Here is a 144179-nt window from a genome sequence, read left to right as displayed (position 1 = left end):
TAGTATGAGAAATTGACTAACTTTTTACTCAGTCATAATTTTCAAATGGGTAGTGTCAATAAGACGTTTTTTGTTAAGAAACACAACAATGATATTTTAATGGTTCAGATCTACGTTGATGATATTATTTATGGATCAACTTGTACTAACATGACTATTGAGTTTGCAGATTTAATGAAATCTAAGTTCGAAATGAGCATGGTTGGGGAATTAAATTATTTCCTAGGGTTGTAAGTAAAACAACAACCTGATGGAATTTTTATTTCTCAAATCAAGTATGCTTTGAACTTGATTAAAAGGTTCGGATTTGAGAATGGTAATAATTTTGATACTCCCATGAGTACAGCTTTAAGACTCAAAAGACTTTACAGGTAAAGATGTAGATCCTAAATTGTATCATGGCATGATTGGCAGTTTACTTTATTTAACTGCTAGTAGACCTGATATTTCTTTTAGTGTTGGTATTTGCGCTCGATATCAATCTAATCCTAAAGAATCTCATTTAATTGCTGTTAAGTGAATTATGCGATACGTCGTAAGTTCTACTAATTTGGATCTTTGGTCTCTATATGATACTAGTGTTCAGTTGGCTGGATACTCAGATGCTGATTGGGCTGGTAATATCTATGATAGAAAATCAACCAGTAGTGATTGTTTTTATATTGGCAATTGCTTGGTTTCTTGGTTTAGTAAGAAGCAAAGTTCTATATCGCTTTCCATTGCTGAGGTTGAATACATCGCAACAGGAAATGCATGTACTCAACTTGTTTGGATGAAACGTATGTTAAGTGATTATGGAATTGCATAGGACTTAATGGTCTTATATTGCGATAATTTCAGTGCAATAAATATTTCTAAAAATCCAATCCAACATTCACGTACCAAGCACATTGACCTTAGGTATCGTTACATTCATGAATTAGTAGAAGAAAAAATAATATCTGTGGAATACATTCCAACCGAAACTCAACTTGCTGACATATTTACTAAACCGCTTGACAAAAGCAGGTTCAATAAATTAAAGTTTGACCTTGGTATGTACAATTTTTATTGAATATTCTTGCATAATTGTAACATATTATATATATGTTTATGTATTTTTGTGGTTAAATTTTAAAATTCACTGAAAAATGTAATTTTTGGCCGGTACTCGACTAGTCGTGGTACGACCTGTCGTGTATTTCTCAAGACCGGTCGTGGAGTGCGCTGACCTCTTTAATTTGTAGAAATCTCTCTTCTTCCTCATTTTCACTTTTCTCTCCAACAAGTTGAGCTACGACTAGTCGAACCCTAGTGTACGATTTAACCAAGTCAGAGCATTTTTGCTTGTCTTTCTTGCAGATTCATGTTTATTTTCATTAATTTCTTCACTGGAGTAGTTGATTTCAAGTTTGCCTTGAGCTTTTTGGGGTTTTCTTCTCCATTTGCTGATCTATAAAAGCTCATCTCTACTTCTTTGAGATTTCTTGTTTTTATTCAAGAATATGGGCTCTAGAGGGAAAAGAAAAATACTAGAGGTCCTCGTCATCCAGATCAACTCCTATTACAAGACGCCATCTTCGGTCTCCTGAAGATGATCCATCTTATGTGTGTGATTTGCGTCTACGTAATGTCATTGTGGAAAAAGTAGTTGATTTAGATCACATCGCTTGTTTTGGTCTCCTTCCTCTTCTCCAATCAGTAGGTTGGGATAACATCTTACGTTGGGGTGGGGCGGCATACCAATCCATTGCGCAAAGCATGTTTGCATGCATATTTGAATTTTCTATTGAACAATTAACTTTCTCTATTGCTACTAGAGAAGGGCCTTTTCCTGTTGATCGTCATTTAATTTCAGGCCTTATGGATATACCTGTTAATGATGACGGTATTCCACCTAGCACTCTAGCTGAGAAAGTTTCTAAATCTGAAAAATGTATTTATACTAGAGCACTTTGTAACATGGATGCTCAATGGACTCAGAACGGGAATGCCCTCACGACCAAATATTTGTTACCCAGATACAGAGTTTTGCATCGTATCTTTACTTCTAATCTATATCCTCGTTCTAGTAACAAAACAGAACTAACTATATTCATGGTTCGTATCTTGTATTCTATCATCATTGGTGTAAATGTTTGTCTGCTCTCTTTGATATGTCATTCCATCATTCAGTTTCGTATCCATCCAGGTCATAGTGATCTTCCTTTTGCTTACTTAATGGCTGTATTTGCTACTCATATGCTAGTCGTTATGCCTGTTGGAGAGGCTCCTATCCAACACCTCATTTTCAACAACTCCAACTTAAACTTGGCTGAGGGCCAAGTAGATGTTGGAGAAGGTGGAGCAGCAGGTGTGAATGAAGATGAGGGTGATAATCTTCCTCTAGACGATGTTAATATGGATGCTATATTTGATGAAATAGAAACTGATTCTGGAAATGATCCTGACTTTGTGTCGTCTGATTTTGATGAGAGATTGCGTTCTCTTGAGGAACAGGTGTCTGAAATACGTGTAACCCAAACTTCTCAATTTGCTTATATGCGTAAGTATGTGGCACATTACTAAGGGTTCGCACAAAATTGATCCATCCATTCCTGCTCCTTCAGGATCTGACTGAATATTTTTATTTACTGGTCTGTAATAACTCATATACTATTTTGTTTATCTCAGTTTGTATGACTGTTTTTAATTTTCTTTAAACTTGATTGGTTTTTGATATTTGGATGTATAGACTTTATTTTATCTCTTGCTTACTTTGCTCTCCTAAATATCATTCTTATCCTTTTGTTCTTCCTTTATCATTTTGTGACAAAAAGGGGGAGAAGACTTTTTGAAGCTAATTGGTTATGGATTAAGGATTAAGTAGCATTTTTTTTTTCATTTTAATACATATGTGTGCTACTCAGGGGGAGTACTAAGTATAGAGGAGTATAAAGGAGACTTGCCTCTAAATGAATGTGTGTGCTAGTTTATGATAACTGGTGCATGATTCTTTGTTAAATATGTTGTGCTTCTCTTATTCTCTTTGAGAGTGTTTTGTCACATATTTGATAAAGGGGGAGATTGTAAGTGTTATGGTCTCATGCTCCTTTGGTTGTCAAATTTTGTTGTGCCAAAACTCTATTTGTGTCTTGTGTTTGTATGTTGTTATATATGTTCTAGACACTGCTTCACAAGTGCTTTAATTTAAGTACAATGATCGACTTCGAGCCAAGTCAAGCCATGTACTGTAAAAATCAATGTTCATAGCTATATTAATAAAGAATACAAGACTCAAGTACATTTCAAAACTTAAGAGCAACTCAAGTTGAAGTTTGATGTCAAGCTATCGAAGATCTCATGATCAAGCTACATCAAGTAGAGATATCAAGCTTTGTAACGTTCAAAGGTCAACAATCACTTGATAGAATGGAGTTTCAATGTCCATACTTCATATCCCAGGTATGATTGACCTTAGATTGACCTTAGGGTAGGTCATTTCGGATACATAATTCAAACTATATGTATATATATATATATATGAATTTGGTCTATTTTAAGACTAGTCCTAGACCTTATTCGACTAGTCCTCGCACTGGTTCGACCAGTCCAAGAAATTCCACGACTAGTCCTAAGTTGTTGAAGATATTCAGAATTTTTTGGTTAGCCCACGACTAGTCCTCGAGGTTCTTCGACCGGTCATAGGTGTGTTCACGACTCGAACTTCGACCAGTGGTGGGTCCTCGACTCAAACTACAGCGACCAACTCATGCTATCTACGACCAGTCCTGGGTCATCTACGACCAGTCGTAGGTGGTCCATGACCAGTCGTAGGCACCCCACGACCAGTTGTAGAACGGTTTGCAAAGATCGCGCTTAAAAATTTAAAATGCTGTTGAAGCTACGAGCAGTAGAAGTTTCCCTATGACTAGTCGTAGACGTGATTTCTACTTCTATAAATTGAGCACGAATCTCAGAATTTCATAACTCAATTCAAAGAAATTCAATGCTCTACTCTAGGATAAGTTAGTGTTCATTTTAAGCTACTTTGTGCATAATTAATATTTTCTTTTGTTAGCCTATTTTTATTTGATTTTGATCTACATTCTAATCTGATTTGAAAAGGGGAAATTCTGTAATTCCTTCTTCTTGGAATCAAAATCAAATAGAGCTAGCCCATTTAATTTAATTTAAAATCAATTAGAACTTAGAACCATTTTAAGTGAGTATTGGACATTGAACGTTGATTCGAACTTCTACTCCGATTGGTTCTTCCGGGCTGCTGTGAAAGAAGAAATCCAGGTATTTTACGTTTATGTAAAATTTATATTCTTTTGGTTTCTGTTTGAGATTTGCCAGAAAAATCTCATTGTGTGGTTATCTGAGGAGAGCCAGAAAACTCAGAAAGTGTGGGTTTTTGGATTGTGTAAGCTCAAGTTAAAAAGACACAATTGTGAAGGTTTTAGGTGACTGTGAAACCTATTTTGTTAGTGAGTGCTAATATCCACTGTGTGAGGATATTAGGAGTGGAGTAGCATTCTGTTTAGCTATTGTGAAACAGTTGGTGTACACGCAGGCGAACCACTATAATTCTTTGTCTTGTGGTTTGAATGCTTGCTTAAGTTTTATATCTTTTGTCATTCAAGTTTGTGGGATGTATGTGTGGATGTGAATGTTATAAAATTTACATTTCAAGCAAGTGTGTGGAATGTTGTAATAATTTAGATTTAAATTTCTGCAATTTATTTCAATTCCTTGCTATTTATTTATTTCTCTTCAGATTGAGTTTTTGATACAAAGGACGTTCTAGAAATACGGTCGTCCTGCCATAAACCCTTAGTTTTTATGATGTAAGGTTGTCCTTAGAACTAAATTCGTATCAACCTCTCAATACTTGGTTATTGAGGTTGATTTTATTTCAGCATTGTGAATTGATTCATTTTATTTAGCCATCTCTTTATTTTATTCCGCTATTATAATTATAATTTGGCATAGTCCTATTCACCCCCCCTGTAGGACATATAGCTAGGCCGTTTCAGTGTCCCCGATCGAGCAAGCATGATCATTGCTCTAACACGATCATGGCTGATCAACCTATCCAATTGTGCCAAAATCACATCCTAGCATAGATCCATCATCAGGAGACTTACCCTATGACGTAAGTGAGTAGTGGACCTCCCAATGAGCCCCATTTGTCAAAAACAACCGCCCTTTGGATGTAAATTAAGTATACCATGGCCATGGGGCCATTGCATCAGTTCTATGCCTATATGAAGCCCTTAAATCACCCCATCTCTCCCTCATACAAATTTTTTAAAAACCCTAAGGGAGAGAGAGAAAAGAAGAGAAAAGAGTGAGGACAAAAGTGAAAGTTTTGGAGATCGTTACTATGATTCTTTCCCATGACTCCATACATTGAATCACCTTCCGATCTATCTCAGCTGCAATTTGGGTAAGAAATCCAAAACCTAATGTCATAGTTAAGATCTAGAATGGTCATTTATCAACCTAGCTAATAGATTTCACCATTTAGATACCTGTTGTTTCGTTTTCGGGAACGTATAATTCGAACCGAGTCCGTATCGAGTATTTCGATGAAAGGTGCAAACTATAAACATTTAAGTTATGGTTTTCAATGCTTTCAATATTAGCTAATGATTTATGTCTGACTTGAATGCTGCCATATTATTTTAGATACGACCTATTCGATATATTATGCATGGGTGAACTATATTGAATACAAGATGCATCCCATGTGTTTGTTGAAATGTTTGAAGAACAAGAAATTGTGATTTGTGCTTGTCATGACTGTTAATCTAGGATACATGTTTGCCGTATGCATGATGATCTCTTTGTGTAAGGAATTGTCATAATAAATGTCGTAACTAATCTAGTGTATGTATTTGGTGAAGTGTAACTTAAGTGTTTGATAAAATGCCTGAATGAGAAAATGTTGATGATTTGTATTTATTAAGTGTATTAAGATAGGATTCTCAATTACCTTAATCATATGTATAGTTTCTTTCATGTAATCATATTTACCGCTACACAATTTATGGATAAAATACAAGTGCTGGGTGACATGTTCAATGTGTTTGATGAAATGTTTAAATGAGGAATTTATTTGGATTGTTTATTAAATGCTAATATGATTATCACATGTGTCACCTATTGCATATGATCAAGATTGAGGCTACAACGTGGCTGAGGCAATCGATAACAATCTTTGTACAGGTGGCTGAATTAGTCTTGCCACATTGGGTAACTCGATGAATCTGTGTCACACGACGATTGTCGACAGTGGTTAGGCCACAAGGGGTGCTTATGCGTTCCATGTCAATTAAGTCAGTGTATGCTCATACCAATTGAACTTACCAAACAAATCAATTGGATTATTATGTGTTTACCATGTATGGACATCACTGCTTGAATCGAAGGTACTACTTACTAATGTAAAAGCCTGTTTCAACCATGGTACCATGATCTGCTAAGACTCATGAGCCGGGCATGGTAATATGGGACACCGTGGTCTAGCTGTCGCCTTACGCTAGGGTGACGAGCCTCTCCGTAGTGACCAGTGAGCAACCCAGATTCGTGAGCCGAGCATGGTGGTTTAGCACACCGTGTTCGAGATGTCGGCCTACGTTGAGGTGACGAGCCTCCCTGTAGTGACCATAAGTATAAACTTTTGAATTTGCCTATCCACTGCTTTTCATTAGGAGTGATGCCTTATAACTTGCCTATCTTATGTGGTTAACTAGGATTAACGACCTTAGATGGATCTTCATTTGGGTTAATGATATAAAGGGAGGTACATTAGCTTCCTAAATCTGCTGTATGAATAAGTTTAATTAAGTATTTGGCTATCACGACCATATACCGCATTGCATGTGCTTTGGCGAGGAAGTTGCACTTTAGGGAGGTTGTCATGAGCGAACTTGGTTGTCGGAGTCTCTTGTGAGGGAGCTTTGTGTGAGGGCATACATCATTATGCATACCATCCTTGCATTAACAAGAGTAGTTATGAAGTGATTATTGTATTGCTTTATCATTACTGCTTGATTGACTTGATAAATGTTAACCTTTGCCTTTTAGTTCCACTGAGTGGATTACTTACTCCCACCTTAGGATGGTGTTTTAAAACACCAACTAGACTCTGGTTTAGATGAAGGTGATGGGGAAGCCTATGCAGCGGAGATGGACTTCATAGATGAGGAGGAAGAATTCTCCTATGTTCAGCTCTCAGGTGGGTCTGTAGACCTCGTGCTGATTTGACAGGATTGCATGGACATATGGACTAGTTGGATACTTTACATTTTGATATTTTATCAATTTTGAAACAATACATATATATATTTAGCCCGGTAACATACTCATACTCTGGAGGTTATGAAACACTTACATACTTAAATATATATGTTTCAGTCTTCCGCTTACTTGATTTAATTGTATCTAGAGTATGATATGTTGTTTTGGTATAATCTCACTCATGTTTAACTCATTAATATAGACGAAATCAGAACATCATCATCCATGCTGCATAAGTGATGTGTTGGATCTTGGGAGTAGAGCTTTGCTCGACCCTCAAAATCTGGGGCATTACAAATATTCTTTTTTGAAAAAACTTGTTGGTCTCAGTCAAAATCTCACCATGCGTAGATGGACCATAACATGGTCACCCACCTCGAACACATTTTGTCATCTTGCTCCTTATACTTGTCATTTGAGATATGCAACTTGGCTTGTACATCTGCATGAATGCCCAGAATTTGGTCTGCCATATGTTTTGCTGTAATGCTCATGCTTAAGATCTTGGGCAAAGGAACCAAGTTAAGTGTATGGAGGGGGCACTCAACCATTTACAATCTAAAATGGAGACTACCTTATCGAGCGGTTCACCATGTTCGGGAATGCAAACTTCACTTGAGACCAGGCCAAATCTCATTGTTTTGATTTGTCCCTTGAAATACTCCAGAGGAGGTTTTCCAATGTGTGATTCACAACTTCAGTTTGCCCATCAGTTTGTGGGTGGTAGGCACTACTGAACTGAAGTTATGTATCGAACTGATTCCACAAAATCTGTCAGAAGTGGCTAATGAACTGCATGTCATGGTTAGAAGTGATGGTCTTGGGAACCCCATGTAACCGTATGACCTCTCTAAAGAATAGATTCGACACATGTGTTACATTGAGGGTCTTCTTACATAGGATAAAGTATGTCATCTTTGAGAAACGATCTGCCACCATGAACAGAGAATCCATGATGCATTGCGTTCATGGGAGATGAAGTATGAAGTCCATAGATAACTCCTCACGTGGGCCATAAGGCAAAGATAACAGGGTGTAGAGGCACGTATTCTAACACAGCCCCTTGGAAATTTGACAAACATGACAGTGCTACACTGTTTTACCCACATCACGTACCAATTGCAACCAATAATATCATGTAAGTGCTCATATGTTTAGCATACATAGATTGTCAAATTACGTAAGACAAAAGTGCTTCAAGTCAGATCGCAAGTATGGAATCACAACTACTCTACATGCCTGAAGATCAACTCAAGATCAGCTTATGATTAGCTCAAGATTCACATATCTTCTTAAGTAGTCGACGCCTGATTTCAGGATAAGATCAAGTCAAAGTTTAAGAGAAGTTGTCCCATATATTTGATAAAACACAGGTGATATAACCTCAAAAGACTTTAGGTTAGGTACTTTAAAAAATTTATTGATTTTGGGTTTTTAATAATGTTTTTACTATGGAGTTTGGCAAGCCTAACTTCCTTGGTTAACCTAGCTTCATGTTCAGACAAAATAACTAATTCTGTTGAAAATTCGACCAACCTAAGTTTTGGTTCGGCTATCCTAAGCTTGAAAATTAGCTAGACCGAGTGAGTTCGGGTCAAATTCCAATAATGCAAACTTTTGGATTTTGTGGGAATTCGCCCAACCAAATTTTGGATAAATCTCATCCCACACAATCCGATAGCAGTTGGAACGAATTCGGTGGAATCCAGCTAGTTGAAGCCATTTTTAGGCTTTCTAATATCTTTGGCTATAAATAGAGGCATTCTCTCATTCTGAATTACAATAAAAAATCACTCTAAATCTTCTGCAAGTGAGAGAAAAGCTCAAGTCCTCGGCAAGCTAATAGTGTGGTATTTATAATTTATTTTTAGCTTATTTAATTTCCTTTCTTAAAGATCATTTTATTCTTATTCTAAAGAGTAATCTATACTCCTCTTTGAGATCTAAGAAAATTGAATCAAGTAGCATTTGAATTTTTTATTTCTAAAATTTATAGAACCCTATACTCTTTCTATTTTAGCAAATACTACCTGATCTACATTCAAGAAAGAGGGTTTTCTACTACAAGCTTCTACTGCATCTTCGAATATACATTTGAAGATAACCATTTTACTGTATTTCATTTTAGGTTTTCCTAAGATAGCCTGTGAAAATCTCGATTGGTTGATTTGTTATAGCCCGTGAAAATCACAAAGTGGGTTTTTATTTGTGATAGCCCATTAAAATCAAAAAATGGATTTTAATGTGGTAAGCCAGTGAAAATCATATGGAACTATATAAAGTTGTTAATATGAACCTGTGAAAATATTGTTATAGTGAAAGCCAAAATTACGAGGGTAGTAATTTTGAGAGTAGAGTAGGTGTGGTTGTTTTAAGCACCGAACCACTATAACTACTTGTGCATCTGTGGTGAATGCTTTATTCTTTTGGTGGTGGATATTATTTATTTTCATTATTGTGGTGAATGTTGTAATTATTTTAAGACATTCGTGAAAGAAGGTTGTCATGCCTGATATTTTACATGAAGGTTGCCCTACGAATTATTTAGAATCAAGGTTTTAATTCTTAAGCGATTGAGATTCTGTATTATTTATTTATTCCACTTTTATTTAGATTATTTGGCATTGTCCTATTCACTCCCTTTGTAGGACATCATTAGCTCTCCTTTTCAAGTGGTATCAAAGGTAGGTTGCTTCTTCTTCTTCTTTTTTGGATTTACTTCCTTGAGCTAAGTCTAAAGCTGTAGATGTCAAATTTTGAAAGCTTATCCATTACTAGGCCACATCCCTTTGATGGCTCTACTTATTTATATTGGAAAGGCAAGATGAAGATTTTCCTCAAATCTGTTGATGCAAGTGTGTGGCAAGCCATTGTGACTAAATGGATCCCTCCTATGATAGAAGTAGTAGCTGATGATAGAACCACGTCAATGAAAGAAACTGCATACACTTTTTAGACTATTATTCAGAAAAGTGAAAGAAGTGCAAATGCAAAATACTTAAATACAATAATGGGTGCTCTATCGCCAGATGAATTCAAAATAATCATTTCATGCGATACAGCTAAACAAACATGAGATATTCTTGAAATGGCACATGAAGGAACTACCATTGTAAAAAAATATAAGATCTAAATCCTCAAAACCAAATTTAGGGAAATTCCTATGATAGTTGTTAAATTAAAACTATAGAAAGAAAAAAAATTTAAATTGAAAGAGAATTTTGATAATTTGGTTTTGAAAAAATCACACCTTTTAGATTACTTTGAAAAAACTAAGTGTGACTTAGATTTCAAAATATCCCAAGTTGAAAACTTAAAATCTAAAAATGAAAACCTAAAATTAGAAGTCTCTTCACTTTTGAGTTTGAAGGACACATGGAGGTATGCCCAAGGTGACCATAAATTAGAAAAACTCCTATCTAGATCCAAAAAAAGTGGTGATCGATCTGGATTTGGCTATGATAAAAATATTCCCCCTAAATATAAGAATACTGCATCTAAATTTGTTAAAGGGGAGTCTTCTAACTTAAAAGGGAAAAGTCTGAATCAAAATATTTCTAAAACGACTAAAACTTTTCATTCCTTAAATCTTAAAAAGAACCATATCAACTATAAAAATCAAAACCATAATCCTTTAGCTGAGAAAATTGTAAACTTGCTTAAGGAGCTCTTAAAATCTAACTCAGTGGCTAGGACGTATAACAATTGTAATAAGAAGAAGACCAACTATACTCTTAAACCCAAAACTGTAATGAAATGGGTCCCTAAGGTTACTTGTTTGGTTGCCCACACCTCATTCAAAGTCACGAGCCATTCAAAGTGGTACCTGGATAGTGGTTGCTCTAGACATATGGCAGGTGACAAAAGTCTGTTCACTAGTCTTAAATACATGACTGATGGTTCAGTCACATTCGGCGATGGTAGCAACTGCAAAATTGTTGGCCAAGGTACGGTTCAACTCTCTAACATCCCTCTATTTGAGAATGTTTTATATGTAGAAGGTTTAAAACATAATTTACTAAGCATTTCTCAAATTTGCGATAATATTCACAGTGTAAAATTTTCAAACCAAAAGTGTGAAATCTTAAATAAAAATGGTTCTATAATATTAACTGGCCACAGAACTTCTGAGAACTGCTATATAGTTAGTGACTCAAGCTCATCTAAGTTATCGTGTTACATAGTCTATACCGATGAGACCGAACTATGGCATAAGCACTTAGACATGTACACTATTGCAACTTGTATAGATTGAGCAAAAGTGATTTGGTAAGAGGTATACCCAAAATAAAGAAAGTGGATAAGATATATGGCGAGTGCTAGATTAGTAAACAAACCAGGAGTGTTCACAAAAAGATAAACTCCACTGCCACATCTAAACCACTTAAACTTCTCCACATGGATCTCATTGGACTAACTAGAACGGAGAGTCGAGGTGGCAAGAAATATATTTTGGTCATTGTAGATGACTTTACCAAGTATACTTGGGTAGTCTTCTTAAGAGAGAAATTTGAAACTCTCGACGAAGTAAAAAGGATACTTAAACATATCCAAAATGAAAAGGAGTTACAAGTCAATAAGATCCGTAGTGATCATGATTTGAGTTTGAAAATAGCAGTTTTGAGAAATTTCATAGTGACCAAGGAATATAACATGAATATTCTGCTCCCAAAACACCACAGCAAAATGAGGTAGTGGAAAGGAAAAATAGGGTGCTTCAAGAAATGGCAAATGTAATGTTAAATAATATGAAGTTTCCTAAAAATCTCTTGGCTGAAGCCGTAAATACTGCTTGTTATATAATTACCTGTGTTTATATTAGAAAATTAAATAATAAAACTGCTTATGAGATGTGGTTTGATAAGAAGCATTCTGTCAAATACTTTCGAGTTTTCAGTAGTAAATGTTATATCTTGCATGACCTAGAACATCTGGGTAAATTTGACACCAAAAGTGATGAAGGGATATTTTTAAGGTATGCTCTGTATAGTTAAGCGTATCGGGTACTTAACAAGAGGACCGATGTAATACAAGAATCTATTAATGTGGCCATTGATGATCAATTGAATACACCTGTCTCATATTCATAAGACGATGAGGTTCTTCTAATTGATAAACCAGCCTCTTCATCTAGTCAAAATAACACTGAACTACGAACAAATAAAGATCTTCCTACTGATTAAATCCTTGAAAATCCCCTCACTAGTGTACGCACTCATAAACAATTAGAAGATATGTATAACTACGTGTGCTTTACATATCAGATGGAACCAGCTAACATAAAAGAAGCCCTTACTGATGAAAACTGGATTGTAGCTATGCAAGAAGAGCTCAATCAGTTTGTGAGAGATAATGTTTGGTATTTAGTTCCAAGACCAACTAATAAACATATTATTGGAACAAAGTGGATTTTCAAGAATAAGTCTGATGAATTTTCTAACATAACTAGAAACAAGGCTAGGCTAGTTGCACAAGGATACACCCAAATTGAAGGTATTGATTATGATGAAACCTTTGCCCCAGTAGCTCGTCTTAAATCAATCAGACTGTTTATATCCATTGCGTGTTTTAAAAAATTCAAAATATATCAAATGGATGTTAAGAGTGCATTTTTAAATGGTGATTTAAATGAAGAAGTATACGTTGAACAACCAAAGGGTTTTGAAGACCTTAAGCATGCTAATCATGTCTATCGCCTAAAAAAGGCACTCTACGATTTGAAACGGGCTCCAAGGGCATGGTACGAGAAATTAACTAAATTCTTGTTAAGTCATGAGTTTGTTATGGGGACTATAGACAAAACATTATTTTTTAAGAAACATAATGATCATATTTTAATAGTGTAAATCTATGTTGATGACATTATCTATGGATCTACCTGTGCTAACATGACTGTTGAGTTTGCAGATCTTATGAAGTGCAAATTCGAAATGAGCATGGTTGGAGACTAAATTATTTCCTAGGGTTACAAGTCAAATAGTTTCCTGATGGATTCGTCATCGCTAAAACCAAATATGATCTGAACTTAGTTAAAAGGCTCAGATTTAAAAGTGAAAAAAAATTTGATACTCCAATGAGTACCACTCTTAAACTCTCTAAGGATTCAATAGCTAAGAGTGTGGATCCTAAATTGTATCACAGTATGATAGGAAGTTTGCTTTATTTAACTGCGAGTCGACCTGATATTGCTTTTAGCATTGGAATTTGTGCTTGTAACGCCCTGAAATTCGGGGGTCAAGCATAACTCAGCTCCCGAGTTCCAAAACATCACTTTTGCAACATATTTAATGATGGATGTATGTTGATTGTATTAGTGCATAAAACATGGAATAGATTAAGCCAAAACACAGATATGATTCAGGGATAAGTGAATAAAGTAAGCGGAAGACTTATAGAAAATATGTGTACAAGTGTAAATCCCTGAAGTACATATACAAGCTAGATTGTATGAAAGTGTTATCTAACAAAATTATAAGTATCAAATTACATCATTTGAGTTCCCAGAAAAATAATCCCATAACCCCGCACATCAGACCGAGGCTCGCTAGAGCCCGTCTGAAAACTTCATATAGGAGAAAGCAGCCTCATCATCATCCAGCTCCCGCTCTGCCTCAGAAGTCGCATCCACATCTGCAACATCAGAGCCTAAGACAGAGTCTGGTGGGTGTTTAACACCGCCCCAGAAATGTGGGAGTGAGTGATTAACTCAGTGAAACAATAAGGCACTGGTTAACATGTTATCAGTTCAATCAAACAGTAATGATAAAGCAGGACAATTAAATAAATCCTAAATACTCTTGTTAATGCAAGGATGTATGCAATATGATGCGTGCCCTCATGCGTACACCCTCAGCGTCTTCATCTTAAGTTACGCATGACATCGCCTCAAAGTGCGCCACATCTACAAAGCACATGCAAATGCGGTGCATGGATATGATTACCAAGTTGTTATTAGTCCAATTCATACAGCAGGATTGGGAAGCTAAGATACCTTCCTCATGTCGCCATCCAAACAGTGATCCATTATAGGGTCGTCATTCCTAGACATCTCATACGATCATATATTTGAGGTCGTAGCAAAGGGCTCGTCACCAATCAATGCACGCCTTTCATACATTTACTACCACAGTTCGGCTCGTCACCTCATTGCCCAGGTATGCTCGAGGTCACTACAAAGGGCTCGTCACCAATCAATGTAAGCTGACAGCACGAATATAGTGTCCCATACCACCATAATCAGCTCATGAGTTTAGTTGCTCACTGGTCACTACGGGGAGGCTCGTCACCCCAGCGTAGGCCGACAGCTCGACCACGGTGTCCCATACCACCATGTCCGGCTCATGAGTCTTAGCGGATCGAGGTACCATGGTTATTAGGATTTCACTGGTAAGTTCGGTACCCTAGATTCAAGCAATAACGTCCATACATTGTGAACATACATCGGACAATCGGGTTACTTGACGAACTCGACTAGCACGAGCGCACGTTGAATTGAGCGACATAGAGTGCGCAAACACTCCGCATGGCCAAACCACTGCCGACAACTCTAATACGACTCGGGTTCGTCTAATACGTCCTACGTGGCGAAAGCAATCTCAACCACGACCATGAAGCAAATTACCGATTTCCTGGACTAATGCATAGTCCCAAACACCTTACACTACAACAGATATTCATGTTAAATGTAAAACAGTAATGGAACAACAACTCAAATCATGGTACATGCGCATCTAAAGAATATCAACTTAATATAAATGTAAGCACAAGTAATGCTTGAAATTAAATAACATGGAATGTAACTTGCATAAAGGAAATCATGCACATCAATAGGAGTGTTGAGAATCACTTCTCAACGCCCGCAATTAGTGTAATAAATTACACTTTAGATCATTCATGCATTTCTACAAACACTTAGCATACATGATACAACATACATGACGTATGTTGAAATACATGCATTTAGACAATCCCTTTTTCCAAGGAGTTGTCATACATGCATCTAGCATACATACATGACAAATAATCATGGTAAACATAAGTGCATATTTTATACGTATACGGTACTTTATACATACACATAAAATACACAAATCTCAATATAACGCATGCATATCAGGAAAGCAACGTAAACACAACATTTGGCATATGAAATCTCATCCATAACAAGAATAAATCACTAACTGGAATTGAAAGCCTTGAAAACCATAACCTATACACTTAAAGTCCGCACCTTAAGCAAGGAAAGAACACCGAATTGATTTAGACGAGTTATCTTCGTCAACGGCGATGGGATACCCTAAAACAATGATAGAAATGAGATACAACAACACCAAGACTAATCTAAGCTCTAACACAGGTTAGGGTTAGATTAACTTACCCCAAAATGAACTCAGAACCGTCAAAAGAACGATTCAAAGTGAAGGTTCAAGGATGAAGAAGAACAAGGAAGAATCCAAGATGATGCACCAACTTATCTCTCTCACTTTCTCTCTCTTTTCCACTCTCTTTCCAAGCTAGGGTTAGAGAAAATTCGTATGGAAAAGAGGGCTAGGGTTTAAGGACTATAAATAGGCCTAACTTTGATGGAAATAACCCCAGGGACAAGGTATACCTAGGTTATAACCAAAACCCGCCTCTTATGATCCAACGAAGCATTTCTGGTGGGCCTATAACCACGAAAGGTCGGACTTAAGCTCATTGACCATGGATCTAGGTCAGGCTGAGTTTTCGTACCGACCGGCTCTTCAGATCAGCCGCGGCGGACCACACTCAAATCAACGGTCACGGAATCTCGATGAGGTCCACAAGCACTAGGATATGCCTGGGCCACCTTCCCTGATCAGAGGGTGAAATTGGGTCAGAATCCAACGGTCAGAATGCTTAAAATCGTCGCGCAAGCGACACGACTCAGATTTCATAAAAACTTATTAAATTCCAACCATTCTCACACTCTTCACTCTGAACTCAATCAAATCGACCCAGAACATCAGATGGACTTGATTTTCGAGGTGATGGTCAAGCCCAACTCGGTGACTGCAATAGCCTAAGATTATTGCCATCGGACTTTCAACGCGCGGTCCAGGTCCGATCCAGATCTTTCAAAAATTTCCCAGAACAACTGGATTTAACGATGGATCCCAGATTTCAGAGTAACGTAGCGCTAACTAATCTACAAGTTTAGAGCCATGCAGATACAATTTAAAGTGATTGATGCGAATTTCACAAGCAATCGAGTATAGTGCTAATTACCCTAAAAACAACTACTTAAGGAAAGATTAGCACAAAAATTCCAAGGTCGTTACAGTGCTAGATATCAATCGGACCCTAAAGAGTCCCACTTAATTACTGTTAAGTGAATTTTACGATATGTCACTAGTTTAACTAATCTTGGTCTCTGGTATCCACATGATACTAGTGTGTAATTAGCTATTTATATGGACGTTGATTGGGCTGGTAACATTGATGATCGTAAATCGACCAGCGCTGGTTTTTTCTATGTGAGGAACTATCCAGTTTCCTGGCTAAGTAAGAAAGAAAGTTTTGTATCACTCTCCATTGCTAAGGTTGAATATATTACTGCAGGTAATGCATGCACTCAGCTAGTATGGATGAAGATAATGCTAAGCGGTTACGAAATTGTGAAAGAATCTATGATGTTATATTGTGATAACACAAGTGCAATTAATATTTCTAAAAATCCTATTCAGCATTCACGAACCAAGCACATTGACATTAGGTATCATTATATTCGTGAATTGGTGGAAGAAAATATAATTTTATTAGAATATATATAGACTAAGAATCAACTAGTTGACATATTGACAAAACCCCTCGACAAAAATCGATTTGCAAAATTAAAATTTGATCTTGGTATGTGCAATATGAACTAATGATTTGTGCTCATTTGTATCATAATGTATGTATATATTATTTTATATTTTTTAAATTTAAATATATGCATAATTGCACATTTTCAATGTTACATGACTAGTCGAGTACACACTCGACCAGTCGTGGCATGACCGGTCGAGTATGTACACGACCAGTCGTGAAACTCATGAAATGGGTTTTTATTTGGGGAAAATGTCACTTTTTTCATTTCTTTCTTCTTCTCCATCAAGCCCAACCACGATCAGTCGAACTCATCTCTCGATTACTCTCCGGTTAGTACTTCATTTTTTTATTTCCATGTGGATTTAAGTTATTTGATCATCCTTAATCTTGATTTTGCTTCTTGTTTCAAGATTTATGGTGGTTTGAAAGGGTTTTTTCCTTAAAATCTGATTTGCTTGGAATCCTTTCATTTCTTTTTGTAATCCTTTGTTTCTTTGTTTTCTTATTGCAATGGAAGGAAGAAATAGGAAGAGAACTACTTGTGGTCCCTCTTCACCCGTTCCGCACCCATTACCATGCGTCACCTTCGGTCTCTCGAAGAGGATCCCAAGTATGTGCTAGATTTCTGTCTTAGAAATGTTATTATTGAGCATGTTGTCATTGTTGATCATCTTGAGTGCTTCAATATTGTCCCTCTCCTTCAAGCTGTAGGTTGGGAAAACATACTATCCTGAGGTAGTCTTGTATACTGATCCATTGTGCAAGCCATGTATGCTTGTATTACTAAGTTCTCTTAAGAAGATTTGACATTTACTATGTCAACTAGAGAAGGTCCAATTGAGGTAGACCATCATTTAATTTCAGCAATCATGAATATACCTATTGTTGATGACGGCATACCCATATCCACTTTGCAATCTAGACCTTCTAAAAATGTTAAACAATTGATTACGAGAGTTCTTTGTAACATGAATGCAAAATGGAACGGCGGTACTGCACTCAGTTCCAAATATATATTGCCTAGATACAAGGTCTTGCATCAGATTTTTATTTCGAATGTCTATCCTCGCTCAGGTAACAAGACTGAGTTGACCTCTTTTATGGCCCACATTTTGCATTCAGTTGCATATGGCATCCATATCTGTCTTCCTTCTCTTATCTGTCATCATATTATTCAGTTTCGTCACCATCCTAGTCATAGCGATATTCCATTCGCTTATCTTATGAATGCCTTAGCTAATCATACTTCGATAGCTATGCTTGTTGGAGAAGGTTCTATTAATCTCCCTCCATTTAACAATTATAATATCAACAAGATGAACTTGGACTTGGCACCTGGTCAAGTTGATGGGAATGCTGGAGGAGATGAAGAAGCTGAAGAAGCTGATGCTTTACCTCAAGAAGACATTAATATGGATGATTTATTTGATGAACTTGAATCAAAATCTGAGGCTGATCCTGATTATTAGCCTTTTGATTTCGATGAGAGGTTACGTAATCTTAAGGAACAGGTGGCTCAGATTCGTGTAACTCGGGATTCTCAATTTGCTTATATGCGCAAACATATGAGGCGCACTAATAAGGGTATACATCAAATTTATCTATTTATTCTTGCTCCCTCTTCAGGATTTGATTACTTTTGTTTTGATTTGATGGTATTGTAATAACTTTATTCTAACACTTTTCCCTATGACTAATTGGATAATTTTGTTTAAACTCTTATCTATTCAGTTCAGATATTCTGTTTATTTAATTTGGATGAGTAGTTATTAATTATATATGCTCTCATGTTCTCTTCATTCATCCTTATTCGCTTCCTTTGTCATGTTGTGACAAAAGGGGGGAGATATTTTAATATTGAATGATATGTGAATGAGGATATGATATGATGAAATGTGGCTTTTTTTTTGCAAAGAGTAGTGGATTAAGGGGGAGAGTTGATTATTATGCATGATATCTATTGTGGATCATATCATACAGGTGTATGCTTGTTTGTGCAATGTGTTGTTTAAATATCTAATACATATTGTAATTTTAGTTTTGTCTCAAATTTAACAAACGGGGAGATTGAAAGTGCTATGTTGATAAACCCTAAGTATTATCAGATTTTGGTGTGACAAAACAATTCAAGTTTGTATTTTGATTTGTATCAAGCATGTGCATTTGTTCACATTGAATCTTCAACGTTCGTTCTGTTTATGTTAAATCTATCTTGCCGATATCTACGACAAACTTACCGAGATTTTCAAACTGGAAGAAAGTGAAGACTTTCATTTATTGAGTTGAGATAGAGCTTTCAAGAACATTACGGTTTAAGATCTGGAACCAGAAAAGTCCAAAAACTTAAAACCTGGTTGAATATTATGTTTGGTATGTCAAGTTCAAGCTTTGAAGATCGAAAGAATTAAAGCTACTGAAGTGATTAATAGATTGAGTGTTCATATGTTCTATCTCACAAGTAAGGTATGGTTGACCTAGATTAACCTTAGATCATGATTAGATCATTTCATACTTTCAGTCAGTCATTTTAATCATTTTATAAGTGTAAAATTCTGTTCTTTCGAGTAGCCGTAACACTGACTTGACCAGTCCTAATATTTCCTTGACTAGTCCAGGACTTGTTATGAATTTTTTGAATTTTTCTGTTGGTTTACGGCCAAATCCTAAAAACTGCTCAACTAGTTGTGTGAATAGTGCTCGACCAGTTGTGCAATGCTTGACTCATTTTTCAGCAAGTAATCTGGACTCACACGACCAGTCGTGTGGTGTCCACGATGAGTTGAGCAGACCACTCGACCAGTCGTGGGACCTACAAGGCCAGTCGTACAGTTGAAAAATGTTATCACGCCAGAATTTTTGAAAATTTGTTTGAATAAGGCTAGTCGTAGCTAACCAAAGGCCAGTCATGCGAACCGATTTTTTACCTATAAATAGTGCTCGAATTTCAAAGTTTTCTATTCAATTCTTATCATTCTTAAGTAATTACTCTGAGATAATTTTGAGTACATTCTAAGCTATTTTGTGCATATTTAAGATTCTTTAAAGTAGCTCTTGTTTTTTTATTTTGATTCTCTATTCCATTCTCATTTTAAAAAGGGATATTTGATTTACCCTTCCTTGAGATCAAAATCAATACAAAGCCCTTGTTTATTTAATTAAAAATCATCTAGAGTTAGAACCCTATGCACTTGTGAGACTGAACGTTGAACATCTACGTTGTTATCAAGTTGGTTCTACCCGGCTGCTTCAGAATCATCATACAAATAAGTTTTTACTTTTTTTGTAATTCAATTCATTTCTAGTTTGTGAGATTGTTCCAAAAAATCTTTATTTTGGTTTTGTCTGAGGTGATCCAGAAATCTCAAAGTGAGGAGTATTTGAATTGTGTAAGCCCATCTAAAGACACAATTGTGAAGGTTTTAGGTGAACCTTGAAAAACCTATTTTGATTAGTGAATGGTAATATCCCGAGGGAGTGGATATTAGGAGCGGAGTAGTTGTGTGGCTGTTTATTAATAGTTGGTGTACACACAAGTGAACCATTATAATTCTCTGTGTTTGGTGGATGTGTGATTTATTTCTTTATCTTTTATGGTTTAAGATTGTGGGATGTATTTGTGGATGTGAATATTGTAATCTTTATATTTCAGCATTGTGTGGTGAATATTATAATAGATTAGTTTCTATTTCTTTCATATCCTCTTGAGTTTGAGTTTTTGATACTCACCCACGTTCTAGTAAGGTTGTCCTGCCATAAACCATTGGTGTTTGGTGTTAAGTTGTCCTTAGAACTAAGTTTGTATCAACCGCTCAATGCTTAATTTTTGAGGTTGTTATTTCCTTTTGTTATTTTCATTCCTTTTGGCTATCTGTTGTTTATATTCCACTTATTAATTTTTATTTGACATAGTCCTATTCACCCCCCCCCCCCCCCCATGACATATAGCTCGACCTTTTCAATTATCTTACTCAATAATGACAAAAAGAAAGAATTAAGAGAACAATCATCGAATTTATTCATTCTGCGTTCTTTACATCTTTTTGTTCCTCTGATTACGAGATAAAATGTCAAGAAAATACAAAAGTGCAAGTATTAAATAGGCTCGAATATAAATTTCGTCAACATTCCAGTTCATATCAGTCATGTCTCTAATCGAGATGAGTTATACGGGCTTTTCGTGCACTTCGTCCCTCATTGACATGATAAAGGAGTGCCTGAATCACTTTGAAACATCTGGAATGGCCTAAGGACTTGAGAAAATGCAGCATATAGTTGCCTCAAAGAGTACCCACACAACTCCTCTAAGAGTTGTGCGGTCCCACGCAACTCACAAGGAGTGGCGCGGCCCTGCCTTCTGCACTCTGCACTCTCTCTCCTTCTCTCCATCTCCAATACCTGTCAGAGGCACTGGTCTTTTGAACATCTAATCCTACAAATGAGGGGGGTAGGGGGTTATTTATAGACTTCCGCACATGTAAGCCCTCGAATCGCGTGCTGTGGAGCCCACTTCGCATCACTGACTCAACATCTTTTACGAAGGGTAGCGCAGCCTGACGCAACTTCGGCGAGTTGCGCGGACCCGCGTAACTTAGGTCCCTCGCAACTCATTTATTTCAGAAGAAAGTTGGGTGGCCCAGCGTAATAATGACAAGTTACGCGGACCTGCGCAACTTAGGTTCCACACAACTTAGTCTTCGCATAACTCATGACCCACACAAGTCACATTCCCTTCACTTCTATGCTCCATTTCATTCTCCATTTCTTCTTCTTAAAGCCTCTTTCCTTAACCAAAATTTATGCTCCAACAGATGCCCCCTTGATCCGAGATTTGACCACTTTAAGTCAATTTGAAGGATCAATTTCCTTCTCAGGGTTTTGAGTTGCGCGGGTCCGCGCAACTCACACCCGCCTAACTCGTAGTAGGTCCCGCTAGTCTATAAAAATCAAAACTTCCAGTCATTTCTTACTTCAAAATTTTTCTCTCTGTCAAACCCCTTTTTCGCACAACTTGCCCACGCAACTCCCTAGCTCTTAGTGCGAAAAACCTTCGTTCTGAAACTCTACCAAAATTTTCTTAATTTCCTGAACTTAACCAATTTCTCTTGACTCTTTAGCCATGGCTCATACTAAGAGAACCTTTCGCCTCATAGAAGCACCTACAAATCAACCTTCCCACGTAAGTCTTCCAGGCTCTTCTCAAATTCTCGAACCTCCTACAGCTCCCGCACCTTCTTCTGTGGCTTCAATAACCGATTCTTCCCCTCGTACACATGAAGACCACTCACATAAGTGAATCAAGGTGACTAAGAAATGTCCCGCTGACATAAAGGAGACAGTCCTACCCATCCTTGAATTTTTTGATAAAATCAAAACATTGTCTTAGCCGATATGCCAGGCAATCATTTTCGGAGAAATAATGGGGCCTCCGAAGCAAGGTCGTGAAATTGACTTGGAATTGTGACTGAAACTAACAGCCAATTTGTGTATCGACATCATCCGATCTCTGTGAGAGAAGATACGCCACCCCCATCGCTTTCTCAAACAAAGTGGAAGAGATGGAAGAATGAAGAACTTTAAGAGAAAGTCAAGGAGCATAAGAAGAAAAAACTCCCAAACACTTGGGACACTGTGAAGGTCCAGGATGGCTATATCAAATTCAACAGTCCTTTCAGGAATGAGTTAATAACGATCCCATTAAATATTCAATGTCATTTGTCCATCCTTCAAAGTGAGCTGACAGATCAAATGACTAAGAGCCGAATGAGTACACTCCAGACTGGTCAATGAGAGAACCTAGAATGCTAGAAAGCATTCTTTCAGAAAAGGGATCGAGACAGCTGGTCAGCGAAGTCCATCCCATGCAATTTCTTATCCCTTATAATAGTCCACATGAGCTATTTTCCACAACTTTCTATGAAATGGTGCGCCAACATTTCAGAGAAAGAAGATCACTATGGGGCAATGATGAATTCCGTGCATGTGGCTTCTTAACATCGCACAAGTACTATATAACTGGGCTAAGGCATCCTTAACAAACATTCTGCAATGTTGATAGAGGTTGGTCTTTACGGTGCTATCGAAGCTACCTCGGAGTATTTCTACAAAGATCATATGATCTATAAAGGGTTTCTCAATTATTAGTGTTCCACCACCAATTCTTTCCATTTGCCCCTCGGCGAAGTCAGTATCACCCTGTGGGACCTACATAGAATGGTAGGACTCCCCATAACGGGTCGCTTCTTAGACGAGTACATTCCCACCAACAAGGAATTTTTGCACTTCTCCTCTTCCAAGCGACAAACATTAGTGCCAGATGCTTCTATCGAACTCTTCAAGGAAATGTCTAAGTTTCTTGACATCAAAAAGATCCTTCATTTCCTCTGGCTAGGTCACTTTTCCCAAGAGCTGTAATATATCCTCTTTCTTCTCTCTCTCTCTCTTTTTCTTACATCATGATTTCACGCACTTTACTAATATCATTCTCATTTATCCCCTTCTTTCTCTTCCAGGTTTAAGAATAGTCATTATGACAAATTGAAAAATACCCGCTGTAGGGTGAAGAACTGTAACGCCCTGAAATTCGGGGGTCGAGCATAACTCAGCTCCCGAGTTTCAAAACATCACTTATGCAACATGTTTAATGATGGATGTATGTTGTCTGTATGAGTACATAAAACATGGAATAGATTAAGCCAAACTGCAAACATAATTCAAGGATAAGTGAAAGAACGCAAGCAGAAGACTTAAAGAAACATAAGTGTACATGTGCAAGTCCCTGAAATACGCATACATGTCAGGTCATACTTACAAGTGTTGCTATCAAAATAATACAAGCATCAAAATGAAATTCATCTATTTCAAAAGAAAACCCAGAATTCCCGCACATCAGGACATGGCTCACAAGAACCCGCCTAAAAACTGCATAAAAAAAATTGCAGCCTCATCATCCTCGAACTCCTGCTCTGCCTCAGGGGTCGCATCAATATCAGCAACTAAGACAGAGACTGGTTGGTGTTTAAGCACCGTCCCAGAACGTGGGAGTGAGTGATCAACTCAGTGGAACAATAAAGCAAAGGTTAATATGTTATCAATTCAATCAAGCAGTAATGATAAAGCAGAACAATCAAACATGTCCTAATTACTCTTGTTAATGCAAGGATGTATGTAGAATGATGCATGCCCTCGCCTGTACACCCTCAGCGTCTTCATCTTACGTTATGCATGACAACCGTCCTCAAGTGCTCCACCTCTTCCAGGCACATGCAATGCGGTGTATGAACATGATTACAAGTTGTTATTAGTCCTTTTCATACAGCAGGATTGGGAAGCTAAAGTACCTTCCTCATATTGATTTCCACATAGTGATCCATTCTAGGGTCGTCAGTCCTAGATCATCTCATATGATCATATGGTTTTAGGTCGCTGCAAAGGGCTCGTTACCATTCAATGCATGCCTATCATACCTTCGTTACTACAATAAGGCTCGTCACCCCAGCGTAGGCCAACAGCTCGACCACGGTGTCCCATACCACCATGTCCGGCTATGAGTCTTAGCAGATCTAGGTACAATGGTTAACAGGATTTGCACTGGTAAGTTTGACACCTTAGATTCAAGCAATAACGTCCATACATGGTGAACATATATCGGACAATCGGGTTACTTGACGAACTCGACTAGCACGAGCACACGTTGGGTTGAACGACAAAGAGTGCGCAAATACTCCGTGTGGCCAAACCACTGCCGACAACTCTAATACGACTCGGGTTCGTCGAATCACGTCGTTCGTGGCGAAAACAACCTCAACCATGAACTCAAGGCCGATTACCAATTTTCTAGACTATTTCATAGTCCCAAACATATTCCACTACAACAAATATTCATATCAACAATTTAGAATAGTAATGAAACAACAATTCAATTCATGTAGTATGTGAGCATTTGAAGAATATCACTTAACATGGATTTCAACATAAGTAGAGCTTGAACTTAAAGAACAAAGAATGTAAATTGAATGTAAGAAATCATACACACCAATAGGAGATTTGAGAATCGCTTCTCAATGCCCACAAATAGGATAATATATTGCACTTTAAACCATTCAGACATTTCTACAAACACTTAGACTACATAGTTTAACATACATGATGTATGTTGGAATACACGCATTTGGACAATTCCTTTTACCTAGGAGTTGACACACATACAATTAGCATAAGTACATGAAAAATAATCATGGCAAACACAAGTTCATATGTTATATGTACACGTTATATGTACACGGTACTTCCTACATATCCATAGAATACACAAATCTCAATATAACACATGCATATCCGGAACACAAAATGAACATAGCATTAGGCATGTGAAATTGCACCCATAACAAGAATAAACCATTATTTGACATTGAAAGCCTTGAAAACCATAACCTATACGAATATAGTCCGCACCTTAAACCAGAAAAAGCACACCGAACTGATTCAGACGATATGTCTTCGTCAACGGTGCAAAATAACCTAAGGCAAGAATAGAAATGAGCTACATCAACTCATAGACTCTTCTAAGCTCTAAAACAGATTAGGGTTAGATTAACTTACCCAAGAAGGAACTTAGAATCGCCGGAATAACGATTCAGAATTGATGGTTTAAGGATGTAGAGTAATAGGAAAGAATCTGAAGATGATTCACCAACTTCTCTCTCACTTTCTCTCTCTTTTCCTCTCTCTTTCTTAGCTAGGGTTAGGAAATTCGTATGGAAAAGAGTGAGGGTTTTAAGGTCTTTAAATAGGCCTAACATTGATGAAAATAGCCCAGGGCCATGGTATACTTAGGTTATAACCAAATCAGGCTTCTCTCGATCCAACGGAGCACTTCTGGTGGTCCTTTTTCCACGTGTGGTCGGACTTAAGCTCACTGACCATGGATCTAGGTCAGGCTGAGTTTTCATACCGATCGGATTTACAGATCAGCCGTGGCAGACCACACTTAATTCAACAGCCATCGAAACTCAATCAGGTCCACAAGCATTATGGCATGCCTAGGCCACCTTCCCTGATCCGAGGGTAAAATTGGGTTAGAATCCAACGGTCAGATTGCTTAAAATCGTCGCGCAAGCGACATGACTCAGATTTCATAAAATCACATTTAATTTCTCACCGTTCTCACACTCTTCACTCTGGACTCAATCAAATCAACCCAGGACATCATCTGGACTTGATTTTTGAGGTGATGGTCAAGTACAATATGGTGACCATAATTGTCTAAGATCATTGCTATCAGACTTTCGACGCGCAGTCCATGTCCGAACCAAAGCTTCTAAAAATTTCCAAGAGCAACTGGATTTAGTGTTGAATCCCAGATTTCAGAGTAACATAGCGCTAACTATTCTACAGGTTTTGAGTCATGCAGATCAAATTTAAAGTGATTGATGTTAATTTCACAAGCAATCGAGTTAAACGCTAATTAACCCACAAATAGCTTCTAAGGAAAATAGAGGTAGTACTCGGGTCTTGGCACAAAATTTTTCGGGTCATTTCAAGAACCCTTTAAAATTCACGCCCAAGGGAGAATTAATAACTTTCCTACCGCAGTGGCTCAGTATCGTCGTGCTACCAAGTTCTAAATGGGCTGACACTATCAGACCTTCTATATTCGTCATTGTAGGAGGACTGGCGGAAGGATGAAAATACTTGCTAGCACCCCATGTACTTTGTTCACTATACCAGGCCTTTGGCAACATCGCTACGCATTGCCAGAATCCATCCGTCGGGGCCAACTCGGCATTTACTTCGTGGCATTACTTTTCTAAGTGGTTGGGTGTATATTTCCCATGGACATACGACGACCCCGAAAAAGCTTACATCCATCCCTCGTGACTTCCATTATGCCATTATCAGTGGAGAATAATGTCGAAGAGGATGTACGAGTGGGTGATCGATACTGTCAAGTCGATGAATACTATCGACTTCTATCAATTCTCATTTTCTCAATATATTGCAGATCACGAAGCTACTGATGACGAAGATCTTCCTCCAGCCAAGCGAGACTTTTTCATCTCGATACGATCTAATAGCCTTCCTTTATGAGAAGGTAGTGAATTTTGGAGGGAGCCCTACTATACAAGTAAGTTTGCGTGGCAGTTCGGATACGATCAGACCACCCCCGAACATTCTGAAGTGGTGACTCGTACCATGCGGAGTTATGATGTAGGGCCTTACAATTGGAGGCTAGTTTAGAGACAACTACTCATAGCCTGAATCAACTCAAAATTCATCATTTGGGGTTTTGGATGTTTCGTCTGCATGACTTATGCATGGATGCGATGGTGGGCGCATCAATCATTCCACACTCGTCGATGCTTACCGGTAGATTCACCTATATGGATCCCCACTCCTCAGATTAGGAAATGCAATCTCATGTAGGGAATAGGCTACACCATTGAATGTGATCATTCCCCCGCTCCTGGCGAAGTGTGTATAAAAATTTCTGTGGAAGAGCCCATTCGTGAGGTTAAGCCCACTAACACTCTCAAAGGTTGGATCGCTCACGGGTTTCCCTTAACGCACTTCAAGACTCAAAGGAAACGTACTGGCAAGAAAGATGTTCCTACGGACGCCGTTGAAATGCCCCATGTCTCTACTTCCACAGACCCTACTGCTGTTCTAAAGGCTGTCGGTCCTTTAGAACCTCAAGAGGTGCCTCCATCTATTCTGCCACCACCATCTGCTCACCGAGATTCCTCGTCACCCGTGACTAGATCACAGATGCGGGCAAGGTCTTTTGTATCCCCAATAACTATTGCCACAGAAGCTCTCATGTCTACTGAAAGAAAGCAATCAACAAGGGGAAGCAGGTAGTCATTGAGAAACCATCTCTAGACTCATCATCATCTTCATCGTCCTCAGAAAAAGAAGACAAAGGATCTTCCTCTAGTGATTCCCCTTCTACTGATCGCGAGTTGTCTTCCAACGATTCAAATGAAGAGGGAGAACTGAATGCAAATGAAGAGGTGGGAGAAGAAATAGAAGTAGCAGAAGAAGGAGAAGTAGATGTGGATAAAGCAGAAGAAGGAGAGGTAGATGTGGGTGATAATGAACGAATCGGCATAACTACCGAGGTCGATGAAGAGATTCCTCAAGAAAACATCCCCCCGCCATCGCTACGGGTGTTAACGAGGAAGAAGAGCCCCTCGACCACAACAAATATGAAGACACAGCAGGGGCTAACTTAACTTTGTCATTTAACAGAACTACTTCCTCTCCCACGTGCGACACTTTCAAACTCTCCAGCCAATGTCACAATGCCTCTAGAGACTCTTCCGGTTCCTACGGGTGTAACTCAGGTTGCTCTGCCTATTCTTGCTTCCGGCAAGCATTCCACTAAAAAGGTTAAGGAGCCTCTCAGCTTCCATTCAAAACCAGTAGAGCAGTCCGTGGAATAATTTTCACAACAGAGCCAACCGATATTGCTACTCCGAGTACTATGGCATCAAGTACTAAAAACCAGGTGCCATCTTTTGCCAACATGGCTTCAAACTTGCTTGGACCATCTACTCTTTTGGAAGAGAGGCAATCCACAGAAACAGTGATCCTTGCTCCAGTGCCTTCAATAGCTGTAGGTATACTTTACTCTATTTTCTTGCTTTATAATGATAACCTGCAATCCACTTCCTAACTTGTATTTTTTATTCATATTTTATAGTTCACGCTATCTCTAGTGGCTCTACGAGCTTCAATTCCATCACCACTGTATCAAACATCATATATCTAGAGAAAATCTCCCCTCTCGCACTATCTTTATTAAGGAGCTCATTGTCAGCTGCCATATACATCTTTAAGGATCCTGATCAATGGTCAGATCTAGAAATAGTGTTGTCATCTTTGGAGAATGCAACACGAATTGCCAAGATCAATATATCTCCTTTGCGCGAGTCTCTTTCCCATTTTTGTGAGACTTTTCGCAAACTAGGGGATGCTCAGAATATGGCCGTTGCTCCTGAAATCCTCGCCCTCTAGCAAGAATTGCCACAGATTAAAGAGAATGTCCCGAGGGCGATGACGACGATCTCTGGCTACGTCAAACAATTTCACTCTCTGGAAGAGTAGGTAAAGGCTTCTAAGCTTTCTTCAATAGCTATTACTGAAAAGATTGCGATCCTCAAGCAATAAATTTCAGACTTAGAAGCTGAGCAATGTGAAGCGGATTCAAGAACTAGCAAACTTGAAGCCGATAGTGTAGTCAACAGGCAGACAACTAGTCTTGAGCAATGGAGATTTCGAAAGGAGAGGACCCAATGATTTCTTTGGAACAAGAGCTGATTAACGTTCCTAATCAGCTCAAGCTCATTGTTGATGCTGAAGTTGAAAATCTGGCTACTGAGGTTCAGTTAAAAGATGATCTATGACAATACATGCTTACACTAGGAATGTCAGAGGACATATAGAATTTCTTTTGATATTTACTATCACTTATTTTCGTGCTTGTTTCTCTTTTTCTTTTCTTAATGTCATGAACAAATTTTTTGATAACTCATGAGTGTTATGAATGAATGTTAAGAACAATCAGTTCTTCCAATCATGCTTTTTCTTTTTTTGTAGTAGCGTCTTTTTACTAGCATGTTATCTTCTTTTGTCATCAATACAATGTTGCCTATATGGTGTTATCTCGCATGGACAGTGCTAAGTTCCAGTTTCAGTTAGTTGCACACAGTTTAGGCTCGTAAGTAGTTGGAGCGATCATAGTTTAGACTTATAAGTAGTTGGAGTTGGTCTTACATGAATGGCCATTGTAACTCTCTAGAGTTCGCTGGGCTTATTGTGGTTGGGGAGTTCACAAATTGCGATCCATCAGAGGGGCCCAATGAAGCTACCAGGGTAGTGAACTCAATAAGATTTATGCACACGGTTAGTCACAGTAACTCTCTAAAGTTTGTGGGGTGCACAAGGCTACCGTGGGGTACCAAATCCAAGGCTGTCAGTCCATCAATGAGGGGTCATCTTGCATCAGAGACCTGTCCTCATGCATTACTACTAAATTCAAACCAGGGATCTAGGGAGTCATATTGCTTCAGAGATTCACTTTTGCTTTGTCTGCAAGGTCAGGCCCATTCACGAGGGGGCGCTCTCTGGCCGCCCACATGACGCTGCCTGAAGCTGTACAGATGGCATAGGCCACTGCCCGCATGGGTGCATGTGATGCCCTTTCCCCGTGTTTTAAGGCCACAGGCAACACTACTACATGTATAGTTCTGCCATGTCACCATCGCCAATACTAATAAGCCTTATGCGTATTCGGCTTCTTAGCGGCGTCTTTCTCGCTGTCATACGTGATAGATCATCATTACTATTGCGACCCTTGTATTTGGCTTTATAAGCTCATTCTGCTGCAGTAAATGATGAACTGGCTTCGTTGGGATAATGAACCGAAATTAATGTATCATACTTGCTGATGATAGTCAACAAAATCTTATAGTTAAAATGGTATATTAGCTTGGCGGTGTTATTAATTTTGATAAATTTAAACAATAAAATGGCCTCGCAGCAGTATCATGATAATAGTAATGACAGCTTTTGGCAAATTGACAACTGTCACTGGCGCTTTAATAATAATCATTTGGCGATTGGCAATGGAGATAATCATTGGCAACAATCATTGGCGATAATCATCAGTGATAATCATTAGTGATAATCATCGGCGACAATCATTAGCGATAATCATCGGTAATAATCATTGGCGATAATCAATGGTGTACTTAAAAACTTGCATTTTATTCATATAAAAAGAGGAATACATTCTATAGTTTCTTATTACCTACCTTGCCCCCTTTTGGCTTTGAAGGTATTATCTCGATACCTTCTGAAACCAAAATCACCGCTGCTCCATGAATTGGCTTATTATCGACAAACTGAATATGGGTGTGCTGACGCCCATTTATACCTCTAATGAAGAGTGCTTTTTGATGCAATTTCATATCTTTCATCTCATTTGCTTCTTTATCGGGGCATTTAGGCTATAATAACCCTATTTTATCTATTACTGGGCATCGGCTCTTCGTGCAAAACCTGTCATTGTCTTCAAATGTAGATGCCCCCAAAATTTTCTTTTGATCGATGAACTGCTTTACTAGTTCATTGTTTTGGTGGTCGATAAAAGACATATCTTCCAGATCGACTCTTCTAACGGATGTCGCTGACAATCCACTTACGGACGTCATATTTACGACTACCTTTCGATGTTGTTCATCATCTTTTTTTAAGACTATTTCTCCTTGCCTTGTCATTCTTTGCAATATATCTTTTAATGTGAAGTAATCTTCTATCTGATGCCTTAAGCAGCGATGTAAATGACAATAATTCCTTTCTTTAGTCATTTCAACCTCTTCTGGATATCTTGGTGAAGGTAACATGATGGTTCCAACAGCCAGTAATTGCTCCATCATTGACAACATATGCTCTCTATCGAATGGATACTCTCTATGTGAGTCATATGACCGCAGTCGCTTATCGTTCTTATGGTCCCTTCGCCAATCTGAGTCTTCTCTTCCCTTCGTTTCTCTGTTATCACGGAAGGTGTTTTTCTTTTTTTCTCTTGATCAATAGTTGTAACGCCCCGAAAATTGGGGGTCGAGCAAAGCTCAACTCCCGAGGTCCGGTGCATCACTTATGCAACATAGATAATGATAATTAAATGTTGTCCATATTAGTGCATTTAAACATGAGTGGGATTATACTAAATCAGCATATCATACTCCAGAGTTAATGTAATTAGGCAAGCAGAAGACTGAGATAGATATATAAAGTATATAAGTGTTTCACAACCTCTAGAGAATGAGTATGTTACCAGGATGAATATATTTATGTATGGTTCCAAAATTTACAAAATATCAAAGTGTACATGTCCAACTAATCCACAAGTCCCTGTAATCCCGTCGAATCAGCACGGGGTCTACATAGACGCATCTGAGAGCTGAACGTAGGAGAATCCTTCCTACTCGCTTACGAAGTCCAACTCCGTTGTATAGACTTCGCCATCACCTGCATCTAAACCAGAGTCTGAGTGGTGTTTTAAAACACCGTCCCAGGTGGGAATGAGTAGCTAATTCAGTGGAACTATAAAACAAAGGTTAACATGTTATCAATTCAGTCAAGTAGTAGTGATAAAGCAATACAACAATCATTTCCTAAGTACTCTTATTAATGCAGGAATGGTATGCTATAATGATGCATGCCCTCACCTGCACTCCCTCAGCGACTTCATCTCACGATCGCAAGTGGAAAACTCCCTAAATGTGCGTTTCCTTGCCAAAGCACATGCAATGCGTTGCATGGTCGTGTTAGCTAAGTAATTTATTAGGCTTATTCATATAGCAGATTCGGGAAGCTAAGGTACCTCCGTTTATATCATTTACCCAAGCAAATGATCCATCTAGGGTCGTCAATCCTAGTTAATCACATATGATAGGCAAGTTGTCGGGTCATCACTCCCGGTTAAAAGTAGTGGATAGGCAAGTTCATGAGTTTATATTCAAGGTCACTCCACCAACGCCCTACCAACTGGAGCGCTATTTTCGAAGGGGGTCCGAATTAGATGGCTCACCCCAACCCACGCTGGGACCGCAGCCAAGCTACGTCGGTGTAGGCCGACAGCTCGAATACAGTGTCTCATACCACCATATTTGGCTCACGAGTTTTGGTTGCTCACTGCTCACTACGAGGAGGCTCGTCACCCTAGCGTAGGCCGATAGCTTGACCACGGTGTCCCATACCACCATGTCCGGCTCATGAGTCTTAGCAGATTATGGTACCATGGTTGAAATGGGTTTTTATATTAGTAACCGGTACCTTAGATTCAAGCAGTAGTGTCCATACATGGTAAACACATAATAGGCCAATCGGGTTATTTGACAAGTTCGATTGGTATGAGCGCACATGGAAGTAATCGACATGGTGTGCATAAACACTTTCACGTGGCCTAACCATTGTCGACAATCACCGTACAACTCAAATTCATTGAACGTATCTAATGTGACGAAACTAGTTCGGCCACTCAATCAGGGACTATTACCGATTGCCTAGACTACGTAGTAGTCCCAATCACACTCAAATTCAATAGGTAGTCACATATGTTGGTCATAACAGCATTTATTAAACAAATCAAACATAATTCTGTAAGTACTATAGTTTATATCCCTGTCTGTTGTCAAATTTATGGTGCCAAAATCACTGTTATAAATAACTTGCATAAGTGAAGCTCTCTCAAGGATCAACATTCACAAACAAGCAAAGCTCACAAGACAAGACTCAAGCTGCAAGACTTCAAGAAGAGTTCAAGGCAGTTTGTACACTTTTAAGATTGAGCTACATCAAGGTTTCAACTACATCAAGGCTTCAAGGCTCATACTTCAAGGTCACTTGTTCCTAATGTTTCAATGTCCATACTTCATGGTTGAGGTTTGACTGACCATAGGTTGACCTTAGAAGTAGGTCATTTTGGATACATAAACCGAATATTTATTTTACATGAGGTTGGTCTGTTCTTCGACTAGTCCTAGGCCTTCTTCGACTAGTCCTAGAGTTGCTTCGACCAGTCTAAGAAATTCCTCGATCAGTCGTGAGTTTGTTACAAATTTCGGATAAAATCTGTTAGGCTTCGACTAGTTCAAGAATCTGTTCGACCAGTCGAAGGAACAGTGTCGACTGCATCTTCGACCAGTCGAAAATCTTCGACTCAAAATCCAGCGATGTTTTATAGGTTCTTCGACCAGTCGTAGGTGACCTACGACCAGTCGAAGGTGACCTTCGACCAGTCGTAGAACGGTCAGAGCTTATCTTGCCGGATCTTTCAAATATCTGTTATTGCTTCGACTAGTCGAAGAGCTCCCTAGACCAGTCGAAGACACGATCTACTCACCTATAAATAGTGCACGAATCTCAGAAGAAATCAATCGAATTAATTAATCTATTCAAGCCAATCTCTGTCGAACTTCTGAGAGATAATTCTGTGCTCCATCTAAGCTAAGTGTGCTTATTTAATATTCTCTTTCCTTAGCTTTATTTTAATTGATTTTGTTTCTACTATTCCAATCTGATTTGATAAGAGGAATTATTATTCCCTTTCTTTGGAATCAAAATCAATTAAGGCAAGCCCTATTCGGTTTAATTTAAAATCTATTAGAATTAGAACCATTGTAATTGAGTACTGGACATTGAACTTGGACATTCAATCATCTACTCTGATTTGGTTCTACCGGGCTGCTACAATGAAGGAGATAATCAGGTATTTTACATTTAATTGTAAATTTCTTTTTGTTTTGGTTTCTTTCAAGATTTGCCAAAAAAATCTTGTTGTATTGGTTATCTGAGGAGAGCCAGGAAAACTCAAAAGTGGGGTTTTTTTAATTGTGTAAGCCCACATATAAAGACACAATTGTAAAGGTTTTGGGTGAACCTGGGAAAACCTATTTTTAGTGAACGCTAATATCCCCTGTGTGAGGATATTAGCAGTGGAGTAGCATTTTGTGTGGCTGTTGTTTAATAGTTGGTGAACACACAGGTGAACCACTATAATCCCTTGTGTTGTGGTTGAATGATTTATTCTTCTGATCTTTAATTATTCTTTTGTGGGATATATGTATGGTGGTGAATATTGTAATCATTTAATTCAAGCATTGTGAGAATGTTGTAATAGTTTAGAATTTATTTTCTGCTATTCCTTTATCAGCTTGATATTTTAATTTCTTTTGAAAGTTGTTCCAGCAAGGTTGCCCTGCCATTTTTATGGTGTATGGCTGTCCCTAGAACAATACATTTGTGATTCAATTTATTTTAATTCAGTTTGTATTTATTTCTGTATTCCTCTTCGATTTGAGATTTGATACAAAGATCTTTCTAGAAATAAGGTTGTCCTACCATAAACTCTGGTTTTTGGTGTAAGGTTGTTCTTAGAATAACATTTGTATCAACCTCTCAAGATCTGAATTTTGAGGCTGTTTTTCTTTCCTGCATTGTGATTTACTTTGGCTATCATATTCTATTTAATTCCGCTGTTATAAGTTTTATTTGGCATTGTCCTATTCACCCCCCCTCTAGGACATATAGCTTGGCCTTTTCAAGTGGTATTAGAGCCTAATAGCTCTTTTTTTAATTCTTCGATTTAATTCCTGAGGCTAACGATTTAAGCTATTTAAGATGTCAAATTTTGATAGCCTTTCAGTCACTAGGCCTCCACCCTTTGATGGCTCCAACTATGCCTATTGGAAACCCAGAATGAGGATCTTCCTCAAATCAATGGATGAAAATGTGTGGCAAGCCACAGTGACTGATTGGAATCCTCCTACCATGGAAGTTACTGGGGTTGATGGTTCAAAGTCTATGAAAGCCACACCATATTACCAATGGACCACTCTTTAGAAAAGTGAGAGTAGTGCAAATGCTAAAGCACTAACTGCAATTACTTGCGCACTATCACCGGATGAGTTCAAAAGAATCATTTCCTGTGATACTGCAAAGCAAGCTTAGGATATATTAGAAATGACACACGAGGGTACTACAATTGTCAAAAAATCTAAAGTCCAACTCCTCACAACCAGATTTGAAGAAATTCATATGGAGGAAAATGAAATGTTTATGAACTTTTACACTAGATTGAATGACATTGTAAACTCAATGTGGGGTCTTGGCGATAAAATCCCAGAAAGTAAAGTGTGTGCAAAAATATTACGCTTACTTCCTGAACGGTTCAATTCTAAAGTAACCGCGATCCACGAACTTCGTGATATGGATAATATGAGGGTAGAAGAACTAGTTGGTTCTCTACAAACCTACGAGTTAAACTTTAAAGCTCCTAAAGGTAAATCTATCGCACTAAAATCTTCTAAATGTAATTCAGAAGAAAATTCTGATTCAGAAGATAATATGGCTCTTTTAGCTAAAAAATTTTACAAGATTTTCAAAAGCAAGAAAAGGGTTGATTTTCAAAAATCAAATGAAAAAAAGAAGTTTAGACCCAAATCTCAAAATTTTTTGAAAGATAGTCAATGTTACAACTGTCAAGAATATGGGCACTTAGCAAATAGATGTCCTAAAAGGGACAAACCCAAGAAGAAGGGTATGTTGGCTACATGGGATGAATCATCTGATTCTGAAGGTTCTTCTGAATCAGAAGATTCTGAAACTGAGTCGGGCAATGAGGTTAAAGGTCTTATGACTTTAGCCAAATTCACATTTTCAGATAATGACTCAACAAGTGAAGAAAATCTGAATAGTGAATGTGAAAATGAAGATAATCTTCAAGACGCTTACAATGCCCTATATAAGGAAAGTTGTAAATTTGCTGTCAAACTTAAACTTCAAAAAGAAAAGTTTTCTAAACTCAAAAATTGTTTTGAATCACTTGTCTTAGAAAAATCACAAATTTCAGATTGTTTTGAAAAATCAAAATGCGATTTGGAATTCAAAAACTCCCTAATTATTGATTTAAAATCTGAAATTGAGAAACTTAAAACTGAAGTATCTTCTCTTCTGAGTCTAAAGGACACATGGAAATATGCCCAAGGTGATTCAAAGTTAGAGAAACCTTTATCCGGATCAAGAAAATGTGGCGATCGATCCGGGTTGGGCTATGATAAAAATCTACCTCCTAAACAAAAGTATACTCCTCCTAGGTTTGTTAAAGGAGAGTCCTCAAACTCAAAAGGGAAAAGTACTTATCAAGATTTTTCTAGAAATTCAAAAACTTTTCAAAAACCTAGAAACAGCCATGTCAACTTTAATCAGACACGAAATCCACTAGCTGAAAAGATAGTTGATTTACTCAAGGAGCTCTTAAAATCTAACTCTATAGGTCATTCTTACAAATATACACAAAAGAAGACCAACTATGTTCCTAAACCCAAAACAGTTATGAAATGGGTTCCTAAAGTCACCTACTTGGTTGCTCACACTGCTTTCAAAGCAACAAGTCATTCAAAGTGGTACCTAGACAGTGGATGCTCCAGGCATATGATAGGTGACAAAACTTTATTCTCGGATCTGAAAGATATGACTGATGGTTCAGTCACATTTGGTGATGGTAGCAACTGCAAGATTATAGGCCAAGGTACGGTTCAACTTTTTAATCTTCCTGTGTTTAAAAATGTTTTATACGTTGAAGGCTTAAAACATAACTTACTTAGTATATCTCAAATATGTGATAATAACCATAATGTTCGGTTTTCTAATCAAAGCTGTGAGATTCTAAACAATAAGGGTTCTGTAATATTAACTGGATATAGAACGTCTAAAAATTGCTATATTATTAGCAAATCCAGCTCATCTAATCAAATATGTTACATGGTCCATACAGACGAGACTGATTTATGGCACAAACGTCTTGGACATGTACATTATCGAAATTTATATAGATTGAGCAAACAAGAACTTGTAAGAGGTTTACCCAAACTTCAGAAATTAGATAAAATATGTGGTGAGTGCCAGATAGGCAAACAATCAAAGAACTCACACAAAAAGGTGAATTCAAATACCACATCAAGACCACTCGAACTTCTCCACATGGATCTGATAGGACCTACCAGAACAGAAAGTCGTGGTGGGAAAAAGTATATCTTGGTAATAGTTGATGACTTTACCAGATTCACTTGGGTAGTCTTCTTAAGGGATAAATCTGAAACCCTTGAAGAAGTAAGAAAAGTTCTCAAAAGGATTCAAACTGAAAAATCTTCTCAAATCAGTAAAATTCATAGTGATCATGGATCTGAATTTGAGAATAGCAATTTTGAGAAGTTCTGTACTGACTAAGGAATATTAGATGAATTCTTTGCTCCCAAAACTCCACAACAAAATGGAATTGTTGAAAGAAAGAATAGGGTGCTTCAAGAAATGGCTAATGTCATGTTGAATAGCATGAAGCTCTCTAAAAATCTTTGGGCTGAAGCAGTCAACACAGCTTGCTATATTATTAACCGTGTCTACACTAGCAAAGATAAAAATAAAATGGCTTACGAATTATGGTTCAATAAAAAGCCTACTGTTAAATACTTTTGAGTTTTTGGCAGCAAGTGTTATATTTTACGTGATCGTGAAAATTTGGGAAAATTCGATACGAAGAGTGATGAAGGGATTTTTTTAGGATATTCCTTAAACAGTCGAGCTTATAAGGTTCTGAACAAAAGGACTGGTGTGATTCAAGAATCCATTAATGTTGTCATTGATGATCACTTAAACACGTCAATTCCTAATTCAGATAATGATGAAGTACTAATCATTGATAAACCCGATACTTCATCGAATCAGACTGATTCTGAGTTGAGGACTGTTAAAGATCATCCAACCACACAAATTCTTGGAAACCCTCTCACCGGTGTTCGCACCCGTAGACAACTTGAGGATATATGTAATTATGTATGTTTTACATCCCAAATTGAACCATCTAACGTAAAAGAAGCTCTTGCTGATGAGAACTGGATTGTTGCGATGCAAGAAGAACTCAACCAATTCGTAAGAAATGATGTTTGGTATCTCGTACCAAGACCTAAAGATAAACACATCATTGGAACAAAATGGATTTTCAAAAATAAGTCTGACGAGTGTGGAAATATAATTAGAAACAAGGCTAGACTAGTGGTACAAGGTTATACTCAAATTGAAGGGATTGATTTTGATGAAACCTTTGCACCAGTAGCACGTCTTGAATCTATCAGACTATTTATATCCATTGCATGTTTTAAAAAGATAAAGATCTATCAGATGGATGTGAAAAGTGCTTTTCTAAATGGCGATTTACATGAAGAAGTCTATGTTGAACAGCCAATGGGTTTTAAAGATTCCAAAAATACTGATCATGTATATCGGCTTAAAAAGGCACTTTATGGATTAAAACAAGCACCTAGGGCATGGTATGAGAAACTAATGAAATTTCTTTTAAGTCATAATTTTCAAATGGGATCTGTCGATAAAACTCTGTTTGTTAAAAAACATAATGATCATATCTTAATGGTATAGATTTATGTTGATGATATCATTTATGGATCAACTTGTACTGACTTGACTACTGAGTTTGCAGACTTGATGAAATCACAGTTCGAAATGAGCATGGTTGGGGAATTGACTTATTTCCTTGGATTGCAAGTAAAGCAACAACCTGAAGGAATATTCATTTCTCAATCTAAGTATGCCTTGAATCTAATCAAGAGATTTGGAATTGAGAATGGCAAGAATTTCGATACTCCTATGAGTACTACCCTGAAACTCTCAAAAGACTCTAATGGTAAAAATGTTGACTCAAAACTTTATCGGAGTATGATTGGTAGTTTGTTATATTTAAGTACGTAGACCTGATATTTCTCTAAGTGTTGGTATTTGCGCAAGATATCAATCTGATCCAAAAGAATCTCACTTGATTGCTGTCAAGCGAATTATTAGATATGTCGCAAGTACTATAAATCTCGGTCTCTGGTATCCTCATGAGACTAGTATCCAATTAGCTGGGTACTCAGATGCTGACTGGGCTGGTAATCTAGATGATAGAAAATCAACCAGTGGTGGTTGTTTTTACATTGGAAATTATCTAGTTTCCTAGTTTAGTAAGAAATAAAATTCTATATCACTTTCAACAGCTGAAGCTGAGTATATCACAGCTGGTAATGCATGTACACAGCTTGTTTGGATGCAACGAATGCTAAGTGATTATGGAATTAAACAGGATTCTATGTTATTACATTGTGATCATTTAAGTGCGATAAATATTTCAAAAAATCCTATTCAGCATTCTCGTACTAAGACATTGACATTAGATTTCATTATATAAGGGAATTAGTTAAAGAAAAAGTTATATCTCTAGAATATATTCCTACTGAAGATCAACGAGCTGACATTTTCACAAAACCTCTCGATAAAAGCAGGTTCAAAAAGATGAAATTTGATCTTGGCATGTGCATTTTAAATTGATTATTTATGCCTACTTGTATTATAGTGTATATATTTGCTAGATTGAATTCCAATTTTTGTAGAATTTGTAAGAAATTTGAATTTTTGGGGTTTCTTCAACCATTCATGAGTATACACGACCAGTCGTCCTACGACCGGTCGTAGATACCCATAACCAATCGTAGAACTCGAGTTTCACTTATAATTGGGGATTTTTGCTTTCTTCCTCATTTCATCTTTCTTCTCCTTGGAGCCGAGCTTCGACTTGTTGAACCCATCTTTCTTGTTCTTCAAGGTTAGTGTTCCAAATCACCTTTTTCTTGCTGATTTGTGTCTAGATTGTTTCCTTTTCTAATTTGAAGCTTTCTATTTTGAATTTCATTGAGATTTGGGGTTTAGATTTTGAAAAATCTGTTTTGAGTAAACCCACTTCTCAATCCTTTGCAACTTCTTAATTCCTTGAAATCCTTGTTACAAATGGCTTCTAGAGGTAGAAAAACTACTTCCCGTGGTCCTTCTTCTTCCTCCAGATCGACCGCTATCTCTAAACGTCATCTTCTTGTTCCCAATGATGATCCATCATATGTCAGGGACATTAGATTACGTAATGTTATTGTTGAACATCCTGTTGATGTTAATCATATTGCACCTTTTGACATCCTTCCTATGCTTGAAGCTGTAAGTTGGGTTAACTTATTACATTGGGGTGGACCTGCATATCGGTCCATTGCCCAATCCATGTTTACATGTATTAGTGCTTTCTCACAGGATGATTTAACTTTTAAAATATCTACTAGAGAAGGGCCTTTTGACGTTGATTGTCATCTAATTTCAGCCCTTATGGACATTCCTGTGAATGATGAGGGTATTCCTATCCATAACTTAACTGATAAACCTTCAATGTCTAAAAAACGCATGCTCACTAAAGACTTGTGCAACATGGATGTTCAATGGACTCAAAAAGGGAATGCGCTTCCCGCAAGGTATTTATTACCCAAATACAGGATTCTCCATAGAATCTTTGTGTCTAATCTGTATCCTCGTTCGGGTAATAAATCTGACTTGACTTCGTTTATGGTTCGTGTTATTCATGCTATTTCCAATGGTACTCAGATTTGTTTGCCATCCTTAATCTGTCATTTCATTCTTCAGTTTCGACTCCATCCTGGTCATAGTGACATTCCTTTTGCCTATTTAATGTCTGTATTAGCTACTCATATGTTAGTCGATATGCCAGTTGATGAGGCACCTATCCATCATCTGATTTTCAACAATACTAATATAAATAAGATGAAGTTGGATCTGCTTCCTGAACAAGGTGGTGGTGGTGGTGGTGGTCATGAAGAAGCTGGTGTTGACATTAATATGGATGACATTTTTGAGAAACTGGATTCTGACTCAGCAAATGATCCAGATTTTGAACCATCTGATGTTGATGCTCGTCTGAGTGCATTAGAGGAGAAAGTTGAGAATATAAATGTAAAGATGGAAAACATGTCTGTTGCTGATGATTTGCAATTCAAGTACATGCGCAAATATCTTAGGCGCTTGAACAAAGGCATGCACCAACTTGATCCCTCTATTCCTGCTCCGTCATCAAGTTCTGGTTCTGAATAGTTTTTATGAGACTTCTAGTCTGTAATAACTTTATAACTTAGCACTTGGTTGACTGATTTTGAGTTGGATACTATCTATGTTTTATGCTGGATATTTATTCTATGTGATGCGATGTTGAGTATCTCTTTCACTCTTTTGCTATACTCTCTTACCTCCTCATGTTTACTCTCATATATTCCTTTATTTAGTTCTCCTTTGTCATATTGTGACAAAAAGGGAGAGAATGGTTTGTTCTTAACAATGTGATTGTGAGAGGAGTAGCATTGATTATGTTACTCGGGGGGAGTGGGGGAGTATGTTTGAGCTTGTTGAATGAAATTGGTTGAATGTTGAATATTGAATATTGATTTGTAGGTATTAACCAGTTGTTTTACTTTTTGTTTATCTTGGTTATGTGTTTTGTCACTAATTTGACAAAGGGAGAGATTGTAAGTGCTATAGTTTATATCCCTGTCTGTTGTCAAATTTGTGGTGCCAAAATCACTGTTATAAATAACTTACATAAGTGAAGCTCTCTCAAGGATCAGCATTCATAAACAAGCAAAGCTCACAAGATAAGACTCAAGCTGCAAGACTTCAAGAAGAGTTCAAGGCGGTTTGTACACTTTCAAGATTGAGTTACATCAAGGTTTCGGCTACATCAAGGCTTCAAGGCTCATACTTCAAGGTCACTTGTTCCTAATGTTTCAATGTCCATACTTCATGGTTGAGGTTTGACTGATCATAGGTTGACCTTAGAAGTAGGTCATTTCGGATACATAAACCGAATGTTTATTTTACATGAGGTTGGTCTGTTCTTCGACTAGTCCTAGGCCTTCTTCGACTAGTCCTAGAGTTGCTTCGACCAGTCTAAGAAATTCCTCGATCAGTCCTGAGTTTGTTACAAATTTCGGATAAAATCTGTTAGGCTTCGACTAGTCCAGGAATCTGTTCGACCAGTTGAAGGAACAGTGTCGACTGCATCTTCGACCAGTCGAAAATCTTCGAACTCAAAATCCAGCGATGTTTTATAGGTTCTTCGACCAGTCGAAGGAGACCTACGACCAGTCGTAGGTGACCTATGACTAGTCGAAGGTGACCTTCGACCAGTCGTAGAACGGTCAGAGCTTATCCCGCCGGATCTTTCAAATATCTGTTATTGCTTCGACTAGTCGAAGAGCTCCCTAGACCAGTCGAAGACACGATCTGTTCACCTATAAATAGTGCACGAATCTCAAAAGAAATTAATCGAATTAATTAATCTATTCAAGCCAATCTTCGTCGAACTTCTGAGAGATAATTCTGTGCTCCATCTAAGCTAAGTGTGCTTATTTAATATTCTCTTTCCTTAGCTTTATTTTAATTAATTTTATTTCTGCTATTCCAATCTGATTTGATAAGAGTTATTATTATTCTCTTTCTTTGGAATCAAAATCAATTAAGACAAGCCCTATTTGGCTTAATTTAAAATCTATTAGAATTAGAACCATTGTAATTGAGTACTGGACATTGAACTTGGACATTCAATCATCTACTCTGATTTGGTTCTACCAGGCTGCTACAACGAAGGAGATAATTAGGTATTTTACATTTAATTGTAAATTCCTTTTTGTTTTGGTTTCTTTCAAGATTTGCCAGAAAAATCTTGTTGTATTGGTTATCTGAGGAGAGCCAGGAAAACTCAGAAGTGGGGTTTTTTTAATTGTGTAAGCCCACATATAAAGACACAATTGTAAAGGTTTTGGGTGAACCTGGGAAAACCTATTTTTAGTGAACGCTAATATCCCCTGTGTGAGGATATTAAGAGTGGAGTAGCATTTTGTGTGGCTATTGTTTAACAGTTGGTGAACACACAGGCGAACCACTATAATCCCTTGTGTTGTGGTTGAATGATTTATTCTTCTGATCTTTAATTATTCTTTTGTGGATGTATGTATGGTGGTGAATATTGTAATCATTTAATTCAAGCATTGTGAGAATGTTGTAATAGTTTAGAATTTATTTTCTGCTATTCCTTTATCAGCTTGATATTTTAATTTCTTTTGAAAGTTGTTCCAGCAAGGTTACCCTGCCATTTTTATGGTGTATGGCTGTCCCCAGAACAATACATTTGTGATTCAATTTATTTTAATTCAGTTTGTATTTATTTCTGTATTCCTCTTCGATTTGAGATTTGATACAAAGATCTTTCTAGAAATAAGGTTGTCCTACCATAAACTCTGGTTTTTGGTATAAGGTTGTCCTTAGAATAACATTTGTATCAACCTCTCAAGATCTGAATTTTGAGGCTGTTTTTCTTTCCTGCATTGTGATTTACTTTGGCTATCATATTCTATTTAATTCCGCTGTTATAAGTTTTATTTGGCATTGTCCTATTCACCCCCTCTCTAGGACATATAGCTTGGCCTTTTCAAGTTCTCATTTAAGCATTTTATCAAACACACTAAACATGTTATTATACATATGCATTCACCTATAAATCACTTAGTAGCAGTTTACATTACATGGAGGAAACTATAAACATAGATAAGGTAGTTGAGAATACCATCTCAACACCCTTTATTAAATATAATTCATCAAGTAATTTCTCATTCGGATATTTTATCAAACACTTAGCCTACACACTACTAAATACATAGATTAGATTAGTTATGACATGAACTATAGCAATTTCCTACAGAGCATAGGCTATAACGCGTATGGATCTTAGATTAGAAATCATAACAAGTACAAGTCATAGTTCCAAGTTCATTCAAACATTTCAACAAACACATGCAATGCATATTTTTTTCTACATAGTTCATACATGCATGTTACATCGAAAATGGCGTAACTAAGATCATATGGCAGCAATCAAGTTAGACATAAATCATTAGTTGACATTGAAAGCCTTGAAAACCATAACCTAAATGTTTATAGTCCGTACCTTTCATCGGAATACCCGATTTGAACTCAATTCCAACACAACGTTCCCGAAAACGGAATGACGGTACCTATATGATGAAATAGGTTAGCTATTTTGTCATTTATTCTATTTAGATTTCTAAATCAAGATTAGGGTTAGGATTTCTTACCCAAATCGTAAATGAAGATGATCATATAGCGAGGTGGGGAGGTAAATCGAGGCGTGGAGTTGTGGGAAAGAATCCCAGCAAAAGATCTCCCAGAAATCCTTCTTCCTTCCTCTTTTCTCTCTCTCTCTCTCTCTCAAGGTTTTTAGGAAATTCGTATGGAATGAGAATGGGGTGGGTTAAGGACATTATATAGGCCCAGAACTGATGTCAATGGCCCCAAGACCATGGTATACTTGGTTTGTATCCAAAGGGCGCATGTTTCGGGCAAACGGGGCTCATTTGGTGGTCTGTTACTCATTTATGGTGTACAGTAAGTCCCCTGATTATGGATCTAAGCTAGGTTATGATTTCAGTGTGATCGGGTTAGCGGATCGACCGTGAAGGACCTGTATCGGATCAACGGTCATTGCTTCTCGATCAAGGCCACAAGTATACCAATAGGTGCAGGAAAATTTTCCTGATCCATGGTTATATTTGGGTTAGAATCTGATAGTCTGAAGTCTTCAATTTTGCCCGCAAGTAAATGACCCAAATCACTTAAGTTTGAGTTCATTTTCTAAAGATATTCGTGTTTCTCACACACTCTACTCAGATCTCAAGTTGTACATTTCTGAATACTGTTTGGGTTTGATTCTTGTGATTTTTATCAAGTCCAATAAAACTGACATTATCCTATAGTTTCGCGGTAATTGGACTTTCGACGCGCGGTCCAAGTCCGATATGAAGTTTCAATGTGCTCCCGAGAGCAACTGGGTTTGGGGATTTGTCCTAGATTTGCAAGGGACATTGAATTAATGGTATTAATGATTTTAAATCTTTCCATTTGTGTAAATAGTGGTTCGAGCTAAATCCACCAATTATTTAGTTTAGTACTTAACTAAATTTTGCCCTAATTACGACAAAATAAGGTCCTAGGGTAGTTCCATGTCCCTTTTTGGAAATTTCAGTTAGTATATTATTTTAATTATTTTTTTAATAGTTTATCATCATGTCTACTTTATCACTACCAAAATTCATTAGATTTCATGTTGTAGAAAAATTCTAAAAATTCTAGAAGTAGCAACTGTACGGACTAATAATTTTTGGATAGTTATCACATCAACCTAGATTCAACTATATTAAAATTTTTATTTTATTTTTCACTTATTTTTATAAGAAATTAGACTTGTCAAGCTTCAATCTGGCTTTTGAATCACCAAAATTGGAGTTATATTAAAATTGGAGTTATATTGACGGAGATATCACTTTTTGAAGTCGGTCGAAAAATGTAAAAAATTCACAGCGAGGGTCCACCAAAACTTGGTGCACTGGCGGTGCGCCATGGTTAAGGTGGTGGCGGTGTGGTCTGCTGGAGAGCTGGGCGGCACACCGCCGCTTGAGTGGTGGTGACGTGCCCCTCTGTGGTGCATGCCACCTGATTTTTTTGAAACAGTTGTATCTTCCAATACGGGAATGAGTTATGTAGCGTGCCATATATGAATTTGGGGTAGGAGAAGCTGATCTATCCACATAAGATATTTATTTTGTGAGATTCTATAAGGTTAATGGTCAAATTTTTATTTTATTTATAAATTCACTATTTATAGTAAATTTTAGTTTAAGTATTGTTGTTCATCATTTAAACTTTAGGATTAGTGTCTAATATGAAGGATCTTGGAAAACTTTAAAGAATAAGGTGGTGAAAGGTGAGATTTTGAAGGAAATGGGTTGAATGGGGATTTGAGACTTTGGGATTGAGTTTTGAGAAGTTGATAAGGTGTTATGATAGACCCATTGCCCAAGAACGTCTAACTCCAACTTGGCAAAAAGTCAGGATGTTACAATAGCATTCACTAATGCCCTATTTGACCCTCTTTTTTCGGTTCTGACTTGGAAGGCTGGCATCTTTTTAGTCATTAGCTCAAGTGCATGCGCCTTGGTCGCCAAGTCTTGAAAAGTCCTTATATTGGCGTTAGTAACTCTGAATGCAATCCCTATCTCCATAGAGCTTAGACACATTTTCACCTGTTCTCTCTCTCTCTCTCTCTCTCTCTCTCTCTCTCTTCAGGTAATTGCCGGCATGATGCCCCCAAGGTCTTCCACCTGTTGATGAATTTCTCCACAGACTCATTTTCTTTTTGTCTTACAGATGCTAACTCGGCAATGTTAACATCACGGTCTGATGAAAAGAAATTTGACATAAATGCATCCTTCATCTATTCCCAAGTCTGTATTGATTCTGAGGCTAGGCTAGAGTACCATCGGAATGCTTTGCCCGTTAAGGAAGACCCAAATAGACGTAAGCAGTATTAGGGAACAATGGAGAAATTCGCCATAGATGTGATGAAGTGCGTCAAATGCTCGTCGGGTGATCCGTCTCCACTGAATTCTGAAACTCAGGGTATTTGAAATTAGCGGGGAAAGGTACATCTTCTACCGCTCTTAGATACGGTGTTCGGTACCGGAACCTTCCTATATTATTGTGCTCCTTTTCCATTCTGATAGCCTCTATGACCACCTGTCGCACTTCCTCTTGCGTTATAATTCTTGTCACGGGACAAATCAGTGTGATCCTACTCTAGGCGCTTGAGAACCTTCAGGCTGTTATTCCCGCTCATTGATAGTAGCCATCATTGGAAGTGATTTTATTTGGGCTACATTGTGCGCAAGAGTGGCCAAAGCTTCCCAAAGATTCCTACACTCATCCATTAACGCCTTCTGCACTTCGGCCATTTCAACTAACTTATCTTCAGTAGTAGGCGGGGGATCTTTACTTGTTCCGACCATGCATACTACAACTTCTTCATTTCCTGACGAGGCGGTCATCGGGGTAGAACAAAAATAGGTCGGCGTAACGAGGATTATTGGAAAGGGGGTTTTGTTTGATCTTCCGTACTCTCGTAAGATTCGACTGATTACGATACGATGCGAGGCGATAGACTTTGAGGTGACACATAAATCAAAAAGCCCTCTATATGTCAGTTACCTTTTTTACTTTTTAGTCCATCAGATACTTGCAGCAGGTAGGGGTGGAGGTTCTTGCTATGAGGATGAGGGTGAAGATCTTCTAGGATATATTACTGGGGAAGAAAGTTCAGGATTTTCTTTGCCACGTTTCATATAACAGGCCCTCTAGCTCTCAGCATTGATGGACTCATCCTGGGTACATTTTTTGATCTCTGGCATGTTAGCACAACCTAATCGTTCTCATTTTCTTGCACTATGGGGGAGACCGTTACAACCCCTAAAATAGCTTGGAATTTGTCTTTCCTGTTTGATGCAAACTGCTCTTGCTGGGTCGAGGGTTAGTCAAGGGCATACTTAACTACAAATCCTATTAGTATGAAGTAAAAGATCATTTCTCTTGCCAAGATTGCCATTTCTCTTGAAAGTTATAGCTTGGATACGTACGTCATTTGTAATTTTCTCTGTCAGAGAATATATATGACATTGATTAGTATTCATTTACAAACATATTCTATCCTAGAGATGAAAGCATGAATGTTCCCGCCGAGAGTCGCCATTTTGGCACCTTATAGGATGCCAAACAATGATAAAATTCTCTAAGTCATTCTTAAGTCAATATTAAGTAAGATATTCTCCAGCAGAGTCGCCATTTTGTTTCGACCAAAAATGAAAGCATTTGATTCAGGGGAATTATCTTACTCAATAATGATAAAAAGAAAGAACTAAGAGGACAATCATCAAATTTATTCATTATGTGTTCTTTACATCCTTTTGATCCTCTGATTCCAAGATAAAATTTTATGAAAATACAAAAGTGCAAGTATTGAATAGGCTTAAATATTAATTTCGGCAACATTCCGGCTCATATCAGTCATGTCTCTAGGGGAGATGAGTTGTGCGGGGTTTCCATGCACTTTGTCACTTATTGACATGATAAAAGAGTCCCTTAATCACTTTGAAGCATCTGGAATGGCCTAAGGACTTGAGAAAATGTAGCATATTGTTACCAGAGTACCCACGAACTCCTCCCTAAGTCGCACGGGCCAAGGAGTTGCGTAAGCCTACGCAACTCAGAAGGAGTGGCGCAGCCTGGCCTTCTGCACTCTACACTCCCTCTCCTTCTCTCCATCTCCAATACCTGTTAGAGGCTTTTAAATTCACCTTGCAACAAAAACATGAGTAAAATAGGACATTAACTAGTATCATGTTTATAAAACCAAATATAAATGGGGGATAATATGCAATATTTGACGCTCAACACAATTGTAATGACCCGAAAAATTTTATGCCAAGACCCGAGTACTACCTCTATTTTCCTTAGAAGCTTTTTGGGCTAATTAGCGCTATACTCAATTGCTTATGAAATTTGCATCAATCACTTTAAATTTGATCTGCATGACTCAAAATCTGTAGAATAGTTAGCGCTAAATTACTCTGAAATCTGGAATTAGCTGCTAAAGCCAGTTGCTCTTGGAAATTTTTGGAAGTTCTGGATCGGACCTGGACGGCGCGTCGAAAGTCCGATAGCGATGATCTTAGGCTGTTTTGGCCACCATGTTGGACTAGGCCATCTCCTCAAAAATTAAGTCCATGTGATGTTCTGGGTCAATTTGTTTGAGTCCGGAGTAAAGAGTGTGAGAACGGTTGAAAATTTAATAAGATTTTATGAAATCTGAGTCGTGTCGTTTGCGCGATGATTTTAAGCAATCTGTCCGTTGGATTCTGACCCAATTTCACCCTCTGATCAGGAAAGGTGGCCCAGGGATGTCCTTGTGCTTGTGGACTTGATCGAGATTCGGTGACCGTTGTATTGAGTGTGGTCCGCCACGGCTGATCTGAAATCCGCTCGGTATGAAAACTTAGCTTAACCAAGATCCATGGCCAGTGAGCTTAAGTCCGACCTTTCGTGGTAATAGGCCCACCGGAAGTGTTTCATTGGATCGAGAGAGGCTTGTTTTGGTTATACCCTAAGTATACCTTGGCCCTGGGGTTATTTTCATCAATGTTAGGCCTATTTATAGACCTTAAAACCCTAGCTCTCTTTTCCATACGAATTTCCTAACCCTAGCTAAGAAAGAGAGAAGAAAAGAGAGAGAAAGTGAGAGAGAAGTTGGTGAATCATCTTAGATTCTTTCCTGTTCTTCTTCATCCTTAAACCTTCACTTTTAAATCGTTATTCCCGTGATACTGAGTTCATCTTTGGGTAAGTTAACCTAACCCTAATCTGTGTTAAAGCTTAGAATAGTCCTTGTGTTGTTGTAGCTCATTTCTATTCTTGCCTTAGGTTGTCCTGTCGCCGTTGACGAAGACATATCATTTGAAATCAGTTCGGTGTTCTTTTCTGGCTTAAGGTGCGGACTTTAATCATATAGGTTATGGTTTTCAAGGCTTTCAATGCCAGTGAATGGTTTATTCTTGCTATGGATGAGATTTCACATGCCAAATGTTATGTTTATTTTGCATTCCTGATATGCATGTGTTACATTGAGATTTATGTATTCTATGTGTATGTATAAAGTACCGTATGCGTATAAAATATGAACATGTGATTGCCATGATTATTTGTCATGTACTTATGCTTATTGTATGTGCGGCAACTCCTCGGTAAAAGAAAATGTCCAAACGTGTGTATTTCAACATACGTCATGTACGTTGTATTATGTATTCTAAGTATTTGTAGAAATGTCTGAATGATCTAAAGTGTGATAAAACAACCTAGTATGGGCGTTGAGAAGCGATTCTCAACTCTCCCACTAGTGTGTATGATTTCCTTCATGCAAGTTACATTCCTTGTTGTTTAAATTCAAGTATTACTTATGCTTAAATCCATGTCAAGTTGATATTCTTCAAATGCTTACATGCCATATGATTTGAGTTGTTGTTCCATTACTATTCTAGATTGTTGATATCAATATCTGTTGTAGTAGAATGTGTGTGGGACTATGAGTTAGTCCAGGAAATCGATAATCGACCCTAAGTTCATGGCTGAGGTTGCTTTCACCACGTAAGACGTGATTAGACAAACCCAAGTCGTATTAGAGTTGTCGGCAGTGGTTTGGCCACATGGAGTGCTTGCGTACTCTATGTCGTTCAACCCAACGTGCACTCGTGCTAGTCGAGTTCGTCAAGTAACCTGATTGTCCGATGTATGTTCACCATGTATGGAGGCTACTGTTTGAATCTAGGGTACCAAACTTACTGATGAAGTCCTATTAACCATGGTACCTTGATCCGCTAAGACTCATGAGTGGGACATGGTGGTATGGGACACCGTGGTCGAGCTGTCGGCCTACGCTAGGGTGACGAGCCTCCCCATAGTGACCAGTGAGCAACTAAACTCGTGAGCCGATTATGGTGGTATGGGACACTATATTCATGCTGTCGGCCTACATTGATTGGTGACGAGCCCTTTGTAGTGACCTCGAGCATACTTGGATACCGCATTGAGGTGACGAGCCTTATTGTAGTAACAAAGGTATGATAGGCGTGCATTGATTGGTGACGAGCCCTTTGCAACGACCTGAAAACATATGATCGTATGAGATTGTCTAGGACTGACGACCCTAGAATGGATCACTGTTTGGATGGTGATATGAGGAAGGTACCTTAGCTTCCCAATCCTGTTGTATGAAAAGGACTAATAACAACTTGGTAATCATGCTCACGCACCGCATTTACATGTGCTTTGTAGACGTGGCGCACTTTGAGGCGATGTCATGCGTAACGTAAGATGAAGACGCTGAGGGTGTACGCGTGAGGGCACGCATCATTCTGCATACATCTTTGCATTAACAAGAGTACTTAGGACATGTTTAATTGTTCTGCTTTATCATTACTGCTTGATTGAACTGATAACATGTTAACCTTTGCTTTATTGTTCCACTAAGTTGATCACTCACTCCCATGTTCTGGGGCGGTGTTAAACACCCACCAGACTCTGTCTTAGCTGCAGATGTTGATGAGACTTCTGAGGCAGCGCAGGTGATCGATGATGATGAGTCTGCTTTCTCTTTTATGCAGTTTTTAGACGGGTTCTAGTGAGCCTTGTTTTGATGCGCGGGATACTGAGATTTCTTTTGGAATTAAATCATGTAATTTGATACTTGTAATTTTGATAGTAACACTTGAAATACGACCTAGTATGTATATGTATTTCAGGGATTTGCATATGTACACATATATTTCTTTAAGTCTTTCGTTTGCTTTCTTCACTTATCCCTGAATTATATTTTCTATTTGGCTTAATCTATTCCATGTTTTATGCACTAATATAGACAACATACATCCATCATTAAATATGTTGCATAAGTGATGTTTTGGAACTCGGGAGCTGAGTTATGCTCGACCCCCGAATTTCAGGGCGTTACAAGTTGGTATCAGAGCATGATTTGGATTAAACCGGACCTGGGTTATGGTCACACACCACACACTATCGGCACTTTAGTGTATTTGGGTGCACATTTATCGTCGTTTGTGTGTTTGTGTTTCGTTGCTTCTATCGGCGAAAGTTTATTGAAAACGATCACCGAGATCGAGTCTGTGCTCTCTCCTGATCACACACAGCGACCCGAAACCTCTTCTAAACCATCTATTAATGAGATTAGATGGTTTATCATCTCATTTCAACCCTTCAATCTTCAAGAAATCAGTGTTTGTATCAGATTTCTGCCTGAATGGCCCGATAGGCGTCGAACCAAGCAAAGGGGCCGATCGGGGCATTTCCAGTGGGGCCCAGGGGGGGACCCACATCTTTTGGGAGCTAAGGGACCAGGAGGACCTCATCCAAATGGCGAGCCATCGCCGGTCGGTCCAGAGACCGGCGATGTCATCGCCAGTTCGGTGAGGCCTCGCCGATTAGCGGGTCGGCACGGGCCGACGAATGTATGGCCTAGTGTGGCCCACCCTTCCACGGTTTGCTGGTTTAAACATCTTCTAAACCCTACTTCCTTCACAATCCTCCCTCCCAAGCTCTCTTTTCCTTCAAGTTCTTCTCCAAACTTCTCCAAATCTCTTCCAAATCTTCTTCTTCTTCCATTTTCGTGCACACCCTATCCACCCATCTCAAAACTCTCACCCCCATTACTATTTACATTCCTTTTTCTTCTTATTTGGGTTCCCAAATCCATCTTTAGGACCTCAAGTGTGTGAGAGCTTCCCCTTTTCTTCCTATTTCTCTCTTTCTCTCATTTTCCATGGCCCTCTTTAAGTTTATCTCGGCCATCTTTTCCATCTCTACCTTTCTTTCTTGGATGGGAAAGAAGAGAGCACCCGTGGATGAAGCCGGGCCTAGCCGCCCAACCCGTGCACGGAGGCTGAGAGGTGCCTCCGCAAGCACAACTGCCACCCGTGATTTCCAGACCAAGCGGGACCTTGATCCTCGAGCTCCCATTGGTAGAACCTTATTGGCGGAGTTGTCGTATGGAGTCTATGAAGGCCGTAGGGTCCTTTTTGAGGCTCATGTTGATCCGCGGCTGTTTGGCGAGTTCCTGTTGTTGGAGCGTTTGGAAGGAGCTGGTTGGTATCCCTTGTTTGAGGGCAAGTATCACGCGAATGTAAGTACTGTTGGAGCTTTTTATGCCAATATTCGTGATCCTTTACTGGAGCCTCTACAGTTCAAGATTCCTTGTGGTAGCGGTCGGGAGGCCACGGTCAACGTCGCTTTGATATCCCGACTCCTAAATGTGCCACTTGGTGAGGTGCATGCCAGTGAAAAGAATTTGAACAGTATACACGAGAGGGACCGTCCCGGTTCTTGTGTGGTCGTCTGGTCGAATGACAGCCTAATAGGAGTCTTCTGGCTACCAACATGACGGACGACTTCCGCTTGCTTCACCACATGTGTACGTTCACTGTATATCCAAGGTGGAGCAACAGCAGCGAGTGTACGCGTCTGATGGTAGATTTTCTGTATCAGGTGGGGCAAGAAGCGAAGTTGTGTGTGCCGACGTACATCTTGCGTCAGATTATCTTTATCGCTCATTCGACTAAGAGGACCGAATCGCTTCCTTTTGGCCGGCTCATCTGTAAGCTTGCTCATGAGTTTGGCTATAGGCTTGGAGTAGAGAAGTCGGTTCCTGTTCGTCATATTAATCTGACGACCCTTAAGCAGATGGAGATTGGTCCTCATCGACAGGCCTCAGAGAGTGAGGATGAGTCAGAGAGTGATGAGGATGAGAGTTATGCTGAAGGTGGTGCTGAGATTGAAGAAGAAACAATGCAGGACGAGGAAGAGGTTGAGGCAAAGGATACGAGTGAGAGCTCTCCTCCTGTGGCACCAGAGCAGAGCACAGATTAGGCTTTCAGGGATGCCCGTATTGCTCGGCTTGAAGAAGGGCAGGCTGTTCTACGCCATGGATCTTCAAGGCCTTGTGAAGCATAAGTTTAAGAAGGTGACTCGAACTCTGAAGTCTATCCTATGTTGCTTACAGGATAAGGGTGTCCTGCCTCTATCTCCTGATTCCGACGAGTAGTTGTCATTGTGCTCGTCTTTTTGCTTTAAGTTTCTTTCTGTGTGTAGCCGTTGTTAGCTTTGTAGTTGGAGTTGTTTGTAGTTGTTTGTTGTTTTTTGAAGTGTTAGATGTTATAGTTCACATGCTTTCCTGTCGTGATTCATGTAATGCTGCACTACTTGTATTGTGACAATTTTGTTAAATGGAATGCATGTTGTTTATCTTTGGAGTTGTGCTGTGATTGCTGTGTGGATGGATTATGTGGACGTAGAATCTTACAGGTTGCATCCTCTGTTGAATGTAGGGTATGCCTCCTAAGGGTTCGAAGACTTCGGCCCGTCTCTCCTTAGTTGAGTCGCTTGCTGGGGTTCCTCCCTTTAGCGACAGCCAGTCAGATCCACAGACGGGCCTGTCTCATGCCGGTGTTGGGCCGACACCTATGGCTCCTCCAGTCACGCCTTCGGTTCCTGAGCCGAGCCATGCATCTTCGTCTGCTCCACCGTCTGATAGGTTTGAGCAGATGATACTATTGAAGCAGCAACAACAGATTCAGCAGCAGCAGCAACACTTCCTATCTTCTATGGCTGGCATCTTTGCTCAGTCAGTGGGGGCGAGTCCTCCTGCTTCACCTATGCCCCCATCTGGGAGCGCCAGCGCGAGCGACACTTTTGAGAGATTTTAGCGCTTACAACCTCCTACATTTACGGGTTCTCATAGACCCGAGGAGGCCGAGTATTGGATCAATTGCATCTCTAGGATGCTGAGACCGCTGCACTGCTCTGAGGTTGAGCAGGTCGAGCTTGCCTCCTTCATGTTTGAGAAGGAGGTCAGTCTATGGTGGGACAGTGTTCTTCGCACTGTCGAGGAAGGATTTGAGTGGTTGTGGCAGGCGTTTAAGGCGCACTTCCATGAAAAGTATTTTCTGGGTACGTACTGACATGAGAAGGAGAGTGAGTTCCTTCGCCTCCGCCAGGGAGGGTTGTCGGTGACGGAGTATGAGAACCGGTTCACTGAGCTAGGTCGGTATGTTCCTTTGATTCCGAGCGATCAGCCGATGAGGATGCGGTGCTTTTCTGAGGGATTGAGGCCTGAGATCCGATTGAAGATATGTTATGCTAGCATTTCTTCTTATGCGGAGTTGGTGAGCATGTCCTTACGAGCAGAGCAGGACGGGGACAGGTCGTCCCGTATGTGAGCACCTTTGTTCCTAGGCCGCGACCTGACTTTCAGGGTGCACCTTTTCTTGGTAAGAGGCCACGAGCAGATTCTCCTCCTAGGCGTTCAGCGCAGCCCGCTCAGCAGATGAGAGCTGATCTTCGCTGTTCGTATTGTGGGAAGATGGGGCATTTGGATAGTTTTTACTTTTCGCGTATGCGAACCAGTGGTTTTACTCCACCGTAGAGGATTAGTCGTCCGATGCCTCATGTTATTTATCATCTACCTCTTCGTTCAGCGCCAGCTCATCCATCCTTCAAACCTGCAGTACCTAGCTTCAGGCCACCTCAGCGGCCCATGGTTCCTCCCCCGAATCGTCAGCAGTAGGCTCGAGTTCATGCGCTCTCAACTGAAGTGCCTATGTCTGACTTAGTGCCGAGATCCTTCGAGGTTACAGTGCACATTGAAGGTATTCCCATTTCTGTGTTGGTGGATACAGGGTCCACTACCTCCCTTATATCATATGCGGCAGTTAGGCGTTTGGGTTTGAGCACTATTTCTATGCAAGGGGTGATGCTTACTACCGCTAAGGGGATTTCCTTTGCTATGAACAAGCGTTGTATGGATTGTTTGGTTGATCTAGGAAGTGGATCGATCCGTGTTGATTTCTTTGTCGCACCTCTTTGTCATTACGATGTTATTATGGGTATGGATTGGCTCACGAGGATGCGAGCTGAGATTGATTGTGAAGCAAGGTCGGTGACCATCTATGGACCTGAGGGCGAGACAGTTACTTTCCCAGTTCAGGTCAGTTACCCTCTTCATCTTGATTATTATACTTCTCTGTTGGAGAGTATGGCTGAATCGGCGTTTGATAGCACGCCGGTAGTTCGGGAGTTTGAAGATGTGTTTGAGTCGATTCCTGGATTACCTCCTCAGCGTGAGATTGATTTTACTATCGATCTCATGCCTGGTGCGGCGCCCATTTCTTTGCCCACCTATCGTATGCCTCCGAGTGAAATGGAGGAGTTGAGGAAGCAGATAGATGGTTTGCTGAATTTGGGTTTTATTCGCTCTAGTGTGTCTCCTTGGGGAGCACCTGTCTTGTTTGTGAAGAAGAAAGATGGTTCCTTGCGATTATGTATTGATTATCGCAGGTTGAATCTGGTAACTGTGAAGAATAAGTACCCTTTGCCCAGGATTGATGATCTGTTTGATCAATTGAAGGGGGCACGGTACTTTTTAAAGGTTGATCTGCAGTCAGGGTATCACCAGTTGCGCGTCAAGGATGAGGACGTGCAGAAGACCGCTTTCAGGACTAGCTTCGGTCACTATGAGTTCCTTGTGATGTCGTTCGGTCTTACGAACGCACCGGCCGTGTTCATGGATCTGATGAACAGGGTGTTTCGGCCATTCTTGTTCTGATTCGTCATTATTTTTATCGATGACATTTTTATTTATTCTGCGAGTCGGGAAGAACACGAGGAGCACTTAAGAGTGGTTTTAGATACTCTCAGGAAGAATCAACTCTTTGCGCAGTTCAAGAAGTGTGATTTCTGGAAGGAGGAAGTCAAGTTCCTGGGACATATGGTGTCCAAGGAAGGGATAGCTGTCGATCTTGCCAAGGTAGCTGCAGTGCAGGATTGGAAGCAGCCTGGTTCAGTTACTGAGGTAAGGAGCTTTCTGGGTCTTGCAGGCTATTATCGACGCTTCATTCAAGACTTCTCGAAGATTGCCAGACCATTGTCGCAGTTGACATGGAAAGATTTAAAGTTTGCTTGGAATGAGAGGGCGGAGGAAGCTTTTCAGGAGCTAAAGGACAAGTTGACGTCCGCCCCTGTGCTAGTATTGTCAGACCAAGGGGTTAAGTATATTATATATACTGACGCCTCTCGCGTTGGTCTGGGTTTTGGCCTTATGCAGAAGGACAGGGTGATTGCTTATGCTTCGCGTCAGTTGAGGAAACACGAAGAGAATTACCCTACGCATGACCTGGAGTTAGCAGCTGTTATTTTCGTATTAAAGCTCTGGAGACATTACCTCTATGGAGAGGAGTTCGAGCTCTTTTGTGACCACAAGAGCCTTAAGTATATTTTCACGCAGCGTGATTTGAATATGAGGCAGCGCCGATGGATGGAAACATTGAAAGACTTTAAGTTCGATGTTTCATACCATCCGGGCAAGGCAAACATTTTGGCAGATGCGTTGAGTCGTAAGAAGGCTATTGAGTTTGCGGCTCCGCTGATGATAGCAGAGTGGGATATGTTGGAGTTTGTGCGAGACTTTGAGCAGAAGCTTACGGTGGAAGAGCCGTATGAGGTTATCGCACACGTTCATGTACAACCCCTTATCGATAAGAAGATCGTTGCAGCTCAAGCAGATGATGAGCTTTTGGTGAAGATGAGGAAGTGGGTTGGTACAGATGAGAACTCCGACTGGAGTGTTAGTTCTGATGGGGGCCTACAATTTCATTGCCGGTTATGTGTTCCCGACATCCCTGACTTGAGACGGGAGGTTCTCGAGTTAGCCCATAGTTCTAAGCTTTCAATGCATCTAGGTAGCACGAAGATATATTAGGATATGAGGAGATCTTATTGGTGGGATAATATGAAGGTTCACATTGCTGAGTTTGTCTCTCGTTGTCTCACGTGCCAGCAGGTCAAGGCAGAGCATCGCCGACCTCCTGGGCTGCTGCAGCCCATGCCCATAACAGAATGGAAGTGGGACTTCATCTCTATGAATTTTATTTCTAGGTTGCCGAGAACGAGGAAGGGATATGATTCTATTTGGGTGATCGTCGAACAATTGACGAAGTCGGCTCATTTCTTACCGATCAAAGTCACAAACTCTACAGACGAGTTGGCTAGGTTGTATATCAAGGAGATTGTACGTCTGCATGGAGTTCCCTTGGAAATTATGTCTGATAGAGACACACGTTTCACATCTATCTTCTGGACTCGTATTCAAGAAGCGATGGGTGTGAAATTGAAGTTCAGCACCGCGTTTCATCCGTAAACAGATGGGCAGACGGAATGCGTGAATCAGATCTTGGAAGACATGTTGCGAGCTTGTGTTTTGGATTTCAAGGACAGTTGGGATGATTGTCTCCAGTATGCAGAGTTTGCGTATAATAACAGTTTCCAGGAGAGTATTGGCATGGCTCCCTATAAGGCGTTGTATGGTCGCCCGTGCAGAGCACCGCATTACTGGGCAGAAGTTGGCGAGCGTAGTTTGCTTAGCCCGGATTGGTGCAGGTGACTTCAGAGAAAGTTGACGTTATTCGACGTCGACTTCTGACAGCCCAGAGTAGGAAGAAGAGTTGTGCTGATACGAGGTGTCGACCGCTTGAGTTTGAGGTTGGAGACCATGTATTTCTGAAGGTCTCTCCTATGAAGGGAGTTCTGCGGTTCGGTAAGAAGGGAAAGCTTATGCTGAGATTTATTAGTCCATTTCTAGTTCTGGATCGAGTGGGAGCGGTAGCATACCGCCTTGCTTTGCCCACACCTCTTGCAGGCGTGCATAACGTATTTCATGTTTCTATGTTGAAGAAGTACGATCATGATCCTTCACATATTATCAGTTGGGAGCAGGTGCAGTTGAGTGAGGATGCCACTTATGTACTGCGAAGGATGCGTATTCTAAACAAGAAGGAGCAGGTATTGCGTAGCAAGGTTATCCCTCTTGTGAAGGTGCTATGGACGCATCATAGTGAGGAAGAGGCTACTTGGGAATCTGAAGATGAGGTCAGGAAGAGCTACCCTCAGATCCTTGAGGAATATAAGAAGGTATGAATTTCGAGGATGAAATTTTCTTTAAGGGGGGTAGATTGTAATGACCCGAAAAATTTTGTGCCAAGACCCGAGTACTACCTCTATTTTCCTTAGAAGCTTTTTGGGGTAATTAGCGCTATACTCGATTGCTTGTGAAATTTGCATCAATCACTTTAAATTTGATCTGCATGACTCAAAATCTGTAGAATAGTTAGCGCTAAGTTACTCTGAAATCTGGGATTCATCGCTAAAGCCAATTGCTCTTGGGAATTTTTGGAAGTTCTGGATCGGACCTAGACCGCGCGTCGAAAGTCCGATAGCGATGATCTTAGGTTGTTTTGGTCACCATGTTGGACTTGGCCATCACCTCAAAAATCAAGTCCATGTGATGTTCTGGGTCAATTTGTTTGAGTCCGGAGTGAAGAGTGTGAGAACGGTTGGAAATTTAATAAGATTTTATGAAATCTGAGTCGTGTCGCTTGCGCGATGATTTTAAGCAATCTGACCGTTGGATTCTGACCCAATTTCACCCTCTGATCAGGAAAGGTGGCCCAGGCATGTCCTTGTGCTTGTGGACCTGATCGAGATTCGGTGACCGTTGTATTGAGTGTGGTCCGCCACGGCTGATCTGAAGATCCGTTCGGTACGAAAACTCAGCTTGACCTAGATCCATGGTCAGTGAGCTTAAGTCCGACCTTTCGTGGTAATAGGCCCACCGGAAGTGCTTCGTTGGATCGAGAGAGGCTTGTTTTGGTTATACCCTAAGTATACCTTGGCCCTGGGGTTATTTTCATCAATGTTAGGCCTATTTATAGACCTTAAAACCCTAGCTCTCTTTTCCATACGAATTTCCTAACCCTAGCTAAGAAAGAGAGAGGAAAAGAGAGAGAAAGTGAGAGAGAAGTTGGTGAATCATCTTAGATGCTTTCTTGTTCTTCTTCATCCTCAAACCTTCACTTTTGAATCGTTATTCCGACGATTCTGAGTTCATCTTTGGGTAAGTTAACCTAACCCTAATCTATGTTAGAGCTTAGAATAGTCCTTGTGTTGTTGTAGCTCATTTCTATTCTTGCCTTAGGTTGTCCTGTCGCCGTTGACGAAGACATATCGTTTGAAATCAGTTCAGTGTTCTTTTTTGGCTTAAGGTGCAGACTTTAATCATATAGGTTATGGTTTTCAAGGCTTTCAATGACAGTGAATGATTTATTCTTGCTATGGATGAGATTTCACATGCCAAATGTTATGTTTATTTTGCGTTCCTGATATGCATGTGTTACATTGAGATTTACGTATTCTATGTGTATGTATAAAGTACCGTATGCGTATAAAATATGAACATGTGATTGCCATGATTATTTTTCTTGTACTTATGCTTATTGTATGTGCGGCAACTCCTCGGTAAAAGGAATTGTCCAAACGTGTGTATTTCAACATACGTCATGTACGTTGTATTATGTATTCTAAGTGTTTGTAGAAATGTCTGAATGATCTAAAGTATGATAAAACAACCTAGTATGGGCGTTGAGAAGCGATTCTCAACTTTTCCACTAGCGTGTATGATTTCCTTCATGCAAGTTACATTCCTTGTTATTTAAATTCAAGTATTACTTATGCTTAAATCCATGTCAAGTTAATATTTTTCAAATGCTTACATGCCATATGATTTGAGTTGTTGTTCCATTACTATTCTAAATTGTTGATATCAATATCTGTTGTAGTGGAATGTGTGTGGGACTATGAGTTAGTCCAGGAAATCGGTAATCGACCCTAAGTTCGTGGCTGAGGTTGCTTTCGCCACGTAGGACGTGATTAGACAAACCCGAGTCGTATTAGAGTTGTCGGCAGTGGTTTGGCCACGCGGAGTGTTTGCGCACTCTATGTCGTTCAACCCAACGTACGCTCGTGCTAGTCGAGTTCGTCAAGTAACCCGATTGTCCGATGTATGTTCACCATGTATGGACGCTACTGTTTGAATCTAGGGTACCAAACTTACCGATGAAGTCCTATTAACCATGGTACCTTGATCCGCTAAGACTCATGAGTCGGACATGGTGGTACGGGACACCGTGGTCCAGCTGTCGGCCAACGCTGGGGTGACGAGCCTCCCTGTAGTGACCAGTGAGCAACTAAACTCGTGAGCCGATTATGGTGGTATGGGACACTATATTCGTGTTGTCGGCCTACATTGATTGGTGACGAGCCCTTTGTAGTGACCTCGAGCATACCTGGATACTGCATTGAGGTGACGAACCTTATTGTAGTAACAAAGGTATGATAGGCGTGCATTGATTGGTGATGAGCCCTTTGCAATGACCTGAAAACATATGATTGTATGAGATTGTCTAGGACTGACGACCCTGAATGGATCACTGTTTGGATGGTGATATGAGGATGGTACCTTAGCTTCCCAATCCTGTTGTATGAAAAGGACTAATAACAACTTGGTAATCATGCTCATGCACCGCATTTGCATGTGCTTTGTAGACGTGGCGCACTTTGAGGCGATGTTATGCGTAACGTAAGATGAAGACGCTGAGGGTGTACGCATGAGGGCACGCATTATTCTTCATACATCTTTACATTAACAAGAGTACTTAGGACATGTTTAATTGTTCTGCTTTATCATTACTGCTTGATTGAACTGATAACATGTTAACCTTTGCTTTATTGTTCCACTGAGTTGATCACTCACTCCCATGTTCTGGGGCGGTGTTAAACACCCACCAGACTCTGTCTTATGCAGTTTTCAGACGGGTTCTAGTGAGCCTTGTTTTGATGCGCGGGATACTGAGATTTCTTTTGGAATTAAACGATGTAATTTGATACTTGTAATTTTGATAGTAACACTTGAAATGTAACCTAGTATGTATATGTATTTCAGGGATTTGCATATGTACACATATATTTCTTTAAGTCTTTCGCTTGCTTTCTTCACTTATCCCTGAATTATATTTGCTATTTGGCTTAATCTATTCCATGTTTTATGCACTAATATAGACAACATACATCCATCATTAAATATGTTGCATAAGTGATGTTTTGGAACTCGGGAGCTGAGTTATGCTCGACCCCCGAATTTCAGGGCGTTACAATAATCCCCGACCAACACTTTGCTAGTCCTGAGTAAAGTATGCATGAAATAAACCTCAATACTCAATGTCCAAAACCTCTTTAAGAAAATAATTTTCATACACTCAAGTATGAATGGGTATCATTAAGATACGAATGTGAGGTTTTGAAAACTTAGAGTTGAATCACATAAGCAATCTATCAAATAAATTCTTTATCAATTAAATTAGAGTATAAGTCTATGTATCATGTTTTCCAATGTGCTAAGTGAAAATCAACTTACTTCCCATCAAAATACTATATTTTCATCTTGTTAGCCATGTTTACCATATCTAGATTACTTGAAGACATAAGTACTGATTCCGAACTTATTCCCTTTTCCTTCTTTTTGTAGTTTTTGATTTTATATCGACGGTCATTTTTTATTAATTCTTTTTCAGACATTACATTTCATTCTCCTCAAAGATGTTGTCATTCTTCATTCTTCTCATCATTCATGGCCTTTTTTCGATCTCCTATTTTTAACTGGTTGTTCATATTTTAAGGCGGATAAAATTCTCCAGACTCAATTCTCAACATCTATCAATGATTCACATGCTACCAATCAGAAATCCTAGCATATCCCAAGGAAGCAAACTGAATGTGTTTTGTGATTTAAATTAACATGATATACCAACTTCCTCTTAATCAATTGAGTGCAAGAACTTGGATGATAGATTACTTAATTGATCAAACTCCAACAATCCAAAATTCAATCTCTATCTTATCATACTCAAAGCATTATTAAGTACACAATTCATCACTTCCCAAACAGATTTCAACTTCGAATATTGAAAAAATAAAAATAAAAATTGCTTAAAACTGAGAAAACACAGATTAGTTTACCTAATCCCCCATCCCCAACCTAAAATCTACATTGTCCTCAATGTAAAAGAAATAAGTATGTAATACAAAAGAGGCAATAAAAGAAAAGGGAAGTGATGGAAAGATAATACTTAAAGAAGGAATTTTAAGGCTTTTCCGATGATCTTAATGTGAAGATAGGTTAACACAAAGTCTTAAGCAGATGATAAGAAAACTATCTTAAATAGTGGAAAGAAAACTATCCTAAATATAACATATATGAAAGCAATAAACCTAACTATACCTCCGTCAGACTAGGAGGTCAATCTTGGTAAACAGGATCAATCAGAGGTTTGGACATGTCCTTTGAATCAAAATTTTCAACAAATGGCTTTAAACAATGCCCATTTACTTTGAAAACATTATCATTGTTTGGATTCTGAATCTCGACGTCCCTATGAGGATAGACATTAATAATAGTGAAAAGGCCAGTCCAACGAGAACGAAGTTTATCCGGAAAAAGATGTAACCAAGAATTGTACAAAATGGCCTTTTGACCTGGTGTGAATGATTTCCGAAGAATGTATTGGTAATGAAACACTTTCATCCTTTTCTTGTAAATTCTTAAGTTCTCGTATGCATCATCCGAATTTCTTCAAGTTCATTCAATTGAAGTTTGCGCAGCAAGCCAGCGTTGTCCAAATTGAAGTTCAGATTTTTAATAGACTGGTCGCCTCTATGTTCTAGCTCCACAGGCAAGTGGCAAGCTTTCCCATAGACAAGTCTAAACGGAGACATTCCAATTGTGCTCTTAAATGCAGCACAGCAAGCCCATAAAGCATTGGTCAAGCAGATTGACCAATCCATACGGTCAGGGTTAAAGGTTTTCTCCAGAATATGTTTAATCTCCCTGTTGGGAATCTTAGCTTTCCCACTTGTTTGTGGGTGGTATGGAGTGTTCACGTTATGCGAGATGTCGTATTTCTTCATTAAGTTCGCAAATGGCCTGTTACATAAATGTGAACCTCCATCACTAATGATGGGTCGAGGCGTTCTAAACCGGAAAGAATGTTCTCTTTTAGGAATTTAATGATCGTTTGATGAACATTATTCCGGCATGGGATCGGTTCGACCCATTTAGTGACATAGTCTACCACCAGCAAAATATACAAATTCCCAAAGGATTAGGGGAACGGTCTTATGAAATCGATGCCCCAACAATCAAATGCTTCAATGATCAGAATGGGGTTAAAAGGCATCATGTTTCGATGGGACAGTGCTCCCAATTTCTGGCAATGCTTACAAGCTTTGCAAAACTCATGAGTATACTTGAACATAGTGGGCCAGTAAAGGCCGCATTGAAGAATTTTGGCTATGGTATTTTTAACAGAAAAGTGACCACCACAGGCCTAAGAGTGATAGAAGGAGATGATACTTTGGTGTTCATTGTCTGGCATACATCTCCTTAAGATTTGGTCTAGGCAATATTTATATAAATACAGATCATCTTAGAAGAATTTACATCCCTCGATGAAGAATTTTTTTCTTATCTTACGAAGTCAAATGTGTCGGCATGAAACTTGTAACAAGATAATTAACAATATTAACAAACTACGGTGAATGAGAGACTTTAAACAATTGTTCATCAGGGAACATGTCATTTATATTTGTCGTCTCAAGGGAATCAGAGAGATCAAGGCAGAAAAGGTGGTCAGCCACTATGTTCTCTACTCCCTTTTTATTTTTTATTTATAAATAAAATTTCTAGAGTAAGAGGATCCATCGTATTAAGCAAGGCTTAGCATCGTTCTTAGAAAGAAGATACTTGAGCGCCACATGATCCGTATAGAAGATGATCTAGGATCCGTTCAACTAGGACCTAAATTTGTTCAAAGTGAACATTACGGCTAAGAGTTCCTTCTCCATAGTAGTGTAATTCACTTGGGCAGGATTTAGAGTTCTACTTGCATAATGAATAACGTAGGGATTTTTTTCTTTTCTCTGGCCTAACACTACCCTAAGAGTATAGTCGAATGCATCACACATAATTTTAAAAGGAAAGTTCCAGTCAGGTGGCTACATGATAGGTGCGGTGGTTAACATGCCCTTGAGCTTAGAAAAAATACTCAGTCCACTCATATGGTACATCCTTTTGAAGTAGATTACATAAAGGATGAGAGAGGTGATTAAACTCCTTTATGAATCTTCTGTAAAATCCAGCATGTTGTAAGAAGGATCGCACATCTCATATGTTCTTGGGTGGAGGTAAGTTAGAGATAAGATCAAACTTAGCCTTATCTACCTCAATCCCCTTGGACGAGATGATATGTCCAAGGACAATTCCTTTACAAACCATGAAGTGACACTTTTTCCAATTTAGTACCAAGTTCTTTTCCTCACATCACTTCAGTATATTTTTCAAATTTTCTAAACATTCATTAAAGGATGGACCAAAGACAGAAATTGCCCATGAAGACCTCTAAATGTTTCCCCACCATATTAGAAAAAATACTCAATATACATCGCTGAAAAGTGGCGGGAACATTACATAGCCCGAATGGCATCCTTCGGTAAGCAAAGGTGCCATAAGGACATGTGAATTTTTCCTGATTTTCAAGGGCTATCTCAATCTGACTATAGCCCCGAATATCTATCAAGGAAACAGTAATAGGAATGACCAGTTAGCCTTTTCAAGATTTAATCAATGAAGGGCAAAGGAAAGTGGTCCTTGTGATGGTATTCAACTTCCTATCGTCAATGCATATTTTCCAACCAGTAGTAACTCTAGTTGGCACGAGTTCATTATTGGCATTGGCTATAATGGTGATTCCGGACTTCTTAGGAACTACCTGAGTTGGACTCACCCATTGGCTATTGGATATAGGATATATGATACCCACATCCAATAGCTTAAGAACCTCGGCCTTAACCACTTCCTTCATGTTTGGATTTAATCTACAATGTGGTTGCCAGGAGGTCTTCGCCTTATTCTCGAGATGAATGCGGTGAGTACAAATTGAATGGTCGATTCCCTTGAGGTACGCAATCGACCATCCAAGGGCTCCTTTATGCTCAATGAGAGTAGAGATAAGCATATTCTATTGTTCTTTCTCAAGATGGAAAGAAATTACCACTGGGTATGTCTCGTCTTGACCTAAATAAACATATTTCAAATTAGAGGGTAAAGGTTTCAGGTCAAGCTTCGGTGCTTTGATGTTATATGGTAGAGGTACTACATTAGTTTAGGGTAATTCTTCAAATTATGGCCTCCACCGGTTAACTTCTAGTACTGGCACTGTATCAAGCATGACACCCGTCTCCCCCATCATATCCTCATCTAAATCATGGGAGTGGGCCAAGCATGTCTCTAGAGGGTCAAAGGATAAGGTCAAAAGTGTTCAATCTTCCACAAAAGAATCAATCAAGTTAATATCGTGGGTGTCATCATCATCCTCTAGCTGTTTGCTCATATTGAAAAAGATATTGAGTTCCAATGTCATATTCCTAAAAGACAAATTCATGACTCCATTCTTACAGTTATGGATTGCATTTGATGTATTCAGGAATGAGCAACCAAGGATGACGGGAATCTGAGTGCTCATATCCACGATGGGTAGAGTATCCAAGACAATAAATCTATTGGGTAGTAGAATTTGTCAACCTCGACCAACACATCCTCAGTTATCCTTCTCAGTACACGAATTGAGCAATTGGCAAGTTGTAATATGGTCCAGGTGAGTTATAATTCACGAAGACCCAGTTGTTCATAGATCGAGTAAGGGATCAAATTTACACTGGCTCCTAAGTCAAGAAGTGCATGCTCAATCCGGTAATTCCGAATTACACAAGCGATGGTTAGGCTATGGGGATCCTTTTATTTTTATGGCACATCTTGCTTTAGGATGGAACTCACTTTTTCTGTCAAAAAGATCTTCTTTTGAATGTTTTACCGTCTTTTGGTCGTACATAGATCTTTCAGAAATTTGTCATAAGAAGGAATATGTTTTATGACATCGAATAGAAGAATGTTGACATTCACTTGCTTAAGCACCTCTAAAATATCTGGAGAGTTAGAGAGAAGTTTTGGTGCTATCAACCGTTGGGGGAATGGAGCAACTGGTTTGCTTTGAAGTTTGGGTTCTACCTCATGTGGAGCCTCGCTAGGTCCATCAGTCTCATCTACATCTGGGTCCTTAGGCTTCTCAGCCTTTACCAGAATAGATTTGTCAATTATCTTCCCACTCCTAAGTGTGGTGGTAGACTTAGCTCGCTCTATTAGATTTGAAGAGCTTGGTTCACTAACTTCGTATTACAGTTTAGGATTAGGAATAGGTTTGGCCGGAAGCATCCCTTTTTCCAAAACCGTAACACGTGAGTCTATCTTTTATATAACCTTTGTGAGTTCTTATAAGGTTTGAAGAGTACTTTGTTGGATGGATGAGCTCTTAAGGATTTTGAACCAATTCCTCTTGAGGTTTCCCTTGATTTAAGAATTGATTAGGGATTCCTTAAGGAGTAACAGATTGTCCATTTCTCCAACTAAAATTTGGATGATTTCTCTAGCTGGAGTTGTATGTGTTTGAAGTGAGTCCCTTGAAAGGCCTTCAGTAGTTGTTTATGACATTTGATTGCTCATTCAATATTTCTTGAAATATAGGTATTGTTAGGCAAATTTTAGTTGTATAAATGCTGCAAGACAAATACCGTAGATAACTACCTTGTCCTTATCTTTCCTAAGTTTCATGGCTTCGAGTTTTCTTTTGAGATTGGCCACTTTAGTGTTGATATCATCTTCCTCTTTTAAAAGATATATTCCACCTCTCTCATTTGATTGAGTTGGCTTAGACATGATGCTCGTTCTTGAGGAGATGTCCCATGATTGTGCAGTTTCAGCGAGTTTATTAAAGTAGTCCCACACTTTATCGACATCTTTGTTCAGGAATTCCCCATTGCACATCATCTTGACAAATTGGTGTATAGAAGATGTCAGTCCTTCATGGAAAAAATATGTTATACGTCACATTCCAAAACCCTATTGTGGGCATGAATTGACAAGATCCTTGAACCGTTCCCATCATTGGAAGAATGTTTCATCTTCCCTTTGGGTAAAGTTCATGATCGACTTTCTGATGGTGTTCGTTTTATGATATGGGAAGAATTTCTTTATGAACTCCCTTGTCATGTCATTCCATCTGCCAATAGATCGTGGGCGTATTGAATGTAACCATGTCTTAGCCTTTTCTTTAAAGGAGAAAGGAAAGAGTTTCAGCTGAATTATGTCTTCAGATACATTAGGAAAGTATAAAGTGGCTATGATCTCATTAAACTCTTTCAAGTGAAAATATGAATTATCAGATTCAAGTCCAAGGAACTTTAGGAGTTAGATCACTCCTTGCTTGATGTCTATGTTTTCTGTATTTTCTGGAAAGACCATACAGGAATGGGTTCTCACCCCCACCGGTTGTAAATAGTCTCGTGAAGTACGAAGCAGGGGTGCTCGATGCACCTTGTTTTCATTCTGGATTTTCTCAACCCTAGGTTGGGGTGGATTTGGAGGTTTATTGGCCAGTTTATTGGCAGTCTTAACTTCAGTTAACTCTGTAGATCTGGAGTGGTGTTTAATCCTATGATGGATAGAAACCCCTTAACCAATCCTCCTTCACTCTCTTAAGTGTTATCACGAACCCACTTGGGCATGATACACTCTCAGCCCTCAAGTTCAGAATCTAACCCTAAACTTAAAAACGAAAGAGAGAAATGGAAAAATAGAAAGAGAGAGAATTAGAAAGAAGTTAACAAATTAGAAATTTCTATATTGAGATCCTGCAAAAACAGAAAAATAACTTAGTTTCTAAAAACAGAATAGGAAAGTTTCTAAACCTAGAAATAGAAAGATAAGTTAGTTTTTAAAATAATTTGAAAAAAAACCCTCACCTAAAAATAGAAAGTAGAAAAACCCTAATCTTAAACTAATTCCAAAACTAGTTAATCTCAGCAAAAACACAACCGTTAGTCTCTGGCAACAACGCTAAAAACTTGTTCACAACCCCAAGTGTCTGGTCGCGATGTAATAATAATCTTGGTGAGACCGAGGTTGAATCCACATGGACTAATCTTATGTGTATTCTGAAAGCAACCAGAAGTAGAACTAGAAGAAGATGTGATTCTAAATATGAAATTGTAGAGAGAGTAGTTGTGAATTGTTTAACTAAAGCATGTAAATTTAAAGGTGGGAACTCGGGTTTCCAAGGATCCACTTGTATCAATCAAGGAGATCTCTTACTTAATTCAAGTACACAATTGGAATTGGAGTCATATCCTCTCCACTTGCGAGATATAACAATTAAGATCAAATCTAACTTCCTTTGACCTAATTCTCAAAAGAGGAGAATTATGATAATTGGTAGGGATTCCATCACCAAACCATGCCCAGGAGACAATGGCAAACAATAGGATTTACCAATCCCATAATCTCAAAGCAGGAAAAGAAGATACTCAAAGCTATTCTAGATCTAATGTAATTTGAGTCACAATAAACCATTAAAAACTAAAATTATTCCTTTAAAATTGAATTAGAATCAAAGAAGGTTCAACATATACTTGAATTAAAGCAATAGAAACATCCCATCACACTACAAGCTTCACCTCTTAGCTCTAGCTAAGAGGTTTAGCCAACTATAAACATGATTGGATCTAAAACACTAGAAGAAAGCATGAAAACTAAGGAAGAAAGGAAGAATAACGCATGACGAAAACTCTCCACCCTTGTGCTTCACTCCTCCAAACCCTAGATGATGCCCAGGGATGCCATAGGGACTCCTATTTATAGTTGAGCAACTCCAAGCTCTGAACCGACCTTGAAAATTTTGGAAACTGCCTCCAATTTATGCACTATACGCAACTCTGCGTAACTCCACATAAGTCATTCAATGTCATCGAACTGACTTCAATGTCATCGAAGGTACCTTTTATACGTGCCTTTTTCAAGCTACTGTAACTTCATCCAGACTGTTTAATCTTCTACGTCATTAAATCTATCACGCCTCCAATCCAAAAATCGGATTCAAAGGAATCCCCGATCGCCGAATTTGGTGCCGACAACCTCCATAGTACCCCATTCTCGGCGCCTAACGTCTATACGCCAGATTTCGATCCTGGGATCCTAGAAGGATGATTTTTTTTGTACATTTATCTCGTAATAAGCATAACCACAAGATTACCCAATTCACAAAGGCAACATCATATCACATATCCACTAATATAATCATTTAAGTACAATACTAAAAGGGAAATACATAAATCGAAAATCAAGCTCCAGAAGATCAGTACACGCTCCAAGCTCAACACTGCTGCAACCTAACATCACCTGCATGCATCTATCGTGCATAAGCTTATAGAAAGCTTAGAGGGTGGTCTAAGTGTGTGCACAAGGTAAATGCCAAGTATTTAATACACTACCATAATCATACATTACCGAAAATACTGGTAATCCATAAATTGTACAATGTCGGAATAAGTAGAAATACTGACAAGATCATGAATAATCAGATTAAATAGAAATACTGGCAGGATCAGGAATTAAATTATCAGAGTAAATAGAAATACTGACAAGATCATAACTCACATAATAACACGGTAAGGAGAAATACTAACAAGTCCATGAGTCGTACAATATTAGAATACGCAATACAAATCAACTATGCAAATGAGGAGTCATAAAGAGCCAAATATCAGATGTAGAGGATGTAATCCATTATACATCTTTGATGAATAACACAAATAGCGTCAGCCGTTCCATATGCCACGAATGTAATGCAACATGTAGTGCGAATGGAATGACCATGCTGGAGTGTGAAGTCGGGATGATAGTACGTAGTATCGCATGCTCTGGGGTCCAGCACAATGGACTTTTATCCGAACAAACCCATGCCTAATTTGGATAGTCAGACTTAATGTGGTAAACTCCTGATCTCAGGTTAGTCACACACCCCAACCGAAATCCTAGCAATTGCGAAGGTACATGTAATAAATAGTTGCTCACCACCAGCCCGAGTGGATATTGAATGAATGAATGAATGAGTATGAAATTCATGATCAATAAGTCCACATATCAGTACAGTTCCTCTTTAGGATCATCATTGGAATTTAGTACACTCCAAATGGCACTACCGCTCTCCCAGCCGTATAGTCCAAGTGAGCGTAAGAAACTTCACTATCCACCTGGCCAATAGTCTGCCAATACATATCTAGCACGTCGATAGCAGACCCATTCATGAGCTGGTCAAACTCAGCCTAGCAATGCCTCCTACGCTCAGGCGGGTAAGGCCACACCCCTTCCTAACCCACCACGACACAGTGGGAGACGCGGCCTCCTGGTATTGGGCACTCGGGCGCTCATATATCCACTTGGTCTCGACGTTGGGGCGTCCTCTAGTACTAAGAGGGTTTAGAGATTTTCACCTAGGCCATCTATGGCAGTTCGATGCTACAATAAATTTCCGGTGTCCCGTCTGGCCATCCACAATATGCTTGTGGAGGCTAGGGCCCTGATGTCGCTAGGGCGTATAGTAATCATAATGCGAGATGCATGAGTCATACAATCCAGTCATGCATCAATCTTACGCATTCCGTGCGCTCATGTGAGCTAACCTCCGCCTATCAGGGAGTCTCATAACAACATGCTCATTGACATATGCAATGATCAACCACATCTCATAACAAACATGCAAATGATGTATATGGGCATGTATCATGATGTTATGTTGTCACATACTCATAATCAGTATCAACAACCGGCATCGACAATCAACCTCGATAATGTGGACATTTAACCAACATTGCCCCCAAGGAATGGCCCTCATGGATCCTAACACATAGTGGACCCATGACCTCACACAAGGGCCAAATATACAACACCATGAGCCTCACTCAAGAGTTTAATATACGTCACGATGGGCCTCTCACATGAGCCTAACATACATCACAATGGGCTTCATCGTTTGGCCCTCAAATGCATCATAATGGGCCTCATCACATAGGCCTCATATATATCACATTGGGCCTTAAACACGAGCAGAATACATATCATAATAGGCCTCAAATACAAGCCACATATACATCACATTAGGCCTCAAACACGGGCTGAATACACATCACAATGAGTTTTAAATACGGGCCGCATATACATCACAATGGACCTAAATAATCAGCCTCGATGATCGGAATCGGTAATTAGAATCAGCCAGGATAATTGACCTCGACATTCGGCCTATACAATCGACGTCAACAGTTATAATAGGCAATCGATCAACCTCAATCACTAATCGGCAATCGGCTACGACAATCAGAATTGATCAATAATCGGCCTTGGTGATCGGAATCGGCAATCGACCACAATAATTGGAATCGATCAATAATTGACCTCGATAATTGGAATCGACAATCAGCCATGACAATCGAAATCGACAATCGGCCATGATAATCAGCCGCGATCGCTAATCAGCAATCGACCACGACAGTCAGAATCGATTAATAATCTGCCTCGATGATCGAAATCGACAGTTGGCCACAACAATCAGAATCAATTAATAACCAGCCTCGATGATCGAAATCGACAATCGGCCACAACAATTGGAATCAATCAATAACCGGCCTCGATGACTGGACGCACAAGACCTAAGGGAAGGTCACAATGTGGACATCTAACCATCATTGCCCATCAATGAGGACATTCAACCATAATTGCTCCCAAGCAGTGGCCTATATAGAGCTAAACATATAGTGGGCCCCTAGTCTCACGCAAGGGCCTGATACACATTACCATGGGCCGCATCACATAGACCCCGAATACATCGGATGGGCCACAACCCATGGGCTTCAAATACACAATAGGTGAGCTCTACACATGGGCCTTATACACATTAAGTGGGCTACATCAATGGGCCTCGATTACATCACAATGGGCCACATCATATGGGTAAGAATTACATTACAATGGGCCTTGCTAATGGGCCATAAATACACAATAGGTGAGCCCCATCACTTGGGCCAAAAACACACATAGGTGGGCCCCACATATGGGCCAAAAATACATCATGATGGGCCGTATCAATGGGCCGCACCAATGGTTCATCTTATACATCGAGTAGGCCTTAACTCATGGGCTTGAAACACATCTTAATGGGCCTTAACCAATTGGCCACAAATACATCAAATGGGTCTCACAATTTGGGCTTCAGATATGCCATAATGGGCCATACAGCAGGGCCTTAAGTACGATCTCAACGGCCACATAAGATGGACAATTAAAACGTACATCACAGGTGGGCCTTGCACACGGGCCTTACGTATATCACAATGGGCCCCTGACACAGGCTTAATATACGTCACAAAGGGGCCACATCCCATTGGCCTCAAATGTATCACAATGGGCCTTTACCCATGGGCTCCAAATACATCAAGATGGGCCTTATGAATGTGTTGCTCCAATGGGCCTCATATATGTCAAGGTGGGCCTCATACATCCCCAAAAAGAATCATCTGGAAGGATCATTTGGACCATACCACAAATAGCAGTGGAGATAATAAATTCGCACTGTTAAATAAATCATAGGGCCCGCCATAAAGTTTATTTTCTATCCAATCTGATCATAATGTCACACAGACCTGAATGAAAAGGAAGACAATTTCCCTATTGGTCTAAGACTTATGGAATCCAAGGGTTGGTAGATGGTCAATCCCATTGTTTTTATAGTGTGGTCCACATATATATATATATATATATATATATATATTCATCTCAATGCATTACATAAATCAAAGGGAACCCCATCTAGTAAAACGTCCAAATGGACAGCTAGATGGAACAGATGAACGGCATGGGTATCAAATAAATGCACAGAAGGTGGGTCCCATCATCTGAGAATAAGGCTCATACACCACATGGACTCCATGTGCACTGTCAGAATGGATGGTGTAGATAGATACATCCGTGTGGGGTCCACAGAACTTGCTAATGTCATTACACCGCTAATGGGAGGTGGGGTCCTAAAATATGGACGGTCTGGGTGATCAGACCGAGATGCTGACGTTAATACACCAGCTAACATAGTTGGTGTGCTGTAGACCAGCTAATTCACTTCATGTAGACCAGATAAATGTAGCACATAACATTTATCTGCTATCCAAGCCGTTGATAAGGTCACACGGACCTGGATGAAAAGGAAAAACAAATTTCATATGGGTCCAAAACTTCTGGCACCCTAAAGGGTTTCAATGGCAGACGTTCATTCCATACTGTTTCCTGTGATGTGGGCCACCTGAGCACCACATAGGGCTGATTTTCGGAGAGCCCACCACCTAAAAAAGGGGCCTACCAAATGCAAGGTGTTGATCCCCAACACACATCACAGTGGGGCCCACAGCTGGGACCATGGGTCCTACCCGTCCGTCTACCCGTCGGCCAGCGCAGTAGGCGCAGCCCGCACACCTTCTGACAGCAGCAGCTAACGCTGCCATGTTTATATATATATATATATATATATACAGTTTTTTAAAAATAAAATTGATTCCTGCGGTTTTTCATAGGTGGGGCCTGTATCAGAGAAATCCGACCCAGCCATTTGATCCCATGGTTCAAGATAGACCCATCAAGCCCAATATTTGGTATATTTCAGTGTGTAGAAAGGTCAAAGTGGATTTTAACGGTGAAATTTATTGTTTTCTTTGCTATGGCCTGCCAAATAATCAGATTGACTTCATTTTTCGGCCCAACACCTCAAATGAGCTAAGAAATAGGATGGACGGCATGGATTTGATCCTTGCATCAAGGTGGGACCTGTAAGAGCAGTCCACCCCAAAAGCTCTAATATAACATATATATATATATATATATATATATATATATATATATATATATATATATATTGCTAGCTATTAATACACAACCATGTCAGTGCATGCACTCCATGTTAGCCATTATCATGTCCAGCGTCCAGGGATGTTGGACGACATGGATAAACACAGGCATCGTGGTGGGTCCCACATGGTTGTGGCCCACATCTCATCAAGGTGGGTCTTATATGGACGTGGTCCACCTGATTTGAATCAATCTGATACTTGTGTTTTTTTCCACCACCATAAGGTAGGGTCCACATGACTTAGACGGTTTGGTTAAGACTACATCAAGGTGAGGTCCATCCGAGTGGGCCACATATCACATAAAAATGAGAAAGAGAGAGAGAGAGAGAGAGAGAGAGAGAGAGAGAAGCACCCACCTTTAGATCTTGAACTCCTCCTTTCTCCAATAGGTTTTAGAGTTCCAACGAAAGAATTTCAACGGTTGAGATTAGTTTCGGAGGGTGGAGATGAGAGATAGAAAGGTAGGCCACACTAGCTCCTCTCATGGAGCTATGGACGTTAGGTGCTCTCATGGGGTGTTGTTTGAAAAAAATGGAGAGAGAGAGAGAGAATGAGAGGGAGAGAGGGGTGATGGGAGAGAGGGATGGATGGGTGTACTTGAGTAAGGGATGGAGTTAACTTATAAGGGTTGCTTTTGTACTTGGGGATGGGATAGATTAATGGGTGTACTTTGACAAGTGAAGTGATTGATGTGAAGGATTTTCTACGGATTGCAACATGCGGCATTTTTCCTCGAACTGAACGCGGCCCACATCTCCTGGCCTGGCTACCGCATCGGCATGCAAGACGCGGTATAGAAACAGCGGCGACGGCATGGTCGCACTGGTACAAGTCTCAGGTCAAGTTGACTCATATATATGGGACACATCTCAGGGTCCCGTCAAACACTGATAACGGATCACGGGTCGCCGTAATTCAACCGGATGACCGCATAGCCTACGGAACAGTACGGGATAGGATACGGGTCTTACCACTCTCCCCACCAAATAAAAATTTCGTCCTTGAAATTTTCAGAACAGACAACTGAAGAGGAAACATAATCAAGTATATATGTTAAGGCTTAATCAATTTATAAAAAGATGACGATAGCTCTCTCTAATTACAACCTCGCCCTCCCAAGACGCATCATCAACACTATGGTGACCCTACTAATCTTCGGACAGATCAGAGACGATCAAAACTGAAATACTATGCAACTCACAATCTCAACGGTAGGGAGCTATATTAGAAAATCTCTAAGTTATTAGAATTTAGGGATCTAGTCATTCTAAGTTCTCAACAATTATAGAGTGAAGGATAACTATTAGTAGACATGTGATATTATCTTCAGTTATTCCCAAGTTATGCTCTGATACCAACTTCAGTCACGTCCCAAACTCAGAAATCGGATTCAAAGGAATCTCGATCGCCGAATCCGGTGCCGACAGCCTCCATAGTATCCCATTGCCGGCGCCTAACGTCCATACACCAGATTTCGATCCTAGGATCCTACTAGGAGGATTTTCTTTTGTACATTTAACTCGTAATAGGCATAACCACAAGATTACCCAATTCACAAAGGCAACATCATCATCACATATCCACTAATATAATCATTTGAGAACAATACTAAAAGGGAAATACATAAATCGAAAATTAAGCTCTAGAAGACCGTTGCACGCTCCAAGCTCAACACTGCTATAACCTAACATCACCTGCACACATCTATGTGCATAAGCTTATAGAAAGCATAGAGAGTGGTGTAAGTATGTGCACAAGGCAAGTGCCAAGTATTCAATATATTGCCATAATCATACATTACTGAAAATACTGGTAATCCATAAATCGTACAATGTCAGAATAAGCAGAAATACTGATAAGATTATGAATTATCAGACTAAACAGAAATATTGGTAGGATCAAGAATTAAATTATCAGAGTAAATAGAATACTAACACGATCATAACTCACACGATAACAGAGTAAGCAGAAATACTGACAAGTCCATGAGTCGTACAATATTAGAATACACAATACAAATCAACTATGCAAATGAGGAGTTATAGAGAGCCAAATATCAGATGCAGAGGATGCAATGCAATATACATCTTTAACGAGTAACACAAATAGTGTCAACCATACCATATGCCGCGATTGTAATGCAACATGCAGTGCGAATGGAATGACCATGCTGGAGTGTGAAGTCAGGATGGTAGTACGTAGTATCGCATGCTCTGGGGTCCATCACAATGGACCTCTATCCAAACTAGTCTCATACCTAATTTGGATAGTCAGACTCAATGTCGTAAACTCCTGATCTCAGGTTAGTCGCACACCCCAACCAAAATCCTGGCCATTACGAAGGTACAGGTAACAAATAGTTGCGCACCACCAGCCCGAGTGGATAGTGAATGAATGAGTATGCAACTCTTGATCTATAAGTCCACATATCAGTACAGTTCCTCTTTGGGATCATCACCAGGGTTTAGTACACTCCAAATGGCACTATCGTTCTTCCAGCCGCATAGTCCAAGTGAGCATAAGAAACCTCACTATCTGCCTAGCCAATAGTCTGCCAATACCTATCCGGCACATCGATAGTGGACCCATTCACGAGCTGGTCAAACTCAGCCTAGCAACGCCCCCTACGCTCAGGCGGGTAAGGCTTACCCCCTCCCAACCGACCACGACACAGTGGGATATACAGCCTCCTGGTATTCAGCACGCGTGCACTCAGTAACCACTCGGTCTTGATGTTGGGGCGTCCTCTGATACCAAGAGGGTTTAGGAATTTTCACCTAGTTGGCAGCCCGATGCTAGAATAAATTTTCGGTGTCCTGTTTGGCCATCCACGATATGCCTGTGGAGGCTATAGCCCTAATGTTGCTAGGGATATAGTAATCATAATGTGAGATGCATGAGTCATACAATCCAGTCATACATCAATCTTGTGCATACCGTGCGCTCATGTGAGATAACCTCGGCCTATTAGGGAGTCTCATAACAACATGCTCAATGACATATGCAATGATCAACCATATCTCATGACAAGCAAGCAGATGATGCGTATGGGCATGTATCATGATGCTATGCTGTCACATACTCATAATTGGGATCAACAACCAGCATCGATAATCAACCTTAACAATGTGGACATTTAACCAACATTTCCCCCAAGGAATGGCCCTCATGGATCCTAACATATAGTGGACCCATGACCTCACACAAGGGCCAAATATACAACACCATGGGCCTCACTCAAGAGTTTAATATACGTCACGATGGGCCTCTCACATGGGCCTAACAAACATCGTAATGGGCTCCATCGCTTGGCCCTCAAATGCATCACAATGGGCCTCATCACATAGGCCTCATATACATCACACTGGGCCTTAAACATGGGCAGAATACACATCATAACAGGCCTCGAATACAAGCCACATATACATCACATTGGGCCTCAAACATAGACTGAATACACATCATAAGGAGCCTTAAATACAGGCCGTATATACATCACACTGAGCCTCAACACTTGGCCTCGATATCTCGCCTCGACAATCAAAATCGGCAATTAGAATCAGCCACGATAATTGACCTTCATAATCAGCATATACAATCGACCTCAACAGCCAGAATAGGCAATCGGTCAGCCTTGATCACTAATCGGCAATCGGACACGATAATCGGAATTGATCAATAATCAGCCTCAGTGATCGGAATCGGCAATCGACTACAACAATCGGAATAGATCGATAATCAACCTCGATAATTGGAATCGACAATCGGTCATGACAATCAGAATCGACAATCGGTCATGATAATCAGCCGCGATCGCTAATCGACAATCGACCACGACAATTGGAATCGATCAATAATCGGTCTCGATGATCAAAATCAGCAGTTGGCCATAACAATCAGAATCAATCAATAACCAGCCTCGATGATCAAAATCAGCAATCAGCAACAACAATTGGAATCAACCAATAACCAACCTCCATGATCGGATGCACAAGGCCTAAGGGAAGGTCACAATGTGGACATCTAACCATCGTTGCCCATCAATGTGGACATTCAACCATAATTGCTCCCAAGCAATGGCCTATATAGAGCTAAGCATATAGTGGGCCCATAGTCTCACGCAAGGGCCTGATACCCATTACAATGGGCTGCATCACATAGACCCCGAATACATCGGATGGGCCACAACCCATGGGCTTCAAATACACAATAGGTGAGCTCTACACATGGGCCTTATACACATTAAGTGGGCTACATCAATGGGCCTCGATTACATCACAATGGGCCACATCATATGGGTCAGAATTACATTATAATGGGCCTCGCTAATGGCCCATAAATACACAATAGGTGAGCCCCATCACTTGGGCCAAAAATATAAACAAGTGGGCCCCGCATATGGGCTAAAAATACATCATGATGGGCTGTATCAATGGGCCTCACCAATGGGTCATCTTATACATCGAGTGGGCCTTAACTCATGGGCTCGAAACACATCTCAATGGGCCTTAACTCATGGGCTTGAAACACATCTCAATGGGCTACAAATACATCAAATGGGCCTCACAATTTGGGCTTTAGATATGCCATAATGGGCCATACAGCAAGGCCTCAAGTACGATCTCAATGGCCACATAAGATGGACAGTTAATACGTACGGCACAGGCCGGCCCTGCACATGGGCCTTACGTACATCACAATGGGCCCCTTACACAGGCTTAATATACGTCACAAAGGGGCCACATCCCATGGGCCTCAAATGTATCACAGTGGGCCTCTACCCATGAGCTCCAAATACATCAAGATGGGCCTTATGAATGGGTCGCTCTAATGGGCCTCATATATGTCAAGGTGGGCCTCATACATCCCCAAAAAGAATCATCTAGAAGGATCAGTTGGACCATACCACAAATAGCAGTGGAGATAATAAATTCGCACTGTTAAATAAATCATAAGGCCCGTTATAAAGTTTATTTTATATCTAATCTGATCATAATGTCACACAGACCTGAATGAAAAGGAAGACAATTTCCCTATTGGTCTAAGACTTCTGGAATCCAAGGGTTAGTAGATGTTCAATCCCATTGTTTCTATAGTGTGGTCCACGTGGTACTAGTTCTATATATATATATATTCATCTCAATGCAGTACATAAATCAAAGGGAGCCCATCCAACAAAACGTCCAAATGGACGGCTGGATGGAATAGATGAACGGCGTGGGTATCTAATAAATGCACAGAAGGTGGGTCCCATTGTCTAAGAATAAGGCCTATAAATCACATGGACTCCACGTGCACTGTCAGAATGGATGCTGTAGATACATACATTCGTGTGGGGTCCACAGAACTTGTCGGTGTCATTACACCGCTGATGGGAGGTGGGGTCCTCAAAAATGGACGGTCTGGGTGATCAGACCCAGATGCTGACGTCAATACACTAGCTAACATCGCTGGTGCGCTATAGACCAGCCAATTCACTTCATGCAAGTGGGTCCCACACAACATTTATCTGTCATCCAAGCCGTTGATAAGGTCACACGGACCTAGATGAAAAGGAAAAACAAATTTCATAAGGGTCCAAAACTTCTGGCACCCTAAAGGGTTTCAATGGTAGACGTTCATTCCATACCGTTTCCTGTGATGTGGGCCACCTGAGCACCACATAGGGCTGATTTTCAGAGGCCCCACCACCCAAAAAGGGCCCCACCAAATGCAAGGTGTTGATCCCCAACACACATCACAGTGGGGCCCACGGCTGGGACCGTGGATCCTACCCGTCCGTCCAACTGTCAGCCTGCGCAACTGGCGCTGCCTGCGCACCTTCTGACAGCAGCAGCTACCGCTGCTGTGTTTATATATATGTTTTAAAAAAAAAATTGATTCCTGCGGTTTTTCACAGGTGGGGCCCGCATTAGAGAAATTCGACCCAGCCATTTAATCCCATGGGTCAAGACAGACCCATCAAGCCTAATATTCGGCATCTTTCTGTGTGTAGAAAGGTCAAAGTGGATTTTAACGGTGAATTCTATTGTTTACTTTGCTATGGCCTGCCAAATAATCAGATTGACTTCATTTTTCGGCCCAACGCCTCAAATGAGCTAAGAAATAGGATGGACGGCGTGGATTTTACCCTTGTATCAAGGTGGGACCTACATGAGCAGCCCACCCCAAAAGCTCTATTATACCATATATATATATATATATATATATTTGCAAGCTGTTAATACACAACCATGTCAGTGCATGCACTCCATGTTAGCCATTATCACGTTCAACGTCCAGGGACGCTGGACGGCATGGATAAACACGGGCATCATGGTGGGTCCCACATGGACGTGGCCCACATCTCATCAAGGTGGGTCCCACATGGCGTGGCCCACCTGATTTGAATCAATCTGATACTTGTGTTTTTTTTCCACCACCATAAGGTAGGGTCCACATGACTTGGATGGTTTGGATAAGACATACATCAAGGTGGTTGTTCATCCGAGTGGGCCACACATCACACAAAAATGAGAAAGAGAGAGAGAGAAGCACCCACCTCTAGATCTTGAACTCCTCCTTTCTCAAATAGGTTTTAGAGTTCCAAGAAAAGAATTTCAATGGTTGAGATTAATTTCGGAGGGTGGAGATGAGAGATAGAAAGGTGGGCTACACTAGCTCCTCTCATGGAGCCATGGACGTTGGGTGCTCTCATGGGGTGTTGTTTGAAAAAAATGGAGAGAGAGAATGAGAGGGAGAGAGGGGTGATGGGAGAGGAGTGATGGGAGAGAGGGATGGATGGGTGTACTTGAGTAAGGGATAGAGTTGACTTATAAGGGTTCCTTTTGTACTTGGGGATGGGATAGATTAATAGGTGTAATTTGACAAGTGAAGTGATTGATGTAATGGATTTTCTATGGCTTGCAACGTGCATCATTTTTTCTCGAACTAAACGCGGGGCCACATCTCCTGGCCTAGGTACTGCATCGGCATGTAAGATGCAGCATCGTAACCACGGTGACGGCGCAGTCACACTGGTACAAGTCTCGAGTCGAGCCGACTCAGATATACGGGACACGTCTTAGGGTCATGCACAAACGCCGATAACTGATCGTGGGTCGCCGGAATTTGACCGAGATGACCGCATAAGCCTACGGAACCGTACGGGCTAGGATACGGGTCTTACAAAATCTACCTTCGATGTCATCAAAGGTATCTTCGACGCATCGAGTGGTGTTCGAGGAATCGATAATGCATCCACAACAATCTAGCAAGTTATTTCAATTTCTTCAATAAATTTGATGTCATCGAACATATCTTCGATTTTATTAAGGAAGACTTCGAGTAATTGATCCTTGTGCTCAGTATGTCCAGCGTGTTTTGTCAAAAATCCACAGAAAATTCGATGTCAACGAACTAGCTTCGATGCCATCGAGCAGATCTTCGAGTCATCGAACAGGTCCTCAAGTCATCGAAAAATGTCTCCAATTTGTCCAACGACCAACTAGACTTCCATTCACAAATTCAATGTCATCGACTTGTGTTCGATGTCATCGAATGGTAGCTTCAAGTCACCGAATGATGATCGATGACACAGTCAATGTGAATTCTGCACTTATTCTTTCGACTTCTTTCCTACTCCACTTGTTTTTCTCGAATCTTGGGACCTTGAAATCTTCAATCTTTATCTCCTAAGATCCATTCTTTTCCTTGGTGATGTCACACCCAAAACTCAGAAAACGGGCTCACAGAATTCCTAATCGCCGAATCCGATGCCGACAGCCTCAGTATTACCCCATTCTCGGCTCCCAGCACCCATATGCTAGGTTCTGTTCTTGGAATCCCACAAGGAGGATTTTCAGTGTGATTTTTTTTTTGTAAATAAATGAGCATAACCACAAGTGTACCCAAATCACAAAGGCAACATCATCATCACATATCCACTAATATAAACAGTTGATTACAATACTGAAGGGGAAATACATATTTCGATAATCAAAACTTCAGAAGAAAGCTGCACGCTCCAATCTCAATGCTGCTGCGACGTAACGCCACCTGCACACATCTATTGTGCATAAGCTTATAGAAAGCTTAAAGGGTGGTGTAAGTGTGTGCGCAAGGTAAGTGCAAAGTACACAATTATCAGAGTAAGTGAAAATACTGGCAAATCCATAAGTCATACAATATCAGAGTATGCAATGTAGATCAACTATGCAAATGTAGAGTCATAGAGTGTCAAATATCAGATGTCGAGGATACAATGCAATATACAATTCCTGACGAACCACGATTACCATTAGCCTCATCTAGGCTATATAAATGCAGAAACATAACAACCTGAATGCTATATGCCGCGAATATAATGCAATATGCAGATCTTGGTGAGTCCATAATACTATCAACCTTATTCAGGATATGCAATACAGAACCATAGTAAACCAAATGTTATGTGCCGAAGATGCAATGTAATATGCAGTGCGAATGAAATGACCAAGCAGAAATGTGAAGTCGGGACGATAGTACATAGTATTGTAAGCTGTGGGGTTCATCATAAGGGACTTTTATCTAAACTGGCCCATACCTAATTTGGATAGCTGGACACAATGTCGTAAAATCCTAATCTCAGGTTAGTTGCATACCCAACCGAAATCATGGCCATTGCGAGGGTATACATAATGATCTAGTTGCGCACCACTAGCCCAAGTGGATAGTGAATAAATGAATGAATGAGATTCTTAGTATGCAACTCCTACTCAATAAGTCTACATATTAGTACCGTACACCTCTGGGATCATCACCGGGGTCTAATGCACTCCACACTGGCCGCCACCTCCCTGGCCACGCAACCAAGTGAGTGAAAGAGACCTCACTACCCGCCTGACCAGTAGTCTGCCAAAAACTACTTGGCTCATCGATAACGGGCCCATTTGCGAGCTAGTCAAACTCAGCCTAGCTTACAGCCCCCTTACTCGGGCGGATAAGGCTACACTCCCTTTCAACCAACCACGACACAGCAGGAGACGCAGCCTAATGGTATACGACCCTCATGCGGTCATGTATCCACTAGGGATAGACGTTGGAGCGTCTCCTGGCCACAGAGGTTTAGAGACTTTCACCCACGGACAACTAATGTGCCCAGATGCTCGAATCAAATATTTTTGATGTCCCATTTGGCCATCCACGACATGCCTGTAGAGGACATAGCCCTGATGTCATTAGGGTGAATAGTGGTCATGTCACACAAATATGAGATGCATGAGTCATACTATCTAGTCATGCATCAAACCTGCATGTACCGTGCGCTCATGTGGGGTCACTCCGTCTCACAAGGAGTCTCATAATAAATCATCCCAACGGCACATGATGTGATCAGTCACTCCTCATAACAAGCATACATATGATGCATATGGGCAAGTATCACGATGTAATAAAGTACACCGGCATGATTATCTATTAATGGCGGACAATAATAATCTAATGGACCTTCACCGGCATGTCACGTACCCAGAGTATAAACTAAACAACATGCTCCTTCTATAACTATAGGAGTCCACGCGGCATGTCCCACGTTATACTACATTAGCCTTTCAAGGTACTGATATATCATATATTCCACGATGGGGTCCATTGGAAGGACAATGGATCTGACACATACATCGAGATAGGCTCTATATGGTGGATATACCAAACCTGATACTACATATTCTCCCATCTATAGCAAGGGGGTGAAGATGATGTACTGGTGTCAAGGATGGGCCTCACACCCGTTCTAAGAAGGTAGACGATGTGGATGATACATACTTAACTCGTGGCTCTAACAATCGATTATAAAGGTAGGATACATCCTACGGGGTAAGTCATGTGGGTATATAACAAGTGGGCCTTCTCACTATCTTTATCGTATAACAACTGGGCTTTTCTATGGGGCCCGATATGAATACAAGGAGGGCCTTAGTAGGATTCACACATCCAGGACTGTGTGCCTTCACAAACGGATGGCGTAGCCCGCTTATCATCTAAGTGGGCCTCAAGTTTCGGTCACTAAGCTTAGGCAAACACGTGCATCTAGGTGGACCTCATTAACCATGGAAGGCTTGGTATGAACACAAAGAGGGATCTAAGGCTTGGGTAGTCCTGCAAGATATGGTGAGAGGCATTATTATCAGTGAGGCCTTGTGGTTTGGGGTTGCCCATAAGGGGAGGTGGATATCATAAGGGCCCAATGGTTTGAGATAGCCTAATCATGGCATGGTATATCTGCCACCCATGGAGGACTTGAGTGAAGGGAGGAAGAACGGGGAATGGGCCTAACAATGGGCCCTATGGAGATTTACTAGTGCGGTCCACTTGGGATTGCATCTGACTCATGATGGGGCCCCTGGCCCTCAGACTAGCTGGGAAGGTGGATAGATAGCATGTGTAGAACACATATGTCAAGGTAGGCAACCCAAAGCCTAGAAAGTGAAGGAAAGTGTGCATATAACAAACACAATATGGTGGGCCACACAAGGCAGCACCGCAGTCTAAAATGGATGAACTATATGCATATAATACACCCATGAAGGTGGGCTTCAAGGTTTGGTCAATCTTACTAGCATCAATGGGGGACCAATAATTTGGGATAGCCTAAAAAGGTGAGATGGATCATACTTGTACAAGTGGGGGCCCATCAATTTGGGTTGGCCCACAATAAGGGGAGATGAGAACAGGCCTAACAATAATGGGGGCGCAATAGTTTGGGTTAGTCCACTAAGGAAAGATGAGAACGGGCCCAACAATGGGCCTCAGGAAGGGTCATAATGTGGACATTTAACCATCATTGCCCATCAATGTGGACATTTAACCAACATTGTTTCCAAGGGGTGGCCCACATAGAGCCAAACACATGATGGGCCCATGGCCTCACACAAGGGCCTCATACACAACATAATGGGCCTCACATAAAGGGTCTAATGTAAACCTTGATGGGCCTTACCCATGGGCCATATATGCACCACATTGGGCCTCACTCATGGACCACATACTAATCATAATGGGCCTCACTCAAGGGCCTCATATACATCGCATTAGGCCTCATTCATGGGCCTCAAATACATCTCAATGGGCCTCATCATATGGGCTTCACATACAACGCAATGGGCCACAACAATGGGCCTCATCATATCGGCTTCACATACAATGCAATTGGCCACAACAATAGGCCTCATCATATGGGCTTCACATACAATGTAGTGGGCCACAACAATGGGCCTCATATACATCAAGTGGGCCGCATCACATGGGCCGCACTAATGAGCTTATTTACATCAAGTGGGCCGTATCACATGGGTCGCACCAACGGGCCTCATATACATCAAGTAAGCCGCATCACATGGGCTACACCATCTATACCATTCATCTATTTACAGATCATTTTAGAGCGTTACCCAAAAAAATGAATCATATCAGAAGATCATCTGGACCATACCATAAATAACATTGGAGATAATGATTTTCACCCTGAACAATTCACAGGGCCCACCTAATAATTGTTTTCCATCCAATCTGTTTATACGGTCACAAGGACCTGAATTTAAGAGGAAAAACAAATTTCATATTGATCCAAGACTCCTGAAATCCCAAACGGGTTTCAATGGTAGGCGTTCAACCCTCCACTGATTTTTACAGTGTGGTCCACTTGATAGATAGATCTTTCTTATTTTTAGTCTCAAGCCTTAAGACGAGCTCACCATCTGGATGGACGGTTAGATGTAACACATGCATCAACAGGGCCCATAGAACTTGCTGCGTCAAACAGCAGCTATAGAGCGGGTGTATGGTACTCCAGCCAATCTGTTTCCCACCATCTAGGGATTGGACGGTAAGGATATAACACATCTATCATGGTAGGCCCCACCATCCATGGACTGAACGGTGTGGCTAAAACATACATCTGGTGGGGTTCATGGATGGTGTGGATGATACCCACAAAACTTGCTCACGTCATCACAGTAGGTGAGTCCCACCTTTTGGATGGTATAAATGAAACACATACATCACGAGAGGCCCCACATAGCACCGTCATGATTGGATGGTGTGGAAACAAAATACATACATCAATGTGGGCCCCACCCCCACATGTGCAGCACGTGTGGGTTGGGTCCCACGTCCTACCAAAATGGACGGACGGTGTGGATTCACCGCATACATCATGAAGGGACCCACAAAACTTGTAGACATTAATACAGCGGCTATGTAGCCGGTGGATTCCAACCGTCCATATGGACGATTAGGATGAAACACATACGGTGGTCCCACAAAATCTAGTGATGTATCACCAGTAGCTATATAGTTGGTGTGAGATACACCAACCATTCTACTTCCAACAAGTGGGTCCCACGTGGGGCCCACCAGGTATATAATATAATATTATATATATACATATATCATATATTATATATGTTATTATATATTTTATTTTTATTTTTTTTATCTATCCCAGCATCCAGGCCCTAGACGGCTTGGATGTAAATGCATATATCAAATCAGGGCCCCACCGTCCATTGTGTGGATCTAATCCATTCATCAAGGTGAGCCGTAAAAAGGGGAAAGAGAGAGAGAGAGAGAGAGAGAGAGAGAGAGAGAGAGAGACGCATGTGATGGAGGGACCTCGACACTATGGGCCCTCCCTTCCATGCATTACAACATACATCAAGTGAGTCGCATTACATGTGGGCTCACCAATCAAAATCAACAGTGGAGATCCCTTCTCCACCAAAATGTAAGGTTTAGATGACCCTTTTCATACAAGGAAATTAAACATCAAGATGGGGTCTATGGAGAATGGCCCCATCATGGGATGGATATATGAATCATGATGGGCCATTAGCCACACCTAGGGTCCAAAGTGAGATGCATACCATCAATCGGTAGGCCCCACTTGGCCCATCATCAAAATATAAAATATAAGCTTATATAACACCCACCGTTCGATCTTCTTGGTCTAATGGAATGCCAAACTCCTACGCTCTCTCTTTGATGGAAGATGATGAAGATTGGTGGGCTAGGATGAGGGATCTTGGGTAGGAAGTGGGCCACACACGAAACACTATTCTCTCTTGGAATGTTTGGATAGCCAACCTCTTGGTTGCTTGAAAAATGAGTAGAGAAAGGAGAGAGAGAGAGAGAGAGAGAGAGAGAGAGAGGGTGGTTGTAAGAGAGAGGTGATGGGTGGAGTGATGGATGGAGTGATATAAGGGTTGACTTTGGGGGTAGCTTATGTAAGAGAGGTATGGGTTGTGTAAGAGAGGTGACATGTGAGGTATAGGTGTGATGGGTTGAGTGATGGGTTGTGTACTTGATTGATTGATGGGATGGGCTGTAGAGATTCTCTCAAGATTGCAAATGCATGGCGTTTCTTTAAGATAAACGTAGGCGCACATCTCCTGGCCTGGGTATCGCATCAGGGCGCTAGACGTGGCGTTGGAACCACGGCGACGGTGCGGTTGAAATGGTATAAGTCCTGGGTCAAGTTGACTCATATCTACAGGATGCGACTTAGGATCGCGCGCAAACACCGATTACAGGTTGCAAGTTACTGGAATTCGATGGGGAGGATCGCGGGAGTCTAAGGAATAGTACGGACTAGAATACGGGCCTTACAGGTGATCTTTGAGCATCAAATCCATGCTTTTAGTACCTTTTCTGATCCAAGCTCTTAAATTCACATTGCAACACAAACATGAGTAAAATAGGACATTAAGCAGTATCATGTTCATAAAACCAAGATATAAATGGGGGATAATATGCAATATTTGACCCTCAAGATGTTATCAATGTCATCCCAAGGTTTCTGCATTTTTCCATTAAAAAGGACCACGTGCGTCATCTCATCTAGACATTCATACATGGGTAACAATTAGGTTTGACTTGTTCTTGTCATGAAAATGGTTGCCTCTCCACTTCTTGATCACATGGATATCGAAGGAGAGAGTGAATAAGTCATCATAGGGGAGTTTAAAAAGAAAGAGCTACTACTCGACCTATTAAGAATTTATCACGATCCTGAGGATTCTAGGGATTCTAATAGGGACATGCCTGGTGTTGATGCTTGTGGATGGGTCGTTGTAACAGATTTTGAAGATGATGGCTCACTTCTTAGGACATTTTTCCCCTTCCCTTTTGGGGTTTGTCGAGGAGCTACAACTGGTAGGGTAGGAAAGTCTCGCAAAGTGAAGAAAGTTGTTTCGGCCTGTCCGAGATAAAGTAGGGGCGGAGCTAATGTGGGATTGTGCCTTCTGATGTTTTGCATAATCGGCCCTCTTATTGCCTATAGTGGAATTGGGCTACTTGTCAAAGAACGTCGTGTCTTTCCTTTCTAGATGTCACCACTGTCCATTCTTCGTCATCTTTTTATACCGTCGGTGAAGTGAAAATTACCCTAGACATTGCTTCCTGCTTTCCATTTCTGGTCGAAACTGATCGAACTACCATTGTAATCCTTTTAGGTGATGACTGAGTGCCACCGGCATAATCCACAGCGAACCCATTGGGTGTGAAATAGAAAACTACATTGATTAGAAGAGAAGTCATTATGACCATGTAGGAACAACGTACATGGATGACGCAATAGACCATTAGCTATTTGGGTCAAATTGGAATGTACTTTCTTTTAAAGATGAAGGGGGGATGTTCCTGTTGAGAGTCACCATTTTGGTGTCATTAACTCATTTATGATAAGTGTTCTTTAATTATCCCATCATTAATATTAAATATATATATTCCAACTAGAGATTCAAGGTTCAATCCCCAGCAGAGTTGCCATTTTGTTTCGACCAAAAACATATATAGGAGATTGGAATATCCACATTCAATAATAAGAAAAGGAAAATCAATAAACAATCATCATTATTTTATTTCATTAATCTGAATTCTTATTACATTCCTCGCATTGCCCTTGATTCTAAAATAAAGTACATTTATTTGGTGTAATCAATAATAATTCAATAATAATTTTGACAGCATCTCTGTCACGCCCCAAACTCGAGAACCAGACTCACAAAATTTTCGGTCACTGAATCTAGTGTCAACAGCCTCTGTAGTATCCCATTCTCACCTTCTAGCTCCCATGCACCATGTTCCGATCCTAGGATCCTACAAGGAGGATTTTCAGGGTGAATTTTTTTTATATATAAAGGAGCATGACCACAAGTGTACCCAAGTCACAAAACATCATCACCACATATCCATTAATATAATCTTTGAGTACAATGTTAAAAGGGAAATATATAATATAACAAACTTTCAAAAGATCAGGCACATGCTTCTACTTTAATGCATCTATGGTCTAGTATAACCTGTATGCAACAAACATGTATAAGCTTACTACAAATCTTAGAGAGTGCGTGCAGATGTGCGTAATACATGTGCAAAGCATACAAAAATCAGAGTAAGCAGAAATGGAGGGATATACTGATAATTCTATAAATGCTATCGGCCATACCCAGGCTATACGATGCGAAGGCCTACATGGAAAAATGTCATATGTGAAAGATGTAATACAATGTGCCAATCCTCCACTATCCACATGTTAGAATAATTCTCAATTGGATCAACACCAGGGTCTAGTACACTTCCGACACTGGTTGCTGCCCATCACGAACAAGACCAAGTGATTGCAAAAGACCTCACTATCTGCCTTGTCAGTGGTATAAAAAATCACCCGGTCCATCGATAGCGAACCCATTTCATGAGCTGGTCAAACTCAACCTAGCATATAGCCCTCTGCACTCGAGCAGGTAAGGTCAAACCCCCTTCCAACCGACCCCGACACAGTGGGAGACGTGGCCTACCGGTAACCAGCCATCGTGCGCTGATGAATCTACTTAGTCTAGACATTGGAGCATCCTACTAGTATTACAGGGTTTAGGGACTTTCACCCAGGGATGCCTATGATGCCCTGTAACCTCAGTAATTTATGGTGTCCATCATCGGCAAGCCGCAACAAGGCTACGAGACCACCTCCATAATGTCTCTAGGGAGTAGATGTACGTATCACACATAGTGTAGAATGTATGAATCACACTATCCAAGGCATGCATCAAACCTGTGTGTATCGCACGAATCATGCAAGGCTACCCTATCTTATATAGTCCTCTAAGTGTCTCAAGCCGAACGACATATAATATGAACAATCACCATCCACAACACGCATACAAATGATGCATATGGGCATATAATTGGGCATTATATCCATTACACTAAGCATGTTATCAGTGTGTCCTACGAAGCTAAATACATGAAGATTTTATCAGACATTTATGAGATAATCGACCTTATTTAGCACATATATGCAAAGAGTTAGAACCGAACGACAGGCCTCACTAGAAATGTAAAGGTCCATGTGGCATGGCCCACTTATGACTATAATCGGCTCCTCATGTAGCCTATTAGGCATGGGTAAAATACATACACCAAGGCAAGGTCCATTGGGAGTGACCCGGATGGACACCCACATATACAACACGTGTGTCACTAGGCTACCAATCTATTTGGGCACATGGCCCACCAATGATGTCCAAAAAATAATCAAATTATCAATGACATTACTATAATTACTTTAGTAGGATGATCTGAACCGTCTGATCATTACCAGTGCAAATCGATGGTTACATATCATTAGTTAGTCACTAGGATGTGATCATATGCTCATGACCCATCTGAGTCCCGGGATTTCATCAGTTCAGGCAAAGTATATTAGTAAATAGATTTAATATAACCATAGTTCCAACTTCCACACACCTACTAATTTATGGATTAAATCCAAGATGCCAAACATAACCAAAGACCCAAGTGATCCCGAATCCAAGGATTCTCAAGTCCAAGGGATCCCAAAAACCAAGAAATCCCAAGTTTAAGAGGTTTCTACCTCCACATTTCCCTATTGTGCGGCCCACTTGAGATATAGATCAGCTTGAGTTTTGGGCCCATGGTCTAAAATGATCTAATAAGATGAATGAATGGAGTGGATAGGATACATACATCATGTAGGGTCCCATGTGTGAGCCCCACTTCCATGCCCAGCATGGGCGTCCGCCCGCCCACTGAGTACAAGCCCCACATGGATGTTCTACTCTGTTCACCGCATAGTCCATCTCAGCAGGTTTAATGGGTTCTGATTTGGGTTGATTTGGATGAACAGGGACTCCACAGTAGGCCTCAAAAGATTTCAACAGTAATGGTTTGTTTCCCTCATTGCGGTCCACTTGGGACTCGAATCTGTCTCATCTTTCAGCCCATGTCCCAAAATGATATGGAGAAGTCGGCGGACGATGTTGATTCAATATAAACATTAAAATGGATCCCACCAATGAGACCCAAAATTGGTCAAGAATGGGTTGCTGTCCACATGCATGACATTCATAAATTTATTATTATTATTATTATTATTATTATTATTATGTTTGTTGTATGATTTGCATACACTATTAAGGTGGGCCCCAAGTGGATGATTTAATTCATCCACCATCTTAGCCACCTCGAATGAGGTCAAATAAACTCTGACTAGGACTGGTTTGGATGATCAAGGACTCTAAAGCGGGCCTTAGAAGGTTTTAACTAATGGGCATTATTCTCCTTAGTATGGCCCACTCGAGACTCATATCTTCCTCAAAATTGGGCCCATGACCTAAAATTATCTAAAGGAGATAGTGGATGGTGTGGATTAAACACATACGTTATTGTGGGGTCCACGAGTGGGGGCAACCCAAGGAGGATTTTGCCCTCACGTCACCGGACATCAACGTCCAGTGACACTTCCTTTCTTTTCTTTCTTTTTTTTTTTTTTTTTGCTATGAGGGGTCCACGAGTAGATAATCCATTCCACACATCATGTTGGAGTGCTCTCTGTGGACCCAAGGAGTCCAATGTTGGGTAGGTTCTATCACATGCATAGACAAAAGTTGGCCTTGAAAAGTTCTAACATTGGGACTTTGTTTCCCTTGGTGGTCCACTCGAGACTCGGATCTCTCTCATTTTTCGGCTCATAGCCTAAAATGATATGGGGAAGGTGGTGGATGGTGTGGATTAAACAAATACATTAAGGTGGGGTTAATGGATGGGACGCCCCCCAACCCACATCCGCATGGTTGACGTGAGGGGTTGTTCCCACCCCACCGTGGGCTATGATGTGGTCCACAGGATGGTTGAATCGACTTGATTCTTGGGCTCCATGACTATAATGAGCTATGAGATGAATGGATGGTGTGGATGATATATAGATACATGATGATGAGGCCCACAAGGGAAGTCCAAGCAATGGCTTTGGAAGGTTTATGGTGCAAGCGGTGTATCTGGACATGGTTGCGTTCAAGGATAGTGCCACTGCTCCTCTCCTTCTCTTATGTTTTAAGGATGAGGTAGGGCCCACCTAGGAAATTCACTCCATCCATTTGAATGTCCAACTCATGGTGGGACCAAGAAGCTTTGGATCACAATAATATTTGGTGTATTTTTACCATCCAAGTGTGTTTACACTATCAATTATTTTAAATAGAAATTAAACATAATGGTGGACCACACAAAGTGGTCCATGCTATGATAGCATGCGGAACACGCTCTCCAATAGCGTGGCCCACTTGTGGGTCCCACAACACCATGGGAGAAAGAAAATAAAGGGAAATGAAGGGAAAGAGATCCGACCATCAGGGTGGGCCCCCCACAATTATGGGGTCCACCACATACTCAATACATGATCCAGGTGGGTCCCACCCTTGTGGGCCCACCAAAGTAGAAAATCACAAAGGGGAGGATTTTGACCCTCCCATGCACTTATAATGAAAGACGAATGGATGGATTCGCTTGAATCGTTGATCAGATGGTCCACCAAGCTCCTAGGCAAGGATGGATGGTGAGGTTGGCACAAGGGAAGTGATCTCCCTCAAATCTCCTCTCTCTCTCTCTCTCTCTCTCTCTCTCTCTCTCTCTCTTTAAAAGGCTTTTTAAAAAAATGGGAGAAGTCATACATAAATGTGGGGTTTTTATTGTTGAGAAATTTTTGGGTAGAGAGGGAAATAGAAAGGAAGAGTAGGGATAAAATGGAAAGAAAAGTTGACAAAAATGATGAGTTTGGTAGGGTAGGGGTGTAGGCTTTGACTTTAGGGAAGGAGAAAGAGTGATGGATTGATGGTTGCTTGATTGATTGATGGGTTGATGGGTTGCTTGATTGATTGATGGGTTAATGGGTTGTTTGACAACATTGGGATTTGTACAAGTAAAGCTTGTGTGCATTATGCGACGCACCTCAGATTGTGCTAAAACTTCAACTCCTAATCTAGGTATCATAATGGGGCATGTTGCATGGCGTTGGAATCTTAGCGCCCTCGTGATCGCTAGGTACAAGTCTCGGGGTGTTGCAGTACTAAAATAGGGTTGCAATCAAAATTCGTTGATTTGGTCTGCCAGGAACATGACGGTGCCAAAGTAAAAGCGCACAGAAGGTCTCGTGAGGTTACGAGTCTTACAATCTCAGCTTTTATGACACCTATCACAATGACAGAAGAGTTGTGTGGATTCAAAACTATCGCTTTATAAACATATACATAAAATATATACACAGGAGGATGAATCCCAGATGAATATGGTAAAATACATAATATATTGTAAGTGCTATAGTTGATGGGCCCTTTTTGTTGTCAAATTTGTGGTGCTAAAGACACTGTTATGAAGCTTGCATATGTGAAGACCAAAGCTCTACTCAAGATCAGCTTTGATTGACAAGCACTGTTCACAAGTCAAGATCTCAAGAAGCTTTCAAGTTCAACCTCAAGATCTCAAGAAGCTTTTAAGTTTGAACTGCATCAAGACTTCAAACTTCACTACTTTCAAAGGTCACTCGTCTTTAAGTTTCGCTGTCCTTACTTCACTATTGAGGTATGACTGACCTTAGGTTGACCTTTAGAGTAGGCCATTCTGGATACATAATTCATATGTTTTTATATAAGTGAGTTTAGGTTGTTCTAAGACTAGTCCTGGACCTTGTTCGACTAGTCCTAGCACTGCTTCGACCTATCTAAGAATTTCCTAGATCAGTCGTAAGTTTGTTGCAAAATTCAAAAATTTTCTGTTAGGCTTCGACTAGTCTTAGGGTCTGTTTGACTAGTCATATGAACAGTGTCGACTGTTTCTTCGACCAGTCGTAGACCTACGACTCAAAGTACAATATTAAAATTCGGCTAGCTTCGACTAGTCGTGAGCAACCTATGACCAGTCATAGACCACCTACGACCAGTCGTGAAACCGCCAGATCTTATCGCACCCGAATTTTCAAATATTTATTGGTTATACGACTAGTCGTAAAGTTCTTTAGACCAGTCGAAGACGTGATTTGCTCACCTATAAATAGAGCACCAATCTCAGAATAAAAAATGAAATTCAAGCTAATTTAATTCATCCTTCTGAGAGATAAGTCTATGCTCCATTTTAAGCTAAGTGTGAATATTTAATATTCTCTTTCTTTAGCTTTTCTTATTTGATTTTGTTCTTATATTCCAATCTTATTTGAAAAGAGAAATTGTTATATTGTCTTCTTGGAATCAAAATCAAATAGAGCCATGCCCCATTTGGTTTCATTTAAAATCTATTAGAACCTATAACCATTATAAAGTGAGTATTGGACATTGAACTTTGACATTCAAATCTCTACTCCGACTTGGTTCTCCTGGGTTGCTACAACGAAAGAGAAATTCAAGTATTTTACATTTATGTAATTTACTTTCATTTGAGATTTGCCAGAAAAATCTCATTGTATTGGTTATCTGAGGAGAGATAGGAAAACTCAGAAGAGGGGTTTTTTTTTTAATTGTGTAAGCCCACAGAGAAAAACACAATTGTGAAGGTTTTGGGTGAACCTAGAAAACCTATCTTTGATAGTGAATGCTGATATCCTTTGTGTGAGGATATTAGGAGTGGAGTAGTTGTGTGGCTGTTTATTAACAGTTGGTGTACACACAGGCGAACCACTGTAATCCCTTGTGTTTTGTGATTGTGTGATTTCTATTTCATATCTTTAATTATTCATTTGTGGGATGTATATGTGAATGTGAATGATTGTAATCATTTTATTTTAAAGCTCAATGGGGAATGTTATAATAGTTTAGATTTATATTTCTGCAATTTATTCCTTGCTATCTCTTTATTAGTTTGAGATTCAGTTTCTCTAATTATTTTAGTAAGGTTGCCCTGCCATTTTTATGGTGCACGATTGTCCTTAGAACAATCAATATTTCGAGATTACATTTAGCGTTGTGTATTGATTTATTTATTTGGCTATCTCTCTTTCTTTATTTTTGCTGTATTTAATTAAAATTTGGCATAGTCTTATTCACCCCCCCCTCCCCCTCTAGGACATAAAGCTTGGCCATTTAAAGTGGTATCAGAGCCTAATAGCTCACTCTTATTGCTTTTTATTTGGATTTAATTCCTGAGCTAACGATCTAAGCTTTATATAAGATGTCAAATTTTGATAGCCTTTCAGTCACTAGGCCTCCACCCTTTGATGGCTCCAACTATGCCTATTGGAAAGCTAGGATGAGGATCTTCCCCAAATCAGTGGATGAGAGTGTGTGGCAAGCCACAGTGAATGAATGGAACCCACCTACCACTGAAGTGACTGGTTCGATGGTTCAAAATCAGTGAGAGTAACTCCTTATTTCTCTTGGACCACCCTTTAGAAAAATGAGAGTAGTGCCAATGTAAAAGCACTAAATGCAATCACTTCCGCACTATCACTGGATGAGTTCAAAAGAATCATATCCTGTGTTACTACAAAGCAAGCTTGGGATATATTAGAAATGACACATGAGGATACTACAATTGTCAAAAAATCTAAAGTCCAACTCTTCACAACCAAATTTGAAGAAATTCATATGGAGGAAAATGAAATGTTTATGGACTTTTACACTAGATTAAATGACATTGTAAACTCAATGTGGGGTCTTGGTGATAAAATCCTAGAAAGTAAAGTGTGTGCAAAGTTACTATGCTCACTTCCTGAACGATTCAACTCTAAGGTAACCGCGATCCATGAACTTTGTGATACGGATAATATGAGCGTAGAAAAACTAGTTGGTTATTTACAAACCTATGAGTTAAATTTTAAAGCTCCTAAAAGTAAATCTATCGCTCTTAAATCTTCTAAAGACAACTCTGATTCTGAAGATGATATAACTCTTTTAGCGAAAAAGTTTTACAAGATTTTCAAGAGTAAAAAGAGGGTTGATTTTAAAAAATCAAATGATAAGAAAAGATCAAAACCTAAATCTAAAACTTGGAAGTCTTTAAAAGATAGTCAATGTTACAACTGCCAAGAATATGGGCATTTAGCAAACAAGTGTCCTAAAAAGGACAAACCCAAAAAGAAGGGTATGTTGGCTACTTGGGATAAATTGTCTGATTCTGAAGCTTCTTCTAAATCAGAAGATTCTGAAACCGAGTCGGGCAGTGAAGTTAAAGCCCTTATGACTCTAGCCAAATTCACTTTTTTAGATCATGATGATTCAACTAGTGAAGAAAATCTGAATAGTGATTATAAAAATGAAGATGATCTTCAAGATGCTTACAATGCCCTATACAAGGAAAGTTGTAAAATTGTTGTCAAACTTAAACTTCAAAAAGAAAAGTTTTTTAAACTCAAAGAATGTTTTGAATCTCTTATTTTAGAAAAATCCCAAATTTCATATTGTTTTGAAAAATTAAAATGCGATTTAAAATTCAAAACATCCCTGATTGAAAATCTAAAATTTGAAAATGAGAAACTTAAAAATGAAGTATCTTCTCTTCTGAGTTTAAAGGATACATGGAGGTATGCCCAAGGAGATCCAAAGTTAGAAAAACTTTTATCCAGATCTAGAAAATGTGGCAACAGATCTGGGTTGGGCTACGATAAAAATGTTCCTCTTAAATAAAAGTATACTCCTCCTAAGTTTGTGAAAGGAGAGTCCTCTAACTCAAAAGGAAAAAATACTAGTCAAGGTTTTTCTAAAAATAGAAAAGCTTTTCAAAAAACTAAAAGCAGCTATGTCAACTTCAAAATTCAGAATAGAAACCCACTAGATGAAAAGATAATTGATTTACCCAGGGAGCTCTTAAAATCTAACTCAGTAGGTCATCCTTATAACAACTGACAGAAGAAGACCAACTATATTCCCAAACCCAAAACAGTTCTGTAATGGGTTCGTAAGGTTGCCTGCTTGGTTTCCCACACCGCTTTTAAAGCTACAAGCCATTTAAAGTGGTACCTAGATAGTGGATGCTCCAGGCATATGACAGGCGACGAGGCTTTATTCACCGATTTTAAAGATATGACTGATGGGTTAGTTACTTTTGGTGATGGAAGCAACTGCAAGATTATCGGCCAAGGTACGATTCAACTCTATAACCTTCATTTGTTTAAAAATGTTTTGTATGTTGAAGGTCTGAAACATAATCTTCTAAGCATATGTCAAATTTGTGATAATAACCATAGTGTATAGTTTTCTAATTAAAGTTGTGAGATTCTAAACAACAAAGGTTCAGTAATACTAACTGGACGTAGAACGTTTGAAAACTGCTATATTATTAGTGAATCCAGCTCATCTAATCAATCGTGTTACATGGTCCATACAGACGAGACTGATTTGTGGCATAAATTTCTTGGACATGTACACTACCGAAATCTATATAGATTGAGCAAACAGGAACTTATAAGAGGTCCACCCAAACTATAAACATTGGGAAACAAACAAGGAACTCACACAAAAAGGTGAATTTTGATACCACATCAAGACCACTCGAGCTTCTCCATATAGATCTTGTAGGACCTACCAGGACGGAAAGTCAAGGTGGTAAAAGATATATCTTATTAATAGTAGATGACTTTACCATATATTCATGGGTTGTCTTCTTAAGGGACAAATCAGAAACCCTTGAAGAAGTGAAAAAGGTTCTCAAAAGGAGTCAAACTGAAAAAATTCTCAAGTCAGTAAGATTCGTAGTGATCATGGATCTGAATTTGAGAATAGCGGTTTTGAGAAGTTCTGTAGTGACCAGGGAATATTACATGAATTCTCAGCGCCCAAAACTCCACAAAAAAATGGTATAGTTGAAAGGAAAAATAGAGTGCTTCAAGAAATGGCTAATGTCATGTTGAATAGTATGAAGCTCTCTAAGAATCTTTGGGCTGAAGCAGTCAATACAGCTTACTATATCATTAACCGGGTTTACACTAGTAAAGGTAATAATAAAACGGCTTATGAAATGTGGTTCGACAAAAAGCCTAATATCAAATACTTTCGAGTTTTTGGCAGTAAGTGCTATATTTTACAAGATTGTGAAAATCTGGGAAAGTTTGATACGAAGAGTGATGAAGGGATCTTTTTAGGATACTCTTTAAACATCGAGCTTATAGGGTTCTGAACAAAAGGACCGGTGTGATTCAAGAGTCTATCAATGTAGTCATTGATGATCACTTAAACACACCAGTCTCAAGTTCAGATAATGATGAAGTTCTAGTAATTGATAAATCTGATACTTCATCTAATCAGACTGATTCTAAACTGAGGACTGTTAAAGATCATTCAACCACATAGATTCTTAGAAACCCTCTCACTGGTGTTCGTACTCGTAGACAACTTGAGGATATATGTAATTACATATGTTTTACATCTCAGATAGGACCATCTAACGTAAAAGAAGCTCTTGTTGATGAAAACTGGATTGTTGCGATGCAAGAAGAACTTAACCAATTTGTGAGAAATGATGTTTGGTATCTCGTACCTAGACCTAAAGATAAACACATCATTGGAACCGAATGGATTTTCAAAAATAAGTCTGACGAGCTTGGCAATATAATTAGAAACAAGGCTAGGTTAGTGGTACAAGGTTACACTCAAATTGAAGGTATTGATTTTGATGAAACCTTCGCACCAGTAGCACGACTTGAATCAATTAGAATCTTTATATCCATTACGTGTTTTAGAAAGTTTAAGATTTACCAAATGGATGTGAAAAGTGCATTTTTAAATGGTGATCTGCATGAGGAAGTCTATGTTGAACAACCAATGGGTTTTGAAGACCCCAAAAATACTGATCATGTGTATCACCTTAAAAAAGCACTTTATGGTTTAAAACAAGTTCCTAGGGCATGGTACTATGTAATGACCCTGAAAAGTTTGTGCTGATCTTTCCTTAGTAGTTTTTTTGGGGCAATTAGTGCTAATCTCGATTGCTTGTGAAATTTACATCAATCACTTTAAATCTGATCTGCATGACTCAAAACTTGTAGATTAGCTAGCGCTATGTTACTCTGAAATATAGGATCCATCGCTAAATCCAGTTGTTCTGGAGAATTTTTGGAAGTTCTGGATCGGACCTGGACCGCGTGTCGAAAGTCCGATAGCGATGATCTTAGGCTGTTGCAGTCACCATGTTGGACTTGACCATCACCTCAAAAATCAAGTCCATGTGATGTTCTAGGTCGATTTGATTGAGTTCGGAGTGAAGAGTGTGAGAACGGTTGGATATTAATTAAGATTTTATGAAATCTGAGTCGTGTCGCTTGTGCGATGATTTTAAGCAATCTAACCATTGGATTCTGACCCAATTTCACCCTCTGATCAGGGAAGGTGGCCCAGGCATGTCCTTGTGCTTGTGGACCTGATCGAGATTCAGTGACCGTTGAATTGAGTGTGGTCCGCCACGGCTGATCTGAAGATCTGTTTGGTACGAAAACTCAGCTTGACCTAGATCCATGGTCAAAGAGCTTAAGTCCGACCTTTCATGGTAATAGGTCCACCGGAAGTGCTTTGTTGGATCGTGAGAGGCTAGTTTTGGTTATACCCTAAGTATACCTTAGCCCTGGGGTTATTTTCATCAATATTAGGCCTATTTATAGTCCTTCAACCCTAGCTCTCTTTCCCATACGAATTTCCTAACCCTACCTAAGAAGGAGAGAGGAAAAGAGAGGAAGTGAGAGAGAAGTTGGTGAATCATCTTAGATTCTTTCCTGTTCTTCTTTATCCTTGAACTTTCACTTTAAATCGTTATTCTGACGATTCTGAGTTCATCTTTGGGTAAGTTAACCTAACCCTAATCTGTGTTAGAGCTTAGAATAGTCTTGGTGTTTTGTATCTCATTTCTATTCTTGCCTTAAGTTATTCTATTGCCGTTGATGAAGACATATCGTCTGAAATCAGTTCGGTGTTCTTTTCTGGCTTAAGGTGCAGACTTTAAGTGTATAGTTATGGTTTTCAAAGCTTTCAATGCCAGTGAATGATTTATTCTTGCTATGGATGAGATTTCACATGCCAAATGTTATGTTTACTTTGCGTTCCTGATATGCATGTGTTATATTGAGATTTGTGTATTCTATGTGTATGTATAAAGTACCGTATGCGTATAAAATATGAACATGTGATTGCCATGATTAATGGTCGTGTACTTATGCTAGATGTATGTGCGACAACTCCTTGGTAAAAGGAATTGTCCAAATGTGTGTATTTCAACATACATCATGTATGTTGTTTTATGTATTCTAAGTGTGTGTAGAAATGTCTGAATGACCTAAAGTGTGATATATCAACCTAGTATGGGCGTCGAGAAGCGATTCTCAACTCTCCCACTAGTGTGTATGATTTCCTTCATGTAAGTTACATTCCTTGTTATTTAATTTCAAGCATTACTTATGCTTACATTTATGTTAAGTTGATATTCTTCAAATGCTTGCATACTACATGATTTGAGTTGTTGTTCCATTACTATTCTAACTTGTAGATATGAATATCTATTGTAATGTAATGTGTGTGGGACTATGCATTAGTCCAGGAAATCGGTATTCGGCCTTAAGATCGTGGCTGAGGTTGCTTTCGCCACGTAGGACGTATTAGACGAACCCGAGTCGTATTAGAGTTGACGGCAGTGGTTTGGCCACGCGGAGTGTTTGCGCACTCTATGTCGTTCAACCCAACGTGCACTAGTGCTAGTCGAGTTCGTCAAGTAACCCGATTGTCCGATGTATGTTCACCATGTATGGACGCTACTGCTTGAATCTAGGGTACCAGACTTACCAGTGAAATCCTATTAACCATGGTACCTTGATCCGCTAAGACTCATGAGCCGGACATGGTGGTATGGGACACCGTGGTCGAGCTGTCGGCCTACGCTGGGGTGACGAGCCTCCCCGTAGTGACCAGTGAGCAACCAAACTTGTGAGCCGATTATGGTGGTATGGGACACTATATTCGCGCTTTTGGCCTACATTGATTGGTGACGAGCCCTTTGTAGTGACCTCGAGCATACCTGCATACCGCACTGAGGTGACGAGCCTTAGTGTAGTAACAAAGGTATGACAGGCGTGCATTAATTGGTGACGATCCCTTTGCAACGACCTACAACCATATGATCGTATGAGATGTCTAGGATTGACGACCCTAGAATGGATCACTGTTTGGATGGTGATATGAGGAAGGTACTTTAGCTTCCCAATCCTGCTGTATGAAAAGGACTAATAACAACTTGGTAATCATATTCATGCACCGCATTTGCATGTGCTTTGTAGATGTGGCGCACTTTGAGGTGGTGTCATGCGTAACGTAAGATGAAGACGTTGAGGGTGTACACGTGAGGGCACGCATCATTCTGTACACATCCTTGCATTAACAAGAGTACTTAGGATATGTTTAATTGTTCTGCTTTATCATTACTGCTTGATTGAACTGATAACATGTTAACCTGTGCCTTATTGTTCCACTTAGTTGATCACTCACTCCCACGTTATGGGGCGGTGTTTAAACACCTACCAGACTCTATCTTAGCTGCTGATGTTGTAGATGTTGATACGACTTCTAAGGCAAAGCGGGAGGTGGATGATGATGAGGCTGCTTTCTCTTTTATGCAGTTTTCAGACGGGTTCTAGTGAGCCTTGTCTGATGCGCGGGATGCTGAGATTTCTTTGGAAATTAAATAATGTAATCTAATACTTGTAATTTTAATAGTAACACTTGAATTACGACCTGGTATGTATATGTACTTCAGGGATTTATACTTGTACACATATATTTCTATAAGTCTTCCACTGCTTTCTTCACTTATCCCTGAATTATATTTACTATTTGGCTTAATCTATTCCATGTTTTATACACTAATACAGACAATATACATCCATCATTAAATATGTTGCATAAGTGATGTTTTGGAACTCGGGAGCTGAGTTATGCTCGACCCCCAAATTTCAGGGCATTACAAGTTGGTATCAGAGCATGATTTGGATTAAACCAGACCTAGGTTATGGTCACACACCGCACACTGTCGCCACTTTAGTGTATTTGGGTGCGAGTTTATCGTAGATTGTGTGTTTGTGTTCCGTAGCTTCTATCGGTGAAAGTTCACTGAAAATGTTCACCGAGATCGAGTCTGTGCTCTCTCCTGATCACACACAGCGACCCGAAACCTTTCCTAGACCATCTATTAATGAGTGTAGATGGTTTATCATCCTATTTTCACCCTTAAATCTTCAAGAAATCTCTGTTTGAATCAGATTTCTGCCCAAATGGCCCGATAGGCGTCAAATCATGCAAGGGGCCGATCGGGACATTTCCAGTGGGGCCCATGGGAAGAACCACATCATTTAGGAGCAAAGGGACCAAGAGGACCTTGCCCAAATGGCAAGGCATCGCCGGAATGTCTACAGACCGGCAATGCCATCGCCGGCTCGGCGAGGCCTCGCCGATCAGCGGGCCAGGCCGAGCGGGCCGGCTCTGGCCGACGTCTGTTTGGCCTAGTGTGGCCCACCCCTCCACGGTTCGTTGGTTAAAACTCCTTCTAAGACCTATTTCCTTCACAACTCACCCTCCCTAGCTCTCCTTTTCTTGAAATCCTTCTCCAAACTCTTCCAAATCTTCTCTAAATCTTCTTCTTCTTCCATTTTCGTGCAAACCCCATCACCCCATCTCAAAACCCTCACCCTCATTGCTGTTTATCCTTTCTTTCCTTCTCATTTGAGCTCTCACATTCTCTTTTGAGATCTCAAGTGTGTGGAAACTTCTCATTCTTCCTATTTCTCTCTTTTTCTCATTTCTCATAGCCCTCTTTGAGTTCATCACGGCCATATTTTCCATTTCCTCCCTTCTTTCTTTGATGGGGAAGAAGAGAGCGTCCGTGGATGAAGCTAGGCCTAACCGCCCAACCCGTGCACTGAGGTTGAGAGGTGCCACCGCGAGCATGTCCGCCACTCGTGAATTTCAGACCAAGCGGGACCTCGATCCTCGAGCTCCTATTGGTAGGACCTTGTTGGCGGAGTTGTTGCAGGGAGTCTATGAAGGCCGTAGAGTCCTTTTTGAGGCTCATGTCGATCCGCGGTTGTATGGCGAGTTTCTGTTGTTGGAGCACCTGGAAGGGGCTAGTTGGTGTCCCTTGTTTGAAGGCGAGTATCGCGTGAATGCAAGTACTGTTTGAGCCTTTTATGCCAATATTCGTGATCCTTTGCTGGAGCCTCTGTAGTTCAAGATTCCTTGTGGTAGTGATCGGGAAGCTATAGTCAATGTCGCTTTGATATCTCGACTCCTGAATGTGCCAATTGGTGAGGTGCATGCTAGCGAGAAGAATGTGAACAATATGCGCGAGAGGGATTGTCGCACCTCATCCTTGTGTGGTTGTCTGGTCGAATGGCAGCCTAATAGGAGTCTTCTGGCTACCTACATGACAAACAACTTCCGTTTGCTTCACCACATGTGTACGTTCAATGTATACCCAAGGTGGAGCAACCTAGCGAGTATACGCGCCTGATGGTAGATTTTCTGTATCAGGTGGAGCAAGAAGCGAAGTTGTGTGTGCTGACGTACATCCTGCGCTAGATTATTCTCATCGCTCGTTCGACTAGGAGGACCGAATCGCTTCCTTTTGGCCGCCTCATTTGTAAGCTTGCACATGAGTTTGGCTATAGGCTTGGAGCAGAGAAGCCGGTTCCTGTTCGTCATATTAGCTTGACGACCCTTAAGCAGATGGAGATTGGTTCTGGTCGACATGCCTCAAAGAGTGAGGATGAGTCAGAGAGTGATGATGAAGAGAGTTATGCTGAAGGTGGTGCTGAGATTGAGGAAGAAGCAGAGCAGGACGAGGAAGAGGTAGAGTCACAGGATACGAGTGATAGCTCTTCTCCTGTGACACCAGAGCAGAGCGCAGACCAGAATGCCAGGGATGCCCATCTCGCACGGCTTGAAGAAGGGTAGGCTGTTCTACGCCAGGATATTGTGGATCTTCGAGCCCTTGTGAAGCATAAGTTTAAGAAGGTAACTCAAACTCTGAAGTCTATCCTGTGTTGCTTGCAGGATAAGGGTGCCCCGCCTTCATCTCCTGATTTCGATGAGTATCTATCGTTGTAGCCGTCCTTTACTTTGTTTGTTGTTTGTTTTGTGTAGCCGTTGTTGGCTTTGTAGTTGGAGTTGTTTGTAGTTGTTTGTGGTTGTTTGAAGTGTTAGATGTTGTAGTTCACATGCTTTCCTAGTCGTGATTCATGTAATGCTGCACTACTTGTATTACGACAATTTTGTTTAATGGAATGCATGTTATTTATCTTTGGAGTTGTGCTGTGAATGCTGTGTGGATGGATTATGTGGACGTAGAATCTGATAGGTTGCATCCTCTGTTGAATGTAGGGATGCCTCCTAAGGGTTCGAAGTCTTCGGCCCATCTCTCTTTGGTTGAGTCGCTTGCTGGGGTTCCTCCCTTGAGCGATAGCCAGACGGATCCACAGGCGGGCCCATCTCATGCCGGTGGCTCCTCCAGTCACGCATTCGGTTCCTGAGCCGAGTCGTGCACCTTCGTCTACTCCGCCTGCTGATAGGTTTGAGCAGATGATGTTGTTGATGCAGCAGTAGTAGATTCAGTAGCACCAGCACCAGCACCAGCAGCAACAGCAGTAGCAGGAGTTCCTCTCTTCCATGGCTGGCATCTTTGCTTAGTCAGTGGGGGTGACTCCACCTGCTTCACCTATGCCTCCATCTGGGAGCGCCAGTGCGAGCGGCACTTTTGAGCGATTCCAACACTTGCGACCTCCTACATTTACGGGTTCTCATAGACCTGAGGAGGCCGAGTATTGGATCGATCGCATCTCTAAGATGCTGAGACCGCTGCACTGCTCTGAGGTTGAGCAGGTTGAGCTTGCCTCCTTCATGTTTGAGAAGGAGGCCAGTCTGTGGTGGGACAGTGTTCTTCGCACTGTCGAGGAAGATTTTGTGTGGTCATGGCAGGCGTTTGAGGCACGCTTCCACGAGAAGTATTTCCCGGTTACGTACTGACATAAGAAGGATAGTGAGTTCCTTCGCCTCCGCCAGGGAGGGTTGTCGGTGACGGAGTATGAGAACCGGTTCACTGAGCTAGGTCGGTATGTGCCTTTGATTCTGGGTGATCAGCCGATGAGGATGCGGCGTTTCTCTGAGGGATTGAGACCTAAGATCCGATCGAAGATTTGCTGTGCTAGCATTTCTTCTTATGCCGAGTTGGTGAGCATGTCCTTGCGAGCAGAGCAGGACGGGGATAGGTCGTCCCGCATGCGAGCACCGATGGCTCTTAGGCCGCGACTGGACTTTCAGGGTGCACCGTTTCTCGGCAAGAGGCCGTGAGCAGATTCTCCTCCTAGGCGTTCAGCGTCGCCCGCTCAGCAGATGAAAGTTGATCTTCGCTGTTCATATTATGGGAAGACGGGGCATTTGGACCATTTTTGCTTTTCGCGTATGCAGGCCAGTGGTTTTACTCCATCGCAGAGGATTAGCCGTCCGATGCCTCAGGTTATTTCTCCTCCACCTCTTCGTTCAGCGCCAGCTCATCCATCCTTCAGACCTGCAGTTCCTAGCTTCAGGCCACCTCAGCGACCTATGGTTCCTCCGCCGAATCGTCAGCAGCAGGCTCGAGTTCATGCGCTCTCAGCTGAAGCACCTATGTCTGACTTAGTGCCGAGGTCCTTCAAGGTGACAGCGCACATCGAAGGTATTCCCATTTCTATGTCGGTGGATACAAGGTCCACTACTTCTCTTATATCTTATGCGACAGTTAGGCGTTTGGGTTTGAGAACTGTTCCTATGCAAGGAGTGACGCTTACTACCGCTATGGGGATTTCCTCTGCTATGAGCAAGCGTTGTATGGATTGTTTGGTCGATCTAGGAAGTGGATCGATCCGTGTTGATTTCTTTATCGCACCGCTTTATCATTATGATGTTATTATGGTATGGATTGGCTCACGAGAATACGAGCTGAGAGTGATTATGAAGCAAGGTCGGTGACCATCCATGGACCTGAGGGCGAGACAGTTACTTTCCTAATTCAGGTCAGTTACCCTTTTCGTATTGATTATTATACTTCTCTGTTGGAGAGTATGGATGAATCGGCGTTAGTTAGCACGCCGGTAGTTTGGGAGTTTGAAGATGTGTTTGAGTCGATTCCTGGATTACCTCCTCAACGTGAGATTGATTTTGCTATCGACCTCATGCCTGGTGCGGTGCCTATTTCATTACCCACCTATCGTATGCCTCCGAGTGAAATGGATGAGTTGAGGAAGCAGATAGATGGTTTGTTGAATTTGGGTTTTATTTGGCCTAGTGTGTCTTCTTGGGGAGCACCTATTTTGTTTATGAAGAAGAAGGATGGTTCTTTGCGGTTACGTATTGATTATCGCAGGCTGAATCTGGTAACTGTGAAGAATAAGCACCCTTTTCCTAGGATTGATGATCTGTTTGATCAATTGAAGGGGGCACGGTACTTCTCGAAGGTTGATCTGCAGTCAGGGTATCATCAGTTGCGCGTCAAGGATTGGGACGTACAGAAGATCGCTTTCAGGACTAGCTTCGGTCATTATGAGTTCCTTGTGATGTCGTTCGATCTTACGAACGCACCGGCCGTGTTCATGGATCTGATGAACAGGGTGTTTCGGTCATTCCTGTTTCGATTTGTCATTGTCTTTATCGATGACATCTTGATATATTCGGCGAGTCGAGAAGAGCACGAGGAGCACTTAAGAGCAGTTTTGGATACTCTTAGGAAGAATTAGCTCTTTGCGCAGTTCAAGAAGTGTGATTTCTCGAAGGAGGAAGTCAAGTTCCTGGGACATGTGGTGTCCAAGGAAGGGATAGTTGTCGATCTTGTCAAGGTAGCTGCAGTGCAGGACTGGAAGCATCCTGGTTCAGTTACTAAGGTAAGGAGCTTTCTGGGTCTTGCAGGCTATTATCGATGCTTCATTCAAGACTTCTCAAAGATTGCCAGACCATTGTCGCAGCTGACACGGAAGGATTTGAAGTTTGCTTGGAATGAGAAGGCGGAGTTAGCTTTTCAGGAGCTGAAGGACAAGTTGACGTCCGCCCCTGTGCTAGTATTGCCAGAGCAAGGGGTTATGTATATTATATATACCGACGCCTCTCGCGTTGGCCTGGGTTATGTCCTTATGCAGAAGGACAGGGTGATTGTTTATGCTTCGCGTCAGTTGAGGAAACACGAACAGAATTACCCTACGCACGAGCTGGAATTAGCAGCTGTCATTTTCATATTAAAGCTTTGGAGACATTACCTCTATGGTGAGGAGTTCGAGCTCTTTTGCGACCACAAGAGCCTTAAGTATATTTTCACGCAGCGTGATTTGAATATGAGGCAGCGCCGATGGATGGAAACATTGAAGGACTTTAAGTTCGATGTTTCTTACCATCCGGGCAAGGTGAACCTTATGGCAGATTGAAAAGGCCAAGCTATATGTCCTAGAGGGGGGGTGAATAGGACAATGCCAAATAAAACTTATAACAGCGAAATTAAATAGAATATGATAGCCAAAGAAAATCACAATGCAGGAAAGAAAAACAGCCTCAAAATTCAGATCTTGAGAGGTTGATACAAATGTTATTCTAAGGACAACCTTACACCAAAAACTAGAGTTTATGGTAGGACAACCTTATTTCTAGAAAGATCTCTGTATCAAATCTCAAATCGAAGAGGAATACAAAAATAAATACAAACTGAATTGAAATGAATTACAATCACAATTGTATTGTTCTAGGGACAGCCATACACTATAAAAATGACAGGGCAACCTTGCTGGAACAACTTTCAAAAGAAATTAAAATATCAAGCTGATAAAGGAATAGCAGAAAATAAATTCTAAACTATTACAACATTCTCACAATGCTTGAATTAAATGATTACAACATTCACCACCATACATACATCCCACAAAAGAATAATTAAAGATCAGAAGAATAAATCATTCAACCACAACATAAGGGATTATAGTGGTTCGCCTGTGTGTTCACCAACTATTAAACAACAGCCACACAAAATGCTACTCCACTCTTAATATCCTCACACAAGGGATATTAGCATTCACTAACAAAATAGGTTTTCCCAAGTTCACCCAAAACCTTTACAATTGTGTCTTTGTATGTGGGCTTACACAATTAAAAAAACCCCACTTCTGAGTTTTCCTGGCTCTCCTCAGATAACCAATACAACAAGATTTTTCTGGCAAATCTTGAAAGAAACCAAAACAGAAAGGAATTTACAATTAAATGTAAAATACCTGATTATCTCCTTCGTTGTAGCAGCCCGGTAGAACCAAATCAGAGTAGATGATTGAATGTCCAAGTTCAATGTCCAGTACTCAATTACAATGGTTCTAATTCTAATAGATTTTAAATTAAACCGAATAGCGCTTGCCTTAATTGATTTTGATTCCAAAGAAAGGGAATAATAATTCCTCTTATCAAATCAGATTGGAATAGCAGAAACAAAATCAATTAAAATAAAGCTAAGGAAAGAGAATATTAAATAAGCACACTTAGCTTAGATGGAGCACAGAATTATCTCTCAGAAGTTTGACGAAGATTGGCTTGAATAGATTAAATAATTCAATGATTTCTTCTAAGATTCGTGCACTATTTATAGGTGAGTAGATCGTGTCTTCGACTGGTCTAAAGAGCTCTTCGACTAGTCGAAGCAATAACAGATATTTAAAAGAGAAAGAAGAAGATAATCCAAGGTTCGTAGGTCTCCTTCGACTGGTCGAAGAACCTATAAAACATCGCTGTATTTCGAGTCGAAGATTTTCGACTGGTCGTAGATGCAGTCGACACTATTCCTACGACTAGTCAAACAGATTTCATCCGAAATTTGTAACAAACTCACGACTGATTGAGGAATTTCTTAGACTGGTCGAAGCAACTCTAGGACTAGTCGAAGAAGGCTTAGGACTAGTCGAAGAACAGACCAAACTCATGTAAAATAAACATTCGGTTTATGTATCCGAAATGACCTACTTCTAAGGTCAACCTATAGTCAGTCAAACCTCAACCATGAAGTATGGACATTGAAACATTAGGAACAAGTGACCTTGAAGTATGAGCCTTGAAGTCTTGATGTAAATCGATCTTGAAATCTTGATGTAGCTCTTGAATTCTTTACAAACTGCCTTGAACTCTTCTTGAAGTCTTGCAGCTTGAGTCTTGTCTTGTGAGCAGTTCTTGCATTCAAGATTGATCCTTGTACTTGTGAGCTTTGCTTGTTGTGAGCTTAGCTTGTTGTGATCTGCTTGTTGTGAGCTTAGCTTGTTTATGAATGTTGATCCTTGAGAGAGTTTCACTTATGCAAGTTATATATAACAGAGTATAATAGTGATTTTGGCACCACAAATTTGACAACAAACAGGGATATAAACTATAGCACTTACACAGATGCGTTGAGTCGCAAGAAGGCTATTGAGTTTGCGGCTCCACTGATGATAGTAGAGTGGGATATGTTGGAGTTCGTGCGAGATTTTGAGCTGAACCTTATGGTGGTTGAGCCGTATGAGGTTATCGCACACATTCGCGTACAGCCCCTTATCGACGAGAAGATCGTTGCAGCACAAGCAGATGATGAGCTTTTGGTGAAGATGAGGAAGCGAGTTGGTACAGATGAGAACTCCGACAGGAGTGTTAGTTCTGATGGGGGCCTACGATTTCGTGGCCGGTTATATGTTCCTGACATCCCTGACTTGAGACGGGAGGTTCTCGAGTTAGCCCATAGTTCTAAACTTGCGATGCATCTAGGTAGTACGAAGATGTATCAGGATATGAGGAGATCTTATTGGTGGGACAATATAAAAGTCCAGATTGCTGAGTTTGTTTCTCGTTACCTCACGTGCCAGTAGGTCAAGGCAGAGCATCGCCGACCTCCTGAGTTGCTGCAGCCCATGCCCATAGCAGAATGGAAGTGGGACTTTATCTCTATGGATTTTATTTCTGGGTTACCGAGGACGAGGAAGAGATATGACTCTATTTGGGTGATCATCGACCGATTAACGAAGTCGGCGCATTTCTTACCGATCAGAGTCACAAACTCTACAGACGAGTTGGCTAGGTTGTATATCAAGGAGATAGTACGTTTGCATGGAGTTCCCCTGGAGATTGTGTCTGATAGAGACACGTATTTCACATCTATCTTGTGGACTCTTATTCAGGAAATGATGGGTGTGAAACTGAAGTTCAGCACCGCGTTTCATTCGCAATCAGATGGGCAGACGGAGCGCGTGAATCAGGTCCTGGAAGACATGTTGCGAGCTTGCATTTTGGATTTCAAGGATAGTTGGGATGATTGTCTTCAGTATGCAGAGTTCGCGTATAATAACAATTTTCAAGAAGGTATTGACATGGCTCCCTATGAGGCGTTGTATGGTCGCCCGTGCAGAGCACCGCATTGCTGGGCAGAAGTTGGTGAGCATAGTTTGCTTGGCCCAGAGTTGGTGCAAGTGACTTCAGAGAAAGTTGACATCATTCGAAGTTGACTTCTGACAGCGCAGAGTAGGCAGAAGAGTTATGCTGATACGAGGCGTCGACCGCTGGAGTTTAAGGTTGGAGACCATGTGTTTCTAAAGGTCTCTCCTATGAAGAGAGTTCTCTGGTTCGGTAAGAAGGGGAAGCTGACGCCGAGATTTATTGGTCCATTTCAAGTTCTGGATCCAGTGGGACTGGTAGTATACCACCTTGCTTTGCCCACACCTCTTGCGGGCGTGTATAACGTATTTCATGTTTCTATGCTGAAGAAGTACGTTCCTGATCCTTCGCATATTATCAGTTGGGAGCAAGTGCAGTTGAGTGAGGATGCCACTTATGTACTGCGACCGACGCGTATTCTTGACAGGAAGGAGCAGGTAATGCGTAGCAAGGTTATCCCTCTTGTGAAGGTGCTATGGACGCATCATAGTGTGGAAGAGGCTACTTGGGAATCTGAAGCTGAGGTCAGAAAGAGCTACCCTCAGATCCTTGAGGAATATGAGAAGGTATGAATTTCGAGGACGAAATTTTCTTTAAGGGGGGTAGATTGTAATGACCCTGAAAATTTTGTGCTGATCTTTCCTTAGTAGTTGTTTTTTAGGGTAATTAGTGCTAATCTCGATTGCTTGTGAAATTTGCATCAATCACTTTAAATCTGATCTGCATGACTCAAAACTTGTAGATTAGCTAGCACTATGTTGCTCTGAAATATAGGATCTATCGCTAAATCTAGTTATTCTGGAGATTTTTTGGAAGTTCTGGATCGGACCTGGACCGCGCGTCGAAAGTCCGATAGTGATGATCTTAGGCTGTTGCGGTTACCATGTTGGACTTGACCATCACCTCAAAAATCAAGTCCATTTGATGTTCTGGGTCGATTTGATTGAGTTCGAAGTGAAGAGTGTGAGAACGGTTGGATATTAATTAAGATTTTGTGAAATCTGAGTCGTGTCGCTTGCGCGATGATTTTAAGCAATCTAACCGTTGGATTCTAACCCAATTTCACCCTCTGATCAGGGAAGGTGGCCCAGGCATGTCCTTGTGCTTGTGGACCTGATCGAGATTCAGTGACCGTTGAATTGAGTGTGGTCCGCCACGGCTGATCTGAAGATCTGGTTGGTACGAAAACTCAGCTTGACCTAGATCCATGGTCAAAGAGCTTAAGTCCGACCTTTCGTGGTAATAGGTCCACCGGAAGTGCTTCGTTGGATCGTGAGAGGCTGGTTTTGGTTATACCCTAAGTATACCTTGGCTTTGGGGTTATTTTCATCAATATTAGGCCTATTTATAGTCCTTAAACCCTAGCTCTCTTTTCCATACGAATTTCCTAACCCTACCTAAGAAGGAGAGAGGAAAAGAGAGAGGAAGTGAGAGAGAAGTTGGTGAATCATCTTAGATTCTTTCCTGTTCTTCTTTATCCTTGAACCTTCACTTTGAATCGTTATTCTGACGATTCTGAGTTCATCTTTAGGTAAGTTAACCTAACCCTAATCTGTGTTAGAGCTTTGAATAGTCTTAGTGTTGTTGTATCTCATTTTTATTCTTGCCTTAGGTTATTCTATTGCCATTGACGAAGACATATCGTCTGAAATCAGTTCGGTGTTCTTTTCTGGCTTAAGGTACGGACTTTAAGTGTATAGTTATGGTTTTCAAAGCTTTCAATGTCAGTGAATGATTTATTCTTGCTATGGATGAGATTTCACATGTCAAATGTTATGTTTACTTTGCGTTCCTGATATGCATGTGTTATATTGAGATTTGTGTATTCTATGTGTATGTATAAAGTACCGTATACGTATAAAATATGAACATGTGATTGCCATGATTAATGGTCGTGTACTTATGCTAGATGTATGTGCGACAACTCCCTGGTAAAAGGAATTGTCCAAATGTGGGTATTTCAACATACATCATGTATCTTGTTTTATGTATTCTAAGTGTGTGTAGAAATGTCTGAATGACCTAAAGTGTGATATATCAACCTAGTATGGGCGTCGAGAAGCGATTCTCAACTCTCCCACTAGTGTGTATGATTTCCTTCATGTAAGTTACATTCCTTGTTATTTAATTTCAAGCATTACTTATGCTTACATTTATGTTAAGTTGATATTCTTCAAATGCTTGCATACTACATGATTTGAGTTGTTGTTTCATTACTATTCTAACTTGTAGATATGAATATCTATTGTAATGTAATGTGTGTGGGACTATGCATTAGTCCAGGAAATCGGCATTCGGCCTTAAGATCGTGGCTGAGGTTGCTTTCGCCACGTAGGACGTATTAGATGAACCCGAGTCGTATTAGAGTTGACGGCAGTGGTTTAACCATGCGGAGTGTTTGCGCACTCTATGTCGTTCAACCCAACGTGCGCTCGTGCTAGTCGAGTTCGTCAAGTAACCCGATTGTCCGATGTATGTTCACCATGTATGGACGCTACTGCTTGAATCTAGGGTACCAGACTTACCAGTGAAATCATATTAACCATGGTACCTTGATCCGCTAAGACTCATGAGGCGAACATGGTGGTATGGGACACCGTCGTCGAGCTGTCGGCCTACGCTGGGGTGACGAGCCTCCCCATAGTGACCAGTGAGCAACCAAAGTCGTGAGCCGATTATGGTGGTATGGGACACTATATTTGCGCTATCGGCCTACATTGATTGGTGACGAGCCCTTTGTAGTGACCTCGAGCATACCTACATACCGCACTGAGGTGACGAGCCTTAGTGTAGTAACAAAGGTATGATAGGCGTGCATTGATTGGTGACGAGCCCTTTGCAACGACCTACAACCATATGATCGTATGAGATGTCTAGGATTGACGACCCTAGAATGGATCACTGTTTGGATGGTGATATGAGGAAGGTACTTTAGCTTCCCAATCCTGCTGTATGAAAAGGACTAATAACAACTTGGTAATCATATTCATGCACCGCATTTGCATGTGCTTTGTAGATGTGGCGCACTTTGAGGTGGTGTCATGCGTAACGTAAGATGAAGACGCTGAGGGTGTACGCGTGAGGGCACGCATCATTCTGCACACATCCTTGCATTAACAAGAGTACTTAGGATATGTTTAATTGTTCTGCTTTATCATTACTACTTGATTGAACTGATAACATGTTAACCTGTGCCTTATTGTTCCACTGAGTTGATCACTCACTCCCACATTCTGCGGCGGTGTTTAAACACCCACCAGACTCTGTCTTAGCTGCTGATGTTGCAGATGTTGATACGACTTCTGAGGCAGAGCGGGAGATGGATGATGATGAGGCTGCTTTCTCTTTTATGCAGTTTTCAGACGGGTTCTAGTGAGCCTTGTTCTGATGCGCGGGATGCTGGGATTTCTTTGGAAATTAAATAATGTAATCTAATACTTGTAATTTTGATAGTAACACTTGAATTACGACCTGGTATGTATATGTACTTCAGGGATTTACACTTGTACACATATATTTCTATAAGTCTTCCATTGCTTTCTTCACTTATCCCTGAATTATATTTGCTATTTGGCTTATTCTATTACATGTTTTATGCACTAATACATACAACATACATCCATCATTAAATATGTTGCATAAGTGATGTTTTGGAACTTGGGAGCTGAGTTATGCTCGACCCCCGAATTTCAAGGCATTACATACTAGAAACTAATAAAGTTTCTATTAAGCCATAATTTTCAAATGGGATGTGTTGATAAGACTCTGTTTATTAAAAAACATAATGATCACATTTTAATAGTACAGATTTATGTTGATGATATCATTTATGGATCTACCTGTACTGACATGACTATTGAGTTTGCAGATTTGATGAAATCTCAGTTTGAAATGAGCATGGTTGGGGAATTGAATTATTTTCTTGGGTTGCAAGTAAAGCAAAAACTTGATGGAATGTTCATTTCTCAATCTAAATATGCTTTGAATTTGATTAATAGATTTGGATTTGAGAATGGTAAGAACTTTGATACTCCTATGAGTACAACTTTGAAACTCTCAAAAGATTCTAAAAGTAAAAATGTGGATCCAAAATTATATTGGAGTATGATTAGTAGTTTACTATATTTAATTGCTAGTAGACTCGATATCGCTCTAAGTGTAGGTATTTGCGCTAGATATCAGTCTGATCCTAAAGAGTCGCACTTGACTACTGTTAGGCAAATTATGCAATATGTCGCAAGTACTGTTAATCTCGGTCTCTGGTATCCTCATGAGACTAGTGTTCAATTAGCTGGGTACTCGAATGTTGACTGGGCTGGTAATCTTGATGATAGAAAATCAACTAGTTGTGGTTGCTTTTATATTGGAAACTGTTTAGTTTCTTTGTTTAGTAAGAAACAAAGTTCTATATCACTTTCAACAGCTGAAGCTGAATATATCGCAGCTGGTAATGCATGTACTCAGCTTGTTTGGATGAAACGCATGATAAGTGATTATGGAATTAAACAGGATTCTATGTTATTATATTGTGATAATTCCAGTGTCATAAATATTTTGAAAAATCCAATTCAGCATTCTCGTATTAAGCACATTGACATTAGATTTCATTATATTCGAGAATTAGGAGAAGAAAAGGTTATATCTTTGGAATATATCCCTACCAAGAATCAACATGCTGACATTTTCACTAAACCGCTCGATAAAAATAGGTTTAACAAAATGAAATTTGATCTTAGCATGTGCATTTTAAAATGAGTATTTATGCTTATTTGTGTCATATTGTATATATTTGCTTGATCAGATTTCAAATTTTGTATATATTGCTGCAAATCAGATTTTTTGGCCGGTACTCGACCAGTCATGAGTATACATGACCAGTCGTGCTACGACCGGTTGTGTATATCCATGACCAGTCGTGAATCACGTGAATCACTTCTGAGGAAAATGCTTCATCTTTTTCATTTCCCCTTCACTCTCCAACGGGCTGACGCACAACTAGTCGAACCCTTCCTTCAAAATCTTCAAGGTTAGTGCTCCATTTTTATTTTTCTTGTAGATTTGTGTCTAGATTTCTTCTCTTTTACTCTTGAAGTTATCTATTTCAAATTTCATTGAGATTTGGAGTTTTTCTTGGGTAAAATCTGATTTGAGAAAACCCACTTCTCAATCCTTTGCAACTCTTTATTTTCTTGAAATCCTTATTGCAAATGACATCTAGAAGGAGAAAGACAACATCCCATGGTCCATCTTCTTTCTCCAGATCAGCTCCTATCACTAAGCGTCATCTTCGGGCTCCCGAGGACGATCTATCTTATGTTCAGGACATTAGATTGCGTAACGTTATTGTTGAACATCCTGTTGATACTAATCATGTTGCTCCTTTTGATATCCTTCCTATGCTCCAAGCTGTAGGTTTGGATAACTTATTACATTGGGGTGGGCCAGCATACCGGTCCATTGCCCAGTCCATGTTCGCTTGCATATGTGATTTTTCATTGGAAAATTTATCTTTTAAGATAGCCATAAGAGAAGGACCATTTGACATTGATCATCATTTGATTTCAGCTCTTATAAAAATTCCCGTGAATGATAAGGGCATTCCTATTCATACCTTATCTGAAAAACCCCCAGTATCTGAAAAACGTATGCTCACTAAAGATTTATGCAATTTGGATATACAATGGACACATAAAGGGAATGTTCTTCCCTCAAAGTATCTGTTACCCAAATACAGAGTTCTTGATAAAATCTTTGTGTCTAAATTGTATCCTCGATCGGGTAATAAATCTGAATTGACTTCCTTCATGGTTCGTGTCCTTCATGTTGTTGCCAGCAATGCTCATGTTTGTCTACTATCCTTAATTTGTCACTCCATTATTCAGTTTCGACTCCATCTAGGTCATAGTGACATTCCTTTTGGTTATTTGATGACTGTGTTGGCTACGCATATGTTAGTCAATATGCCGGTTGGAGAGGCCCCTATCCATCATTTGATATTTAACAATTCCAATATCAATAAGATGAAGCCTGATTTTCTTCCTGGTCAAGGTGTTGGTGTTGGCAGTGCTGAAGCTGAATATGAAGAAGAAGCTAGTGATCATCCTCCTGCTGATATTAACATGGATGATATTTTTGAAGAACTTGAATCTGATTCTGCAACTGATCCAGATTATGAGCCTTCTGAGTTTGATGCACGTCTGTGTGCATTGGAAGATAAGGTTGAGAATATGAATGTTAAGATAGAAAACATGTCTATTGCTCATGATTTACAATTCAAGTATATGTGTAAATATCTTAGACGCTTGAACAAGAGCATGCATTAACTTGATCCTTCCATCCTTGCTCCTTCATCTGGTTCATATTAGTTCTTTTAAGTTTGCTAGTATGTTATAACTTTATTACTCTTGCACTAGCTTAATTGGTTTTGAGATTGTAACTATCTTTGACTTAGCTCAGTTTATGGATTATGGTATCTTGTTTCCACTCATATATTTCTTTACTTATTTCTCTTGAGCCATCTTCCTTTGTCCTATAGTGACAAAAAGGGGGAGAATGGATATGGAAGTGATGTGTCTAATGATTATGTTATAAGGAGGGAGTAGCATTGTGTTTTGGATGTATGTTACTCAGGGGGGGTATGTGCAGAAAGGTGGACTGTATGTTATGTTGAATATTGATTTACAGGTTTGCAGGATCATGTTAGTATGCCGGTTGATAACAACTGGTGCATGATTCTTTAATCAGATATTCTGTGTTATGTAACATATCTTAAAAGTGTGTTTTGTCACTAATTTGACAAAGGGAGAGATTGTAAGTGTTATAGTTGATAGCCCCTTTTTATTGTCAAATTTGTGGTGCCAAAGACACTATTATGAAGCTTGCATATGTGAAGACCAAAGCTCTACTCAAGATCAGCTTTAATTGACAAGCACTGTTCACAAGTCAAGATCTCAAGAAGCTTTCAAGTTCAACTTCAAGATCTCAAGAAGCTTTCAAGTTTGAGCTGCATCAAGACCTCAAGCTTCACTACTTTCAAAGGTCACTCATCTCTAAGTTTCAATGTCCTTACTTCACTATTGAGGTATGACTGACCTTAGGTTGACCTTTAGAGTAGGCCCTTCTGGATACATAATTCATATGTTTTATATAAGTGAGTTTAGGCTCTTCTAAGATTAGTCCTAGACCTTTTTCAACTAGTCCTAGCACTGCTTCGACCTATTTAAGAATTTCCTAGATCAGTCGTAAGTTTGTTGCAAAATTCAAAAATTTTCTGTTAGGCTTCGACTAGTCTTAGGGTCTGTTCGACTAGTCGTATGAACAGTATCGACTGTTTCTTCGACCAGTCGTAGACCTACGACTCAAAGTACAGTATTCAAATTCTACTAGCTTCAACTAGTCGTGAGCAACCTACGACCAGTCGTAGACCACCTACAACCAGTCATGAAACAGCCAGATCTTATCGCGCCTGAATTTTCAAATATATGTTGGTTCTACGACCAGTCGTAGAGTTCTTTAGACTAGTCGAAGATGTGATTTGCTCACCTATAAATAGAGCACGAATCTTAGAATAAAAAATGAAATTTAAGCTAATTTAATTCGACCTTCTGAGAGATAAGTCTATGCTCCATTTAAGCTAAGTGTGCATATTTAATATTCTCTTTCTTTAGCTTTTCTTATTTGATTTTATTCCTATATTCCAATCTTATTCAAAAAGAGGAATTATTGTATTCCATCTTCTTGGAATCAAAATCAAATAGAGTTATGCCCAATTTGGTTTAATTTAAAATCTATTAGAACCTAGAACCATTATAAAGTGAGTATTAGACATTGAACTTTACATTCAAATCTCTACTCTGACTTGGTTCTTCTGGGCTGCTACAACGAAGGAGAAATTCAGGTATTTTACATTTATATAATTTACTTTCATTTGGTTTTCTTTCAGGATTTGCCAGAAAAATCTCATTGTATTAGTTATCTTAGGAGAGCCAGGTAAACTCAGAAGAGGGGTTTTTTTTTAATTGTGTAAGCTCATAGAGAAAAATACAATTGTGAAGGTTTTGGGTGAACCTGGAAAACCTATCTTTGATAGTGAACACTGATATCCCCTGTGTGAGGATATTAGGAGTGGAGTAGCTGTGTGGCTGTTTATTAATAGTTGGTGTACACACAGGCGAACCACTATAATCCCTTGTGTTTTGTGGTTCTGTGATTTATATTTCATATCTCTAACTATTCATTTGTGGGATGTATATGTGAATGTGAATGATTGTAATCATTTTATTTCAAAGCTCATTGGGGAATGTTGTAATAGTTTAGATTTATATTTCTGCAATTTATTCCTTGTTATCTCTTTATTAGTTTGAGCTTTAGTTTCTCTAATTGTTCTAGTAAGGTTGCCCTACCATTTTTATGGTGCACAGTTGTCCTTAGAACAATCAATATTTCAAGATTACATTCAGTGTTGTGTATTGATTTATTTATTTGGCTATCTCTCTTTCTTTATTTCCACTATATTTAATTAAAATTTGGCATAGTCCTATTCACACCCCCCCCAGGACATAAAGCTTGGCCATTTCATATATAATATGTTAGGGACTCTTATTGCGCGGTCGCACAAAAAGTCCCTATTGCACGGTCACACAATAGGTTCGCCTTCTGATACTCACATCTTCTTCCTTCTTTCTTCACATGGTGCACTGCGACATTCATGAATGCTGCAACTCTCGGATCTAAAAAATCTCGACTATATCTCTGATCTCTCTAATGCTCCTTTCTTGTTGATGCTTTTAATAAGAGAGGGAATGGGCATTTGTACACCTCCACACGTGTGAACTTCAAAAAATCAATTTAACAAGCTTCCATTGTGTGGCTGCGCAACCCACTCCTTTTGCGCAGGCATGCAATAGGTTTCTATTCAGACTGGGAAATTGCCCAATGCTAGTCATCCCATAGCTTTCTATGTTAATTGTGTGGTCATGCAAACCATCTCTATTGTGCAACCTTACAACAGATCAATCTTAGGGTAATTCTTAATTGGAAGTTTAAACATTGATTGAGTCATGTAATTCAGATGTCACGTCTAGCTTACATCTCTAAACTCAACTTGATGATTATTGAGAATGCTAGGAACTTAACCTGGGGAATTTGCCCATCATGTTCTAGTGAAATTGAAAAAAAAAAGGGTAACACCTAGTTAAAACAATTGTCATAAAAAAATGGCTACCTAATGAAGTCTGTGAAAAAAAAAAAAAAGAAACAAGAAAAAGAATGTTTGAATGGACAAGAAAAGAAGTAAAAACTTAATAATAGTGTGAAAGTTATTGATGAAAAATCAAAAGCTAGATGAGCAGAGCGTTGAATTGTAAGGCAAGTTTTGGCTTAGGCTTTGGTTATCTTGAATACACTTTTGATTATTAATGTTATCATGAATGTAAATAGCTAAACCTTTGGTTGTGTTAGGTCTAGATTTCACTATGCACACATGGATCTTAATGTTTAGAATTTTTCTAACTATAGGATTAACGCTTTGACCTTGATTAGGATATTAACCAAGTACTAGAGTTTAGGTGAATACATTTGGGGATTAAAGAATTTTTCTATTTATAAGATTAACGCTTTGACCTTTGGTTGTTTTTAGAATTGTTTAAGTTTATATGAAAACATTCAGTAGGCTTCGAAATATCTTTCGCATGTTTTAATCGGGACTAGCAAAATATTTTTTTGGGGTTATGATTTAGCCTAAATATTCTATATTTATCCCCTCAATAAAATTAGTTTCAATGTATTCAAAGTACTAAATCGATCTAATAAGATATGTTTTCTACATGCAAGGTGATTTTGGATTTAAAAATGAAATCATGTAATTAGATTATTTAAAGCTCAAAAAGCGATCAAGCTCAAAAGTGAAGAAAAATTAAAAATTTGATAGATAATATTAAAGATTTTAAGTGCCAAAGATGCTAGAAAACTAAGTACCAAAGATAAAGAAAAGTTTGGAAACTCAAGCGCTTGAATAAAAGAAATAATAGACTGTTTGGTCACACCTAAAGTGTGTTTGGTCCAATTGAAAGTGCCCAAAACAACACAATAAGAAATAGTGATTTTTTGACTTATTTTGGCTCGGCAATCAGGCCCAATCAAAGTGTTGATTGGTGCCACAGAAAAAGGGTTTGGTGAGACTAAAAGGAGATATAGACTTTAGACATATTTTGATGAAATTTAGCTATAGCCAAGGGTAGTTTCGACTAAACTTAGTTCAACTTTGGTGCGACCGAAGGTCCATTTCGATTTGAACAAAGCATAACAAATTAGGGCTTTCGAAAAGACCAAGGGTAGTGAAACTTCTATTAAGCTGCTCTTCTTCTTCAATACCTCATTTCTAGTTTGTCTTTTATGTTTTTTTTAGGATGTTATCCATGTTAGACTAATCTCTTAGCTAAGGCTAAGGAATAGAGCTTGTAGTTAATTATAGTATTTAGTTTATTCGATTCAATAACAATATTTTAAATGGTAATAATATATTGAATTGATTTGGATTTTACTTTAAAGTCTTGGGTTGTTTATTTATGTCTTTGTTATGAGCTACGGTTACAATGAATGCTTTGATTTAACAACTGCTTAGATTGATTAAAGAAATAATTAATCCGTATAATTGTTTGATCTATTGTAAATATTGCTTACAGTAGATTATCTTAATTCCCTGTGGATGAGATCTGAGTACTTCATGAGAGAGAATCATTTAATTGAATTCATGTTTTATTAGTGTTAATGATTGGTTTAATAGAATTATTCTCCAATTAGATATGGTAGAGTAGAATTTTGATTCCAATTGAGTTATAAGAATTGAATTAATGAATTGGATATTGTGATTGCTATAAGTTGATTCTTCAACCCTTGGTCATTTTATTTTTTAAAATTTTTATCCTTTACCCATTCAATGGATTAAAAACCCAGCCAACCTGTTTACTTTTATACTAGTTTCAGTTTTGTTTCCTATTCCCTAAGGATTTGACCTCGGTCTCATTGAGTTATTACTGCATCATAGCACTGCCCTTGGAGTTATCAACCCTTAGGTTCAATCATTAAGCCCTTCAAGTGTTACTTGCTCTGAGATCACTTGAAATTGTTTGTGGTAGTGGGCTACGGGTTATGCGTGAAAGCTTAACAGAGCTATAGAATGAAGGTTATGTCCTAGAGTAGGGTGAGTAGGACCAAATACAATTTTAACCAATTAAATATACAATTGCTTACTTAAACTAATATTTAATTAAAGCTAAAGAAATCCATTTAACACTAAGTCTTCTAAGCCATTAGTGGGTCCACTAACATAGAATACAATAGATATGCTAATGAGGTAACTACCCTATAACTATGATAGTGTACATGTGTATGGGATATGTTAACTATTAAATCCTAGTATTCATCTAATCATGCATACATATAATTGATCAATCAACCACATAAGCATAATTTAATTAGTGATCAAAAGACAATCCCAAACACAAGCATGTATAGTGGTTCGATTTCCCTACTCCACTCCCAGCGGACGCACTCAACTAATGAGTTTACCTTACAATCTGAAACACAAGGACCGGCTCCCTCCGAGACTTACGTGATTTTCTATAGGCTAGCCATGAACATCGTTCCTAGTTCAAGGACCTACGTTTACTTCCATCAGAGGCTCCCACTGATAATAACGTGTACACACCCATGTTGGGTGAATTTGGTCCTACACAAAAGCCTAGGTCCTACACAAGAAGCTATCTAGTATGGGACAAAAACTCTTACCTTCAATCATACATAAGAAAAGATAATATGGACTCATACATGACATGTAATTGTCAAATTAAGCCCCTTTAATGCGCCTTCGTGGGTTTCTTGATCGATGCTCTCTCATACTTCAATTAGCTCCCCCTTTTGTTCTCTCAATTGTTGATGTTGATGCGTTGCTAATGCTTAAACTCCAAGATCAAACACCTTACATGCGATGAACCTATGTGATGACCAAGGTGATAGGAGGTTGTGTGAATCTTGTATAATAATGGATGATTGTAACCCTATGAGATTCACCTAGATGGGTGTTTTAGAGGATTTAGACAAATGGTATACTAATAAGGTTGGCCTAATTTCCAGAAAAAATGGTGGAGATTAGTTCATCTTCAACATTAAGGTTGTAATCATCATTATATATAGTAATAAATCTCAAGAATATGAATCAAATCTCATGTGATTAGAGGCTTGGGGTGTGGGATATGAGTTGTGATTTACTTAGGCTTTTATTGCACCAAAAACTCATGCTTTTGCCCAAGAACCAAGTGTTATTTTATAAGAAACTGATTTGCACCAACTATAAAATGGCTAGTTAATGTCTCTGTCGTGAGGATTGAAAGGGCATTCAATGGGATCGAAGGTCCTTTGATAGGATTGAACCCTTTGTCGATCACATCAAGAAAATTAAGAATTGTTTATGTTAATTGTTGGACTCATTCTTCAATTAGATGGAGTGGACCTTTGAATGAATTGAGTCCCATCAACAACCTATCAATAGGATCGAGAACCACTTAAAAGTTATTGTTTTGGGCATATAATTTTATAGCAGCTTAACACCTCTTCTAGCCTAATTATCATGTTCCAAGGTTAAGGTTACAAAGGCACCTTATTTACTTGTTCTTTGCTCCTTGATGCTTATGTCCACTTGTGTCTTCGATCTTAAACTTCTAAGGGCGCAACCGATTATCTGACACAATGACTCAAGTGATTGACAAACAAGGTGCATGAATTAATGCACTAATACATATTTCCTCCATAAAATATGTATATTCATAATCGAATGATGTATCAATTTATAATGACCCATAAATGTATAAAAAGGGATATACATTCATGTATTTATAACTCTTTACTAAAATTTACCTAAAGTTTATATATACTCAACTTTGCTACATTTGGAGATCTGTATAAAAATATTCTCTACCCATTCTTTCTTCTTTAAGTTCCTCTTATTTTTTGAGTGTGCTTAGAATATGATAATCTATCTACTAACTAGCACAAACCAACGATAAATGCTATTTTGGTATTGAGATTAAATATAAATGTTGCAAAGGTGTTCAGTTGAATTTCGAAAACAATCAACTGTGAAGGTCTAAGTTCAGTTGAATTTTGAAAACAATAAGCAAAAGCTTTGTTGCACCTTGGAGAGACATTAATTGCCTTTAAGTAGTATTGCAGCACCACTTGAGCCAAAATTCTTTAAATGAGTCATCTATTGAATAGAGAAGCCAACACACCCTCCAGAACTATGTGTTGGACTCACCTAGACATTGGATCTAGTTCAGCCTAAGACTCAGCGTGTTGAATTGGTGAGTCAAAATATTTTCTTTTATTATTTTGTAAATAAATTTGGAAAGGAAACCACTGCTGCTTTTGAAAGAAAAAAAAATGGATCTAAGTATAATTAGAAGAAAACTTTTAGTATTATTATTTAAGAAAATAATATAGCAAATTCAGAATAAAATTTTGACAATTAAAATCCGTAAAAGAAAACATACATTTATTCTTATTATTTGGAAATTAAAAAGATTTTTAAAAAAAGTTCATACCTTCGTCTTCTTCTTTTCCTATTGAAATTGAGCTCCTCTAATGAAAGTTTCAAAGAGGAAAATGGGAGGAAAAAAAAAAAACCATAGGTGTAAATTAGAGAAAGTCCTCTCTCTTCTTTGTCTCCAGAAGAGCTCCTGGAGGGAGTGGGGCACCTACAACAAGAGAAAGTAACATCATTCAGCCATTTTTACTCTTCCTTCTCTACAAAATTACAAAATTGGCCATGAGTAGAATCACGTGACCTGTTTTGACTAGCCTTACTCTATTGAGCTCGGGTGGACCTAGATACCATACTAGAGTCCCATGTTGAGGATGTTGGAAATGGTAGTGGATTTGTGTAGATCCAAAACCATGTGAGAATCGTGTGAGCTAGCTGTGCATAACCGTGTGAGCCAGCTATGAGTTTAGATTTTATTTTATTTTTCTAAGTTTAGATTGCTAGCTATGTTAAGATAAATAGTAGATTTATTTCCTGGATTTTTTCTATCTTTAGTTGCCTCTAAGAAGCATCTAGATGGGGATTTTTTTTTTGTCTTTTCACATAAGGAGAAAAGCCTATAAATGGCACCAGTGTAATCGTTTCCAAAGCATTAAAAAAATTCAGCAGTTCAATTCTCTTCTTTTTTTAGTTTTGTGTTTTGTGTTCTATGGTGGCTGCAGCCACACGCCAGCAAGAAGTGGGGTTTTAAGCCCAACAAACTGGTATCAGGGCTTCTGATCCTTGGGCCTCATCAGCAAGAAGTAGGTCTTTGCACTGCCTGTTTTGGGTCTGAAATACCCAACAAAAAAAAATCAGCTGTGAGGAGGCTGAATTGCATTTCTTCTTCATCATTTTTCCTGTTGTCCAGATTTTTTGTTTGAAAAATCTGTCATATTTTTCTTCTTTTTCAGCATCTCAAGTGGTGGACAGTCTTTGAACTATTACAAGTTCTAGCAGCATATGTATTGTCCATCACCATCATCAAACTGTCTAGATTTTTTTATTTGTAAAATCTGTCTGTTTTTTCCTCATTTTTCATCTTAAGTGATGGACGATCTTTGAACTTTAGCAGCATATATATTGAAATATTTTAATGGCAAGTACAATACAACCTCAAATACCCAAGTTGTTTAAGAACAACTACAAAAACTGGTATATACAAATGAAAGCCTTATTTGGATCTCAAGATCTTTGGGAAATCATCACCGACGGGTACGAAGAGCCCACAACGGAGCAAGAAGCTACCTACACCACTGAACAAAAGGTCAATCTCAAGGATCAAAGAAAGAAAGATAAGGAAGCTCTTTTCCTCATCTATCAAGGGTTGGATGATTCCACCTTTGAACGGATCACTGAAGCAACATCATGTAAGCAAGTATGAGAGACCCTTAAAACCATCTTTAAGGGTATTGATCGTGTTAAAGGGGTTCAGCTCCAAACCCATAGAGCAGAATTTGAAGCGACTCACATGAAAGAAGGTTAAAATATTGCTGATTATTTTCACAATTGCATGTAACTATCAATAATCTAAAAAGAAATGGTGAGAAGATTAAAGATGTTCGGGTTATTAAAAAGATACTTTGATCCCTCACAACAAAGTTTGAGCATGTGGTTGTGGCGATCGAAGAATTAAAAGATATTGAAAAACTCTCCATTGAGGAGCTGATGGGGTCGTTGCAAGTTCATGAGCAAGAATGCAGAAAAATGCAAGTTCCAAGCCGATGGAACACGCTTTGGAGTCAAGATTGACTCTGAATGATAATAATGGTGGATGTGAAAGTTCACAATGTGGCGGACGTATTACTAGTAATCCTGCAAGACGCAGAGGGCGCGGATACCAACAAATCCATGGCCAAAACCAGTAGAAAAATACCATTGTCCGTGGAAGAGAAAATGGTAGAGGCAGATCTATGCGTGGACGGGGAAGTACAAAGAACATCCAGTGCTATAATTGCAACAAGCTTGGCTACTATGCATTTGATTGTTGGAGCAAGCCGGTGAATCAAGATGAGCGATCCAACTATGCCGAAGCATTAAGCCATGAACAAGAAAGTTTCACACTTCTCCTTACACAAAAGAAATGTAGTGATCAGCAGGATGTATGGTATCTTAACACGGGTGCAAGCAATCACATGTGTGGCGACATGAAACTTTTTGTGGAACTCACAGAAGGAGTTCATGGCGATGTAACGTTTAGAGACTCATCAAAAATGATGGTGAAAGGTAGAGGCACAATCAAAATCTTTCAGAAGAATGGTGTTTCAAACTATATCTCTAATGTGTACTACGTGCCTAACATGAAAAGTAATATACTGAGTCTCGGACAACTCCTCGAAAAAGGGTATGTCATACACATGGAGAACTCTTCTCTTTCCATAAGAGATATGCATGGACGTTTGATTGTGAAAGTCCAGATGGTGAAGAATCATATGTTTTCTCTCCATATAAACACAATGCTTCAGAAGTGTTTTTATAGACAAGTAAAGAATGCTTCTTGGATGTGGCATCTTCGCTTTGGCCATCTAAATTTCAGTAGCTTGAAACTTCTGTCCTCATTAAGCATGGTGCATGGCTTGCGTGCTATTGAAGCTCCAGAACATGTGTTGAGGTGTGCACACTTGGGAAACAACAAAGGAACTCCTTTCCGAGTGGAGTATCCAGAAGAGCAAGGAACCGTTGCAGTTGGTTCACACTGACATCTATGAACCATTAAAACTAATATCTCTTGGAGGTAATAAATACTTTATTACCTTCATTAACAATTTCAGTAGAAAATTGTGGGTGTATGTAATCAAAGAGAAGTCTGCTGCTTTTACTATTTTTAAAAATTTTAAGGCCCTTATTGAAAGAGAAAGTGGTCTTAAAATTAAAACCCTTAGATCTGACAGAGGTGGGGAGTACACCTCAAATGTTTTTCGAGAATATTGTAGGGAACATGGCATTAACCAACAACACAATGCAGTGTACATGCCCTAACAAAATGGAATTGCAGAACAGAACAACCGCGCCTCCTCAACATGACGAGGACCATGCTGAATGAGAAAAGTCTGCAAAGAATTTCTGGGTAGAGGCAGTTGCATGTACTACCTATTTGCTCAATAGGTGTCCGACCAAAAGTGTCAGATTCAAGATACCACAAGAAGCATGGAGTGGATACAAGCCAAGCGTGATGCACCTTAAGATCTTTGGGTGTGTCGCTTATGCTCAAGTTCCAGAAGCAAGAAGAAAAAAACTTGATGATTGTGGCCAGAAGTGCATCTTCATCGGCTACAGCAAGGAGTCAAAGGCATACATGCTCTACAACTCACTAACCAATAAGCTGGTTGTGAGTAGAGATGTGGTGTTTTGTGAGGAAGAAGCGTGGAAATGAAACGAGAGAAATTCGGCCAAAGAAAAGCAGGTCGAGATCGAATAATACGAAGAAGAGAGACATGAGAATCAAGTGCAGACACTCATATCACCCCCTTCAGATTACAGAAGTCAAGGAGTACATTCCATCTCCCCTGAAAGTACTCCATCAAATCAGAATTTAGTCAGCACATCTTCATCCAATTCTCCTTCACCCTTCGCTCCTTTTAAAATGAGAAGCCTTAACGATATCTATGTAGAAACTAAGGGAGTGAATTTGCTCTGCCTGTATGCGGACCACGAGCCTCTCACATTCGAAGAGGTTGTGAATGAAGAATGTTGGAGAAAGGCTATGGAAGAAGAGATTCATGCCATCGAGAAGAATCAAACATGAGAGCTGACCTCACTCCCTAAAAGCCAGAAGACCATTGGTCTCAAATGGGTGTACAAAATAAAGCAGAATGCTGATGGTAAGATCGAATGATATAAGGCAAGGCTCGTAGCAAAAGGTTACAAACAAAAATATGGGGTAAACTATGAAGAAGTTTTCACCCCAGTTGCTCACCTTGACACTTTAAGAATGATTATCTCCCTTGCAGCTCATCATAGTTGGATGATCTACCAACTAGATGTGAAATCTGCATTCCTAAATGGAGTACTCGAAGAAGAAGTTTACGTTGACCAGCTTGAAGGCTTTGTCATGCAAGAGGAGGAACACAAGGTGTATCGGTTGAAGAAAGCCCTGTATAGGTTGAAGCAAGCTCCCCGTGCTTGGAATGCACGGATCAACGACTATCTTCAAGAGAATGGTTTCGTCAAATGTCTGTATGAGCATGCCGTCTATACAAAGAAGAATGCCCATGTTGATATGCTTATAGCTTGTTTATATGTTGATGATTTGCTGTTTACTGGGAATAGCCAGGCGATGTTTGAAGAATTCAAGCAGACCGTGTTCAAAGAGTTCGAGATGACTAATGGTGGATTGATGTCTTTCTTCTTAGGCATTGAAGTGAAGCAACAAGTCGGTGGAATTTATATATCCCAGAAGAAGTATACAAAGGAACTTCTTGAGAACTTTCAAATGGTCGACTGTAAAGCCGTAAATACACTTATTACAAGAGGCCTGAAGCTCACAAAAGATGGAGAATGAAGAAACGTTGACCCAACCCTATTCAGGAGCCTAATCGGAAGGTTAAGGTACCTCACAATCACTAGGCCAGATATAGTCTACAGTGTTGAGCTTCTAAACCCGTATATGGAAGCCCCAAAAGAGTCACACTGGCTAGCTGCAAAATGAGTACTGAGGTATATGAAAGGGACTATTGAATTCATTCTCTTTTATCTGTACGATGATGAGGCGATATTATATGGATACTCTGATAGTGATCGTGGTGGTGACCAAGATGAAAGAAAAAGCACCACAGGCTATGCGTTCTATCTTGGGTCGACGGCATTCACATGGAATTCAAAGAAGTAGAATGTGGTCCCCCTATCCACATGTGAAGTTGAGTACATGGCAACTTCATCCACTATTTGTGAGGCGATTTGGCTAAGGAATTTGTTAAAGGAGCTGAAGCATCCACAGGAGGAATCTACTGTTATATTCGTGGACAACAAGTCGACAATCAAACCTGCCAAACATCCAATTTTGCATGGAAGAAGTAAGCACATCGACACAAGATATCACTTTCTTAGAGATCAAGTAAAGAAGAAATTGGTAAAACTGGAATACTGTCACACCACCGAACAAGTGGCAGATATCTTCATCAAAGCATTGCCGACTGACACATTCAGGAGACTTATATCAGTGCTCAAAATGAAGCCGGTTTTGGTTTGAAGGGGAGTGCTGGAAATAGTGGCAGATTTGTGCAAATCCAAAACCGAGTGAGAATCATGTGAGCTAGTTGTGCATAACCGTATGAGCCAGCTGGGAGTTTAGATTTTTTATTTTTTTTGTATGTTTAGATTGCTAGCTGTGTTAAGATAAAAGTTGATTTCTTTCTTGGATTTTTTCTATCTTTAGTTGCCCCTAGGAAGCGTCTAGATTGGGATTTTTTTTATTTTTTATTTATTTGTCTTTTCATGTAAGGAGAAAAGCCTGTAAATGGCACCAGTGTAATCATTTCCAAAGCATTCAAAAATTCAGCAGTTCAATTCTCTTCTTTTTCAATTTTGTGTTTTGTGTTCTATGGTGGCTGCAGCCACACATAAGCAAGAAGTGGGGTTTTAAACCCAACAGAGGAGCGCATGGCTAGATTTCCTGACCCAATTATCAGGTTCCTGACCAAACCAAGTTGACATGCCCAACTACCTGGTTGACTAGCTGGTTTACAAACTATGCCACCTACCATACTTACTAACAATGTACAATTGTCATAAACAACCATATCTAACCTACCACACCATCCCCAAACTCAAGGCCTTACAGGGACGGAGCGGTTGGAATTTAAAAAGCAGTAAAAGTGAGAACAATACTATAAAAGGTTAAATCAGTATTTAATAGCAGCAACAACAACAGAAATTGTATCTCTAATAGCTACAGATGATTGTAAATACAAAGTATGTGTAGTAACGAGCATGGCTAGGTAACAGTACACAACGATGACTTAATAGGGGAGCACTGTGAGTGACATGGTTGTAACAACGGCATATTGTTCATGAAGTTTAGATTCAGTGAATTGGTTGTGATATTCAGGAAAAAATCACGAGGACGCAAAATGGTGAACTAGGGATTAGGGATTCTAATAGATATACTGTGGTACAGCAGGAGCCCTTTCAAATATTGTGTTCTCTATAACACAACTAGTATAAAATTAAGGAATGAGAAATTAGAGAAATGGAATCTCAGGGCCTACCAGAAATATCCGTTGTTATTTTTAATCCCCTACAAAGAAAGGTTCTCTTTCTATTGGTTTTGAAAAATACCGAAACTATCATCTGACTGGTACGTACACGTGAGGCCCTATCGATGGGTGCAGCAGTGAAAAACCTAAGTAACAATGGAAATGGGATTGCATACCGAGTTACTCAGGACCCTATTATCCTGCCGCGTGAACTCTCTTCGGCCCACCATGAATGTAAGTGGTTTTTCCATATTGTCTATCGGTTTTCCCAGATCTTTTAAGGGGCTGACACAAAAATTGAATCATATCCAGAGCTAGATTCTGTCGTACTACAGGAAACGACACTACAAGAAAGTGCGGCATATCCGGCACTTTTTTAGCGGCGGCCATCACCAACTATGGACGCTCAATCAACTTTTTAAAAAAGCCCTATCTCTCTGTCTCTCTTTACCTCTCATTGTCTCTCTCCCTCTCCATCTCCCCCGTCTCGTCTCTCCCTCTCCCGTCCTCGATTTATCTCCCTCATACTCTCTCCATCTCTCTCCCTCTCCCACTGCCTCTCCCATCCTCGATCTCTCTCCCTCATCAATCTCTCTCCCTTCCTCTTCCTCCCCCTCTCGATCTCCCTCTTTCTCGATCTCTCTTTCCCTCATTTTCTTCAACGTGTTGTTCCTTCTTCGATCTCTCCCCCACAATCGAAGAAAATTGAAGAAAGAAGAGAAAATCGAAGGTACTCTCTCTCTCTCTCTCTCTCTCTCTCTCTCTCTCTCTCTCTCTCTCTCTCTCTCACTTCCCCTTTCGACTATCAAGAAGCGGTAGCCATATCCGCCGTTATCCATGGCCGCTGACATTTGCATGTTAGTTGTTTGAAGAAATGCTTCAACCAATAACGTGTACCACTGTTGTACATTTAATCTCTTTGTTTCTTTCATACTTTTTTGGCCCATCCATGAGTGGACTAACTTGATATATGGGAGGGAAACAATCAACATAGATCCACCTCATTAGGAAGGGCTTTTCCAAACTCATCATCTCTTTCTTTGAGGTGGGAATTGAGTAGTTGTGAGAAGCTGGCATATTGGAAAGAGAGTGACAGTTCGGAAAGGTCTGAGTCATCTTGGGAGAAGTTTTAGTTTTACAAAATGCAATAGGACTGGTAACAACAAATTAATCCTTTTGATGTCCATCTTTAATCATTTGATTTTTGATATGATTTTTCTTTGTTTTAATGAACGCAGTAGTTGGCTTCATTTGTAGTATTGTTATAAAGGTTTGGCCTCACGAGGATATTTACTGTGTTCAGGAACCTATAATGATGTTGTTACCCTGTTCTCAAATTGTTTCACCTGGACCTGTGTAAAGCATTTCTCTAACCTGTAGGGAAAAACACCTGCGATTTCTCAACTACTGTTTTAAACTGATTTTTGGTGTAGCTGATTGGAAATTCAAAAGATTTTATTTTTGGGATTTTATTTATTTATTTTTAAGTTTGAGTACTGTTTCTGTGATGGGTTTGGCTAAATTCATATGTTGTTGGATTTTTATTAACAAAGTCTGATTGAGTTTACTTTGATTCTCTTTTTTCCAATTCGGTTTTGAAATTTTGAATGTTAGAGAAGTGCTACTGTGATTTGTCTAGATGTATTTAAGTGACTATTTTGTGTGTTATCTACACCATAATGAAGGACCACAACTGGTCACAGAAAGTTGTGAGGAGCATTGGACACAAAGTTGAAGGAGATCTAATAGTCCAATGCTCCTGAGCTATCCTTGTTACCATTTCGATCCTCCAATGTCCAATGCTCCTAAGCTATCCTTGTACCATTTGAACAAAGGAAGGAAGCTGTGGTCCTTCCTTTGTGGATGCCTGAGAAAATCTCCCTAATATCATAGGGCCACAAAGGAAGGACCACAGCTTCCTCCAAAATATCATACTGACCGAAGAAAACTTTAATTCATTGGTCTTTAGATTTATGACTGATCGAAGTAAAGTATTTGCACTTTTTTAGTCCAAAAATGGAAATGGGTGTGGTGTTTGTAAATCAAAAGGGTGGGTGTAAATAGTTGATCCCTTTCTTCAGAGGGTTATTTGTGGAAGAGAAAGGAAAAAAAGGAAAGAAAAAAGAATACCAAGTTAAGTTCTATGATTGCCCATGTCTACCATTTTTATTTTTGGGTGAATTTAGATATCGTATTGCATTTATGTATTTTGTTATATAGGACACGATGGAGCAGGAATTCTAACAAGTTCGCTTGCAGGATTGTCCATTTTAGCTTTAGTAGTCTTACCTAAATGGTCCAACTATTGATCATAGAAATTGAATAAACTTGCTGGAATTTCAAATTAATTGCTGAAATTTCACCATCACTTATACTTTTGTGATTAAATACTCCGATTTTCATATTTCAGTATTGGGAATTCATAATGATATGTCCTGCTTGGAGCAAATCAATATCACAAGTACAAGCTAAAAAAGCAACCTAGTTGAATCCTTGAAGGAGCTTGCACCTGCTTGCGCATTAGGTGTGAATTTTCCTTCATGGTAATATCACCCTGAAACAACAACTTGTTTCATCATTACAAATGAATTTTATTTTGTCTCAGTTATAGATTGAAGAATCCTTGGAGGAGCTTGCACCTACTTGCACATTAGATGTGATTCGGTCTTTCTAAATGCACATTAGATGGAATTTAAAGCTTTAAATTGGTGAAATGCTCTGAAATTGTACAAATCATCTCAGTTAGATTAAAAAATTTAGATAATTGTACAGATCATCTTGGATGCGAGTTTCAGGAATTTCCTGCTTTATTAAAAAAGAAAAGAAAAAGGAAAAAGGAAAAAAAAAAAAAAGTTTACTTGAAGTTCCTGTAACCTAAAAGTTCTATAGGGCCTGCTGCTAAATCCTTGAGAAATGCACTCCCTTCATTGGTTTCTCCAGCTCATTTCAGATTTAGAACAAAAAATGAGCATTCATTTACCTATGTGGGATGCTATCTTTCCTTCTCATAGTTGAGGAAATATCTATGGTATCACAAAAAGATGACTGGCCCTTGCCCCAGTGACCTGAAATATCCCATGGTCTTTTTTGCATTAGTTGGCACAGCATGTGCATATTTTGATTTGATGTTATCTTTCTAGCCTTTTGAAATTCCAATGTTCTTTTAGTTTACTAGCATTACATGTGCAGATTCCTTCCAAATTACTCTGAACAGAATCAATAGATTACCTTGTCAAATTACATGGCCAAGGCCAACTACACCCGATCTTTGGGCATGAGATGCACCATCCCCAAGTTTGTATGGAAAGAAAACACATTTCAAAGATTTCATTGTTATGTCATTCTCTGTAATCTGGCTTTCTAAAGTTTGTTGTTTGTTCTTACATTTCTCCTAAGAGTATTTTGGCTTTTGGTTGAAGTACACGCTTCCAAATGTTTATAATGAGGAAGTAGCCTTCAAATTGCAATTATGTTCTTCACAGGTCCAACTAGGAACTTGGAAGTAATGTGACTGCAATTTGAAGCCTTGATGCACTATATGAATGCTAAAGAAGGAAACAACAACATGCCAATATGCTGGCTGATAGTGTTACCTAATACCTAGGTACATGGAAACAAATTGGAGATACCTTGCCTTCTTATAGCTTCCTAAAATCTGGTTGCGTGGGTGGTCATGTGTTGTGGGTCCTAGCTTCAAGTATGGTTCATGATAAGATCAGGCATTCTTGTGCGCCATGGCAAGGCGCACATTCTTATTTATGATGGTAGGAACTCTTGCTTCCATTCACACCAAACTTCCACTTAGGTGCTTCATCTTCATTATAGTAAATGTGAGGTTCAAAATGAAGAATCGTAAAATTGCCCAATGGCTGTGCAGATGCAGTTCAAATATATGCAGTTCAAAATGAAGAATCGTAAAATTGCCCAATGGTGTGATTTCCCATCTGCTTCCTAATACACATGTATACATTTGTTTGTATGTGGTGGTTATTCGGAGTCTCATGATTTCTTTCTTCCTTTCTTTATTATTATTATTTTTTCAGTTGGGTGTGGCAGAGTTTCTTCAGAAACCTCTAGTTGAAGACAAACTGAGAAACCTATGGTAGCACGTGGTTCATAAGGTGGGCTTGTTTTTCGGGTTTGACTCACATGAACTAAGAATAATAAGGACATGTTTGGATGCACAATCTAATTGAATAGAAACCCAATAAAGTTGAAATGACCAAATCACAATTCAAGTTAGACATGGAAGGAATGCAACTGCAATGTGGTCATTTCCTCTCTCTTGAACAAACAATTGCAATTCATTTCAATAGTGCATAAAAACACAACCTAGATGCTGCATTATGATTATTTTCAGTCATTTTGATTCCTTAAGAAACACAATTGTATTAGCATTAATTAAAAGTGAAAGGCTTTCTGAACTCACTAGGCCCTGAACAGGCCTTCAATGCAGGAGGAGCTGTTCCTAAATCATTGAAACCTGTCAAAGAAATCGTGGTATCCATTCTTCAACTTAAATCAGAAACAGCTGGGGCCAAAAATCAAAACCAGCAAGAAGCAGAGAATTCAGCACTTGCCCATGGCTATAATTTCATAAACCCAAATGAGAATCATTCATTTGGTTGGATCATCTGATGGGGGAGTTATAAGTGCACTGCTCATCCCTTGATGGTCCCACAAAGATCATCATCTTAGGTTACTAGAAGTTGGGCCTTTAAACATTCTATGTTGTTGCATGCAGGCAGCTCTTCCACAAGGGATCGTCCCCTTTGTATTTACGAGGGAATACAATGTCCATGTAGACATACCCAGCACGGAGTAAGTTCAAATTCCAACTCAAATCTAGATGCTACTATTAGATTTGATGTATTGGCCTCTTTTGCATGGAAGCAGTTTGTATTTAAATCATTGATGTTTTAAATACAGCAAAACTATCATGGTATTTCAACATTTTACTGGTATTTGTTACCAAGGGCCTGCTTAATAGATGCAAACAAATGTGCTCTGCATAAGTGTGCAAAACAGACTTTCTGATTACCATAGCTTTGGTAGCCACCCTTTTACATTAAATGTATTTTATTACGCCTAAAAAAGGCCATAAACCCCTTTGCAATTACTAAAATAGGGGTGGGGGTAACTTCATGTGCCTGTTTTCCTGTTTTTCCAATCTTTGAGAAGCCCTATGAAGTTGTTGTGAAGCTTCCTGCAGATTGCTTGTCACTTGTTAGGAGATACAATAACAATTTCTCCATTGAATTCTCCAATTGGATAGCCAAATGAAAAGAAGATTCAATGAAGGGCATACAATTTAGACCACATTAAATATTTTATGACCCATGAAGAACATTAAATATATATTTTAATTATCAGTTTATCTTGTGAAACTTTTGGTGGTTCTTCTGAAGGACTCATCTATGCATGAGACTATTTCCTCAGCCTTGCGGGTTTAGATCAGCGTAAAATTATTGAATTACAAATTCTTCTTCCTACTTGTTGTCAGCACTTGAGATGTCAATGATTCTTCTTTTAACCAAAACAACATATTTTCCTTTTCTTTGAATCAGATGTGGATTTTTGACACAACTGATGGGGATCCTTGTCTTTTACGCTTCTGAAGTGGCCATAGTGCTCCTCTATGTGTAAGGTTTGGATGATAAGAATCCTCTCTAGTTGTTATACTTGCATTCCTTTTGGTTAAATATAACATTATTTTGATTCTCAAGAAGTGTTTCCGATTATTTTATTTCTTTGCATGTTGAGAAAAGGGTTTTGAAGGACTAAAATGTATTTCAACCAAATGACCACTAAGACCATCTGATTGGTGTTTAAAAAATAAAAATTAAAAATGGGCCACCAATGGTAGGGCCTGCTAATGGTCGTTTCCATCTCCAATCCTTATACACATTACATGCATCCTCCAGCAACATGGATGACTCCAATGTCCTTCTCGTATCAGGTTGGCATGTGTGGCCGAGTGCAGATGTATGTCTGAGGTGGCACGTGCTGATTTTTTGGACTAGAGCACTTGACATGTTGTATGTAATTAGTGTGAGATCCGATCCATTCATCTCCACGTCCTGACAAATGGACAGCTAAGAGTACTCAGTCAATATTCTTGACATGCACTTATTTTGTAAATTGTGACTCAATTTGTAAATCTACAAGGCTCTTTTTTTTTTCTTTTTTTTTTTACAGTAAATCTAAGCCATGGGACCTACTATTTTACTATTTATATTTTTTATTCAATGCAGGACAGTGCCAGGAGTAATAGCCTATTGATTTTAACCTTAAGGGTAATTTTCTCAATGGTAAGATTTTCTTTTCAATTATATCTTGCAGTCGGGGCATATGTTATAAAAGCTAAAGAGATAATATTTCTCATTAAAGATTAGAAAGGTCTTCTCTATTACTAGTACATGTGAGTGGAGAGAAGATTATGTATGGCCAGAGCAGGGGTGAGATGATCTTCCCAAAAGGTTTTTTTGCTTGCTTGAAAATGGTGAGATGGTTTTTTCAAAAAATCTCTTGATATATGAGAAAAGATGAAAAATATTCCTTATTTGTTAGTTGTATTTAAGCATTGTCTCTCTTATATGTTGTGCTCTCCTTATTTGTAGTAAAATAATTTGTAAGAGTTTGCCTTCGATTGTAATCATGTTGTAATGAACTACTAATATATATCTTGTGTATCTTTCTCTTCTAATTGTTGTTTATATCCAAATCTAATTCTTGTTAGGTTTTGAATAAAAGTTGTGAAGCACCTAGGTGTGTAAGAGTACCATGAAAATAAGTTATTGCTTAGTAGGCCTACTGGACACTTGCAACAAGGATCAATTCAAACCTCTAGACCAGAAAATTCAAACCTCAAGCCCATCCATATCAATGTGCCATAAACACTATAAGAAAGTTCATATGCTACATTTGCAAAGTTTGCATCAGGTTTGACTCTACTTCCTTTCCATTTCTGTTGATTACTAAAAAAAATGTGGATATTTATATCTTCCAAAAACATGCTAAATGTTGATTTCCAAGGTTATAAGAGACTGTTGTTGCTGTTTTACAATTGACCTTTTTAAGGTTTCAAGGAAAATTGTTGTCTAAACCAAACGACAGATCTATGTTTTGATTTTTTTTCCTTGTGTGCAGGATTTTAATCAGTTTTGCCTAAATTTAGGCCTACAAGCTAGCACTTCAACCTTTTCACGCTACTCGTGCTAGGAGTACCATATAGAGGATTTTATTTTATTTTTTTTAAATTTTTTAAGACCATTTTCAATTTATTGTAATAAATATTATATATATATATTGTGAAGTAATATAGATTTTGATTAATATTTAGTTTAAATTGTATTGCAACATTTTTTATGTTTCAAATATAAAGAAAATATAGGTTTCAATTGAATTATATATTATATAAAAAAATTACTGGCCTGCGCTAGGGCCACTCAAATTTGTACAAGGGCTTTTATCGGTGCTTGTATAAACCTTTGTCGGCGCTTGGACAGACTTTTGCCGACGCTTTTGTCAGAAATACCAGCGCCCAGCAAAAGCGTCGGTGAAAACCAGAGAGGCCGCTGTGAAAGACTCTGTAATTACTGGCGCCTGGAGAAGCACCGGTAAAAATAACTTAGTGATGGGATAACTTTTACCGACATACCCTTCTGCCGGTGCTTGTCTAGCACCGAGAAAAGAGTATGCCGATGTTTTTAGGGGGTTTTACTGATGGTTTTGGCCGCCAGTAAATGTCCGTTGTGTTGTAGTGCGATGGGAATAATGATTTCCACCATTGAAACTTTTGTGGAACCATAGTGATGTTTATTTGTTATATCCAACTTGTTCATAAGATCACAAAAACATGGATGAAGGGTAAAAAACAAAAATAAGCTTGATCCAAAACTTCTACAGCCCTCAAGAATTTTTCAATGGTAGACGTTCAATTCACATGGTTTCTGGTGATGTGGTCCATTTGAGCTTTGGGTATCCATCACTTTTGGGCTCAATCCCTAAAATTATATTTTTAAAATGTATGGAAGGATTGGATAAAATATATAAATCATGAAGGATCCCACAGAGTTCACTCAGTATGCTTAGTGTACCGAGTTACTCACTACGACAATCCGCTTCCAACAAAGCATGTACCTAATATACTGTACATACATACGGAACTTAGAACCATCACTATTTTTGTAAGAATTACTAGTCCATATTTCATCTGAAAAATAATGTTAGTGAGAACCTGTTGCGCTGGATAATCTACCGACGGTGCTCGCTCTCAGTTATACTCTTCTAATTTCTCTGACTTGAGATCAGGATTTCTTGCAGAGGTGCTGGTTTATTTGATTCACTCATTCACTATATCAATAACACTAAAAATGACAAAAAAATGTTGGTAATTAACGTACATTATTTAATAGCCGTCTTTCAATTTCATAACACCATATGAGGTAGTAGCCATTTTAACGGAAGATATGCATCTTCTAAACCTTGGATCACCCTTTTTATTTATTTATTAATTATTATTATTATTATTATTATTGTTATGGGAAGATCCAGGCTCCTTACGATTCCAAGGACTGACGTCTTCCTGATCAAGTCAGACATACAGGAATCTGAAATGATAAGCACAACTGAAGAAGAATCCCTGTTAAGTCATATTGGCGCTTCTACTCCAAGGTCAGTAGTCGGCCCGGATTGGGCCCAGAGTAGTTGGTGTAATGCTCAAAACAAATATTCCAGGCTGTCCTACTGTCCGACCAGAAACAAATATTACCATCCGCCTGGATAGCAGGAAGACTCGTCATGACTGGGCAAGGACTGACACTCGCCTCGGAATTCGGAGGGAGAGCTTTCAAAATGCTCAAAATGAGGCTCTGCCTTGACACGTCCCCTCCGTGCCGAAGCTCGACTCGTGACACGATCCGCGTCGAGCAAACTCTATGACGAAGGCCCGAGCACGTCAGAGGTAGATGCCCGTAACCGGACACCCCCAGCTTCCCAACCCAAGCCAAGCCTGAAGCGAGGTATGGGCTCCTCACACTGAACTTCGAAACTACCATAACCGAACGTGATCGGTTACTTCGGCCGCGATATGCTACATGATCCTAGGATTGCGGATAATATCTCCATGATCTTAGTATCTCTCTGATTGAGTAAATCGTGCCGAGAATAATGGACCCAGACCGTCCGAGATTCAGGTATAAATACAATGAGACCCCATTGCTACAGGTATGCAATATCTCACACCCTCTCTTTACAATCAACTTAGACCCATATTCCCTTGACCTGACTTACGCATCGGAGAGTCTCCTGACTTAGCCACGGTCTTCTTTGCTAAACCCTTTGTGCAAGACCAAGGTTCCTTAGAGGTTCACCGTGCTGAGTGGAGGGTGGTCCAGATTTTGTCATCAACATTTTTTGGCGCCGTCTGTGGGAATCTGATACCAAAGGTCAGATTCCTACTCTTAAGCATAATGGCGAGAGAAAAGAGTAAAGAAGAAAGTAGTAGCTGAGGAACCATAGCCAAATGATCAGACTCACTCTTCCTCACTACTTCATGTCGAATTAGCCTCAGAGCCTTCCCAGCATTCTCGCAATCGGGCGAGTAAGTATCGATCCATGTAGAATGAGATACAGGCCCAATGCGACGAGGTGAACAGGATGAAGTAGCAATATGAGCCACAACTACGCCTGACTTAGGAAAATCTTGTTCCCTAACCAATCGGTCTGGTCATGGAAGCTCACTCCGTGCCGAGGAGTATAAGGCCCAAGGCACCTCAAAGCCCTCAGGCGCCGGTTTCAGGTCAGAATCCTCCCTCGACCTAAATCCGAGTCTTGGCTCGGAACACAGCTACTTGAGCTCTGACCAATGCTTTGGTCACTTCAGCCCTGACACCTACGGATCTCCATCATCAGTTAGAACGGAGGAGGGGAAGGAGGACTCCAGAAATAGAAAACACCCAAGAGTTTGTAGCTGAGAACAAAGACCCTTGGGAAAAATGGTTCGCGGAGATCAACGACAACTACTTGACGCTAGAAAAGAGGCTGCTGCCGTTGTCAGTTCCTGCCATCATCCAGGCAATGATGGAAGAGATCGAGCCTCCCTTCACCTCAATAATTACGAATGAGGTGATGCCACAGAGGTTCCAGATACCTCCCGCCATCCAATACTCTGGGTCAGGTGACCCGTCTGAACAGTAAAAGCTTATCGTTCGTGAATGCAAATCTAGACAGCAACAGACGCGATGATGTGCAGGGGGTTCTCGATTACACTCATAGGATCTGCTCAGAGCTGGTACTGTCAACTCAATCCAAACTCTATCGGATCCTTCGCAGAACTTGGCCGATTATTCCTTACCTAGTTCATTAGTGGTAAGAAGAGTCGGAAGCCAAATACTCACCTGTTCACCATCAAACAAGAGCCCAAGGAATCACTGAAAGATTACATCGCACGCTCCAATGAGGAAGCGTTACAGGTAGAAGATTATGATGATAAGATGACACTTTCTGTAGTATTCAGCGGCTTGAAAGAGGGAAGATTCACCTTCTCTATTGGGAAGAATCTGCCGAAGATGTTGGCTGACCTCATCACCAGAGCTCAGAAATACACCAATGCCGAGGAGTTCAGCAACACCTGCAAGAATGTCCAAGTAACTGACCTGACCGGTAAAGGGAAGATGACTAGGAACGATGAGTCCCAGCCGTTCGGCAAGGGACCCAATGACTGCACCCCTCGGGATCGACGCCCTAGCAGAAGGCCGAAGGAAAAATTTCATTCCTACACCCCCCTCAACACATCATTGAGCAGATTTTACTGGACATCTGTGGAGAAAAGCTTCTGAATTGGCCTGTGTGCATGAAGGCCGACCCGGAACATTGCGACAAATGAAAATATTATCACTTTCATCGGGATCACGGTCACAACACGGCCGACTACGTGGACCTCAAGGACGTGATCGAGACCCTTATTTGTAAGGGTCATCTACGCTGTTATACTAAGGGAGAAAGAACCGCTCAAAAAGAAGAACGAGAATGAGAACAGCCGAATAACGCCACGGAAGAGCCAGCCGAGATTCGCACCATCTTTGGGGGCTCCTCCGGTGGGGGAGATTCAAACAGGGCTCGAAAAGCCCACTCTCGAAAGAGTCCAGAACACCACATCCATCTAACCGAGCACCTAACAAGGAACTTCGGGTAAGCCCGTGCAGCCTAACCTTCACAGAGGACGACGCACGTGGAATCTATCATCCGCACGATGATGCCTTGGTGGTTACTATGACCATGGTTAACCACAAGGTGTACCGTATCCTGATCGACACCGGAAGCTCAGCCGATGTGGTCTACTCTGAGGCTTTTGAAAGAATGAGGATTCCACAGTCATGCCTCCGACCTGTGAAGACCCCCCTACACGGCTTTGCCGGAGAAAGAGTGATCTCCGAGAGAAGGGCAACATCAAGTCACCCTTATGGTAGACTTCCTTGTTGTCAATGTAACATTCGTACACAACGTCATCCTGGGCAGACCCTCTCTCAATGCAATGAGGGCGGTCGTCTCCACCTATCACCTAATAATATTTCCAGCTGAGGGTGGAATAGGCTACTTCCGAGGCGATCAGCGCGAGGCTCGGAGATGTTACGCAATAGCAGTAAAAAAAGGGATCCGTGAAGCAAATGCTTGCTATCAACATCTTGGATCCCCGAGGACCCGCAGAGAACTCATCTATAGAAGACCTAGAGAAAGTGCCCCTTGATGAAGCAGACCCGAGCAAGACCATCCAGCTTAGAACGTCACTAAGTTTCGAGTAACGGTCCGAAATGCTGACTTTTCTACGGTAACACAGGGACGTCTTTGCATGGTCGCATGCGGACATGTCAGGGATCTCTCCTGACGTCTTGGTCCACAGGCTAAACATGGACCCAAACCCTAAAACCAGCAAAGCAAAAGAGAAGACCATTCGATGTGGAGTGGTACGAGGCCATTGCCGATGAGGTCTCCATCCTACTCGACACTGGTTTTATAGAGGAGGTGTATTACCCCGACTAGATTACAAACGTGGTACTTATCAAAAAAGCCAACGAGAAATGGCGGGTCTATGTAGACTACTCAAATCTAAATAAGGCATGTCCGAAGGATAGCTTCCCATTACCTTAGATTGATCAGCTGGTAGAGAGTACAGCGGGCCATGAATTACTCTTCTTCCTGGATGCCTACTCCGGGTACAATCAGATCGCAATGCACCCCCCAGACAGGCAGAAGACTACCTTCGTCACAAACAAGGGACTGTACTGTTACCGGATCATGCCATTTGGCCTGAAAAATGCTGGGGCCACGTATCAAAGGCTGGTAAATCAGATGTTCGCTCAACAGATCAGACGCATTATGGAGGTGTACGTCGACGATATGCTGGTGAAAAGCATCAGAGCGTCCAATCACTTGACAAATCTCGGAGAGACCTTCACCGTCCTCCGGGAGTACCGGATGAAGTTGAATCCCGTGAAGTGCGCCTTCAGAGTCGGCTCTAGAAAATTTCTCAGGTTTCAAGTCAGCCAGAGAGGCATTGAAGCAAATCCTGACAAAATCAAAGCGCTCCTTGACATGAGTTCGCCTCAGACTATCAAGGAAATACAATGCCTCACTAGACAAGTAGCAGCGCTCGGGCGATTTATCTCCAAAGCTACAGATAAATGTTTTCCCTTCTTCCAGCAGTTGAAGGGTCATAAGAAGGTAGAATTGACGTCAGATTGCGAGCAAGCCTTCCAATAATTGAAACAGTACTTAGGCTCATCACCCCTGTTGTCCAAACCCGAAGAGGGCGAGCCTCTATTCCTATATCTCGTAGTCTTGACCTCAACT

General features: G+C 39.9%; 1 long non-coding RNA gene across 1 annotated transcript; it reads left to right on the top strand.

Moving 5' to 3' along the window:
• The first annotated feature begins 134900 nt into the window (after positions 1–134900).
• LOC131250034 (uncharacterized) lies at positions 134901–137322 on the top strand. The gene is made up of 4 exons (XR_009172993.1): positions 134901–135257; positions 135371–135448; positions 135771–136148; positions 136895–137322. It is a non-coding gene; the product is annotated as an uncharacterized LOC131250034 (long non-coding RNA).
• Positions 137323–144179: the final 6857 nt, after the last annotated feature.

The sequence above is a fragment of the Magnolia sinica genome, chromosome 6 (genome assembly GCF_029962835.1).
Source record: "Magnolia sinica isolate HGM2019 chromosome 6, MsV1, whole genome shotgun sequence".
Taxonomy (NCBI): domain Eukaryota; kingdom Viridiplantae; phylum Streptophyta; class Magnoliopsida; order Magnoliales; family Magnoliaceae; genus Magnolia; species Magnolia sinica.
Note: the sequence above shows the minus strand (reverse complement) of the source record. Positions and strands in the feature narration are given on the sequence as shown.